The sequence below is a fragment of the Hippopotamus amphibius genome, chromosome 7 (assembly GCF_030028045.1).
Source record: "Hippopotamus amphibius kiboko isolate mHipAmp2 chromosome 7, mHipAmp2.hap2, whole genome shotgun sequence".
Taxonomy (NCBI): Eukaryota; Metazoa; Chordata; class Mammalia; order Artiodactyla; family Hippopotamidae; genus Hippopotamus; species Hippopotamus amphibius.
This window is the reverse complement of record NC_080192.1, coordinates 102,342,202-102,486,380: the sequence shown is the minus strand read 5'-3', so window position 1 is coordinate 102,486,380 and position 144,179 is coordinate 102,342,202. Positions and strand designations below refer to the sequence as shown.

The following is a 144,179-nucleotide window of genomic DNA, read 5'->3' as shown; positions in this document are numbered from 1 at the left end:
CACCAGTTTTGTCTTCCTAATAGCTCTCAGATCCATCTCTTTTTCTCTAATACTGCCATGACTCAAGTCCAGGCCACTGTTACCTCTCCCTCTGTTATTGCAGTGACTGCCTCATTGTTCTCTTTGGCCGCTTGCCTTTCTCAGCCTCTTTGCTTCATCTTCATCCTACTTGGCAAAGATAACTTCCAGTCATTTCTTTCTTCCTTTTTTTTTTTTTTAAAGTGGAATTACTGGATCATGTGGTAGTTCTTAATATTTTATTTATTGATTGATTTGGTTGCACCAGGTCTTAGTTGCGGCCTATGGGCTCCTTAGTTGTGGCATGCGAACTCTCAGTTGCGACATGCATGTGAGATCTAGTTCCCTGACCAGGGAACGAACCTGGGCCCCCTGCATTGGGAGTGCAGAGTCTTAACCTCTGCCCCATGAGGGAAATTCCTCCAGTCATTTCTTAAGTTCCACTTAATGTCATTTCCTTTAGGAAACTTACCTGACTAAGCCCTCCCCACCTGTGAGCCTTAGGATATGTTGAGTGTTTCTATTATATGTGTTCCAAGCACTTAAATCATCCTACTATAATTGCTTGCTTAATTGCTTAATTATCTAACACACTAGATTATAAATTCTCTGTTTGCACTGCTGTCTTTTTAGCACCTAGCACAGAGCCTAGAGCACATAGTACATAGTAGCACATAGGCACATAGTAGGTACTGAACAAATATTTGTTGAATAAGTGAAAAGATTCTCTAAATTGAAGGAGCACCATTTTGTAGTTCATCTAAAAATAAACAAGGTCAGTAGTTAGCAAATAAATTTACGGTAAGTGTAAACCTCCCACTCACAGTTTATGTGGTTGATGAACCTCAACTATGTAAGTGAAATCTTATTTTCCAAATAAAAATATTCAGTGTGAATTGTAGCATCGTAATTTTGGTGCTCATGGCAATAAGTAGCTGCAACAAACAAAAATAGCAAAGAAAGAAACAAAGGTAACGAAACCTCATTTATTCATCCAAATCTTTTCTGTTTAACTCTACAGGCTTAACAGTTCAGTAATTCAACCGCAAATTTGTTAAGATTCATTGCTTTCCAAGTCTATCACATGCTTAGGCCTATTTGCTTGTCTCTTCTGGGAAACTATTTGTCTGTGGAGTGGCTCAGAAAACAACTTTTTTCAATGTTAATTACTCAAAGATTAAGAAAGGTAAAACAAGAGTTATGTAACAGAGGGTTTGTTTTGCCCCTGGATTACTTGGTAGGGAGCATGCATACTTATTCTTGGGAATGCTTACAATGATGTTATTTTATGAATGATAGATTTTCTTCTTGTATCGCTATGAATAAAGTACTAATTTCCATCTTCCTATCCCCATCAATTAAATAACTTTGTCCTCCTGTACCTCCTGTACCTATAATTAAAGTTTTGAATTATTTACCATGATTATTTACTGCAATGTGAGAACTGCCAAAGGAGAAGAAGCTGTGTTCTAGGTCCTCAATCCTTGCAGAAGCAGTGATCCAAGCCCTCATGAAGCTCGTGGGCTGGGTTTGAGGAAGTAATTGTAAACAAAGCCTGGAAGGCTTTCCTTCCTGCTAAGCCATCAAACATTGTCTTTGGACTTAATACAACCACTTAGATTGAACTTGAACTTGAATACTCAACTCTAAGAGTGAGTTTTTTTACAAACTGAAAAGCTGGAAGCAGTTGCTTTCTTCTAGAGCTGCAGTCCCTAAAACTACAGTTGTATAAATATATTTATACTATAGCATGTATATAAACCTATTTTAAGGGAAATAACTTCACTCTTTTCTGCCTCCCTTTCTTTCCTTTTATAAAAAACTATTTTCCTCTTTTCATCAAAGTAATGTGAGCACATAGTCTTAAAATCAAATAATGCTAATTGGCTTAGACAACATCCAATAGTCTCTTAATTCCTCTACACTACATTGCCTCTTGTCCTTCTGGCTCCCCCACCTTACTCAGGTAACCATTTCCAAAATCTTCAGCTGTTTAATCCAGTATTTACTTTTCATATCAAAATACTATGCATATACTGCTATTGTTTGATTCAACGTTTTTAGACATTATTTATTTTGGCCCTCTTATACCTCCTTTCTCCATTCCATTCCTTCCAAGATAGTAGAGTCACACTTTTTGATTGAATTCATATTCCTGATTTATTATAACTGTTATGTAGTTATATATTTGTATAATTTGAGATATATATAGTTATAGATAATTTATATAATATGAGATATATGCAGTTTATACCATTATACTATGTATACTATATGTGGTATACTATATACATATAGTATGTATACTATATATATATGCATGTATACTATATGTATACTATGTATACTATATATATAGATTGTACTGTATATTATGTATATAGTTTATACTATATATTGTATTTAGTCAAATATGTATATAGTTTTTATGACATATAGATTATAGTATAAACTATATATATATACATATATACTATGTAAAGTTTGAATGTACTAAAACATGGTTTGTATATATATGTATATAGTGTGTATATAATATTGCAGAGAAAAACTTGGCCTCTGTTCACCGATGCTGAATAGAAATACGGAGACAGAGCTTTGGAGGAGTAGAAAGGAATAGCTTTATTACTTTGCCAGGCAAAGGGGGAATACAGTGGCTAGTGCCTTAAGAACTGTGCCTCCCTCTCTGGGGAATAGGGAGAGGTCTTATAGTTGGGGCTCAGGGGTAGGTGATAAGGATCAAGGCAGTAACAGTCCTGCATTCTTCTGATGGGTTGGTGGTGAGCTAAGCAGGAGTCAGCATCATCAACCTTCAGGTCCAACTGTCTGGGGTCTACGTGCTTGTGGGCAGCATACCATCTGTAACTTCTCACACCTGGAGGGGGTTTCAACTTCTGCAAAATAGCTCAAAGATATTGTTGTGTGTATAGTTGCTGGGGAAACAGGACCTGCCCCAAGGCTGCTCTTGCCTGTTTCTCCCAGGTCTCGTGTAACCCCTCCCTTCATTAATTAACAGCTGCTTGAATCTGCCCACTGGAACTCAGGGAAGGTCATGGAGGTTGAATGAAAGCTGTTTTCCTAGAATCAAAGAAATAGGGGGCACAGAAAGGTTTTGTGCCCAGGAGCCCCACAGGGCCCTGCTTGGTATCAACAGTTTATACTAAAATTGCATTTCTTTTACAATTTCTAAGTTATCTTGGAGTTAATAATTGTTTTGTATTTTCATTTGCTTAGCTTTTTTATTTTTTGAATCTATGGCTGATTCTTTTCTGTAAAGTGGCTCTCAATACAGCTTTCTACATGATAAAATCTGCAACTTCCATCTTATTTCTTTCCTAGAAAAATCCATCTTATCACCTTTTATCTTCCTTTTTCAATCAGGATTGGTTGCTTTTTAAAACTGTGACACATCTGTTTATGAGGTATTCATTTTGACACCATCTTGAGAATTCTTTCTCTACTGTGCTGAATCTTCCTTTCTCTTGGAAGATTAGTGGAACACATTCCCCAGTAGCTTTCAGAAAAAGAATGCCTAGGAGCTTGCATGAGACTACCTGTGTCTGGAAATGACTTTATTTTACCTCATATAGTTTGATGTTGAAAATTATTTTTCCTCAGAATTTGTCTGGGCTTTTTTTGTTGTTGTTAGTATTTTTCCTCAAATATCTGACAAGCCTTGGCAGTTCATTCATCATTAAGAGTGAGGCATTAAAGAGAGTTTAGTGTTTCTGGTACCTTGGTTTGATTGGGGCAGGAGGCAATGAGTCTGTTCTGACCTGAGAAGCATCACGAAAGGCTTTTTTCAAGCAGCCAACTATTGGTCTTTTCAATCTTTGAGATTTTAATATTTCCTTTTGAAAATTTCTGTAAGTATATTTCTTTTCTAAATCTCTTGAAAGTACACCATCCTTAGCTAAAATTTAATTTTTATATATGACCAATATCTCTTATATTCACTATCATTCCCTTGATCATTTATTTAATGTGTGCTAAGAAATCACCCTCATTGACTATTAGGATAATAACCTATGTTTCTCTGGTAAACATACAGATATGATAGGCATTTGACCATTTGGTAACTTTCAGTTGAAAGCTTTCTAACCCAATAGAGTATAGGTTAGAAGCCTATAAGATATCTGGAATTGTATTCCATATTTTTCTCTGTATGCCTATATGTATTTCCCAACCTGACTCGTAGGGTCCCTAATCTAATGCCCAAATATGTAAGAACCATTACTAATGTAACTTGGAGGAAAGTGTTTCTCTTGGCAGAAAACAATTTAAAAATAAAACAGCAACAACAACAAAATAATAGCAAAAGAGGAATCTTATGTTTTAATATGATCTTGGGAGCTAAAGCTTTTGAGCTCATTTTTTACTTTTTATTTATATGGTTTGTGTGAACTAACTAATGTTCTTTCTTTTAAAATTTATTTATTTCCTTGACAATTAAAATTGGTTTATAAAAATAGACCAGTTTGAGGGGGAGGAAGAAGATCTGGATCACATAAATTCTGCAGTTATACTTAAAAATTTTTTTTAAAGTTTGTATATATGTATACATAAAAATACATACAAATATATACACAAGTACATATATACAAATATATACACAAATGTGTATGTACACATACATATCTGTTTGTATGTATATATTTATGTAACACTTTTTCACATATAGTGAAATGCAGTATCTTAAATGAAAAGTTGATGAGTTATGACAAATGGATACACCTGTGTAATAAACACCCCAGTTATGAAATGATAGAATATTTCCATGCCCCAGAAAGAACTTCAGTTTAAAAGCATTTAGACATTGAAAGATAATTCTAATCATATTCAATGTAATCTGTCTTCTTTTTAAAAAAAAAACATTAGCACATATACAAGACTTTTTTTAATTTAATAAATCCTACAATTAACTAAGTGAATTGTAAATACCTTATAGAAGAGATGACATTTTGTGTTGTTTAGCTGTAATTTTCTCTTCATACTGTAGAGTTTTCATCAAAGGTTACCAAATTGATTTTGTATTGATAGTGTTCTATTAGTATTATATCCACTGATTCTCAAGTGTCTGTCTTCTTTTTTTGTATCCCTTGATGATTTTTTGCATTATTATTGTTGGTGTGGGACTTTGTTAACCCTTAGTTTTAGGTCAATGATGATTTGAGATTTTTCTTTCTGACTTCAAAGAGAAAAGTTAACTTGGGTAGATACTGAACTTGTGGTTAGAATTCCATTAATCTTAGAGAGGGAGATCAAGAGAGCTGATTTTTTTTTTTCTTACTATGTGTACTTGGTCTTATGTAATTATCCTGTCCTTTGAGGTAGGATTATTGTACTCATTCTATAGAGTACAATAGAGTAAATGGAGCCAAATTCACATATCTAGGACCAATGCAGCTGGGATTTAACTCAGGTCTTTTCAACTGTCTGACCTTTGCTTTCCCCACTCCGATATGTCTGCTGAGCTTTGTCTGGGTTTTTCCTTTAGCTTTTTATTTCCAGGTGAGATGTACAAAATCATTCATTTCATCACTCTTTGAAATGTTTTCTTAGAACATGAAGACATATTTTTATTATCATTTAGTCAAATATGTATTGAATACCTATACTGCTAAGTGTGGGGTATACAGAGAATTCTCAGCTAGGCTTCACATTCACAGATGCATACATAAAAATACCAACACTTGGCATGTATAGGTTTGTGTTTTTGGGGGGTGTGGAGAGGAACTGTCATTCTTTGTAGATAGTTTCTGAGTGAAACTGATTGACTTTTCTTTATCCAGACTGATTTTTTTTTTCTTTTCCATTATGGTTTATTACAGCATATTGAATATAGTTCCCTGTGCTATATAATAGGACCTTCTTATTTATCTATTTTTTTTAGCTCTTTATTGGAATATAATTGCTTTACACTCTTGTACCAGTTTTTGAGGCACACCAAAGTGAATCAGCTGTATTTATACATATATCCCCATATCACCTCCCTCCCGCGAGTCCCTCCCACCCTCCCTGTCCTGGCCCTCTAAGGCATCACCCATCATCGAGTTGATCTCCCTTTGTTATACAGCAACTGCCCATCAGCTATCTATTTTACAGTTGGTAGTGTAGTGTTTATATGTCTATGCTACTCTCTCACTTCTTCCCAGCTTCCCCTTTGCCCCCCCCCAACCCCATGTCCTCCAGTCCATTCTCTGCATCTGCATCCTTATTCTTGCCCTGTCACTGGGGCCATCAGTACCTGTTCTTTTAGATTCCATATATATGAGTTAGCATATGGTATTTGTTTTTCTCTTTCTGGCTTGCTTCACTCTGTATGACAGTCTCTAGGTCTATCCACCTCATTACATATAGCTCTATTTCATTCCTTTTTATGGTTGAGTAATATTCCATTGTATATATGTGCCACATCTTCTTTATCCATTCATCTGTTGATGGGCATTTAGGTTGTGTCCATGTCCTGGCTATTGGAAATAGTGCTGCAATGAACATTGGAGTGCATGTGTCTTTTTGAATTATGGTGTTCTCTGGGTATATGCCCAGCACTGGGATTGCTGGGTCATATGGTAACTCTATTTTTAGTTTTGCAAGGCATCTCCATACTGTTCTCCATAGCGGCTGTATCAATTTACATTCCCACCAACAGTGCAAGAACATTCCCTTTTCTCCATACCCACTCCAACATTTACTGTTTGTAAATTTTCTGATGATGCCCATTCTAACTGGTGTGAAGTGATACCTCATTGTTGTTTTGATTTACATTTCTCTAATAATTAGTGATGTTGAGCAGCTTTTCATGTGCCTCTTGGCCATCCATATGTCTTCTTTGGAGAAATGCCTATTTAGGTCTTCTGCCCATTTTTTGATTGGGTTGTTTGTTTTTTTGATATTGAGCTGGATGAACCATTTATATATTTTGGAGAGTAATCCTTTGTCTGTTGATTCGTTTGCAAATATTTTCTCCCATTCCGAGGGTTGTGTTTTCCTCTTGCGTATAGTTTCCTTTGCTTTGCAGAAGTTTTGAAATTTCATTACATCCCACTTATTTATTTTTGTTTTTATTTCCATTACTCTAGGGGGTGGATCACAAAAGATCTTGCTGTGATTTACGTCAAAGAGTGTTCGTCCTATGTTTTCCTCTAAGAGTTTTATAGCATCTGGCCTTACATTTAGGTCTTTAATTCAATTTGAGTTTATTTTTGTGTATGGTGTTAAGGAGTGTTCTAATTTCATTCTTTTCCATGTAGCTGTCCAGTTTTCCCAGCACCACTTATTGAAGAGGCTGCCTTTTCTCCATTGTATATCTGTGCCTCCTTTGTCATAGATTAGTTGACCATAGTTTATCTCTGGGCTTTCTATCCTGTTCCATTGATCTATATTTCTGTTTTTGTGCCAGTACCATACTGTCTTATTCACTGTAGCCTTGTAGTATAGCCTGAAGTCAGGAAGCCTGATTCCACCAACTCCGTCTTTCCTTCTCAAGATTACTTTGGCTATTCGGGGTCTTTTGTGTTTCCATACAAATCATAAAATTTCTTGTTCTAGTTCTGTGAAAAATGCCATTGGTAATTTGATAGGGATTATATTGAATCTATAAATTGCTTTGGGTAGTATAATCATTTTCACAATGTTGATTCTTCCAATCCAAGAACATGGTATGTCCCTCCATCTGTTTGTCTTCTTTGATTTCTTTCATCAGTGTCTAATATTTTCTGCATACAGGTCTTTTGCCTCCTTAGGCAGGTTAATTCCTAGGTATTTTATTCTTTTTGTTGCAATGGTAAATGGGAGAGTTTCCTTAATTTCTCTTTCTGCTCTTTTGTTGTTAGTATAGGAATGCAAGAGATTTCTGTGTGTTAATTTTGTATCCTGCTACTTTACTAAATTCATCGATTAGTGCTAGCAGTTTTCTGGTAGAATCTTTAGGGTTTTCTATGTATAATATCATGTCATCTGCAAAGAGTGACAATTTCACTTCTTCTTTTCCAATTTGGATTCCTTTTATTTCATTTTCTTCTCTGATTGCTGTGGCTAAAACTTCCAAAACTATGTTGAATAATAATGGTGAGAGTGGATACCCCTGTCTTGTTCCTGTTCTTAGAGGGAATGCTTCCAGTTTTTCCCCATTGAGAACAATGTTGGCTGTTAGTTTGTCATATATGGCTTTTATTATGTTGAGGTAATTTCCTTCTATGCCCATTTCCTGGAGATTTTTTATCATAAATGGATGTTGAATTTTGTCAAAAGCTTTTTCTGTGTCTATTGAGATGATCATATGGTTTTTATCCTTCAATTTGTTAATACGCTGTATCACATTGATTGATTTGCATATATTGAAGAATCCTTGCATTCCCGGGATAAACCCCACTTGATCATGGTGTATGATCTTTTTAATGGGCTGTTGGATTCTGTTAGCTAGTATTTTGTTGAGGATTTTTACATCTATATTCATCAGTGATATTGGCCTGTAATTTTCTTTTTTTGTGACATCATTGCCTGGTTTTGGTATCAGGGTGATGGTGGCCTCGTAGAATGAGTTTGGGAGTGTTCCTCCTTCTGCTATATTTTGGAAGAGTTTGAGAAGGATAGGTGTTAACTCTTCTCTAAATGTTTGATAGAATTTGCCTATGAATCCATCTGGCCCTGGGCTTTTGTTTGTTGGGAGATTTTTAATCACAATCTCAGTTTCTGAACTTGTGATTGGTCTGTTCATATTTTCTATTTCTTTCTGGTTCATTCTTGGAAGATTGAAGTTATCTAAGAATTTATCCATTTCTTCCAGGTTACCCACTTTATTGGCATATAGTTGCTTGTAGTAGTCTCTCATGATGTTTTGTATTTCTTCGGTGTCAGTTGTTCCTTCTCCTTTTTCATTTCTAATTCTATTGATTTGTGTCTTCTCCCTTTTTTTCCTGATGAGTCTGGCTAATGGTTTATCAATTTTGTTAATCTTCTCAAAGAATCAGCTTTTAGTTTCGTTGATCTTTGCTATTGTTTCCTTCATTTCTTTTTCATTTATTTCTGCTCTGATCTTTATGATTTCTTTCCTTTTGCTCACTTTGCGGTTTCTTTGTTCTTCTTTCTCTAATTGTTTTAGGTGTAAGGTTAGGTTCTTTATTTGATATTTTTCTTGTTTCTTGAGGTCAGACTGTATTGCTATAAACTTCCCTCTTAGAACTGCTTTTGCTGTGTCCCATAGGTTTTGGGTCATTGTGTTTTCATTGTCATTTGTTTCTAGGTATTTTTTGATTTCCTCTTTGAGTTCTTTAGTGATTTCTTGGTTGTTTAATAGCATATTGTTTAGCCTCCATGTGTTTGTGTTTTTTACATTTTTTTTCAGGTAATTGATATCTAGTCTCATGGCGTTGTGGTCAGAGAAGATGCTTGATATGATTTAAATTTTCTTGAATTTACCGAGGCTTGATTTGTAACCCAAGATGTGATCTATCCCGGAGAATGTTCCATGTGTACTTGAGAAGAAAGTGTATTCTGCAGTTTTTGGATGGAATATCCTATAAATATCAATTAAGTCGAGATGGTCTAACGTGTCATTTAAAGCTTGCATGTCCTTATTTAATGTAAGTGGGGTGTTCAAGTCTCCTACTATTATTGTGTTACTATCGATTTTCCCTTTTACGGCTGTTAGCATTTGCCTTATGTATTGAGGTGCTCCTATGTTGGGTGCATAGATATTTACAATTGTTATATCTTCTTGGATTGATCCCTTGATCATTATGTAGTGTCCTTCTTTGTCTCTTGTAATGATCTTTACTTTACAATCTAATTTGTCTGATATGAGTATTGCTACTCCAGCTGTCTTTGGATTTCCATTTGCATGGAATATCTTTTTCCATCCCCTTACGTTCAGTCTATATGTGTCCCTTGGTCTGAAGTGGGCTTCTTGTGGCAGCATATGTAAGGGTCTTGTTTTTGTATCCATTCAGCCAGTCTGTGTCTTTTGGTTGGAGCATTTAATCCATTTACATTTATTGACATGTATGTTCCTACTACCATTTTCTTAATTGTTTTGGGTTTGTTTTTGTAGGTCTTTTCCTTCTCTTGTGTTTCCTACTTAGAAAAGTTCCTTTAGCAATTGTCATAAGGCTGGTTTGGTGGTGCTGAATTCTCTTAACTTTTGCTTGTCTGTAAAGCTTTTGATTTCTCTGCCAAATCTGAATGAGAGTCTTGCTGGGTGGAGTATTCTTAGCTGTAGGTTTTTCTCTTTCAGGACTTTCTGTATATCCTGCCACTCTCTTCTGGCCTGCAGAGTTTCTACAGAAAGATCAGCTGTTATCCTTATGGGCTTTCACTTATGTGTTATTTGTTGCTTTTCTCTTGTTGCTTTTAACATTTTTTTCTTTGTGTTTAATTTTTGTTAGTTTGATTAATATGTGCCTCGGTGTATTTCTCCTTGGATTTATTCTGTATGGGACTCTCTGCCCTTCTGGGACTTGATTAGATTTTTCCTTTCCCATGTTGGGCAAGTTTTCCACTATAACCTCTTCAAATATTTTCTCAGACCCTTTCTTTTTTTCTTCTTCCTCTGGGATGCCTATGATTCGAATATTGTTGTGCTTAATGTTGTCACCAATGTCTCTGAGACTGTCTTTCATTCTTTTTATTCTTTTTTCTCTTTCCTGCTCTTTGGCAGTTATTTCCCCCATTCTATCTTCCAACTCACTTATTCGTTCTTCTGCCTCAGTTATTCTGCTGTTTATAGCATCTAGAGTATTTTTAATTTTGGTTATTTTGTTGTCCATTACTGTTTGTTTGCTCTTTAGTTCTTCTAAGTCCTTATTAACTGTTTCTTGTATTTTCTGCATTTTGTTATCGAGATTTTGTATCATCTTTACTATCGTTACTCTGAATTCTTTTTCTGGCAATTTTCCTGTTCCTCTTCATTTATTTGGTCTTGTGGGGTTTTTTTCCTGCTCCTTTGCCTGCATGGTGATTCTTTGTTTTCTCATTTTGTCTAATTTATAGGACTTGCTGTCTCCTTTCCCTATGCTGCCTAGTAGTAGTTCCTCTTGTTTCTGTTCTCTGCCCCCGGTGGTGGGTTTTGTCCAGTGTCTTCAGTGGGCTTCCTGTTGGGGGTGTCTGGTGCCTGCTTTCTGGTGTGTGGCTCTGTCTTTTCTCTCTGATGAGCAGGGCCGTGTCAGGTGGTATGTTTTAGGGTGCCTGTGAGGTTAATATGGCTTTATGTAGTTTGTGTGCTGATGGGTGGCTTTGTGTTCCTATCTTGTTTGTAGTTTGGTGTGAGGTGTCCAGCAGTGGCAGTTGCAGAGAGTCAGATGAAACCGGGTCTTAGACTCTGATACAGGGTTCTGTGAGAGTTCTCTGCAGTTAATCTTCCTTGTGGCTGAGGAGTCCCTAGTAGTCTAGCATCCTGGATTTAGTGTTCCCTCCCCAGAGCCTCCTACTTGACTTCTGATCGAGTAGTCCAGACTTCAGAAGTTGCTTGTCCTGGCAATAAAGGGGCTTAAAAAAGACTGTTCAAGCTCCAGACTAATGGCAGAGTGTTGAGTCAAACAAATTCTAAATCAAGGAAACACATACATGCACAAGACACACAAATACTGAATCCAATAGAACATAAGGCACTAGAAAGACCTGACAGAAGAACCCCAGTATGCAATCAGACAATCAAAGAGAAAACCAACAGAAATTCAAAACAAAAACAAAAACAAAAAAACCACACACACAAACACAAATTGAGGGAAATTTTGAAAGCCAGGATCAAATATAATAAAGAGCAACTGTACCACCAGGCAGACTGAAGATTCCCAAAACAAAATCTGACAATTATAATTAGAACTAAGATAAAGACAAAACCTAATAATAAAAACCAAAGCAGTGTGTCATCTGGTGAATAAAGCAAGGAAACAGAGCAGACTGATAATATTGATTGTAAGTATATTAAGATAAAATAATTAAAAAAGGATAGAAGACAGGGCAACAGAAGAGCATAGTGTGACTGGAAATATGAAAAGAGAAAGAAAAGAGAAAAAGAAAAAAATAGAAATGTATAAAAGATAGAGAAGGAAAGAAAGTAGGAGAGGTAAAGTTAGCACTATGAAAAACTTAGCTATAAATAGAAGTATATGAAAAGTCTAAAAATAAAAATAGAAGAAAAAGAATAAAAGAATAAAAAAATATGTTATAATATGTGTAGATCCCTTAGGAGTAAGATCATAATTAATTAAAAATGAAACTACACACACACAAACATATATCCAGGGAAATTTTGAAAGCTAAGATCAAATATAATAAAGAGCAAGAGCACAACCAGACAGACTGAAGATTCCCAAAACAAAATCAGACAATTATAATTAGAACTAAGATAAAGAGCAAACCTAATAATAAAAATGAAAGCAATGTGTCATCTGGAGAATAAAGCAAGGAAAGAGAGCAGAGTGATGATATTGATTATAAGTATATTAAGATAAAATAAACTAAAAAAGGATAGAAGACAGGGCAACAGTAGAGCATAGTGTGACTGGAAATATGAAAAGAAAAATAAAGAAATGGAAATGTATAAAATATAGAGAAGAAAAGAAGGTAGGAGAGAGAAAGTCAGTACTACAAAAAACTTAGCTAGAAACAGAAATATATAAAAAGGCTAAAAATAAGAATGGAAGAAAAATAGAATAAAAAATATGTTATAAAATGTGTAGATCCCTTAGGACTAAGATCATAATTAATTAAAAAAAAAAAAGCTAGAACTGACCTCAGAATGGAACAGATCAATAGAATTAATAATAATATTTCTGTTTCCTTGAGGTCTCAGCTGTAAGTGTCCTTCTACCCACCTTGGGTTTTTTGTATTACTCTGTGACCAACAGCGCTTCCTTTGTTGTTCGTCTGTAAGTGCCGGTGTGTCGGGAGAGAGAGGGTACAATAGTGGCTCCTTCTCCTGGGAGTGAGTGAGCAGTGGTGCCCTGCCTGGGTCGCATCGCAGGAGCCCAGGTGGCAGTGGCGGTGCCTGTGGCAGAGGGATGCCGGCAGCTCAGATGTAAACAGAATGTCTCCAGAGCTGGGCCATTCTGTGGACTTTTGGCTCATGGCTGCAGGCACTCTAGGCCAGCCCCGCCCAGAGGCCTTTGTTATCCCTGACTGCGGAAAGCCAGGCCCAGAGGAGTCCTTCCTTTGTCCATTGCAGGCACCAAGAGAGAGGCTACATCCATGGCTCCTCCCCCCTGCTTGTGAGTCAGCAGTATTGAGCCGCTGCCACGGCCGCCCAGCTTTCCACGGTAGGCACTCTCTGCTGTAGATTTCTTCCCTCCTGTCCTCTCAGTCTGTCTCCCCACTACCAACAATGTTTCTCACCCTGAACCAGTTCTCCAGTTCCCATGTTCCAGCTCCCAGACCCCCTGTTCAGCTGTGAACCCATATCTCAGTCCGGACATGCTGAGCTGTGGTGTGGAACTTCTGTGTGTTTCTCACTCTTTCCAGTCTGCCGCAGATCAGCCGCTTCACCCTCTTTGAACAGTCCCAAATACCTCCCTTCTGACCCAGTGAAATTCCCCGTCAGAGAAGGGGTTTCCCCATAAGATAAGGGATGTTTCTCAATTCGGCAATCTCCCCTCTGTTTCAGGTCCCCCCACCCCAGGGTGTGGGACCCGTCCCTTTCCTTTCTTCTCCTCCTCTTTCTCCTTTTTTTCCCCCTCTGTCCTAGTCAATTATGTTGGGATCTTTGCAGTCCTTTCTGATGTCCGAGGTCCTCTGCTGGTGTTGAGCTGGTTCTCTGTGGGAATTATTGTGTCTTTTGATGTATTACTGATGCATCTGTGGAGAGGGATGCACTCCATGTCCTTCTACTTCACTGCCATCTTTCTCCCCCTCTGATTTTTTTTTTTAGATAAAAATTTAAGAAAAATGTTTTTAGCTGATGCTGGGCTTTCTCATTTTCTTCAGTATACCATTGTTCTTGCTGGTTAGATTTATGGTTCCATTTTTCACGTATGTTTAGTCCTGTGCATTGTTTCTATTGCTTGTCTAAGCTGATTATCTTGTTAGTGCAGTGTTCCCTTGACATCACTGATTCTTTGCTGGGTCTTCTAAGTCCACTGACTTATGAGCCTTCACTTTTTAAAAAGTTTCTCTAGTTTAATCAGCGGTGCTTAACTGGGGATGATTTTTGCCTTCCAGGGAATGTTTGGCAATGTCTGGAAACATTTTTCTTTTTCACGACTGTGGAAGTGGGGGCTGCTACTGACGTCTGTGTTCTACCATGCATAGGACAGCCCCCCAAAACAAATAATTATTTGGTCCAAAGTGTCCATGATGTTTGACTATTGACAATTGTATTAAGAAATCCTGATTTAGATGATTTACAAAGTTTAGGGTATTCACTTTCTTTAGGTTAATAATACTTCTAGCATTATGCATGCCATGCAGGTTCTTATCAGAGATTCATTTTGAAGGCTTCCATTTTTAAAACATTTTTCTCCAGAGACTCCAAAATTGCATCTGACACTGGCTTTTTTTTTTTTTTTTTTTGATAGAAAACATAATACGGTGGTCTGCTTTTATAGTTGCTGGTGTTTACTTTGGCACTTAAAACAAGACTCTCACTTGAGGCATTTCTAATAGCACACATTATTTGTAAATCTTAACTATCATTTTTCCCCCTTATTTACTCAAGGGACTTCATAAATCAGTGAATAAAGAAAGGTGATTGCATTTATAAAGCTAACATATAGGCTTTCATTTTAACTTGGATTTTTTTCCTTAAATGTTAGTGAATGAAAAATATATCCTTAGCAAAGTCTTTTTAAAACTTGACCATTTTAAAGGGATTTTCAGCATGGACACACCACGACATTTGCTCAAGAAGTGATTTAGCATGTGTGCTGTGCCCTCCGAACTAGATCAATTTTTCATTCCCTTTGGTTGAACTTCAAGTACTAATAAACAGTAGAGCATGAAAACCTGAGGCTCTTTTGGGTCTGAGGCTTGGTTTTTAGTCTTGGTGAGAGATAGTTTGTTTTGTTATTATTTTTTCTTGAGCTTAGGTTTTGAACTAAGATACAAAAGGAAGTAGGAGAGTAAATGGTTTGCTGTGAAGTTTTAAAAAGAGGAAAGGGAGAATTTGTGTTCACTCTACTTGCTGATTAGTGCATCTTAAACCCCAACCAGGCAGTTGACTTCCAGAAAAGAAGTGGAGTTGCTGCATGCTTCTCATGGTTTTCTATGCATGTGGCCTTTAGAGCATGGGAGCACATTTTATACTGTATAAATCAAGTGTTTATTGACTACATATTGTGCTAGGTGTGGGAAATTTCAGAGAGTTATAACATGCTGTCTTTGCATTTAAGGGATGCATACATTAATATATTAACAGCTTTCCAAGTTAGAACCTGCTAGCTGCGGAAAGGGTGGGAAAAGCTGTTCTTGCTACTGCAGTTTCCTTTCCCTTCTCATGTGGCCAGCCCTGCCTTGAACTAGCTCTGGGGTAAAGTCTGCTCTGCGCGTAATTTGCTTGGTATGACCCTCTTGCGTCTAGTGTGCTGGGCCCAGTGCACCCTGGCTCTTGGATACCCATGTGGATCCTGGGGATCTGTGTCTGTGGCTGGGCCTCCTCTGCTTGGTGTTGACTCAAACCACCTTTTCTGGATTACTAACCTCTGTGCCTTGCCTGTCTCTCCCTTCTGCAGCCTGTTATGATTTTGTTCTGCGAGGTGATAGCCTGCATTGGGCTCACAGCACCCCTACCTTCGCTAAGCTAATACCTTCTGCCACTGCTTTCTCCCACCCTGGTCATGTTTCCCCTCCCGCCAGGGATGATACCAGGCTTCATGGAAGAGGTGGGACTTCAACTGAACCTTGTCAAAACAGGGTTTTGAAAAGATTAATCTGAGAAGGGCATGCACATTATAGAGAAGCTTCATGGAAACTTTACAATAGCCCAGGATCAGGGGATAAAGACCAAGTTGGTGGCAACAAAAAAAGAGGAGATTGATGCTAGTGATGTTACTAAGAAAGAATTATCTAGACTGACTAGGCAAAAGGAGAAAAAGGAGGAGTCTTTGAATTCTTAGAAATGCTAACTGTAAAAATAAAAAGTTTTGCTTTGAAGGTAAAAGTGACCACCTGGGGGAAAACATGAGAGACCTTTGAGGGGTTGTCTCCCACCAGGATGACCAAGTGTCCCAATGTGCCTAGGACTGAGAAGGTTCCCTGGATGTGGGAGTTTTGGTTTCAAAACCAGGACAGTCCTTGGCAAGCCAAGGAGTTGGTCATCCTATCCCCAACCAAGGCCAACATCATATAGTGTAGGGCTGAGTAAGCACGTTTATCTTTTTTTTGGTGGGAGGCTCTTTTGACACTCCAAGCTAGCTTTACTTGGGTCATCTTGGACAGATATTTCAAACAGCTGTTGGGATTTTAGTCAAAGAGTTTGAGATTTCATAACCCGAGAAGATGTCCACATATGAGTGTCAGGTGCCTTTGTGAGCATAGCCGAACTTCATGCTTCCATTTTTGGTGAGAGGAAAATTTAAAAAGTACAATCTTTTATTTCGATGTGCTTTTATCCTTCTCCCACCAATCCTTTAACCTCTGCCTGCTGCCCCCCAAAAATCAGGGTTCAATTTGCATTGCTTACAATGTTTTGCTATTTCCTTTATGATTTCTTTCCTTATCACAGTGGATAATTTAATGCTTAGTGAAATGGCTCAAAGAAGGAATGAGAGGTGTGAAGAGAAGACATGGACAAGAAGGAGAGATGAGAACTCTGAGAGTGAACAAATTGCTGAACTTGACTTTGCAGTACCTAAGGACAAGTATCTGGTAATACTCTGCTGTGTGATACAGATGAAGAGCTCAAAAGGCTTTGAGCAACCAGGATAGATGCTTATGCATTTAGATCAGGAGGTTGAGCTTCAGAATACCATCCAGAACTTATAACGTAGATGTCGTTACAACAAATTTATTTGGGTTTCCAGCCATCTGCACGCTGGAAGCAATGAACCCAAAGTTTTCTTCTAAGGACTGACATGTGAACATCAGTGCAAAGTGAACACCGATCATTTGATAGTATGGAAAGGGACAGAAATAAAAGTATAGGGGCTTCCCTGGGGGTGCAGTGATTAACAATCTGCCTGCCAATGTAGGGGACACAGGTTTGAGCCCTGGCCTGGGAAAATCCCACATGCTGCAGAGCAACTAAGCCCGTGTACCACAACTACAGAGCCTGTGCTCTAGAGCCCATGAGCCACAACTACTGAGTGCACGTGCCACAACTACTGAAGCCCATGCATCTACAGCCCATGCTCTGCGACAAGAGAAGCCACCACAGTGAGAAGCCCATGCACTGTGACAAAGAGTAGCCCCCACTCACCATGACTAGAGAAAGCCTGTGCACAGCAACACCATGGCTGATTGAAAAGAGCCAAAGCAGCCAAAAATAAATAAATAATAAATTTATTTATTTATTTATTTATTTATTTAAAAAAAGAGAAAGAAATAAAAGTATAAAAATTTGCCAAAGTAACCAAGAAAGCATAGTGTCTATTGAATGTAGGGGCAAATAATTTTATATGTCGGTTATTGTTTTATACTCCAATGTAAAGGAACTGATAGTTTAAAGGTGACCCTAACTCATCAAGAAAAAATCAAATACACTTGGCATACCTTGTTTGAGACCCACCAGAACTATTTAGCATTTTAGAAAGAGTTTCTATCAAACTCTTACATTAGCAAGTCTTCCTTTATCTGAAAAATTGACTTCTATGGAATACTTTATTGCAGAAACTACCAATAAGGGAGATGTTACCGCATGCTTAAAGCAAACAAGATGGAGGAAGCTAAGGAAGACTCAGGACTTTATGTTAGAATATTAGGGACCCTGAATTTCTGAGAAAATTGACCTGCAATCTCGCTGTTCAGCTGGGGTTGCACAATGGATGCCAACTGTAGGACAAAGCTGAAACTTGTAGATATTCTGTTGCCCTGACTGCTGGCAATGAGCCATCACAAGCTTCAGTGCAGCCCCAAGGGGTGCATATATTAAGAAAAAGCAAGAGCTGTACTCCAAAATGGCTTATTTAAAATGCAAAGGGTAACAAGAGAGCTACATCTGGGGAAAGCCCAGCTCTCAGAAACAGGATAGTAATACCAAATCTCGGTTAAAGTTGCTTACGTTTGAACTAATTAGCTGGGGATTGAATTCAGCATGAGAAGTCAGACTGTGGGTTAGCAGCGAAGCAAAATGTTATTTTTCCTCTTAGATACCAGCCTGGCACTTCAGAATGCAGTAGCAGGCAGCACATGAGATTCAGCCAATTTGACAAAATCACTAAATTGTGAAAAACACCATGGCTGATTGAAAAGGAATTCCAGATATGTAATTTGGGCCAGATGCATGATAAAAGGCATTTTTATCTTCTTTGGTGGTAGCCTCTTTGTAATAAGATATGGGCACATTTGTCATTAAAGAAAAAAAAGAGGAATGAATAACACAGAATCCAGTGGAACATAAAATAACATGTTGCCACCACTTTTAAAATACTGTTCCTACCTAGCATTGATCTGCTATTGTTTTCTTTCAAATCTCTTTTCTTGTTTTTCTAAGATGGGAGATTTGTGGGAAAATCGTACATAAAAGAAGGAAGCAAAGATCTTTTGCTTTTGTTTTGTTTGTGAACCTTTAAGAGAAGGATAGAACTTATAACAAAGTCATATTACCCATTGATTGCATCCCTCACTAGATACATGCCCTTGACAGAACATGTCTGCATATAACAAGATCTTCTTAACAGGCCTGTGCTCGATTTAAAATTTTCATGCCTAATGAGTCTGTGTAAACACATTTAGAATTTAGGGAATTTTCTATGTCACAAGGGAGTGAAGGTTTATTACCTATTATGTAGATGGTATTTTTGTAGATGGCTCTATTTTGTAGATGGGATTCTCTCCACACCCCCTGTCCCCAAATCTGATGTGTCTATACTCTCTGAAATCCATCCTATTCCCTATGGTGTTCCCTTTGACTCTTACATTGTGTATTCTGTATTAATTCCGCTGCTGCCTCTGCATTCAGAAGTGTTCAGATCCAGAACCAAGGGTAGAGCACCTCTGGGAGAATCATGCTGCCCACAAAGTGCGGGGCTCTTTTTAGCCGAGGATACCCAGCTCTTCAGTCCCGCCCTACCAAAGCCCAACTGTTATGTAAGATTCCCATGTCCAAGGCTCTGCCAAATTTGGGGATTCTGTGAATTTCTCTTTCATCTATTGCAGAATGAAAGGAGAGGCAGGTAGAGACTGTGCCAAATCAAGGGTGAGGAAAGAAATGGAATAATTGGGTCTGGCCATCCACCTTCAGAGAGCACCCACCTCAGCATCAGCTGATCAGAATCCATGGCAAAGCTGGAGATGGGGTGGTGACGTGAGGGGCACGGTACAGGTCACTTGCAGGTAGATTTATCTTCCATGACTGACTTAAATGGCAAACCTCATTTGATACTGTTCCAGCCTTGCTGCTGGGTGTTTCTAATCATGTGTTTTAATTAATGTTTTTATTGTACTTGGGCCCAGGGGCCATTTCAACAGTGCAGCATATATTTAGAAGTCTCTGAATAAATAAATGTAAAACAAAGGAAAACTGACTCTGCTGGAATGATGAGAGTGATTGTTTCTCAAAAGATAGGTTAAGGCTTCAGACTACTTATTGCTTGAGACTAAGTTCTCTGTGATATTACATCCTGTCACCTAAACACAGCTTTTGGGTATAGCAGAGCATGGTTTCAGAATCTTATCCAGGATCTGGCTTTAGAAGTCTACACTCTGGGTCTTGAGAAAGTTGTGGGACTCTGCAGAATTTATTGTGTCAATTTTGACTTTAAAAAATTAACAAAGAAATAGTAGGGATGTTAGGTTGGTAGTAGTAGCAAATTTCTGAGGCAACATTTATTTGGACTAGTGTAGATGTTCCACTGCTTGAGAAGGTGGTAATTGGAATGGGCTAGTTTCTTTGTCTCCTTTTGCTATTTTCTCTTGAATTTTTGCTTTCCCCTTTAAAGGGGGCTTATATCTCTTCCCTATACATTTTATGTCAGTAGCATGTTTAGGGAGCATTAATTCAATGTAGCCAATATTTACAGAGCACCTCTTCATTCAAGGCAGGAGCTAGACTTATAGGGGAATGAGATGTTTACAAATTATAGGAAATATATTTATAAGATATACCTTGCTTCTAAATATGTGCTAAGTTTGGAGTTCACGAAAGCATCTTTCATTTCTTTTTGTCGGGATCCATTATTAGTTCAGCTCTCCATCTGCTATTTTTCTTTGAGTGCCAGAGAGCTTGTGAAAGTTATTCAATAGCTATAAGGCTGGAGTGTTAGCAGATTTTCTGGCGATTTTAAGAAGGTCTGGTCCTGGGTGGAAGAGTGAGGTTCTAAGTCTGTCTGGTTATCTGCCATCACTTTTTTGCTTATCTTTCCTAACAGTGGCACCCCTTTTATATTCTTTTCTCTATCTTCAGGGGTCCAAATTCTTCAAGATGCCCTAAATTAGTGGTTCTTGCCTCTGGCTACAAAGAGCATTGAAGAAATATCGATGTCTGGGCCTCAAGCTTAAATCAATGAAAAGCGCTGCATTGATTCTGTTGAAGAGCTAGGGTTGAAACCACAGTTCCTTTGCACCGCCAGTGATTTTCCTCCACATGACATTTAGTAGACTTACCCTCATTCCTTAATTCAAGAAGCCACTAGTGCTAAGATATACTGTATATTTAACAACTTTTTAAATAAAAAATTGCAAGAAAAAATATTATCATTACATTAAAAGCACACCTTAATTTTAGGTCATGACATGTTTACAGAAATATTACAACATGCAAATCATGTAAATCTTAGAATAAAGAGAATGTGGTTTTTAATACTACATTGGCTAAGAACAAAACTTTACCTGTAATTTTTTGAGGGCTATTTGCATTGTGAAAGAGAGTCCTTGTTAAACCAACATATTGCAAATATTGTATTTTTTTTTCTTGGCTTAAACAACAGAAATGTATTTTCTCATAATTCTGAAGGCTAAAAATCCAAGATCAATGGGTTGGCAAGGTTAATTTCTTCTGAGGCATCTCTCCTTGTCTTGTAGATAGCCCTCTTCTCCCTGTGTCTTCACAAGGCATTTTTTCTGTGTGTGTCTGTGTTCTCATCTCTTCTTATAAGGACACCTGTCATATTGGATTAGGGCTCCACTCTTATGACCTTGTTTAACTTAATTACCTCTTTAAAGACCCTCTCTCCAAATACAGTCATAGTCTGAGGTAATGAGGGTTAGGACTTGAACCTATGAACTTTGGGGTGACACAAAATATTGTATTTTTAATGATAAAGTTTCAAATTGGATTCTGGGCTAGGAAAGTGTTTCTCAATGTTGGCACTATTGACATTTTGGACTGGACAGTTCTTTGTTGTGGGGTCTGTTCTGTGACTTGTAGAATATTTAGCAGCATCTCTGGCCTCTACTCACTAGATGCCAAGAGTCACCACCCTTCCAGTTGTGACCCAAAAATGTCTCCAGACATTGCCAAGTTGAGAACCATTAGGCTAGTGAAGTAGATGTTTTGGGAGTAACAGCTTGTATCAGTTAGTGTTCAGTTGCTGAGAACAGACCCTTCCTCTAGCTGGCTTAAGCTGAAATGTATTAATGACAGGTTATTCAATGGTCTACAGAACTGGTCTGTGGACAGAAAAAACATACTCTAGACTGGTGAGCTTCCAGAAACAAATCCTGAAGCCACACCACAACTGAGTCATCAAAGAAACTGCTATATTTGTCTTGATCTGGATGCTGTCTGTCAAATGGAGAAGCTGTGGGCAGGGAACCACTTCTGCTAAACTGGGGAGTTAACACTCCATCTGCAGCAGCAGAATGATGCCTCATGTCCAGTCTCTCTCCTTGCTTTACTGAGTCTGATTTCATGTTCTAAAAGTGAATCTAATAATCCAGCCTATATCATACCCAGAACCCTACTTACAAAGAAGTGTGGAAAAAGGCAGTTTTTAGTTTATCATCCTCTGTAATACACAGGAAGGTATTGCAGAAGGAAGTTAGAATAGATGTTAAATGAGCTCATCTCTAGAATCTTCCACAGGGTTCTTCCCAGAGAGCCTTAACTCACACCAGGAGGTAACCACCTACTCTAGGTAATTGAGGTCAGCCCAAGTGTCTTCTTCTCTCTCTTTGCATTTTTTTTTATATTAAGTTAATTTTATTCTTTCTTTTATTCATTCTCCCTCCTATTTTCTCTTTGGTTGCCATTCTTTTCATATCTCTTCCTTTTCTCTGACCCTAACTATAGGATTTCAGAGAAGTTGAAGAGTATATGTTTAGTAGTTGGCTTTGTCAACAGACGTGGTGTGTGAAGTCTTTTTTATAAGATGTGAGCTAATGTCTAGGATGTTCAGCTAACACTGCATGTTATCTCTAGTTCACTGAAGACACTGTGAGAATACATGTTTGGGGGCAGAGGCTTGTATCTTTGAATTATATTTTCTCCATCTAGAAGAATAAAGCAATAATTAATGTGAACAATCACATCATATGATTTGAAATAAACATTGATAGGTAGCCTTAAGTCCAAGCAGGTAAAAATCAAGTGATGCTTTCTGTCTCTAGGTTATAGTCTTGCAATTAAAAAAAATGTGACTCTTTATGGTTGGGCATAAGAAGTGATGGCTTGCCTGTTATGATATGTTTTTCTTCTAGTTTGTTGTTAAAATTTCCTAATTATTAATTTAGCTTAAGCTATAGGGACTTCAACCTAAGTTAAAATTCAGGCAATATCCTTGGGAGGGGTAAAAACATCACAAGTCATACAATGTTTAGTGTAGGGTTGCCATGTAAAATATAGGACAACCAGTTAAATTTGAATTTCAAATAAACAATGAAAAATCTTAGTATATGTATGTCCCAAATGTTGCATGAGACATAGTTGGACTAAAAATATAATTATTTGTTGTTTATGTGAAATTCAAATTTAACTGGATGTCCTGTGTTTTTATTTGCTAAATTTGGTGTGAATGAGCTGATCAAATTATTTCTTGCAAATACATTTCCTGAGATGGAACATGGGATGATGAAAACACAAGGGTAATGGACTCCTGAGAGGAATAAAGATGAGAAAGTTGGGCTCCATACAAAAAGGAAGAGGGACAACTAAAAATAAACAGGCACTAAACTGGTCCTGGTTATCACTGACCTTTCCCTAGGGATGCAAATAAAGCCCTGATGTGAAGATAAAGCTCTCTTCCTTCCCCGCAAATATAGTCACTTTCCTAAAACATTTGGATCTGGTCCCAGAGCAGCATTCTGTTGCCCAGGCTGGACAAGCCAAGCTTCGAGGTAAGTGGAAGAGATGAGCAGTGCAGGCACTGGATACCTTGGAGCCTTGTAATCTCGCTTGCACAACCTCCAGATTGCATGGTTCTTGGCTTCAGTGCAGCTGGGCACAATTTCAATGCACGTCTATGGAGACCATGTCACAACAACAAAACAAACCAATGTAGCTGCGAGTTACATTAACAGCTTGAAAAAACAAGTCAACAGGCTTGAAGACTGCTCTGGGAGCCCCTCCCAGGGAGTCAGCCTTTGGCAGAAAGGGAGTTACTGTGCCTCCATTTTGACATTTTTTCAGCTAAGATTATTCTATATGATCTGCAGCTTGTACCTTTCAAAGAGCTATTGTTTGTTTGTTTTGACAGAACCCTTATTTGCTTTATCGTTGATCAGTACTAGATCTTCCTGAGGTCCAGAGTGTCCTGTATTGCATGCAAGTGTCTTATCCTAAGAGGTGGCTTCCCTGCTATAGATTTCACACTCATGAAAGCTACATCCTTTCTTAAGCTCTTACACTGCTGTTGGTAAAAAATACATTGAGCCAGACTTTCAACATCTTTTGATACTTCAGTCAATGCTTTGTTGCAGATTAGTAGTCAGGAAGAGTTCACACACCTTGCAGCAATATTTCATATGACAATTCTGAGGTAATTTGTTGGGCACAACTTGCTCTTTATAGAGAGTACACTAGTACATGGAAACTAAGGCTGATAGAACCTTCCCCATTACTGAACTAAGAACAAACTGGCTTCTTAATGTTAGTGGATCAGGCCCAGGAGTATATGTGGATTGGAGTCTTGCCTATCAGGAGCCTCCTATGCTCATATATTTTTTATTTCTGATTTTTATGAAAGGTTTGATTTATGTGCCACTAAATCAGGGTATGTGGATGAATGCACTGTGAGGAAGCTGGTGAAGAGAAGGAAAATTAAACATTTTGGAAGGGATCCTAGCTGTTCAGTGTGATTTCTTTAAAAAAAAAATGTATGGTGTGCTTTATTTTGCATCTTGAATCTTTTCATTTGATTTGCATATATCCTTGGATGGTCATATTTTACCTTAAAAATTTAGTTTCCTACACATATAGTATAACAATTCTAATTTTTGCCTTGTTTAGTAACTGTAAACTTATGTTGAGAGAACAACAACAAAAACAGCAAAGCCATCTTCATTTTCCTTATTTTTCTTTGGTTGTCCTTTTTTAACCAAGTCTATTCTGACTCATATCCTGGGCTATCTCAATTTGTGCATGTTTCCAGAATTTTTTTTTTTTTTTAATTTTCGGTATTTTCCCTAATTCTTCCTTTTCCTGTTATTCATTCCCCAACTCCTGCTTCCACATATCCTCCCTTTTCTTTACCAACTCTTCCTATTTCTCTACATCTTTGTAGAGAGATACAGCCTTCTTTGCTCTTTTATCACAGAACTTCCCTGAAGTTCTGTGCCAAGTCCCCTTAGAGTCTGTGGGACAGATTGCCTTAGCTCAAAGGGAACACTCAAGAGAGAAGTCTGGAATGACTTGGAGTTGCAGGTGTGAAAGGTGATGGCTTATGACCTCTCTCAGGTCCATTCCACCCTTAGGATACCATGATTGCCGGAAGAGATACTCTTGGGATTTGTGGATCAGGTAAACTTTTTTTGTGCATTTAGATTCTCCCTCAAATATTATAGTTTGAAGTTAAGTTATGGTGAGCTGAAAAACAAGCAGATGAAATAATTTGCAAGTCATAAAAAATGTTGGCTCTTTTCAGAGAGGCCAAAAGATCAATATTGTCAGATAGTCAGAAATCCTTGTAATATCTGAGAAGAGGTTAACTCTCAGAAGGGAGAGTAGCTGTGGCAAGAATAACTCCTAGTGCAGTTAACAGGTCTTTCTCTGGCACACCCTGGCTTTCCCCAGCTGTATGGTAACTTTAATCCCTCCCAGGGGAACTGGAGGTCATTGATATCTGAAGTACTTCAGGTACTCCCCTTGGATTCCTGTGGTGAGGGCTTTATTCAGGGTGAAAAAGCTGCTTCCTCTATGGAACTTGCCCAATACGGGAACTACATGTCAGGAGACTACACATTTATATATTGCAAGTGATAAGTATAAATTCAAATCTGCTTGTTTTGTTGAGGCCATTCATTTGTTTATTTATTTCATAGTGCACCTACTCTGTTCCAGGCACACTGTTAAACAGTGGTGAACAATGGTGAGTAAAGCCAGGTATGGAGTTTAGAATCCAGTGGGAAAGACAGATGGTGATCACATACTCACACAAATACATTTAAAGTGATATCAGTAATGAGAGTTAAAAAATGGAAGTACATGGAGATATTAGAGCGTAGAATGGGTGGGTTTGGCATAGCTGTGAGGTGGGAGGATATCTGAAGGAAGAAGATGAGTTACTTGGTTGAAGAGTGGGGGTGAGTAGTTCCCTAGAGACTGTGGCCAAGTGCCAAAGCTCTGTGATAGGGGGACAAGGAAAGAGCGGGCCAGGGTAGCTAGAATAGAGTGAGGATGAGGCAGCAGGAGGGGGCATTGTGACGATGGGCAGCAGAGCCCAAGTCATCGAGAGGCTCAAAGGCCATGTTCTTTAATCCTAAGAACAATGGAGCGCCATCAAAATGCCTGGGGGACAGCAGCAGAGAGGTGATCAGACTTACATGTCAAAAATACTTATTTTGTTATTATAATAAGCATCCTGTGAATTATTAGAGGACCTCAAACATTTAAAACTGAGGTATATTTTCTTTTTTATTCTATTAATGTTAGAACACAACATGAGATCTACCCTCGTAACAAACTTTAAGTTTATGATACATTGTTGTTGACTATAGACACAGATATTGTGCCGCAGATCTCTAGAACTTATTCATCTTACTTAACTAAAACTTTATGATTAATAACTCCTCATTTTCCCCTTCTCTCAGCCCCTGGGAACCACCATTCCAGTCTTTGGTTTTATGAATTTGACTATTTTAGATATCTCATATAGAATCATGCAATATTTATCTTTCTATGTCTGGCTTATTTCACTAAGCACTATGTTCTCAAGGTCCACCATGTTGTCAAATAATGGAGAATTTCCTTTTTTTTTTTTCTTTTTAAAGAATGAATAGTATTCTTGTAAGTTTATACCACATTTTAAAAATCCATTCTTTTTTCAATGGATATTCAGATTATTTCTACCTCTGTTATTGTGAATAGTATTGCAATGAATATGGGAGTTTTAACACCTCTTTGAGATCCTAATTTCAATTCTTTTGGATATACACCCAGAAGTGGGATTGCTGAATCATACAGTAATTCTATTTTTAATTTTTTGAGAAACTTTTGTAATATTTTCCACAGTGACTTCACCATTTTGCATTCCCACCAACAGTGTTCAAGTGTTCCAATTTCTCTATATCCTTGCCAATGCTTACTGTCTTTTTTTTTCCCCTCATAATAGCCATTCTGACAGGTATGAGATGATATCTTGTGGTTTGATTTGCATTTCCCTGATGATCAGCGATGATGAGCACTCACTTTTTCCATATACCTGTTGGCCATTTGTTTGTCTTTGAAGAAATGTCTATTTTTGAAATCAGATTATTAGTAGTTTTGTTGTTGTTGTTGTCATTATTGAATTGTAGGAGTTCCTTGTATCTCTTGGAGATTAACCCTTTACCATACATATGATTTGTAAATATTTTCTCCCATTCCACAGGTTGCCTTTCCCTCTGTTGATTGTTTCCTTTGCTCTACAGGAGCTTTTTAATTTGACATAGTCCCACTTTTAAATATTTGTTTTTGTTGCCTGTGCTTTTGGTGTCATATCCATGAAATCATTGCAAAACCAATGTCATGAAGGTTTTCCCCTACCTTTTTTCTAGGAGTTTTACAGTTTCAGGGCTTATGTTTGAGTTGACTTTTTTTTTTTTTAATGGTTTAAGATAAAGGTCCAGTCTCATTCTTTTGCATGTGAATATCCAGTTTCTGAAAACCATTTGTTGAAAAGACTATCCTTTCCACATTGTGTATTCTTGGAACTCTTGTTGAAGATCAATTGACTATATCTGTGTGGATTTATTTCTGGGCTCTATTCTGTTCCAGTGGTCTATTTGTCTGTCTTCATGTTCATACTATACTGTTTTGATCACTGTAGCTTCATAATGTATTTTGAAATCAGAAAATGTGATGCCTCCAGCTTTGTTCTTTCTCAGAATTGATTTGGCTATTTGTGGTCTTTTGTGGTTCCATATAAATTGTACAGTTTTAAAATATTTTTATAAAAATTCCTTTGGGATTTTGATAGAGATTGCACTGAATCTGTAGATTGCTTTGGGTACAGACATTTTAACAACAATAAGGTTTCCAATCCATGAACATGGAATGTCTTTCCATTGTTTTTGCCTTGCTAATTTTCTTCATCAGTGTGTTGTAGTTTTCAGTATATAAATCTTTGACCTCCTTAGGTAAGTTTATTCTTAAGTATTTTATTCTTTTTGATGCTAATGTAAATGGGATTATTTTCCTAATTTCCTTTCCAGCTAGTTCACTGTTAGAGTATAAAAATGCAACTTTTTTTTGTATGTTTATTTTGTATCCTGCAATTTTACTGAATTCCTTTATTAGTTCTAACAATTTTTGGTTGTTTCTTAAATGAGGCCTGGGGTTTTCTGTATATGAGATCATGTCATCTGCAAACAGGGATAATTTTAATTCTTCCTTTTCAATTTCCATGTCTTTTATTTCTTTGCCTTATCTCATTGCTCTAGAACTTCCAGTACCATGTTAAATAGAAGTAGTAAGAGTGGGCATCCTTGTCTTATTCTTGATTTTAGAGGAAGAATGTTCATTTTTTCATCATTTAGTATGGTGTTAGCTATGGGGTTTTCATATATGGTCTTTATTATGTTAAGGTATTGTGCTTCTATTTTTAGTTTGTTGAGCGTTTTTATCATGAAGAGTGGTGAATGTTGTCAAACACTTTTTCTGTGTCTATTGAGACAATCATGTGATTTTAATTCTTTATTCTGTTGATGTGGTGTATCACATTAATTGATTTTCATATATTGAGTCATTCTTGCATCCCAGTGATAAATCCCACCTGGTCATGTTGTATTATCCTTTAAATGTGCTGTTGGATTCTGTTTTGCTAGTATTTCACTGAGGATTTTTGCATCTATATTCATCAGGGATACTGGCCTGTAGTTTCATTTCTTGCAGTGTCTTTGTCTGGCTTTGGTATCATGGTAATGCTTGAGATATATTGTCAAAGGGTTAACTTATAGTTCTGGCTCACTTCCTAGGTTGCTGTGTACCTTGGACAAGTGTTTCATTTTCTCTGTGGCCCAGCTATCACATCTGTATAATCTCCTAATCAAATTTCTAGGGTGGTTGTGAGGCTCAATTGAAGCAATGGATATGAAAACATATTGAGAAGGGCAGATTGCTAAGCAAGTTAATATAGATATTGTAATTTTTTAGGAACTGTGAGCAGTCATTACAGCAAAAAAAAAAAAAGGCAAAGGAGGTAGCAGTCTTTTCTATGAATTACACAGCGTTGTATTGTATTTTTACTTAAATGAACTTAGTATAGAGTTATTCCTAAGACAGTAAAATGATTGCTAAATTATGATAGAAAATGTAATAACGAAAGTTTCTTCTTTCTCTCTTTCAGAGAGAAAATGAATTAGGTACTATGTGTAAATGAAACAGGATTTTTTAAAAGAATTTTATTGAGATATAATTGACATACAATAAACTGCATACATTTAAAGTGTACAATTTGATACTTTTTTCTTATTAATAATGTATATATGGCAATCCCAATCTCCCAATTCATTCCAGCCCAAGCACCCCTCTTCCCCCCTTCCCCCCTTGGTGTCCATGTTTGTTCTCTGTTTTGATATTTTAACCCCATCTTTTGATTTTGCTGTTCAATCTTGCCATTTTTGACTCCATCATATTGATATCAAGGACATTTTGACCCTTCTATCTACTCTTTTACCTGCCATTCATAACAAAAGTAAAAAGTACGATAGCTATATTTATTGATTCCTAGGTTCTGGGCTCTATTGTAGGTGGTTTACATGCATTTTCTCTTATAGTATAGCAATTTGTAAGGTATGTATTATTATAATTCTGACTTTATAAATTAGCAAACAGAAACAACCAGGTAGTCAGGTTAAGCAAACTTACCAAGATAATTCAGTCAATGATGTGGACAATTAGTTTGTGGAATACAAAGGTGATTAGAAGTATACAAACCATACAACTGGCCAACCCTTAATAATAGGTCAGTCCTGGATTATCTGAGAGAAATAATAAATAAAATATTGTTGAGAAGATTTAGAGGGCAAAATTTTTACTTGGTATGAAAAAATGGTCATAGGGACTTCCCTGGTGGTGCAGTGGTTAAGAATCCACCTGCCAATGCAGGGGACATAGGTTCTATCCCTAGTCCAGGAAGATCCCACATGCCGAGGATCAACTAAGCCTGTGAGCCACAGCTACCAAGCCTGCACTCTAGAGCCTGCAAGCCACAACTACTGAGCCCCAGTGCCACAACTACTGAAGCCCTCATGCCTAGAGCCCATGCTCCCCAGCAAGAGAAGCCACTGCAATGAGAAGCGCACGCACTGCAACAAAGAGTAGCCCCTGCTCACCACAACTAGAGAAACCTGTGTGCAGCAATGAAGACCCAATGAAGCCAAAAATAAATAAAGTTAATTAATTAATTAAAAAAATGGTCACAAAAAGGAAATTCAAAATGACTGAAGATATAATCAGTAACATTTGTTATAGATAAAAACCTCATGAATGATAACAGCTTCATTGCAAAATTAACCCCTAAAAGAATTGATCACAATGAAAATAGTATAGAAAGTAAAAATAAAATAGAAAAATTAGAAGTACTGTAAGTGTACATAGAAACTTGGTCAAAGAATTATAATGATTTAGTGAAATTTACTTCAGTGTGTCTTTCTCCATAACAGTGCAGTCAAACTAGTGGTGTAAAATTATTTTAGACCTGTTTTTGAATTTTTAGGTATATCTTTTATATCTTATGAACATCTATTATGTAGTCTGTGCATCGTAGGTATCTTACATGCTTTGTATCCTTAGTTTTTGATTTTTTTTCTTAAATCAGATTTTTACTTTATCTTATTTGGAAAATGAGTGAAAAATTAACTGTTGGGGTCCATATGCTACTTGGAGAAGAAGAGCTAAAAAGAGGTTGATCTTTCACATTTAATCAGTAAATAACCATTATATTTCTGACTATAAATAACATGGATACTTGTTTGCTACTGCTACTGACTAGTCACATTATAGTCACCTAACGAATTCTATTGAATTATAATTACTCAAATTATTTTGTAAGTTGATAATTAATAAAATTTGTTATTTTTGACTGTTATTTATAATTTGACACTTTGCAGAATTCTGATCAGCTTAAAAGTATGAGGTAAGTATTTGACAGAGAAGCCATCTCCTATTTTGACCATTAAAAAAAAAAAAGATTCTGTTTCAAAAAGGGTTCACTTGATGTTACAGTTAATTTCTCATTGGTAAAATATGTAGTAACTATTGAAATCTTTTATTTACACTTAGTGGAAAGTAACCCCATTTACAATCTGCAATGCGTTATTCCAAAAACCAAGCATAATTTCCGCTAATAAATTATGAGAACTGGAACAAGTTATGAATGATGACCAAAAGATAGAGGTGCTAAATCTTTAGTTTTAAAAAAGCAATCTTCTAGAGAAAAAAGTCCAAGTTCTTGAAAAATATTTAAATAAGTACATACCTGTAGTTCTTAAACTGGATGCAGTCTTATATTATAAAAATTAGCTAGTGAAATGAAATGCAACACATCAGTGGAAATGACAGCTTGAAAACTGTGAGATGTTGAATTATTCTACTGCTTAAGAGCAACAGTTCCAAGACCTACTATAAAAGAAAAAATCTTAAATTTTGTATATAGAATAAAACTTTTTTTAATCAAATTGGTCTCATGCATGTCGTTTATGGTTGTATATATTAAGCCTTGTCAGTATAGCATAGTGGTTAAGAGGGCAGCCTCTGGATCCTGACAGCTTAGATCTAACTCCTTGCTTTCATATTTATTAGCTATAGACCCTGTGGACAACTGGGAAAATTACTTACCTCTTTGAGCCCGGGTTTCCTCACTTCTAAAATGGAGATAATAATAGTTTTACTTCATAGGATGGTTTTCAGGATCAGATGTGTTAATACATCTAAAAAGTTCTACCTGTTGCTGTTATTATTATTATTATTATTATTATTATTATTATTATTATTATTTTACTAGCTGCAGATGAAAAATTTCTGGCCTATTACAAATAGCCAACTTACTCTCAACTTTATATATAGTTGGTGTTTGGAGAACATTCTTTCCTACCTAAATTGTTCTTAATCTATCTATGTTGCTCCTCAAGGCCTACTAGTCAGCTATGTGCTCCGTGTCGTTGTTAAGATTATAAAATCTAGCATACCATTATATTGTGATAGGAATCTAATATTACAGGTATTAAAACAGTGGGGACACAAGAAAATAAAACTAATTCTGAGAAGATACTTGTAACTATGTGACCTTGGTAAAGCACTTTCTCTCACGTCTCGGCTTGTTTAAACATTTTTTAAGTAATGTAAAATGCTGGCATTGGATTAAATCCCTAATTTCCTCCTTAAGCTTCTAATTTATAGTACTCTTTCTCCTGTTTGAAATGCTCTCCTTATGTAGCCCGTCCCACTTTAATGATGCCATGCATGCTTGGACACCTGTAGGATGGACCAGTATCAGGTGGATCATCTGTTTTTAACCCACTCAGGGTTGTCAGTGGAAACTACAGTAAAAGGGGTAAAGTCATCCAGAAATGAAGATTGCAATATTATGTGCAATATTAATATGGAGGCAGTGATGAATGACAAAATGACTTGATGAAAAGAGGGGACCACCCAAACTCCTGTGGTGCTTAATATTAATAGGCATTTACCAATGTCTTACTGAACTGAGCTTTCTTTAGGCAACGTATTTGAGACAGAAGCTGCTGGGAATTTTTACCTTTAACTTTCATCTTCACCCCATTTATAAAAAGCTAATGCTTAAAGGGCTATTTGTTATGGGTGTTGAGTGTCACCACTATCAAGTACCCAGCATTTGAAGGTACTCTTCTGGGCATTGAGTAAATACTTGCCAATGCTCTAAATGCCAGGGCCTCTTGAGAACTTAAGAGGAATGTTGCGTCGGCAGGAATGGGGGAGGGCAACTTGCTGAGCAGCAAGTTTTGGAGGTTTGGGCTGAATGTCTTAAAAAAATGTACCACTTCACTACTGCTTTAAACTGTTACTGTGTTGGCAGCTGTGTCTCCCTCAAGCTGCCTTGCAACAGTCTTCCATGTTGACACTTTGTAGGGGAGTGAGAATTCTTTTCTCCTTTGGGTTTTGATCTGTGTTTGAAGAGGGAATCATTGAAATGTAGGTCTGCGAGGGCACGACAAGGCAAACCATCAACCTCACAATGAGGGCTCAGCAAGTTGCTTCGTGTTTTCCATTCAGAGCCATCTCTCCTCTCTGTCAGCTCTTTTGAAGCACCCATAAAACAAAATAGGCTTATTAACTATGAAGGGGTAAGTGAAGTTGGCAGTTGCACCTTTTCAAATAAGTTTTCCTTTTTAGATGTTTGCCCTCCAGAAAAAAAGAACAGTCAGAAGATGAATGCCTCCATATCAGTGGCTGCTCATGGCCTCCCTTTTGGGGTGAGTGAGGTCAGTCAAGGTCTGGGGGATGGGGGCATTTTGCTCCAGATCTAGCACTAAACTGGTTCATGAGGTTAATGTCATGGTGAGAAGGCAGGATGGGCTTTCATTCAGTAATTTGCATTTAAAGATAAAGACATTGTCTGGTGTTCCTTTTTTAAACAATCATGGGCAATTCTTCATGGCTGTTCTCAAGTGGACACAGACTTGTGTTAGTTGTGGCATCTTGCTGACAGGGACAAGCAATAGTTTTGGTCTGTGGACCAGCTCTTCCTATCCATAGATACTCTTCTTTATGGAGCTTTCACTGCAAATTTGGCTTTTTTTCTGAACCTACAGCATCCACAGTTTAATGAGCTGAGAGGGATGCCAAGATACATAAGAGATGGTTTTAACCCTCAAAATCTTAGTCAGTAAATGAGGTAACGTGTGATGATGTTCAAAAAATCAGCCACGCAAATGTGAGGCAATTTGAGACGATCCTTGAAAGAAAGACGGGAAATGTTTCTGTGGTTTCTCGTTGTGGAATAGTTTGAGCAAAGGCACAGAGGTGTTTATAATCAGTGGACAATCTTTTTGTCCTTACGTAACTTGGACTGAGCAATATTTAACACTGTTGACTCTTTGCTTTATCTTGCAGTGTTCTCTTGGCTTCATGACACCACACGCCACTGAGTTTCTCCCTGCTTTTCTGACAGCTCTTTTCAGTCTCACCCCCAGGTTTCTGTGACCATATGTATGTTGATGATGCCTCACCTGTGCCTCTAGCCAGGCTGCTCTCTTGAAGGTCAGAGCTATATATCTCTCTTCTGTTGGCACCCACATATCCAACTCTTACTTAAATACCTTGAGTCCAGCATGTCCAAAACTGAACTCCTTATCTTTCTCCCCAGTTAAGCATCTTCCTCAGTGTTTCCTATCTCAGTGAATAATGTACATCTAGTTATTCAATCAGAGCATGGTTTAATCTTTGACTCCTTCCTCCCTAACACCCTCCATAAGATAAATTGTCATTTATAGAAACTTTATATTATAGTTTCTTAATATCTCCTGAATCTGTTCAGGTCTCTCTGTCTCCATTGCCACCTCCTTGGGTCACCTCTCCATCATCTTTTGCTTGGATGACTACAGTAGCCATCTGCCTTCAACCTTTCCTCCAGCTGATTCTTTCTCTACATTGTAGGCAGAGGAATCTTTCTAAAGCACAAATGTGATCATGTTTCTTCTTACCTTAAAGCCCTCTAATAGTTCCCCTTTGCTCTAAGGACAGTGTCTAGATCCCTAAGTAAGACTGCTTGCCTTTCATGTCCTGGCTCTGCTGACCTTTCTTGCCTCATCTCTTGCTACCACCACTCAAGCTCCCTGAGCTTCAGCCATTGTGGAGCGCTCTTGCAGTTTATGGATTTCCCAGGTGAGTTTTCCCATCTCCAGGACTTTGTGCACACTGTTCCCAGCTAGCATGCTCTTCTCCCTTGGTCAATACCTCTTACAGAGTCTGGAACATTTCAAATATTCAGTAGATACTTTGTCGATGAATGAGTTAGTGGTAACACATGGAGTGTCTTTAAAGATGGCAAATGCCCCAGTTTGACTGGAATGTAGGCTGTATGAAGGATACGAGTGAAAGATACAAAAGATGTTAGAGTGTCTTAGGTTGGGTTCCCTGAACACAAATTCTGAGATAAAGATTTCTGTGCAGAAAGTTTACTGGGGAATGCTCTTGGGGTCAACTCCTAAATTAAACTTTATTAGGCCGTGGGATGCCATTGAAGGTTTTTACACAGAGAAGTCATGTGACCTGGAGCTGTACTTAGGAAGATTACTCTGGCTGAGGTGTCTAGATTGGATTAAAGATGGAGAAATTAGAGACAGAGAGGACAATGGGATACTTTTTAAATGGTCCAGGTGAGGAAATAAAACCCTGAGCAAGGGTGTTGGCAGTGGAAATGGAAAAGACAGGTGGTTATTTGCAATAGATATAACAATGCTAGAATCCACAGGCCCTGGTGACCGATTAAATATGGGATGCATGGAAGAAGAAGGAGATTCAAAACTGAGTCCAAGGTTTTAAGCCTGGGTGAGATATAAGAATGATGGTGCTGGTAATGGAAATTTAAGAAGAATATAGTTTTGGTGGTAAATTTGTTGAATTTACAGTAGAAGTGGCTACAGGTGGCTGGACAAGGAGAGATAGGGAGGGGATGGTGACATTCCAAGTAGGGGTCGATGGTTTGAGATGGGGCAGCAAGGTAGGTATACACATCACATGTTCAGGGGACTATGAGAAGATCAGTTTGGCCAGAAGAGAAAAATTCATTGAAGGAAATATTGGCTTAAATAGTTGGAAAATTGATTGTGAAGGGACTTGAATGACAGACCAAATAACAGAGGGGATAGAGGAGTTCAGGAGATTTTCTTATAAAACTGCCTTGTTTTCTGAAGTTTGATCCTATATCCCACCTGAGTGTGGGTCTCCATAAACCCAAAGAACTAGAACTCTTCACTTGAAAGACACCCTGTTTTTTTCACACTGAAGTGGCCCCGAAGACTATTTTCTTTTTCGTAGAGATATATATGAAGACATGTTAAAGGAAAGTCCAGTCTGCATATGTTTCTGAGATTTTTATATTCAGTCTTTGCTTAGTTTTCATGAGGCATGAAAAATCTGTGGCCTAATTGGTCAGCTGGTTTACTGGCTCACCCTGTAAAGTAAATATTGTGTATCTGCAAGTGGAAAGTCAGTATGTGTAATCTAGCTGCCTAGTCACGCCTGCCCAAATGCTGTTGAAAACTTTGACCAAGGGCTATAAAACTGTCAAGAGCTAGGGCCCAAGCTTGCTTCCACACCAAATAGCTCATTATTGAAGCTATTGGGAAGATAACAGGGCATGCATTTGACTTGTTGGGGTCCCTTCTTTGCTACAGAAGCATCTGACAGAGCTAAATAGCTTTGTGTTACATAATTTTTCATTTCTTGTTTTTTATTTATCCTCTAGTTCAATTTATTTGATGTCAAAACTTGCCCCACTCTCCTTTAAGCACACTCATAGGATATAAAGTGTATCTTGATACCACTGCAGTGACTTCAAAATGGAATCTTCAAATTGGCTCTCAAACCATTAAAAAAACAAAACACACTGAAATTACTCTGGTGTCATTGAGCAGCTGTTTGATTTTTACCTCCTCCAAGGTGATCATGGGCTTCTATGAGACTTCTCCACTGCCATTTCGTGACATTTGCAGCATCACTTATTTTCTATTTTCTTTGCATACTTTCATCACAGAGTAGTTAAAACAATACTGGGAGAAGGATGAGATGAGAATCACTACTGAAGGGATTAACCTTTTTTTTTTTGAACAGGAGGAAGTAAATGATATGTACTGAAGCCCCATGGTTACTTTTGAAATGGTCTGCTAGACTTGACCAGTGTTGGAGAGTATGCACTTGATGATCTGACGACAGTTACATCTGCTAAGGTAAAGTGGCCTGAGCATGTTTGTAGCTTTCTGCCCAGCTAATTGCATGAGATTTCACTCAACAGAGGAAAACATGTCAAATCTTGATAAATTAAAAAAAAACAACAAACCTAAGCATGTAATTAAGTTGCAACTGATGTTCAACAGCTCTACATAAATCTCTAAGAAGCAAACAAAAGAGTATTTACTTTTATTCATCGTTCAGCTTTGCCCAATTGATATTATGCTTCAGTCCACAGATGTTTACAGCACTGTAAATGTTTCTTTATACTTATATTTTATATTTAACAGTGTCCTTCAGATGTTTGGTCTAAAGAGGGTATGTTTCAGTGATCCAAAGAAGAATCACATAAGGGTTGTATGCTGTGTTTTCAATTAGAAATCTTAATTGCTTAATGCCTTACTTATTCCATTTAGCTCCTTCCTGAATCCAGCTAATTTTGATGGCTGCCTTAGCCATCCCTCGTATAAACTTTTCATTTCCTCCCTATTTACCTTTGCTAGAGATAAAGAAGAGTCATCTTCAGATCTTATGTTGTGATGTTAGGAATGCTAAGAAGCCTTCTTTATTTTCCAGATTAACTCCCATATATAGTTTTTTTTTTCTTTATTAGTAATATTCATTTAAGTCACCAAAGATCTTAATGTAATTTATTCACCCGTGGTGTCTATTAGCCTCATTCCTGGTAGACAGGATTTTTGGTTTGCTGACATGTTTTTATTTTTATTTTTTAATCTTTTTCTTTCTTTCTTTCTTTCTTTCTTCCTTCCTTCCTTCCTTCCTTCCTTCCTTCCTTCCTTCCTTCCTTCCTTCCTTCCTTCCTTCCTTCCTTTCTTTCTTTCTTTCTTTCTTTCTTTCTTTCTTTCTTTCTTTCTTTCTTTCTTTCTTTCTTTCTTTTCTTTTTTTTCTGATATGTTTTTGAAAAGAAGCACAGAAAATATCCATGGCCACACAGAATTAGCCCTGACCAGTAATGATGTGGTTAGGACTATGAGCTTTGGTGTCAGACTAACTTGAGTTGTAGACCCAGCTCCACCACTTTCTAGCTGTGTGACTTGGGCAGTTTCTTCTCCAAGACTCGGTCTCTTCATCTTTCAAATGGGACAGAAATACCCCTGTCATAAAATGAGATAGTGTCTGTAAAGCACATAAAGCATTTAGCACAGTGTGAGGCCACAGTCTATGGCATACAATAGGTGCTCAGGAAATGTTATTGTCATTATTATTTAAATATCTAGGCATGAAAAAATGCCTTTCTTAGAAAAGGGTAACACAGATTTGGTAACACTAAGCTATGATGTTTGTTTGTTAAGATGTTTGCAGGCATGCCTTAGATTTTCAGCTGAGGCACTGGGCTGAAATTCATCCTGGGAGATTAATGTGAACTCCCAGCACCTGAATCTTTCTTCTGACCCTCACTTAATACTTCTGAATCCAAACCGCTCCTGCAGCTTTTGCCTTTTGTATCTACTTGTTTGATGTCTGGACCTCTTGCTCTGCTGTTGGGTAGCCAAAGTCTGGCCTTTTCCCCTGATTCTTACCACAAAGTTTGGCTTTGTTACTTTGCCTCATCCACCAACGTCTGATTTTCTGGCCTGAGTGCTGCTTTTTGGCTTTGCCTTATCAGGTTAGTACTGATGGACCCGTCCCATGGGCTGCATGTAGGTTACCAAGATGTTAAAGTCCCCAATTAATGGGACTGGTGGGCTCTTACTACTATTAAACAAGCACTCATATGGAAGATTCTGGTAATCCCCTCCCAAATTTTAGACTGACCCTTCAGCTTAGTGTCCATTTTTGCTTAGGAAGTTTTACTATGGCTTGGCTATGATAACATATCACATTTCCAAGATTCCTATGGCTTCTTTGAGTTTGCTTTTAATTTTTTTTTATTTTTATTTTATTTATTTTTTTATTTTTTTGGGGGTACACCAGGTTCAATCATCTGTTTTTATACACATATCCCCGTATTCCCTCCCTTCCTTGACTCCCCCCCCTCGAGTCCCCCCCTGCTTTTAATTTTTAAAAAAAGAACTCAATCTGATATGAAACACTGTAAAAAAATAAATTGCAGATATAGGAGAGTACAGAGGAAAATACAATGTTCTTTTAATCCTATCCCAGAAATAACTATAGTTAATGTTTGGTGTCCTTCTTCTTCCCATACGTATATTTATGTAACTGAGATAGTACCACCTGCATTGTCCCTACTCCATAAAAATTTTTTTATTACCACTTTAATCACTGCATAATATTCTACCATATAGATGAGCCATAGTTTAAACTTAGCCATTCCCCCATTATTGTACATTTAAACTGTTTTCATTTGTTTGGTCATTAGAAATAACACTAAAGTAATCGTATTTGTACATAAACATATTTCTTATCAATTTAAAACCCATTATTGATACCCTTTATTTAAAAAAATCATTGTCTTTCTTTCTGCCATCTTTGGACAAGGAGTAAACAATTAGACTGAAACAATTGTAGACACTTATACATTGAATGAATAGATAGGTATTGGAAAGGTGATTTGCCCTCATTAAAAATGAATATGTACAAATGTGGAACTAAGTAAAGGTTCTACTTACCCTTGAACATAAGAAGTATGTTAAAGAGAAGGGATATAGAGAAAAATAAGTGAAACTAAAAAAAACATCTGGGAGTTAGAAAACTGTTCTCTGCTCCAGTGGAACACCATTGCCATACTAAAGAATATACAGTTGACCTTTGAACAACATGGGTTTGAACTGCATGGGTCTCTTTATATGCAAATTTTCAGTAGTGAATAAAAAAGCATTACACCATCCGCAGTTGCTTGAATCCATGGATGTGGAACCTCAGATATGGAGTATAAGGAGGGCTGGATGGATTATTGACTGGGCAGAGGGTTGGTACCCCTCACCCCTGCATTGTTCAATGGTCAACTGTACTCATTTTCTAGTTTCACCACTGAAGCAGAGATTGCTAGCTAGTGACCAAACCCCTTTGCTCTTCTTTCTGAATATACAGCTAGACTGTATTTTCCAGCCTTCCTCACAAGTGTGGCCAAAGGAATATAGCAGAGTGATGTAAACCACTTCCAGTCCTGCCCCATAAATAGTTTCACTTTCAGCCTGCCATTGATGCACTCTTGATGTAGATGAGCATAGGGACCTTGGAGGCCATCAGTTACAGGAGGTAGAGCCCCCAAATGGAAGAAGCTTGGTTCCTGAATCTCTGCTTGGAGACAATTGTCTGCCTATTGGGTTACCAGAAACTTAGGCTCATTCCCGAAATGTCCCACTCCCTAACTATCCACATCCAACCCGTCATTAAGTCCTTTATTTTGTCTCCTGTGTATGTTGAATCTGTTTATTTCTCTTCATGCTCTCCACCAATACTTTTGTCCAAGTTACCATATCATCTTTTCCTGGGCTGCTTGCATAGTTTTCTAATCTGCATCCATTCTGATCCCCTTCCAGTCTATCTCAAGGTCAAAGGGAGTTTTTCCAAAGTGCAAATATGATGACATTACTTACCTGCTTAAAATATTTAAATAGCTTTCTTTCCATTGCTCTAAGAATAAAGACACAAATTCTTCAGTGGTACCCTGTCTAGCTTTATCTCCTATCAGGCCACCTCTTACATTTTCAGCTTTACTTACACTGGCATTCCAGTCCCTTGGACTCCATCCCACAAAATACTTCTTCCCTCCCAAGGGCCTTTGTGTATGTAGATCCTTTTCTGAATGCTCTTCCCTCCCTTTTTATTCAGTTACCTCCTATTCATCTTTAAGAGCTCAGCTCTAGAGACATTTTTCAAGGGATGTCTGGAAGGTCATTTGATTTCCTCCTATTATAGGCTCTTGGAGCACTACCTGCTGTTTTGGTCGCTTATGTCATAGTTGCAATTTTATATTTGTTTGTGGGATTATTTGATTAATTTGTTATCCCCCCAAGACTAAATTCATTAAAAGCAGGAAGGGTGTCTAAACAGACATCATATCCATGCTTGTGGAAAGAATAAAATAAGGAGAGAAGTAAAAGCAAGAAATGTTGGGGAAATGAAAAAAACTGGTGGATGGAGTGAGATTTGTCACCACATTGTTTGGTATTAGGAGTCAGGATCTTGGTTAAGTTAGGGACTACAAGGTTTATGAGGTTTCTTGACATGTCCTTTGTTGTGTTTTACTTCTTCACCTTTGTGTATAAATTCCCCTCTGCTGTAATATCCACCCCCCCCTTTTTTTTTAACTGGGACAAACCCTGTTCCACCTTTAAGATCAGACCAGCCTTCTGTGACTTCCCCCAGTTAGGGTTAAATGCTCTCAGCTGTGCTCCCTTTAGAACATATTAAGGCTCTAGAGAAAGATGGGTCTTGTTTCCAATCTTGGTCCTGCCCCTGCTTGACACTTGACCCTAAACAAGTCATTGTATCTGGTTCTTCACCAGTAACATGGAGCTAAAAATTCCTTTTTCATTGGATGAATACGGGGAATGAGATAATGGGCTGAAAGCACCCCATAAATAGAGGTGCTCAATAAATAGTGACATTTAAAAAAATTGAACCCAAATTATTGTGTTTAATTTTCTAATTATATTGTAAGTTCTTTGAGGCCAGGGACTCTGTCATATTTACCTTTGCTCCCTTAGTACTTAGCACAGTGCCCTGTGCATAGTAGATGCCCCGTGAACGTCTCCTGAAGTGAATTACACTAGAATTATAAGGCAGGATCCTGGAACTGGGATGTAATTAGGGGTTTAGAAAGCTTCAGCTTTATCTCTTTGAGGTCTTTAACTTCTTATTTATGGCCAATCAACAGATCCTAGGAGGAAATAAAGGCAGATAATCACTGCTAAGAGACAAATAGGGGGAACAAAAGGTTGAATCACTGCAAGAGCACATCTAATAGAGGCCAGAGGTTGAAATACACTTTTCAACTTTTGAGCTTGGGTCAGAAATTAGCAACTGTTATATACAAAATTGCTATTAACAAGATTAATTGATGCCTGTATGTTGTGGTGGTAAATTTGAAATAAAGTGTCATCTCCTATACCTTTTTTCCCTGCCTATTCAGATATTCCAAGGCCCAGATTAAATGTCCTTGTCTATTTTCATGAAAGCCCCGTATATGCTAGGTGCAGGGCTACTTCATGCAATCAGGGATGTATCCTATCCAGGTTTTTTGTTTGTTTGTTTGTTTATTTTTTTTATTATTTTTTATTTTTTTGGGGGTACACCAGGTTCAATCATCTGTTTTTATACGCATATCCCCGTATTCCCTCCCTTCCTTGACTCCCCCCACATCGAGTCCCCCCCACCCTCCCCGCCCCAGTCCTCTAAGGCATCTTCCATCCTCGAGTTGGGCTCCCTTTGTTATACAACAACTTCCCACTGATTATCTGTTTTACAGTTGGTAGTATATATGTGTCTGTGCTACTCTCTCGCTTCGTCTCAGCTTCCCCTTCACCCCCCTCCCCGTCCCCTCCCAAACCTCGAGTTCTCCAGTCCATTCTCTGCATCTGCGTCCTTGTTCTTGTCACTGAGTTCATCAGTACCATTTTTAGATTCCGTATATGTGAGTTAGCATACAATAGTTGTCTTTCTCTTTCTGACTTACTTCACTCTGTATGACAGACTGTAGTTTTGAGCCAAGCTTATACATACTTAGAAACTCACTTTACGGGAAAGAATACAAGATTATAATGCAAAATTAGACACAAAAGTGAATTCTTATGTAGCATAACAAAAGAAATCACAAAGAAATGACAAATTTTAAAAGCTGACAGCAAATATCACAAAGTCTGGGAAAATAATATTTTTTTATTAATTTGCTGCTAGGAACTCCTTTGTAATACTTTTCCCCTGCATTTTTGAATTCACACTGTTTGATTGCTTATGGCAACAATTTTGTAACATCATTTCTTTCTTTTAAAAAATTTTTTTTTATATTGGCTTATAGTTAACAATGTTGTGTTAGTTTCAGGTGTACAGCAAAGTGATTCAGTTATACATGCATGTGTATTCTTTTTCAAATTCTTTTGCCATTTAGGTTATTACAGAGTATTGAGCAGAGTTCCCTGTGTTATACAGTAGGTCCTTTCTTACAGAGAGTATAGAAAGATAAATCTTTCAATTTTTCTTCTAGAACGGTTGAGAAAAAATTTTAAGTTGACAGTTTATAGAAAGATTTCTTTGGTTTCACAAGCCATTTTGACAATGTCATACAAATTTTTAGAATTGTTGTCAAATTTGGGAAACCTCTATCAAGTTTCTATCATGTGAGATACGTACAACTCTAAATCACTCCAAGTTTTCTTGTGCAGGGACTAACGTTAAACACCCTTTAAAATGGCCACACTCACTAACTAGTGAGTTGTCAATGCCTTTGTTGTGGTAGTAAAATTACAATTTTATGTTTTTTTTACTGAGGTTATTGTTCCATATCAGAGTAGCAGGACACTGAAATTCCTTCCCAGAGTGTTCACATGATTCATTCCTTTTCATTAATTTGATCAACCCAAGAGTCTATTCATTACTTCTGTTTGAAATTTATTTCTTTGTCTCAATGAATGACAGTTTTTGGTATTATTTGAAACAGATTTTTGGGGGTTATAATTCACTTCTCATTGTCAGAATAATTTCTAGTGAGTTCTTTTAGAAATACATGAAAAATATTTTCATAGTATGGTGCATTTATAATTACCTATGCTATGTGATTAAATATATTCTTGAAAAGGCACTGAATAACAACCAAATCCTCTGCTTTTCATTTTACACCTCAGGTGAGTGGAGAATTTTCCATAGATTAGCTTCTGGCTCTGCATATTTCAAAACTTGTTTTTCTTCTACTACCTACTCTGGTGCTGGATACTGTAGGACACATGAAGTTGTGATAGGACCCCTGGCCTTGAAACTCTGTGCATACTGTCAGGTAAAATCAACACAGAAGGTGGTAGGAATATTTTTAGAAGCTATTCCTACACCAAACAGGAACTGGAATTAAACATACGTGGAAGTGACTGTGAGCTACATAGATGTATTCCACTAAGGCCAAGTTAAATGTACCTTCCTAACTCGATTTCCCAGGCTGGATTCCCCAAAATCCTTGTGACCATCCCAGTGCTACCTAACATGAGGAGCAGTGTGAAGGGGGGAGCTTAAGAGGAAAGATCAATCCTAACCCATTCAGCTAAAATGTGTTACTTTTTCAAATTTTTACAAAAATAATATGACCATGTGAACACATTGTAGGGTCCCTTCAGGGCCTTGGAAAGGACTGGTGCAAGGGAAGGGCCTTGAAGCTTTAACCTCACTAGCTTCCTTCAACATTCATCTTTGAAGGGCAATCCATTTTATATAATACTCTGTAGTTGGACTTGTGATGTGCTCTGGAATCAGATAGGCTCATGGTGTTAACTGTACGATACCACTTTATGTAATATCTTATGTGTCTTTGCATCAAATGGATATGTTTGATTCCTGATTTGCTGAGTGATTCACAGAGGAAAAGAAAACTGGAGTTTTCTTTACAGAAGGCAAGAGAGGAAAAAAAAAATGGAGAGCCAACAGAAAAAGGTTAAGGAAAGATTCATGTAGTATGAAGCCATTAGGCCAGTTACATGTGCTTCTGTTGTCATACTCCAAGCAGTGTGGATATCGCAGCCCACTGGACATCCCCTCAGCAACAGGAGCTTACTGGGGGTTGCAGTAGAAGTTTCTAGCTCACTGACAACATCCCACATCAAGCCTCTATCTCTCTTCTCCTCTGCATGAGGGCTTTCTCCAATGCCAGGAAGCTCATCCACCTGCAGGTAGTTATAAGTGGCTATGGCATTTGTGCCTCTGGAGGCAACCCTCACCACCGGGATGGGAATTGATAGCTTCTGGTGGGATGCTTTTGAGGTGAAGCTAGGCAGCTTCTGGTGGGATGCTTTTGAGGTGAGTTCCACACTATTTCTCAGAGGATCCCCAAAGATACTAAACGCTAGTTTGCCCGCAGAAGTGACCCACTCATTAACTCACTCATTGACTGGCATCTCTCTCTTCCTTGACTCACTTTCCCTAGTTTCTCACCTATGCTTCCTAAGTTAACCTGTCAAACTACCCACACTCAGTTCTGTGACAGGGTCTTGTTCTGGGGCAACACAAACCAAGACACCTGGTTTAAGTCACCTGCAAGTAATTTACCACTTAAAGAAACAAAATCTAAATATTAAGATATAAAAATATGGAATACAGTTTTTAAAGGAAATAAACAATTTGGAGATACTGAACAAAATTATTTATTTGTGTTATATGCATCTGTTTAAAAAGAATGCTGAGATTCTGATGAAACTAATTTAGTTTCTATGGGAGGATAAAAAAGAACTGAAGTATTGCATTCAGGTCTTTAAAATTCACTTGCGTTTATATTCCAACTCTGGCTTATTAAAGGAGTCTGTGCTCTGTTAACATACACATGTGCTTACAATATAAACAGCTTAACTAGACATCTGTGTTGACTACATATAAATGGCAGTTAACTTTTTGCCTTGTTTCTGTTCAACAATCTTGATATTTTAGTCTGCTGGCCAGATGAAACAAGATTGGATTTTTGGTACCAGATGTGTCACAGTTTGCATTTGTATTTTGCAGGTGCTCTCCCCAGCTGGGAAGATGGAAACTTGCCATCTTTCTCAGATGATGATTCAGGATAGAAATATAAATGTGTTAAAAATGATTCTACATATTAATGGAAGGCTTTGTCCCTTGTGGGCTTCTTATGCGTAACATATGAGCAGAGCAGCAGCTGTTCTATATTTTAAAAGAGGAGTTAGAAAGTTAGAAGCATACGTGACTATTCAAAACATAAGCAACTGCTTTAAGTCATAGAAACAAGGTTCAACAATAAACTTGTACTTGTGAAGCTTCCCCCCAAATAATAATCCCACTGTGTTTTGTTCAGGTGGTCTTAGGGTATTGAGCAATCTTTCTATTTCTATCATTTAGATTCACTAAAACACTTTCCTTGTGGAGGCAGAGTGGTAGAGATGACTGCATTTTTTAGATAAAAATGGGGATTGGTTTCTAAGTGATTTCCACGCTCCAATATTTATATATTTTTAATCATAATAAAAAACCCTAATTTTGGGGGGAGGTCCTTTCAACTTAAACATTGTGAAAGAACCAAAAGCCCCATTGAGGGCTGAGTTATTAATAAAATGTGGTATCTTTTGTCTTATTTCAAGCCTCTAAAGCAAGAATCCTTTAGGTGATGAGGTGATGATGTTCATTGTTTGCTCCTTCAGTAATCACCTAATGAATATTAATCCATGTCAGGAATGGCAGTAATCTTTCATTAACCCCTTACCTTCCACCAATCTTATGGAAGGAAGGACTGGTTAAGGCTTTTGGTCTAGCTTTTGAACAAGGACAATGGTAGTCCCATTCCATCCTTACCGTTGCTCTCAAAGCTCCCCCATACATAGAGCTCTGCGTGTATCTTTAGGAATAGGCTTTTGTTTTTTCTTTTAGAAATTGCTTTCCTCTCAAGTACAGTAAGGTCTACAGGATTGGTCCTTGAGTTTCAGTTTCTAGAGTTCAGTAATATTTTGTGTAACACAATTATTTCCTCCTCTCTGGAGTTTTTAAAGAGAACAAATGAGCTAAAGTTTGAGTAATTCAGAATCAGTTTGGTATCTGTGCTATTTCAATCCAACTGCAATTAACAGCAGTGGTGACAACTGGTCATGGCAGCCAGCAAAGCTGGTCCACAATTTGGGGTGGGCACTGCAGGAAAAAGCTTAGAAGGAAAGGGATTGCTTGTTAGTGTTGAAATTTGGAGTATGGCCAATGAAAAGAGCCCTAATCTAAGTCAGAGGACATTCATTCAAGGCACAGTGCTCTTGTTCAACAAACTGTGACCTTGAGCAAGTCTTAATAACATGGTTTAACCAGGTGGCATCTAAGTTTAGAATCCTATTATTATTAAGAAGAAGTGTATGTAATGGGAGATTTTATGTTTAGATGGGATGGGAGATTGTAAGTCGTCAAAAAAACTAAGAGGGAAATTTGGCAGCTGAAGGGAAGTTATTTTCCTTTTGAGAAGTCTTAACAACCAAGAGGTCTTTCCTAACTGCTGTCAGAAAACAACACTGTCCAGTCAGTGAGCGTGGAAGTTTCAGAATCCAAGTACGGGCATTGGAATGGTGAAGTGATGGAAATGACTAGTTCAGTCTTCATTATTGAGGCTTACTGAGTAAGAACATGTGAATTTCCTGGAAGCATGTTTGGAAGTGCGGGAACCCATGGCTGGACTTTTTTTTGCTATTGAAACAAGGTAAAATGACTTTCAGTTTAACATGAGAAATAATATTCAGTTAGAATCAGTGGAAAGGAACAAACATGCACAATTTAACACTGAATACTGAAAAATTTTATTTTAAATTGTAATTTAAAAAATTTATAGCTGTTGGATTATTTCTCACGTCCTTGTCCCCAATAATGAACCCTCATTTTGAAGACCTATTTTGGGGTAGGAACTATTAGTTTTCTTTTTCACCAGCATCCAGTGCTTCCCAACAGCCATGCATACAATGAATACTCAAATGCTTTAAAAAGTTTGGCAAATAGTCACCTTTTCTCTCAGGGCAGCTCTCACATAGGGAATAGTTATAGTTTTTAAAGCTGGAAAAACACTCTATTTCAATATCCCAGTTTTATGGATAAAGAAACCAAGGTCCCAAAAAGCTAGGTCTCACGACTAGTTAAGGTTAGAACTGAGACTAGAACCCTGGTTCTTCTATGCTCCATCATGCTATTAGATGTTGAAAGAGATTACCATAGAAGTTGCTCAATGAATATTTGCTGCTAAATAGTTATGACTCTGATGATGAATTATTTTCATATTTCTCATCTATGGGAGCTGGTTGAAATCAGTGATTCCCATGGAGGAGGGGAGGAGGGAGTCATGTGTAGTTTGAAAACAAAGCACAGCTCTGTCTTACTACTTTGGTTTGTTTTCAGTGATGATATTTATTTTAAATTTCAAGTTACTTTTAATGAAAGCATGAGATTTTATGTTTACAGGACAGTCATACCTGTAAAGGAACTCACATGTTAGCTTTTCAAAGTTCTTTCCAGGATTTTGGTTCTGTGAATGAAAAATGATTTTTCACTTCCTGTTCTTTTTAGTTAAAAATGAAACTAAAAATGGGTGATTTCAGCTGTAAAATTACTGGATGAATAGTCCAGGAATCAGTTTCCTTTTTGATACTCCAGATAAAATGAAACTGCAGGTGGAAACAACCTATCAACTATAGTCCATCAACTGATGGACTATACATCCATTATACAATGGAATATTATTCAGTCATAAAAAGGAATGAAGTACTGGTACATGCTATGACATGGCTGAACTTTGAAGACATTATATTAGGTGAAAGAAGCCAGACACAAAAAGCCACCTATTGTATGATTCTAGTTGTATGAAGCATCTAGAATAGGCAAATTTGTAGAGACATAAAGTAGATTAGTGGTAATTCCCACCAGAACCCGTGAGAGGGGGAAATGAGGAGTGACTGCTAATGGGTATGGGGTTTATTTTTGAATGATGAAAATGTTATGGAACTAGATAGTAGTGATATTTGTATAACATTGTATCTACTAAATGCAAATTGTACACTTCAAAATGGTGAATTTTCTGTATATTTTACAGCTGAAAAAATAAGAAGGACGGCATCAATGACACTTTAGTTTATCGACCCTTTTCATTTGTCTATGATTTGTGAATAGGACTAGGCTTTGGGATGAAAGGGAAACCATCTTGTTTGTAGTTAATGGCTTCTATGAGTCCAAAATATATATATAAAATATATTGTTATTTTATCATAGATTATATTTAAATTATATAAATATGTAAATTATAAATAATTTATAGAATATATTAATATTATTATAGAATTATATATAATCTATAATCTATATATTTTAACATACAGATTATATATACTTCTATAATTATATATGTTTAGAAGTAGGATTGGAGGGTCAGGACTTATGCATAAATATTTCGGAGAGATTCCTGTTTCTTCTACAATCCTCTATGGAGGAATAGATAAGACCCTGCCTTCTTGCTTAAGAGTAAAAAAATCTGTTGGAAGGTCTTAGGCAGTTTTTTTTAACTGTTACCATTCCCAGCTCTGACTTGAGACCTGTCTATTTGTAGAAAAATCACTAGATTGATTAACAATGGAAAAGTTTAGATCAAACCCTAATTTATCTGGACTATAAGTAATCATGTGGACAGGGTGACAAGAACATACCCAACAGTCCTGCTGTATTGTGGCTGGTTGTTTACTCTGCTTCCTTGTCTGGCCCCTGGTTACACCTGTTCTCTCATCACTGTTCCAATGCCCCTGTATCCTTTAAAAGCCCATCCCCTGCCCTAGTCACATAGGAAGTTTGTGTTTTGTTCCTTGGTCTCTTGGTGAACTTTCTTTTTGACAATTACTGCACGTTTTGTCAACTCTTTGAGGAACATTTGTTTCAGTGGCAAGGGTACCTGGTTATTCACATATGCTTTGAAACTGGATATAAGAGAAAAATTGACTGCACATATTTTTGTGGAATGACTTAAACAGTCTTTATGTTTCCTCAACTCCTAGATTATTTATTTTTTAAAAAGCAAATAGTTGTTTTTGCTCTGGCAGCTATAACTAATTTTTTCCCAGATCCAAAAATTATATTGGCTGTTATTAGCTACACTGAAAAAACCTCTAAAGATTGGGTGATCTTCTAAAAGAATATTTACTTTTATTTAAAAATATAATACATCAAAGTGAAACAGTTACATTTTAAACAAATAAGAAGACATAAAACCTTTTCACAGAATTAGGAGGGAGGGTAATTTGATTTAGTTCATTGTCGCTCTGGATGCCAAGAATAAGAGCCATCACCATTTCCTTACTCTGTAAGCATCAGATGTAAAGATGAGAAATTTTAGTTGTAAGTTAGTGAAGTTTTAGGGTTTTAATTTTATTCAGAAATTAAAATTTTTTCAGAAAAACAACTTTTTTTCATTTTGCTCCACATCTTGTAGAAGTCCCGAATTCAGGAATGTTGTTACGTTTCTTGAGTGTTATGGACTGAATGTTTGTGTTCTCCCAAAATTCGTATGTTGAAATCATAACTCCCAATGTGATGGTATTAGAACCTGAGGCCTTGGGGAAGCAATTAGGTCATGAGAGTGGAGTCCTCATGAATAGGATTTAGAGCACTTATAAGAGGGACCCCAGAGAGCTCTCTTGCTCTCTTTCTACCATGTGAGGATATGAGTCTGCAATCTAGATGAGGGCTTTCACCAGAAACTGACCATGCTGGCACCCTGATCTTGGACTTCCAGCCTCCAGACTGTGAGAAATAAATTTCTGTTGTTTATAGGCCACCTAGTCTATAATATTTTGTTATAGCAACTCAAACTGACTAGTACACTAAGTTTGCTTCTTCAGGTCAGCTCCAAAGTGGTTTAGAAAGCATTTGTTTTCTCATCACCTCCCCATAGTTTGCTCAATATAATAGTTTCAATATATCCATTTTGGGAATTTTGCTTTTTTTTTTTTATATTCATAACAAAAATTTCCGACAAAATTTAGAGTATCTTATAGAAACCACTATACTATGCAATAATGATTTATTATTGTGTAATAAACAACTACATTTAGACTGATCATGATCATTTTCTAAAGAAATATATCTTTATTGACTTTTTCCATTTTCTTACAAAGCAGTTAAAAACTCATTCTTGAACTTGCATGCTGTTCAATGTTATGATGGCTGCCTCCTTATGAGACTGTCAGTGGAGCTGTAGTCAGTTTCCTTAAGCACCACAGAAGAAAATCATCGCTTGATCCCACTTTTATAGAAAAGAATCCAAGTTTCACCAGAAAGAGTATGCTTAGCTCTCTTTAAGAAGACCAGTTTAGTGGATTAATGTCTAATTTACATACAGTAATAAAGACAAACTTTGAATCTTTACAGATTAAATGCCCACTTTATACCATGGTGTAATCGTTTTAATTATTGGTGAGTGTACAGTATATAGATGTAGATGTACTAGATATGTCTATAAATAAAATAGTGCTTTAAGATAACAATATTCTTTGGCTGATTTAAATGCCTATAGTGGACTCTCTGAAAAGACTAGAATGCAAATGGCCCCACTATTATTGTCAGTCTTAACACCGAGCTGGTGCGGAAGGTTCCCATACTATTAACTGTCAGCATCTCCAGGTCCACTATATATTCTCTTGGTCCTGTTAGCGACTTCACCAGCACAAGCATTGCACTTACAGGACTTGTTTGCTAAAATAAAAGAAAAAAGAGGGAGTGAGAGAATAATATATATTTTTTTTGTATTGGAGTTTCTATTATTTGTGAATACACTTCCTATAAGAATTAGGGTAAGAATTTTGAGGTAGGATTAAAGTCATTACTTAGTCCCTTCTTAGTTCTAATCCTTCTTGGATCTTATCCATTGTCCACACATAGTCATTAGTTCTAGATACAGGGACCTGCTTTTTTTTTTTTTTTTTGATACTTCTTTGTTTTCTATTCATCCCTCTCTGTTAATATTTCTCTTCACTTTTATTGAGTAGTTCTAGCCTGTATAGAGACTGGAGTTCACGTGAGAATCTGATAATTTTTGAACTGATAAACAAAGTTATCTTCTTTCACTTCTCAACACTGTGGATCTGTTTACATTCTAGTAGGTGATGAGACAGCTAAATAGTTAATTTCAATAGAATGTGGCAAATGCTAAGATATATGGGGATATACAGGGTATATATGAAGGTACACAGAAGGGTATACACATAGGCAAAAAGAGAGGGACCCTGAAGCATTGAGGGAGGGCCTTTGAATGCCTGAGGACAGTCACCCAGCATAAGTGGGAGTTTTGTAAAGAAGGATGTTCCGGAAAACTGGATGCAGTTTTGCTTTGATGAACAATGTGATGAGTGCTGGAGAGGGCAGGAAGATGAGTTTAGACCGGCAGGCAGGTAGATGTGAATGCCAAGAGGAGGGGAGGGATAGAAACAGTGGATTAGGATTTAGCAGTCACTTCAATAGGTGGACATTAAGCCAAGGGAGAGAATGTATATGTGATAAGACTGGACCTGGGAGAGGCCAAAATTTAAGGAGTGGGCAGAAGAGAAGCCACTGAAAGAAGCTGAGAAAAAATAGTTAACTAAGTGGAAAACATGAATGGCGAGCAGTGTCCAATAGAGCAAGGGGGGGGGGGGGTGACTGGAACTGAAAAATGCCTTTGAATATAGCAGTATGGATGCTATTGGTGGCTTTTTTTCCAGAGCAATTTCAGTAGGGTAGTGGGAATAGAAGACAGAAGAGTAACTAGGAAGTGAGAAAAGTAGAGACTGTGATTACAGGCTGTGCTTTAAGAACCTTGGCTAGGAGGGGAGAAGAGAAAGAGGACACAACATCTAGAGGCAAAACAAGTTGAATATGTAGGAAATATATTAGAGTTTGATAGAACAAGCTTCCAGAGGAAATGGAATGAAGAATACAGGTAGTGAGTGGGCCTTGATTGATAGAAGTGAAACCTTGTCTTTGGAAAACTCCAGGGAGAAGGTTAGAAGGGGGACACATGGACTGAAGTTTGAAGGGATAGGATGGGAAGTTCAAATAATTCATGCCTGTTGGTTTCAGTGGTTTCAGAAGAGTAGGAGGTAAGGTCACCTACTGAAAATGAAGGGTGTAAGGACTTAAAGAGTATGGGGACATTTGCAATCAGTGGCTGATGAGAAGAAATAAAAGAAAGCAATAGGATTGTTGAGGACACATCTGAAGTTGGAGGTTTTTAGTATTACCAATCTGTGCTGACAAGCTGGGTATGAAAATAGATGTGGATTATGTGATTGGTCTAGAGTTGCTGGACAGGGAGTTGAGGTGCTGGTGACGGAGTAGTTCAAGAGTCCATCAAGAAGTTGATAGACTGGAAGAAAAGGTAAGTGAGGGGACAGAGGACCAGCATCACTTTGAGGGTGAAGAGCAGATAGAGTGGGAGTGAGGGCATGAAAAAGAGGAAGGAGAATGAGTCACTGAGGGGGTCATCGGAGACCAAGATTCTGATGTGGAACTGTTCTGCATGATAACAAAGTCCAGCATGTGGCCATGGGGTAGTGGCAGAGTAGCATGAAGCTGAAGGTCATGGGGGATGAGATGGCCAGAGAATTGTAGGCTAAGGTAGTGGATGACTAGAGTAGTGCCCAGATCTTATTGATCTCACCTCCTCCCTACACACTCTCCCTGAGTGGTCTCATCCACAGCCACGGCTTCGATTATCACGTGTCTGCCAGTGACTTAAAAGTCTATACTATGAAGTCCATGCCCACATATCCAATTCTCTACTCATCTTTACTTGGATGTCTCATGGCGATCAAGACTCAGTATGTCCAAACTGAACGCCTTACCTTCCTCTCTCCACTGGCACCTTCTTCCTTATCTCAGTAAATGGCATTGCCATTTATTATTGCTCAAGACAGAAAGTTGGAGGTTATCCTGATACTTCCTTCTCCTCCACCTCCCCATAGCAAATGGGTCACCAAGTCATGTCATTCTCCTATATCTTCATAAATCTGTCCACTTCTGTTGGACTCACTGCTACCACCCTAGCCCCCCATCTTTTGAACTACTTACCAGTCTCTCCATTTCCATTCTTGCTCCACTCCAATCCAGGCTCTACAGTGTAGCCATGTATCTTTTTTAACATGAAAATCTGATAGCAACTCCTCTACTTGAAACCCTTAGTTTGGTCTGTCAGGCATTGTGGGATCTAGGCCCTGCTCATCTCTCCAGGCTCCTCTCAAGCCACTCTGCCTGTAGCACCTAGAGTTCAAGATCAATTTGTCTGCTTTTTATTCCTTCCATTTGCTAGTCTCTAATTGCTCATCTTCAGCTTATATCTACTTCTTCCAGGAAGCTCCCAGACCACTGCTGTCTTGGTTAGGGGTTAACCGGTGGTGTACTCATGAACAATTTGCAATGCTCAGTTGTAATATTCAGCATACTTGTGAACCCTTGTTCAATGTCTTGATTATAAGCCCCACTGGGGCAGGAACTGTCTTGGTTTTATTCATTGCTATGTCATTAGGACCTAGCATGGTGCTTGCCTCTTATAGGTAGCAGTGATACCTTGAAGATGTTGATTGAATTAATTCATTCATTTAAAAATATTTTTTGAGTACCTGCAACATGCCAGGTACCATTCATTCTATGTTCTGTGCATACAAGAGTAACAGACAGGTAATGTCTCTGCTCATTGCACTCACACTCTAGTAGGTTGTATGTGACACAAACAAATAAATACTATGCAAGGTGGTGATAAGGGCTGTGAAGAAAAATAAGTCTCAGTAAGGAGGGATAGATATTGGTTGGTGTGGGTGGAGGATGGATTCTATCTTCAATTTCATGTATTACTTCTTTCTAATGTGTCCCCTTTTCTAGGGAAGAAGATTTTCTCAGTATTCTCTCAAAAGGAATACAAATAACATCTTATATCCCACAGATTCTTTCAAGGAGAAGGTCCAGTCTCGTGTTTCTCAAGAGACATTCTTTGACTATTGCAACCCACATTAATTCTTTGATGTCTTGGAGCATGGAATTAAACACAAATTTGTCCTCTGCTTTTTTCATAGATGTTAACTATGCCACAAAGTAATATTTAAAGCTCTTTGAAATAAGGAACTGTGTATTACATGCATCTAGCATGGAGCTGAGTATATAATAGGTGCTTAATTAAGGCCTGCTGATTGAGTCTTATGCTTAAATGCCCTCTGTACAAGTGGAATTTCATTGGAGAAATTTTGTAGTATTTGATCCAACTATTTTTTGAATTATGTGATAAGAAATAGTCTTGAAATGTCTTTTCATTTTAAATGCTTTTTTTGGTTTCAAATAGTAATACTTAACTCTGAGATTATCAAAATTGGCAATGTTTTATATCATTCATAAAAAAGTATTTTACTTGAGGAAAAACATTATGCTTAAGAGTTCAAAATGGAACATTATTTTTAAAGAAGATTTTGAGATGAACCTATTTTATTGCCGTGGATTAGAAATAATGTTATTTCTTTGGGCTAAAATTATTAAATTGTTATTATCTGAACTGTGTGAAATTCATTTAGAGTGAACTTCTTACAAATATCTAGTATATCTCAAATTTAAAGCATCAAATGTTAAAGAAGTTTATTTTTAGTTATTAGGAAAAAGAATAGTAATAGATTGTATTTTGGGTTGGGTTTTTCTTTTCAGAAGTTGGTCATGAGAAGTTAATCATTTCTAATTTACTGGCAAAGAAACAGAATCACATAATTCTGGAGCTGGAAGGGAACTTAATATATCAAAGAACAGGATAAATGTGTAAACATTAAAAATCTGTAAACTTTACCACAAGGATGAATTTCCCAATTTACTTTTCATATTCTCAAAATGAAATATTGACCTTAAAATCTGATTAAAAATGAAGAGTGCCCAAAGGAGTTTTGAGAAAATTGTAACTGGATGAATAACATCCTTAGCGTGAAATAGTTACCGTAACCCTGCAAACTGCTTGGTGGGGTGCCATCATTTTCACATGAAGTGGTGAGCCGTATTTAAAATATGTTGGAATTTTAACCTAAAATGAACTTGCTAAGATTTTGCAGGGGGGACTGGAAGGCTGAGACACTGGAGTCAGGGAGATCTGCTGGGAAGCCCTGGAGGGATTAGGGAGGTGCTGAGAGCCAGTTTAAAGGAAGAGAAGCAGGGACAGTAGGAAACAAAGATAACCCAGGGGACACTGTGAAGAGAGAAATGGCAGAATCAGAGAAAGATTTCACGTAGGCAATGAAAGAAAGGGAAAACATAAATGTGACCTCACATTGCCCACCTGGAAATTTGCAAGAATGGTACAACGATTGGTTGTACACATGGTGCAGGGATGAGGGGTTGGGGTTACTTCTCAGATACTTCTGAGTCTTAGTTTTAGTGCAAATATAAATAATCTTGCGAATGTAACAATAAGGAATTCAGGGTTTTTGAAAAGCTCTCCAGGAATTATTTTTTCTATGTACAATTAAATAGCTATCACTGATTTGTGGTATCTGTTTGAGGTGTGTGTGTGTGTGTGTGTGTGTCTGTGTGTGTGTAGGCTTGTGTTTTGGTGGTCACACACAACTCAGAATCTGCAACCTTTATCTGAGTGACTTTAGAGAAGCTACTTCATCTCCCTGATTCTTACTTGTCTTTTCTGTAAAATATGGAGATAAATATTAATTTGACCAAGTATTACCAAGAGGATTAAATGAAATAATGCACACAGGAAGGCCTTACACAATGCCTGCACATAGAAACTCTTTAAATGTTAGCTTTCTTTCCATGTGAATTACTATCAAACAACAACAACAAACTGAACCGTTCTCAACAGCTAAGGCTGCCCTCAGGGTACTTACTCTTAAGTAGAACTCTCTATTTTCATTTCCAGATTTAATCCGAAAAGTATTGATAGTGTTGGGATAAATGGTTGTGGCCTGTATCTGGAAGATGTCTGATGGCACGGACCTATCAGATCGGATGCTCATGTATTTGTAGACTATGGATTGGGGAAGTTCTCGGCACAGCGCATTTGAGACTGGGCAGACACATCGGCTGCAGAGACAAACAAAAGTATTCACCAGTTAGGCTTAGTAAAACCAGAAGATTCTCGGTTTCAAAAGTTCTAATTTTTCTTACTTCTCTGATGTTAGCACGTAGGGATCTTGACAAGGATTTCGTGGGTAACAACGGAAGCCGCCGTGATAATTCCAACACATTTCATCTTCCCGACATTCATTTGTGGTCTCACACTCATTTATATCTGTAGAGATATAGAGTCGAAGAGTTTACTGATATAAGAAAATTACATAAGTGACAGATTCCAGTTTGCCACTGGAAGGGGATGTGTAAGAATCTGGACCGTGTTTAATTTGCTTTTAGATACAAGACTTGGTGGGACCTGGGTTCATTACATTTAATTCAGGACAGATGTAGTGGAGCCATTCTTGACAGATTAATATGTGTCATTTCATGGTATTTTATCAGGCACCTGTTGTTCATCTGTTGAATTCAAAGTCAAATGCTTGTCATTGACTTTGCTTAAATAAAAGTGAAAGACACTATTTCTTGCCCTCTGGGGAATTAGGGAAGGCTGAAAGAAGGAGGCAGCCTCTCAACTTGGCCTTGAAAAAGGTGTTGGTTAGATGGGATTTGCATGATTGGTGTAGGGAGGGCCTTCCAGGCTGAGAAAGCAGAAAACAAAAACTATGGAGATAGAAGTTTATCAGCAGGTTCAGGAGCTTGGGAGAGAGGCAAAGGCTAGAATATGGTTGTAGTAAGCTGTAGCATGCTGCTGGACAGTTAATGTTCTGGGAGTGGATTACACTGTCCATAGGAAGCTGTTCACAGCAAAAGAAGTGAAGCTATGAAGTGTTCTACCACATGCAGTGTGGCTATTTAAAGACCATGGGGAAGAAGGGGAATTAAGGAAGGGGCTGTCAGTGTCAGCGGTGAGAGGCAACCTAGGAAAATGCAGTGCAAGGAGGTCAGAGCCAGAGAGAGTCCCAGGAAGGAGGGGTGTGGAAAGGCCAGGCTGGACAAAGACTGAGTTTTGATTTGGGAATTAGGAGCTCCCAGGCGACATCTGAGAGTAAAGTTTCACTAGAGAACCATTACATTTATAACTATGAAAATTATATTAATATCCACATCCCTATGTATGTCTGTCTCCCTTTACATTTGAACAGTGATTTAGATTTTATCCAAAATAACCCTTTTCTGAATCATTCCTTCCCCACAATCAGATATTTTCATTCATTAATTTACTGGCAGTCATGGCCTAATTGCTGGGATATGATCTCTTTCTCCTCTCTGAATTCTTATATCTCATGTTCCTCTTTTGGGGCCTTTATTGCTTTCTGCTTTGCATTATTGAAATCTGCATTTTTGTCTTAATCCTTCTATTAGCTTGTAAACTCCTGGAGGGCAAGGGCCATCGTGCACATCTTTCTATCCCTCTATCACTTAGCATTAATGCTCTGGGGGCACCTGGATTTTAAGAAATATTAAACTGAACTAAGTTGCTCTTCACACAAACCATGCAGAGATGGTGAGAAATATATTATCTCTATTTGGAATGAAGGAAAAACAAATAAGGGTTAAATGGCTGACCCAAGTTCATACAGTTAGTGACAGGCATCTTTCCACTGCAAGGTACTGCATCCTCTAAATGAGAATAATTCCATTCCTTGTCTTTGGAGAAAAAAATTTTCTTTTAGCTTCCAAACTGGCAAAAGCAATCTGGAACCCAAGTGGAGACTGGAAAATCTATGTAGTCTCCAAGAGTCGGTTACAAAAAGTATCTTCTTTTGGACTGGCTATGGCTAAAGAAAGAACTTAGATTTCCTCAGAAGAAATCACAACTGACTTGTCCTTTCAATATTTTTCACTTTTTTGAAAAATAAAGATGCTATTTTGCTACAGGGAAAATGAAGACTGGTTTGTTATGTGGAGTTCAACAGCAGCAAAAGGACACTTTATGTAATAATTTTATTTATTACTTCCAGTAATTTAGAGCCTAGCATCATCAACTCCTTAACCATTTTGGAAGGTTTTTCAGAAATGATTAATAGTATTAAAATATTTGATGAGTGTGTGTCTGTGTATCTGTGTATCCTCTCTATTTCTCTCCTTCCCTGCTGTCCCTCCCCCTCCCCGCCCCCCCTGCCCCCCCCCCCCCCCCCAGAGTTTTCATTTTTGCAAGACTGTGGAAATGAGAACAGTTATTTCAGTCCCCAAATAAACCTTTCAGGGGAAGGTAAGAATCCAAACTCTTTTGGTTTTACTTTAACCTGTGGACAGGGTTGGGAAAGAATTGTTTCAGTGGGGGAAACCAATTGTTTTGTACCTTAAAAGAATGGTCTCTTTTACAAAAAATGTTTTGGTTTAACCAAACATTCTTCAAGATATAACACTAATGAATCCCCTATTTGCAATTCTATTGCATTTTCACCTTTCATGATAATAGATAAATATGTTTCCATATAAATAGAGTAGGCAGGTGAGATTCCACTGAATCTTAACTTGTTTCTGTCTTTTGCTGGGTATCAAATCCATTTATGATCAGAAACACATAGACATTTGTTTGAAGGACTCCAGGGAAATTGGTTAAGATATCCCACTGGCTAACATTTTCCTGCATCTAATATTCATGTTAAAAGTCTCATTTAGGGTTCAGAAAGTAAAACCATTGGAATGCAATGTTTTTCCATAATTAACATTACAGAGTCTCTAGTAAGGTGGAAAGGGGTAGAAAGATGTTTATTGTGCAATGAACTACATTCTGATTACGCTCATATTCAGTGGTTAGATTCTAGTTGAATGGTCACATGCAAACTATAAAATCTCAGGTCATGGATGTTCCTCTGAGTTAATGTTTCCCTGTAAAATCATGATATAGACTGAGAATATCCTGAATGTCTCCTTTCCTTGATCTTTTCCTTTCTTAACAAGATTTTACTGCTTTTCCTCTAGAGAAGATTTGCTACTAGTCATTTATACTGCTAGGTAAATTTCATAAAAACATCTTGAATTTTACAGGCTTTATAGTTTACAAATAATTTTTCTGTATATTATTCCATTTCATTCCCTCAGCTCCCTTTTCCAAAGGAGAACGTTGAGGCTCAGAGAAGTTTGATAATTTGTTCAAATTGTATAGACAGAATTCCATACATCTAGATCTCAAACAGATTTTGTGTCAGGTTCAGTCATTTTTTTTTCATGTTCTCACTGCGCTTTATGTAAACATGTGTTTGTACCAATTTTTCCAGGATTATCTGTTGTTTTAGTTTTATCTGAGCAGTCTTTTCCATGTTAAAAAAATTTTAAGCTACATGCAGCATTGGAGGTAGGGAGGAGAGGGTGTATATTTTCAAATCTTTTGAAGAGACTCCGAAATCATACTTTGTAGAGAGCCACTTTTTCCACCTACGTGTAGCTGTGAAGATCACCTGAACACTTGTTTTAAAACTGGACCCAAAGACATTAGCTATTTTTGCATTATTAGGTTTTTTTTTTTCACTGAAGAATTTAAGCACATTTTAACACACACGAAGCTGATTTTCTCAACACTTAAATTACTACCCCATTTATAATCCTGGTATTTTAGAGAACTGAGATAGGTTTGACAGCACCTAACCACATATTAAGCTTATGCTCTACACTGAAACTCATGGTAAAATATTTTAATAATTGAATCTTTTCTGGTGGATGATTAGAGGATACGTATCATAGGGATTATGTAGGCTATATAGAAGGCATGTCAATACTTTATTAAAATTATTTATATTTAAAGAAAGAAAAATGATTACTTTAAATTTCAAAGAAAGTTAACACTGAATACCCTCTTTATGGTATGTGTATGTCTCATGATCAACAGGGGAAAAAAAGAGCTCAAATTGTGAAAAATGAAAGTCTGTGGTAGAGAATCCTATAACTTCCTCCCTGCTTTTCCTGGTTAAAACTTAACAGATATGAAAACAATAAACTTACCCTGACATGTTCTACTTCTCACCACTTGGTATCCCTGGGGGCACATACATGAGAATTTCCCAGGTTCATTGACACATTGATATTGACACAAGTAGCTTGAGGTTCTGCATTCATCAATGTCTGTTGAACCAGGCAAGAGCAATAACACAGAGTTGAAAACTGACATGTCACTATTCTGGTAATTTTTTTTTTTAACACTGAAAACTCTGAAACAGAAATACAATACTATATAAGAAGCTCAAGTGCAAATTCTAGCAATATCAGCTCATTTCCCATAGAACTTCACAGCACAGAGAGTTTTTCTTACCATCAGTTTTACTCAATTATTGCTGAGAGTTTGGCAAATTCTGGAACTAACCATACTAGCTGAGCCGACTGAATGAATTGGTTTGTGGTTGATGATCTTCATGTTGTGCTTGGCAGACCCACCCATGGTGCAGATTCATATTTGCCTTCTCAGAAACTGGGTGGCTCTACTCCCAAGTTCATCTGAGTTTTGAACTCCAAGTTCCAGCCCTTTGCTAGCTTCTAGAGATGATGCCGCAGCAGAATGCTTTGCATTTCTCAATGGCGCTCTCCCTATAGTTTGCTCAGAAGGGCAGGGGCAGCTGTCTAGAACCAGCCCCTTTTGATTTTGAGCACAGTGGCATGATGTGAGGCCTCTCTGTGTGGGATATGACCTTTGTGGTCCCAAGTAAAGCTGGGAGGGTTTGTGAAGAAGTCAGGAGCATGAAATGTCAATGGCATCCCCCTCAGGATGTCCTATGCCTTTTGAATTACACAGTGGAATGTGCACACGCAATGGACTCTGACGGTGATCCCTCTAGTTAAATGGCCCTCTTTTTGATCATGTGGGAAGTGAAACCCAGTCACCTTAAGAAATGTGCCCCAGTCACACAGTGGCAGGGATGACCAGGGGCCAGGTCTCTTGGTTTCTGTTCTAATGTTCCTGACATGCAATCAGCTATTTTTGAACTTAAATATGTACACTAGTCACCTGGACTTGTCATTAGATGCAGAATTTGACTCAGTAGGTATGGGCTGGGGCCTGAGATTCTACAATTCTCACATGCTCCTAGGAGGTACCAATGTTGCTGGCCATTGCATCGCACTTGAGAAGCAAGACACTAGAGCACCCTTGCTAATTATCAGATCCAGCCTACATCTAATATTCCAATTATTTTGTTCCTTCTCCTTTCTTTTGAAAACATACTAAAAAGGCAATGTTGCAACAGAACTAAATTAACTAGATTTTAGAACAGAATTTCCATGGATAAAAATTTGCTTTTATAAACAGGTACATACTTGGATAAAGCAACAGCAATTACAGGAATTGGACTATTATTACTAATTATTTGGACAATATTTTACCTTCACAGTTGAGCCTGTCACTGCTTAGCTCATATCCTTGATTGCACTGACAGATGAATGAACCAAGAATGTTGTAGCATTGCTGAGCACATTGATTGCTGGCATCACATTCATTTATGTCTGAAAGGCAAGGTTATACACATTTGTATATCTATGTCTTTAAACATAGCCTTGCTCTTTTGTACCTATGTCATCCAATGATAAGTGAGTAATTCCCTAGCTGGATTCTTTGCCCTGCAGAAGCTCACTGCAGAACATCCATTCAGGTTTCATATTTGTTGGAACAACTTCAAACATCTGTCATGTACTTCTTTTAGAAATACCAGAATATTTTTTTTTTCTGGGAGTGACAGTTTTGTGTTTGATGACTCTTTCCAAAAGAATTTAATGATTCTAATAAATATACATTCCAGTATCTGTTTTCTTTTATTGTTGTTCAGATGCAAAATGCCAAGTCTATAAATAATTGATATAAGACACATACTGATACGGTCTCTCAGCATGCTGTAGTGAAGATTTATCTGTGCTATTTATTACTTTTTAAATGGGTCCTGTTAAATTCCATTACAATTATAACATAAGCCTTTGAGACCCATACAGAGTTTTGCAATGCTCTAAGGCACTGAAAATATTGTGAAAAGGCATTTTTCCTGCACTAGATTCTTTCCATGTCATGCCAATCTTAAAATTGTGTGCCGTGACATTGCATTCTGAAAGGGTAGAAGAAGCATGAAAAAACTGATGCACTTTCAGCGGAAAGTTTATGTATGTGAACTTACAGTAACCCTTTTGGCACCTTCAGTGTTTATATGACACACTGTTGACTAATTGGTGTGTATATATCAATTGATCTGTAGTTTAAATTTTTTTTGATACACTCACAGAGGAAAACTAAAACCAAGGTTAAAAATTTTTTTTTTCCATTCACATCTTGATGTGTTTTGAAAAACCAGATTGGTATGTCTTTTCAGCTTTACGGGGGGAAGTTGATGGAAACCAGTTCACTCAAGAACATAGAAAACTGGAAATACTGCAATGTAGCTTGGGAAGACAAAAATCAGTCAGGATGACTGTTTCCAAAAGACTTACCTACGCAGGTATAGTTATTTGCTGCTAATTGAAACCCAGGACTGCACTGGCAATAAAATGACCCTGGTGTGTTCACGCATCTTTGGTGGCAATATGGAGGGATGGTACATTCGTCTATATCTAGGTTATCAAGCACACACACAAAGAGAACCAAATTATTGACTATCCAAATTACTATTATTGAGCTGTTTGATCTCAAGTTCTCAGCAGAATATTATCTAGAAAACCTATCTAGAAACCTCATTTTAAGAGTAGTTATTTTTCTTTTTAAAAAATTAGGGTATCTGTGCTTTAAATATACTTTGGTCTGCCCTCTGCAGTTAAATGAGATGATAAGAACAAAGATTTCGTTAACTGGGTTGGGTGGGTTGAGATTTAAAGAGGAAAAAGTAATTGAGACTATTTCACATATGAGTGAGAATGTCTGGTTGGGAATCTAAAAACTTATTTATAATGACAGAAGTAGTAAAGAACTATGTAAGAATTGAGTGATGTAGCCTAAAACTAAGAAAAGGAGGTATAGGCTGTTGCTCAGCTGGTGACCTTGGCGAAGTCACTTAAATGTTTGTTATCCAGTTTTTTCTTCTGTAAAATGTAGATAATAATGCTTGCTATGGGTATCTTATGAAGTTTCTGTGAGAATCAAATGAAAGAATGCTGTGGAAGGAATGAGATGCTAAACAAGTTACCTCTTGAGAGTGCCCTTCTGACACATCGGTGAAATATTCCAGCCTGTATCCTTCTCATATAAATATTTCCAACTATAAAACACTCAATTGAGACCTTGCAGAGTAGGATTAATGTTTTAGAAGTATAATCAAATTTCATTAGTTCATGACTCTACACTTTGTTACAACTCCAGTACTGTATGTGTAATTTAAAGTAACAATTATGCACAATGTCATACTATGGGGTGACACTATCATATGGAAAAAATGAAAACAAAACATAACTTTATGCTGAACTCTTACAGTACTTTAATAACTAAAAGTGTGGAAGGCAGTGTGCTCAAGTGGTCACAGGGTAACCTGAGTTTGAATCTTCATTCTGGCACTTACTAGCTTGGTCTTTACCTCTCAGAGCTTCCATTTCCTCTTCTGTGAGTAATAATACAACAATGCGGTAGGACTGTTGGGAGGATAACATGAAATGATGTAGATGAACTTCCTTGCACAAAACAGGTGAAAATAAATGGAAGCAATTATGGATAAGCTACAAATATATTCAATTTAATTTGAATATTGGAGTAAACAATAATGATGTTCACATGACTTCCCTCCTAATTTATTTAGCGGTCTGATCAAATGTCACCTCAGCAAGGCCATCTCTGTCCATCCACATAAAATAACTTCTTCTGCCCCATCTATCCCCTTATCCTGCTTTATATTTCTTTGTAGCTAGTGATACTTCTTGACATTGTGTTATGTGTTTATTTGCTTCTTGTCTGTCTCCCTCACTATAATGCATGGCAAATAAGACTCATTTCCTCCTCTTGAGGTTGAGCTAAAGTATTTTTTGTCTGTTCACTGCTGTGTTTTTAATACCTAGCACAGGGTCTGGCATAGTACGTGCTCAATAAACATTAATTGAATGAATGGGAAGTTCATACTAATTAAGAACAATTTTAGCACAATTCTTCCTAGTACCTAATATTATAGCCAGGTGTCAATATCAATAGCTAAATTATATAAGTGGTACTTTCTAATAGCTCCATGAGGGCTGTGATTCTGTAAAATCTGTTTGCATACCACGATGGCCCAGCACCTAGAACCTGGCACACGGTCAGCCCCTCACTAAATATTTGATGAATAAATGATGCATGTCTTCTCAACCAGTAAACATTCATTGTACCATTGTTACTGCTAGCATTGTGTTTGGCAATGTAGGTTTATAACGATGATAATCATATGTATATTCTATCCCTGTCTTGTATGGAAAATGGGCATGAAAACAAATTACTGCATGGAATTATAAGCTCAAAAATAGGAAAGTGTACAAGGGATAGAGGGAGAACCATTCTACTCAAAGTGTGACCTGCTGACTGCTGCTGGTCCATGGACTATTTGGACCAGTCTGCAAAGAATAAGTACAGAAATTCAGAGCACGTGTTTAGGAATAACAATTTGGTATTACTACAACATTCTTATTGTACTCCACAGAAGTGTTGATCTATAACAGGTTGGAAATTTACAAAAGGAATCCATCAAAGTTTGAATTACTGGCATAGAGGAGGGAATAACTAATTATATTTGGGTATATCATGGAAGACTTCCCAGAGGAAGTGACCTTGAGCTCGAATTTGAGAGCTGAATAGGAGTTTGTCAGGAGTGCAAGTCTCTGGTACTGAAAGAGCTTATGTACAGGCACCAAAGTGTGACATTGTGTGATGTACTGGGGAACTGTAACTAGTGGGACAAAGCCGGAGTGTAATTATTTGGTAGGCGAGGGGTGTTGATACAACAGAGCTGGGTGAGGATCAGATGGAGGAAGACATTGCTCTGTTGAGGAAGGTTGGTTCTGTGGTTGAGGGGAACAGCAGGGAAGCCACATGATTAGATCTGATTTTTTTTTTTTTCTTAATTTTTGGCTGCACCTCACGGCATGTGGAATCTTAGTTCCCCTACCAGGGATGACCAGGGATCGAACCTGCGTCCCCTGCAGTGGAAGCACAGAGTCTTAACCACTGGACCGCCAGGGAAGTCCTAGATTTGAATTTAAGGACTTCTCCTCCTGCCATACCATAAAGGACTCTAACCATAAGTTCCACATGCTTTGATTCTTCCCATAGTAGGCTGGAATTGTTCTTTTTCTACGCTTTTTATACCCTCAATTGTTTATTTTCCTGACTAATACAGTGGGCAAAACTTCAGTGCCTATGGACTTTTCCACACAATTTTCTCCTAAATCACGGCTTCAGTCGATGCAAGCCCTGGTCCTTCCTCAGAGGCTGGGCACTAGTCTCAACACCTAGGCACAGCCCCATGGCAGGCAGACCAGGGCCAGGGACCAGGAGGAGCTCAGAGTTGACCTCCTGACACCAACAGCTCACATTGTCAGGTGAAAACTGATGATGAGTTGCCTGTCCCCACATCCTTATCCTCTGTTCCTAACAGAAAATAAGGACTCTTCACTGATCTTATGGTAAGAGGTGGTATGTAAATCAGTGGACAGAGGGAGTCAATTACAGAGTTTCATTCTAGCGCTGGGCCTCAAGATTGAGCCCAAAACACTTTAGTTTACATCTTATTTGCCATTTGGCCTCCCCATGTCCTGTTCTTCCTGTCATTCAAAAAGCAAGCATTGAGCATCTACTTGGTGCGCACTCTTCAGGGACTGGGGAGACAGCAAAGATATGAACCAGGCCTGGCCCCTGCCCTCAGAGAGCTCAGGTAGAGCTCTCAAGGAGGGCACATGTGTTGCATCCCTAGAATTGCACCCAATTGCAACATAAAGAATGTTTAGTACGAGTCTGTTAACTCATTACATAATGATAGCACCCAGCTATTCAACCCAAGACCAGGTGCCATTCTAAGCACTTCTGCACATGAGCTCCTGAGATAGGGGCTAGTATTATCTCCACAGCACAAAGGAAAAAAGTGAGACAGGGTATTTAAGTAATTTGCCCAAGGTCTCAAAGTGAGTTAGGGGTGGAGCTGGGATTTGAACCTCACCATTTGCCCTATAAGCTATGCTACACTACAACCAGTGAATGAAGCCCATAGCACCAGTGTTTTAGTGCTGGGATACTAAATATCTCATTTAAAATGATCTTCCCAGTTGCCTTTGTGGTCTCATTCATACCCCAAATTTCTGCTTTTGCTTAGTCTAACATGTAACCAACACTTTGATATCCAGAATATGCTCAACCTTTAAGGTTAGCTTTTTCTTGTTAATGTGGAAAATGGATTGGTAGTCAATGAAAGAATAAGCACTATCATTCTCCAAATAAAGATGAGTGCTTTGTTTTGAAGGCCTGAGGTTTAAACAATTAAGATGCTCCAGACAGGACTTGGCTTAGCGCACTGTTGTACTTACCTACACACTGCTCTCCTCGCTTCTGATAGCCGGGAGGGCACTGACAGGCGAAGGAACCTCGTAAATTGATGCACACTTGGTCGGCTCTACAGTTGTGCGTCCCCGCAGTGCACTCATCTATGTCTGTTAAAGACACGCAGCACAAAAAGAGTTTGAGTTAGTTTCGAAGATGTTGCTATTTCTTCCATTTTGCCATAATGCTTTTCTTAAAGAAACCAAGTTTTTACTCTGTAATACTGCTATATTGGAAATGCTTAAAATGATAAATTATTTCAAGTGTTCAGAAAGTATAATTTCATAGATGCCAGTGTGTAACACTTAGATTTAGCAAATACTAACATTCTGCCATGTGTGCCTCAGCTCACTTTGTTTTGTTAAGAAATGAAACATTGGAGATGTAACTAAAGCCTTACTCCATCCTCATCTCTTTACCCACCCACCTACTACCATCCTGGTAGATGTGAATCCTTCCCTGAGATTTTTTTTATGCTTTTATTATACAGACATGTATCCATTAGAGTATACACTATTGTTTTGTGTGTTTTAAAATGTAAATAAATTGTATGATACTTGCTTTACCACCCAATACATTTGAAATAATTTCTAGTGACCAATCTCTAAAAATCTGCCCAATAACTACATAAAAATCAAACTTTAATATTATGCATTCTCTGTTGCTGTTTTTTTTTGTTTGTTTGTTTTTTTGTTTTTTTTGGGTAAACTTTAGCATAACATGAATGTATAAACTTTTCATTGCAAATTTCAAAATAAAACGGATTCAATTTAATCACATTCCTCTAGGAGAGATAGGCTGATATAGTTTAAAATACATATTTTCCCAAAGCATTTCAGTTTTTGGAATAATTTACTAAATGTACCTTAAAGAGTAGGTAGGTTATAGTTCTATAGAAAAGTAAAAAATGTTCAGTCATAACATGAACTTATGACAAATTTCTTTGCGATCAAAATGTGATGTGCATTTGTGTGTCACTCATATTACAATAATTTGTAAGTGAAATTTAATTTTGCCTTATCCACATCACCTTTGCATTCATTCAAATCTCTCATATTATGAGGTAAAATACCACAGATGAAAGGATTATGAAATGTTGGCATTCTTCAACAACTGAAGACTCTAAACTAGATTAAAAAAATCTAAAATTTGTAATTCCTAGATGGCAAATTTTGCATAAAAACTGGGAGAGGTTTAGTGGTGTTTGGATCATCACTGTGGTAGACCCATGGAGATGCTTTGGAAGAAATAATGGGCCAAAAATCAGTACCAAAAATGAACCATCAGTAATTAGAATTTATTCCTTAAATCCTGCCTTCCCTTTAAGAAGCTCAGAGAGTAGCCCCTGGTGTGTTGCCTTTCATCTTTCTTTATTTTCAAACATAACTGCTGCACTTACACTACTCAGTGTGATAATGTGGGAAGCTCAGGTTATAAGAGTATTGTCCTCAGATATCAGCTGTAGTTAGCTGGGTGTGGAAATGATAAGAGAGATTCTTTCCAAAAGAAAGAGGGAGGAGAGATAAAGAATACTCGAGGGATGTATGGCTGTCTATTGGATAATAACCTATAAAAACATCTACTTACATAATCCTTATCTGGTTTTAAAGTGTTGGTGAATTTTTTTGTTATTGTTTTTTTATTTTTATTTTGAAAATTTTTATTATCATTATTATTTTCAAATCAGTGGTTACAACTCTGTCCTTTTTAGGTACTATGCAATGGTACAGCAATCGCTTTGAAATTATCTGCTCTTTTTTGTGTCTTTTATTATTTTTCTCATATGCACTTGATGAAAACATGTCTACTGGGGTTTCTTCAGAGCTTTATGACTCGCTAATGCAGAAATGACAGCAGAATTCCTATTGTTTTATGTCAAGAACGTTTGCCAGCATTTGCAGTGATAACAGCCCTAAGAGATACAGCAATGTGAGATTCAGATGTGGCAAGTTTCCTCAGTACATGCTGGCAGAAGATCAAGGGCTCGGGCTGGCTGCTGCATTTTCTAAAGGAGGCCTCACCAGTGACTATGGCTTTTCTTTCTGAGACATCCCTCTGCAAACTGCCCCCCACCCCATTGCATTCCTGATGTGATTTCCTTCCTAATTTTTTTGTTGTTCAGTTCTCTCTTTGATAAAGAGACTAACATTTCCAGTGGAATTAATATATAATTAAATAGGTTTCAAACATAAAAGCCATGCTCCTTGGACCTATTCCCTTCTAAGAACCAGGTCTGTTTACCTTCTTAGAAGGATTGTTTAATAAAAATATTAGGTGAGTTAAAGTAATTTAATAAAAAAACAAAAAACCAAATAAAATACCATTGTCTCTACTGCCACTATATTCTTTTCCTTTCTCTGTCAATAACAAACAAAACTGCAACAGGACTCACCTCACCTAGGATTGACTGGTGGTATTTTAAATACACTTTCTACTTACCTGGATTCACTTTTAGTTTTAATTCTTTCAGATGGGAAACCTCCCTGAAATTCAATAAAACACAATTTCATGAAATCCCCTTCAAGAAATTATTCCAAAGGGGTTGAGTGGCTGCTTCAATTTATATCTTGAGCTGGATCTGCTAGTAAACGAACAGACTACATTTTCATTTATGGCTTTTCTGACTCGAGTTTAGAATATTTATCCTCTTCTTTGCTCTTAGCAGGTTATGTAATGCTGAAGGATGTATAGATAGATGGATTTCTTTGAACTATCTTTATACCATCAATTTATTGGTTTATTTAAATAACACGGTTTTATTAATTTGAGGTTGTACTTTGAGATCCTGTTATTGTTTGTTCACACATCTATACAAAATTATGTAAGAATCGTTTTACGTTAAATGCTTTTATGTTTATCTTTTCTACTTGTATGCATTTCTATTTGTCTTAAATATCAGAACGGTCAATGTGATAAGAAAATCACTACAATATACTACTGTGTTAGAAACTCAAAGCAGAACATCCACCTTTGTGCAGACGCACCAGAAGACTTGGCTCTGCCAGGTATGTTTATGAAAGTCCTCTGTGGTGGGAATACCTGTACTGGCAAAAGCAAGTACAAGGGAAACTACTCAGGTCAGCCATGGTTTTCCTGATAATCTAGGAAACAGTGCTCTGGGGAGTGGAGGTTTTGTTTCATTTTTAAACTATCTGTAAGTTATCCTTGACAGTTAATCTCACTAGGTTCTTTAGGCAGACAGTTAACACATTCCCTGGGCCCTGAACCCAAGCTCTTTGAGGACAGGGTCTATGTATTACTTTTTTTCTGTATTCCTAGCACCTTGCAGAGTGCATGAAACATGATGGGTTTGCAAAACATATTTGTTTAATAAATGGATAAATGAATCAAGATTATTTGCTAAGAACTGATGCCTAGAGTTTAAAGAGAGTAGGATCAGTGTTTTATCTCATGGAACTAAACATTTACAAGGCAGAGTAATAGACAAGGTGTAAGAAACACAGCAAGATGTCAGCAAACGGAAATGGCTGTAAAGCGATGGAGTGGAGAAATGCAGAAGCTAGGAAGAAGAAGGCAGCATTAGAGGTGGAAGCCTGGCCTGAGGAGGTGAATTTTGAGCTGCATTTTGAAGAAAGTAAGGTACATGGATTGGCAGAAATAGGAGGCTTTTTTCTAGGCAGAAGGAGATCACATTAGAAAACACTGAAAAGACAAAAGCAGTTTGCATGAGAAGAATGGCAGACAGCTGGAATCAGCATGGCTGGAGGTGCTGTGAATGAGGAGTCTGGGGCAGTGCCTGGTTGACGGCGCTCATAAAATGGTAGCTCAAGTCATGAGCAACATTCAAGGCCTTAAAGGTGAGGTTAGAGTTTGGACTGAACACCACAGGAAGCAGCTCTGAACTATGTAGACATAGCCTAATGGAAACATTACCAGAGTACAAAATAATAGAATGTGCTTCCTAAAATATCACAACACGTAAATCAACTCACATTTCATCATTCTAATGCATTAAGAATAGCTAATGGCAATATTTGGTGATTCCCTCATTTTTCAAAAATGTGCCCACACTCTCCCTTCTAGTGATTTATACTATTGTAGGTCTCTCTCTTGCTGACTTTGGCATCATGATTGCGTTAAATAATCCAGCTGATCTTCGCTCAGCTCTCACTGCTAGCCTCTCTATCACAATGACCCCTAGTCTATGGAACTGCATATTTGGTTTTCTTTCAGAGTTAATGGAGACAACTGTGTCCACATCTCTGTCGTGTCCATTAAGTCCCTGCTTAGGCCCTCATTCTCTATGTTTTTGGCTCCTGCCCTTCAGTCTGACTCATATTTCCCAAACCCCTGACTCATGCTGCTTTCTTTCTCTTATGCAACATTTTAATCTCTGCAATGTTCTTTCCATAATTTGATAACTTACCACGACATGGAGTCCCTTCACTGTGTTTTCATGGGCAAAGATTTTGTGTACCTTAAACGCTTTAGATTTCTACTTAAACTTTTCTAATTTGCGCTGCTTTACATTTAGGGAATAATTCAGAACTACTTTGGAATAAGTCATCATTGACCAGAAGGTGTATTTGATGAGAATGCACTGAAATAGGAGTAAGGGGACTGACATTATTTTTATTCTGTCACTGCTTCTATGATCTAGGGCCATGGCATCAATTATTTTTCTGTTTTTCCATCTGTAAAATAGACTATCTATCCTTAATGATAATGCACAGGTTAAAAAAAAGTTCAGAATTTTCAAAATATATCTTTTTGTTTCCAGACCATAAATCCTCAGAGTGAAATAACCATATTTTGACTAGTTCTTAGTGGGACACTGTGCATGTTTGTAAATATAATTTGATTGTAAAGAAAAGGGAGTAGTAAATTCAAGTTGCTGCTATTTATTGATCTGTGTAGATCTAAAACCTTATTTTATGTCTTTCCCAACCATTACTAATTTCATCTCATAAATGGAGTAAAGTAGGAAAAAAGTCGAGATTCATGTTTGCTATAAGGAGGAGTTACTGAAGGAGTTATTCCTGGTTGCTTTCTTTCTTTTTTTATTCCTTCCTTCCTTCCTTCCTTCCTTCCTTTCTTTTTATTTCTTTCCCTCCCCACCCCCCCCTTCTTCCTTTCTCTAGTGACAGGACAATACATTAGTTCCCAGCAAAGTACTCGTTCTACTTCATCTATGAAATTTTTGAATAAAAGGGACTCATTGGGTGAAGATCTTATAGTTATTTTGGATATTAATCTTATTTTTCAATATAATCCTGGAAGGTAGCAACTATCTCAACAAGTGCTGAGATATTGCTATTTTACTGCTGCCTCATCCATTAATAGCTATTAGTAATGATAACCTGAGTAATCAAGACATTAAATTATGTTGATTGAAATCTGACTAAGGATGAGGTATGTAATATTTTATATAACTTCACACTCAAATTTGTTAAAATTCTAAAATTAACTGATATAAAAACAGGTAAATACTTAACAGTATTTAAACATCTGTTATTTGATTAGGAAAATTTGGATTAAATCAAAGGCTTGTAGATCTGATTTCCTTGATTTAATCCTAATAACAGCCCTGTGGAATAACTGTCTCATTATCCTCAATTTTTGGATGAGGCAGGAGGATGCCACAGAAATGTAGGTTGATGAGTGACCTGCCCAAGGTCACACAGAGCAGAGATTCAAACTTAAGATTTCTATTTTGCTTCTGCAATTTAGGTCTCCAGAAAGGCTTATTTCTTAAGAGTTATGGATAGCAGAAGTTTTATCGTAGTCATATATATATATTTCATATGTATAGAATTTCTTATACATATATATAAATTTCTTATATACATTATATACATTTTTTTTTCTTAGAATTAAAAAAGAAGGTTGTTAATCTTTAGCACATTGATTCTTCCCTTGCATCTTTCGTCTAAATTAGAATAACATTCATAACTTTCCAAGTCTTCTGTTTCCCTCCCCAGTTCTTAGCCAATTATCAACAACTTTTGTCAAAGACTTTCTATTTCTCTTGCTGCTTCTTTCATAGCACTGGAATCAGGTTTATCTGGGCCAAATGCCCAGTTCTAGTTAGCTTTTCACCCTTCTGAAATTATCAGCTAGAATTCACCCAAGCTAAGCAGTTCTAGTGGAGAAAATAAATACTGAAATTAAGTAACAAAAGAGGACTGTCTTTGTTGATGGCCAGCAGTAGATTTATAGTTCTAGATTCTTATCTGTTCTTGCAAAACAGATTGTTAATAGTTTGGTGTGCTTTAAATGATAAACAAAAATATCACCAAAATCAACAAATATCAGCCTCCTTGATAGTTAATATCTTTGTTTTAGAGAGTGGTGAATCAAGTATCCTGGAAGTCCTTGGCATTGCACTGTGTCCTAACAGAACCTTGAAATATGCTGTTCCCATATGGAAAAACGTACACGTACTTGGGGTTGCTTTACCAGCAGCAGTGATAGATTTGCACTGCACACTGACCCTTTTTCACCTAGTCTCCACTGTGGCTAGTGGTGTTCATTTGCGAGATGACTGGATGAGCTTAGATATACAGTTCATGTCTAACCTCATGAATTCATATCTAACATTCATGAGTGTAGGGGAGAAAACCAACTGGTGAACATGAACAACCAACAGTGCCTCATCTGTACCACACGCAAACCAAATGGACCAATCATAGGCTAAAACAGGAGAACAAGCAAGGACGCAAAGACCTTAACCCTCATTCTTCAGCTTTTTTGCACACTGGCAAAGTGGAGCTTATTGCTTTCAGAATCTTAAGGGAAAAACAGTTCCTCCTGATAAATGATTGTTAATTGTCAGGAGTGTTCTCTGGCATCTCTGTGAATATGTCACCCCCAGGTAAACTCCCTTATTTCTTCTTAAACTTAATTATCCATTTAAAAAATGTTTGGGAAAAGATGACCCTGGTATTTGGAATGATATTACAATCAATCATGAATCTACAACCTTGTGGAGGTAAAACTGTATTTTGAAACAAGCAGCACCATCAGTCTTTGCTCTAGGGTGGCTCAGTACCAGGAATTAAAGACTCTCTGTGTGAAAGTTCAAGCCTATCCCATACAAGCTGGGGATCTACTTCAAACTGGATGGCCTTCAGAGGAATGATGATCCCATCTTATGAGGGGATACCTTTGCACTGATATTTCAGTTGTGTTTTCTTGGTGCTCTACTGCTCCATCTTGCCCCTTCCACCTCCCTCCTATCTCCAGCTCCAGATCAAACCCCTGGAGAGGGATGAACTGAATGGAGACTGAGTACATTCAACTGAGTCCACCATGCCCTCCGTGAGCACTGTGATTTGATTCCTGGCCCCTTCCTTGAGGCCTTACAGTCAGATCGGTCAGTCTCTCTAGCCCAAAGCACACACATTCCTGGCTTACTCCTTCAGGCCAATCATCATTTGAGGTCACATAAGCCCCTCGCTATGGCAATGCCAATTATAAAAAGCATGGCTTGGTGACCTCCTAATTGTTGTTCATTCAACAATAAACAGCTTTTGTGCCCACTGAATTGAGGCATACTACTAAATTTGCTGAGTGTAACTTGGCAATACTTCTCCAAATCATTAACTGCCTAAGACTTTGAAAATAAAGTTTATCTTTGTGCCTCTTGCCTTCAGAGCATGTTACATTCTTGTGTGTATTTTCCTGCCCATTTCATTACACTGTACTTATGATGTTTCTGCACAATGTTTCCCTGTATGCCTCAGGGCCCTTATATTTTTATGAATTCCAAATGGATAGGTAGGATGAAGGGAGTGAGGGGTGTGACTCACCAAATTTGTACTAAATTCCTTTTTCTTTTCTCTTTTTAATTCAAAATTCTAACACAATGAAAAGCATTGAAAGGATAAATATGTGAGTAAATCTTAATGAATACCGACTTTATAAAGCAATAATAGTGAGGTCTTTTGTGATTTATAAAAAATTAGAATTAAAATACATGAGGATAAAACACATAGGTTGGCAGGAAGGTAAATGGAGTTTAAATATTTTAAGGTCCTTCTTTAGTCTGGGAAGAGGTAAAACTACCAATTTATTTTGGACTTTGATAAGTCAAGGGTACATGTTAAAGTATTCCCTAGGGAAAACACTAAAGAATAAAGAGTATAAAACTACAAATCTAATACAGGGGAGAATGGAACAATACAAAATAGTCTATCATTTTAGACAGAAAGCAAAAAAGGAAAGAAAAAGAAACTGAAATGTGCAGAATGAAAAAAAAAACACTCAAATAGTATAATGGTAGTTTAAACCTAAACATATTAGTAGTTACATTAAAGGTAAGTGAATTAAATGCTCTTATAAAAACCAGAAGTTCTCAGGTTGATTACAAAAAAAAAACCCCAAATATGCTATTTCAAGAGAAATGATTTAAATACAAGGACACAGATAGATTAAAGAAAAAAGATGGAAAATATACTATACAAACAGCAACCAAAAGAAAGTTGGCTTTGTAATATTAATATCAGATATATTTGACTTTAAGGGAAAAAAGATTACAAAGAATAAAAGTAATACTGTGTAATGATAAAAGTTTAGTTCACCAGGAAAATGCAGAAATTCTAAATTTAACTGCATTTAATTATGTAGCCTCAAATAATCACATAGCCTTATAGATAAAGCAAAAATGGATAAAACTAAAGGGAAAAATGAAGAAACGCAGTAAGAGATACCTCTTCCAGTAACCAAAAGAATAAACATACATTTTCAGAAATGACAGAAAATATGAATTACATGATTAAAAACTTTGAACTGACATATATAGAAACATGACACATAACCTTTCAGAAGGTTACAGTGTTATGTACAGAACATACCTTTTCAAGTATTGAGGAAACATTAAAGGAAAATGATTATATGCTGGTCTTAAGACAAGCCTAAATAAACATCAAAAGTTGCAATATACAGATTTTGATCTCTAACTACAATGCAAATAAGATAGAAATAGCAACAACAGTGATGACAAAACTAGAAAAATCCCCTCTTTTGGAGAAGAAGACATACTCTTCAGAAGAACTCATCATTTAAAGAAGATAACAAAATTGAAATTTAAGACTATTTCAAACTGAATGAAAATGAAAATGTTACGTATTCAAATCTGTGGGAAAAAATGCCGGCCCTTAAGGAGGCCTATAGTTCCTCCTCTCCTTACATTATCCTATCTTCCCCCCCTCCCTCAACCCCAACTGTACTCAACTTACAAGATGAGATTTGTATCTGAGCTAGTCTGCTGTGAAAGTGGACTTCAGGTTTTTGAAGGGCTGCTTAGAGAAGATGGAAAAGATCTTGACCATGTCTTTCCAAAGAGCAGAACTAGAATAAACAGGTAGAAATCTAAGAAAGGCAGATTTTAGTTCAGTGAAAGAAAAAAATGCTGTGGTCACTGGAAATTTTAATACATTAGGAGATAATGAGGTTCCTATCACTGGCAATATACAGATGGTGCAATATGAATCCCAGTAGTGGAGGTGGGGTGGGGATTTGACCAGTTACCTGTGTTAAAAGATCGTGCTAGGGGGTGAAGGGGAAGCTGAGATGAAGCGAGAGAGTAGCACAGACATATATATACTACCAACTGTAAAATAGATAGTCAGTGGGAAGTTGTTGTATAACAAAGGGAGTCCAACTCGAGGATGGAAGATGCCTTAGAGGACTGGGGCGGGGAGGGTGGGGGGGACTCGAGGCGGGGGGAGTCAAGGAAGGGAGGGAATACGGGGATATGTGTATAAAAACAGATGATTGAACTTGGTGTACCCCCCAAAAATAATAAATAAATAAATACAATTAAAAAAAAAAAAAGATCGTGCTAAAGTACTGCATGCAGATATGGCAGAATGTTAACAGTTTCTGAATCTGGATGGTGGGTGTTCAATGTTCATTGTATCATACATTCAACTTTAAGTTTGAAAATGCTGATAAAAAACATTTAAAACTAGATGCTGTATCCACCCCAATATAGAAAGTTGTGAGGATTCAACAAGATTAAATATCTATACTTTCTCTCTTTGATATGATGTACATACATATATTTTTGTATATACACAATATATATTGTGACGCTTACTTTTATACTTTTATAATTTTTCCTCTAACATCTGAAAAACTCGCTCTATGATAAAGTATAGCAAGAAAGATCTCATCCTAAGTGGTTATTTACTCTCTCTTCCTTGAGCAAGGAAGTAGTGAAGAAATTCTAGACTTATTATTCCTTGTTGGTATTAAGAATTTTTCAAGAAGGAAGACTCTGCAGCCTTAATCATATTAAGGCATAAGGTTATTTGGTGTTCAAAATGTTAAATGCAAGCAACTATCAGCTTGTGCCCACATGTTTCATATGCCATTAAACCAAGTGAGATCTGACATTTTAGTTTTGTCCCAAATTGATACTATAGTTACCATTTCCCTCAAGTTATTCATGAATCATCATGCATACCTGAATTTAATTTGCTGATAAATTGTGTTTGACATACATAGGCTGTGGGATATCCCCCCAGCCCCTGTGTTAAAACACTTTCAGTGATGTGAAGCAATAGCACTCAAATAACTCCCGAATATGAGCTCAAGGAGTACCTAAAGGCAATAGAGGACAAAAGAAAATACTGTTTCCTAAAACTATGACCTGGTGAGTTTTTTTTTTTTTAATTAATTAATTATTTATTTTATTTTTTATTTATTGGCTGCGTTGGGTCTTCATTGCTGCGAATGGGCTTTCTGTAGTTTTGGAGAGCAGGGGCTACTCTTCATTGCAGCGTGCAGGTTTCTCATTGCAGTGGCTTCTCTTGTTGCAGAGCATGGGCTCTAGGTGCACAGGCTTCAGTAGTTGTGGCACATGGGCTCAGTATTTGTGGCACACGGGCTCAGTATTTGTGGCTCGTGAGCTCTACAGCACAGGCTCAGTAGTTGTGGCACACAGGCTTAATTGCTCCACAGCATGTGGGATCTTCCCAGACCAGGGCTCGAACCCACATCCCCTGCATTAGCAGGCAGATTCCTGACCACTGTACCACCAGGGAAGCCTGACCTGTTGAGTTTTGATGCTAAAGAATTCTCAAGCTAGCATATAAAATAGTCTTTGGACTTTTAAGTGAGTTTGGGGCATTTTACCTTACATTTCCATTAGAAGCGAAAATACATTTGGACTATATATTCTCTGAAATCTCAGTTTTAAAAATCTGAAATTAGAGCTCACTTTGCTGAAATCCTGAACACTGTTGTAAAAAGGATTCATTTTTCAGCTCTTATCTCTTCTGCCCTCTCTAACGCAAAATGTTGGAACCTGGGAAACCTGAAAAACATGCTTTTGCTTCTTGGGGGCCATGACCGTTTCTTCTTCCTTTCTTTTTCATTTTTCAGCAGTAACTTCTCCCTCATCCTAATCTGTAGAATCAAAGGAGGGTTTAAAATGGGCTTATCTTTCTGGACAGGATTAAATGGCTCTGTTGGCAGAGTGGGATGAATAGAAATTTCTCCTCAATGTTTTAGTGCAGTACTGTGTACCTGTAAAGTTACATACTTGCCTGGAATTTAGAGTAGCTTAATGCTTGTTTGGCAGCATAAACTCTGAAAAAAATCTTGTGGGGAAACATGCCCTGTACACAGTTTCTCTCTGCAGAGTACAAAGGGAGATGGACCTGAGCCAGTTATGTAGTTGATGTGTTAAAGGTAGATGCCAAACTAAGTCAGTCTTTAAGAGAATTTCTTGGCATGAATAAACACAGATGAAAAAAAAAGTCTATGTTTTTAGATCTGCTATATACACTTAAAATAGTTACTGCATGGAGCACATCTGTGGAGTCCATCATATTCCAAGTTTTCAGAAAGAAAATGGAAAAATTGAGCAATTCATATTGTTAATTTTAAAATTAGCCTAGAATTATTTCTCCCTAGAAATGTAATAACTTGTTTATGGAAACCTTTAAGTGAAAACCTTTGGCTTCAGGCAGATATGTGGTCAATGTGGATGACTGTGAGGCTGCCACATAGGTGTGAGGAGGTCCCCTGTCCGTGACCTTCAGCTACAGATCACTTTTCATGGCTTTCAGAATTAGAACCACCATACCATTTACTCACTGCATAGTATTTTTAAGTTCTAAATTATTTTATTTGAGGTTGTTTCTTTCTTTAGTTGCTTGTGCTAGCTTTTTTTCTAGCCTTATTTTACCAAGAATTAGAGTTTATGGGAGGACTTGATCTTTTTAGAAAGTCTGAGAACCACAGAACAAATGTTTTCCTTATGCAACTCCCTGACAGAAAGATTTGAAATACGACCGAGACAGAAGAGTGGGTAAGATCATGAGTTTCAGGGTCAAATAAGTCTCAGTTCAAATCCAAGCAACACCATGTTTTCGATATGTGTCGGGGGAAAGTCATTTAACCTTTCCAAGTCTCACTGCCATGTCTGTCAAGCAGGGATAATACACATTTCTTCATGTTCTTGTGAGGACTAACTGAAGTAATACACACCCCAAATGGCACCTGGTTGACACTATGGGCTCAATAAATTGTATTTAACACTGTGAAGTTGCTATACATTGTTTTACATCAGGGTGGTACTTCTGTTTTAGACAAGTGGAAGGAAGCAAGAAAACTGCATAAAGGCAGGGCTTTTAATATAGTTTTCTATGTCCTTGCATGCAATTACACATCCTATCTTGGTTTCCAATGAGGAGGAACAATCGTAGCCTCGAATGACTTCCCTTCCTTTGGCATATTCAAGATGAATGGATGCAAGAACAGGCAAAATTGGCCTTTCTTTCTTGAAGTTATTTCTCATTAGGGAAATTGCAAACATTCACATACACATGATCTGGCAAAACAAAAAGAATCTAGCATCTTTTGTATTTCATAATATCTTGTGATATGAAGGGATATTTGGTGGCAATAGGACCCATCCACAGAAATGGAATATTAATGTTTATGAAGACTACTTAGCAAACGTAGCTTTAACTAGAGCTCTAATTAGAACCTATGTGTAACTCTGAGAGAGAGCTTTTGTGTGAACAAGTTCTAGCTATGAAAAAGCTGTGAAAATGTAAATTTTAGAAGCAATTTTTATTTATTATATTGACTATGTCAAGGATATTATGTCCATCATCTTTCAAGGCAGTGATGAAATCACAGATCAGAACTAGAGAACAGATGGGGAATATTTTCAAATGTAGTGGAAAAAACTTGATGTAAAGTCAGGACAAGTATTTCTGGGTGTTTGTTCACAACAACAAGGCTCGGTGTTAGACACTGAGATGAAAACACGGGATGCCTAACTTCTCAAGTGAGCAGGTCTGAGGAGTGTCCACAAAACCCAATGGTGATCTGTATCATTTGTAGTTAATGAAGGATGCATTCAATCCTATCACACGGGAGGATTTGATCTGGAGTCAATTTTTGTTTGTTAAAAGTTATGCTAGAATATAGTAAAAAGTCATGGCATATTAGAAAAATATCCTTTGGAATATTAATTTTGGTTTCTTTAGACACCGAATGACTTCCAAATGCTTTCCTTATAGCCATATGAAAATTATATATGTGTATATGATGGATTCTTATTCCTATATTACAGGTAAAAAAGAGAAAATTAATAGGAAAAATTAAAGAATTTTAAGCCTGAGGAAAAACACTATGCTTATGGTGTCAGTGTGGCAGATCAGCAGGTGACAAGGCTGACTTCCTTCTCTGTTGTCTTACTATCCCACCTTTTTGCATCCTGCATTTCTGACTCCTTCCTATTCAGTATTCGATTTTGCATTTGCCCTTTCTCAGTTTCACCTCAGCTGGGCAGACCATTCTTTTACCCTGAGAATTCTGACTGCTGCCACATCCAAGGCAGTAAGAGGACCACCTCCCACTGGTGTGCAGGCCTTGGGCACTGCAGCTTCAGCAATGGTTTCTGAGTGCTGTTTCCCTGGCCCAGTGCTGTGACTCTCCAGTTCACGCCTCAAGAGCGCGGCAGGCTGTCCCCGCCATCTTCCTCTCCTCAGTGAGCTGGGCTGCTATCCAGGCCCCAGAACCCCAACACCAGCTACCTAATCCTGTGACTACTCACACAGATGTCAGTAAAACACAGAAGGTACTGTATAATTGAATGAACCTAACTGCAATATTACAGGTAGTTTTATCTAAAAACTAGTCCTTTCATCAATGCTATCTTATATTGTCCTCCATATCAGCAAGGCTACATACTGCCATGTGCAAACACATGTTGCCACTTGTCTGCCTTTGACCATGAGCCTCTCTCCAACCCTTCTATCTTGTCAGGATAGATTCCCCTTCTAGGTCCAGCTCACATCCACCTTCTTTAAGCTTCTTTTACCCAGGCGCCTTTGGCCAATGTAAGATGACTGCAGAAAGAAGCTTGTCCAACTGACCTCTGGGACTGCTGTATCCACAAATGATCCTTGCTAAGAAAGAGGAATAGCAGCATACTTGCTATCTCTGGAAAATCAACTACCTTGGAGAGATCTTGGACAGCTGTCTCCCCTACCCGACTTCTCCTTAACTAGACTCACCTTAAAGATGAAGGGGTGCCTCAGGCACTTTGTCTGTCTTAGGATCCTAAACAAGTTTTTCTCCAACTACTGGATTCTGGGATTCTCCATTAGGAAACCAGCAGCTGAAAATCCCTAGGCACACATCAGTGGCCTATATAATTTTATAGCCTCAATTTGTTGAAGGTACCAGTTGAGCTTTCCATTAGATTTGATGTGTAAATTCTAGCACTATTATATTATAAAGTGGCAAAACACTTAAGATAAATAACACTCAATGCTTCCATAGTATTTATACAATTATATTGTCACTACAATAATTTTTTTACAAGATTGGGGGTGTTACACCAAATAAGGTAAATGTGTAGAACTTCTCGTAGCTTCTGCAAAGACTGAGTTACAACTTTATTTTCAAACTAGTCTTCCAGTAAGTGTGAGTACAAATTTTAAGATGGAACAAATCTCAAGTAGTAAAAAATCCTTTAAGAGTTTACGGTTCTATTCTGTGTGGATAAAAGCACAATGGCTTGGAACAATGACTAAATGCCGAGTAGAATTTTAAGGCTGGATTTGACTTTAGAAGCTTTTCCTTAAGCTAAGCCATTTCCCCCACTCTGTTATATTTGATAAAGATTTAAACTTACAAATAGAACTGTGCTATTTTTATAATGAAACTCATACTTAATTTGCCTTTGTAGCACTGGTATAAGTGAAGATTAAAACCAGCCCTAATTAACTACAATAAAATTATCTTACTGGGTTAACAAATTTAAATTCAGAAATAAGTTTAAAAAACAAATGATGTATTTACCTCTTCTGTAAGCAAAGCTGATTATGTCACTCCCCCCTATCTTCAGGATGAAATTCAAACTTTTTAACATGACATGCAAGGCTGTTCATGATTTGACTTTTACCTATCATCTTGTACTGCTCACTGAATTATACAGAATACATTTCTTTCTTCTGTTTTCTACTTAATGACCTTAGCAAATGCCTCTGTATAGAACACTCTTTCTCTTTCCCTCCTTTCCTTCCCTCAGTTCATTCAAGGATAATTCCCATAACTTTCCAAGACTGAGGCCTGGTAGTACCTTCTCTGGGAAGTTTCTGAAAAGGGGCTCAAAATTTCACATTGCTGTTACTGTCTACTTGCTCAGACTGTGAACTCTTTGTGGGCAGGCACCATAAGCTTTCACCCTTGTATTCTCAACACCTACTGTGCTTTGCACACAGTAGTTACTCAACTCAGGCTTGTTGAATAATCTCACACTTTGAAATTACGTGTAGGGAAACAGCTATAGGATACCTCTGTGGTCTTGTCCCAGCTCCCAAACTATAAGCAACAAAGCAAATGTTAAAATATGTTCCCCTCCATCTTATTATTCCCAAATGCGGGATAAAGTTAAAAAGCAAATCTAGACAACTAACACATCTTCTCAAGCAGACTCCACTCTTGAGAAGAAAAGTATAGGCAAGACTATTGTTTATGAAGTGTTCCTTCATAGATGGACACTTACATAGATCAATAAGTGGACAGATCGGGTGTTTTGCCTTTGCAAAATTCTAGTTCTGGGTAGGTCTTCAAAAAACAAAGACAAAACAAAACAAAACAAACCAACCCCCTGCCCCTCAAACCAAAGAGTATCAAGAATTAGTGAAGTGATCTCTAAATCCAGTTAAAATTCCTTTGGATTATTCCATAGGCTAAACTATATATTCTTATGTTCTTAAGTTCTTGCTTTATTAGCTTAGCAGTCTAGCCTCACCCTCACTCCAAAACTGCTGTTCCCCTTTTTGTATTCCATTTAAATTCTTATTTTTAAACAAAGATCATTTTTAACTGGAAGTGCATTTCCCCTAGACATATCAGGAGAACTTGTTGCGCTCCTCTATTTATAACCAGATTACTCCCTTAGTTCATGCTTATTTACAGAATGGATGGTAGGAGACTCACAGAGGAGAGTAGGCCAATGCAACTGCCTCTTGCCGTAATTTTCTATAATTGCAAAACCTTATTATAACTAGGGCATGACTCTGCTTAGGTTGTATTCATCACATATGGAAGTGTCACAGCCTTAAACATATTAAAATAAGAGAAACTGTTGTTAAAGGTCTATGTTTAGACATAGTTTATGGTTAGAGACTTGCTCCATATTCCTTCAGTCATACATTATGACTAACGAACATTCTACAGTTTAATGGATGTGGGCGTGAAGCAGAAAGGCTGATTGTTAAGAAAATCATTTAAGGGCTTACCTAGCTCCTAATTGGTTATTTCATTGGGTGCAGGAGCTGAAATTACACCAAAATGTTATTAATTTACAAATTTGATGTTTACCTTTGTAGTACATATGAATAAATTTATTGCTAAACAGTATTATAAACTGTTTACTACTTGGAGTGGAACTTGTTTAGCATCATCATTTGACTCAGGAGAAGCACCTGCATGCAAAAATAATGAATGTGTCTGTTAGAAATAGTTTTTAAAAAATTATTAAATTATTATTATGATTCTGAAAATAGTCCCTGTGGAGTAAGCTCTTTTTATACCTCTTATTAGCATCGTTACTGTATGTACTAACTTGAAAGTTAGTACAACTCTTTCTCCAGAAACTCACTCAAGTGTCAGTCAGTCAGACTGACATATGCCCTCTCTGTGCCAGTCCCCCACCCCCGTCCCATTAGGATGATTTAACACATTTAATCATACATGTATGCTTATTTTTCCTCCTCGTCCTACAACTATCTGGTTCTATCCTACAACTGTTCCGGGTTCTACATAAATTTCCTCCAATGACTTTCCTATCCTGTTTCCTGCTACCCCTATAGTAGTCCCTCTTTCCCTCACCCTAAAGAGTAATGCAATACGGTCACCATTACTCTGTATACAGGGTGTCCACCCAGCAAATCCTGCCCTTTCCCTTCTCAGGTTTATTAATATCCAGTTCATCCCCCATGACCCATATCACATCTGCTCCCTCCACAAAGCCCAAACTGGCCCTTGGTTGCAGCAACCAATCCCTCCTTTGGACCTCTCCAGTGCTTCTTGGTAACCATCATTACCATTGACTACATGGGGACTAAGGCTCGCAACTAGGGTTTTGTTGACTTTCATTGTGGACCTGAATTATTTGTATTGGTTAATTTTCTTTTCTTTTTTTTAACTGTGGTACAGTTGACTACATCATGTTAATTTCAGGCATACAATATAACAATTTGATATTTGTGGATATTGCGAAACGACCACCACAATAAATCTAGTTAATCTCTGTCACCATACATTGTTACAGATTTGTTTTTCTTATGATAACTTTTAAGATCTACTCTCTTAGCAACTTTCAAATATACAATACAGTGTTATTAACATAGTTGCCATGCTGTACATTACATCCCCATGACTTATTTATTTTATAACTGAAAGTTTGTACCTTTTGATTCCCTTCACTTATTTTGCGCCTCCCCCTCAACTCTGGCAACCACCGATCTGTTCTATCTATGTATCATTTAATTTTTTAAAATCTGACCTTACCTAACCTCTTCAGATAGACTGAAAAGTCCTTGTAAGAAAGGTGGTATGTCTAAGCATCTAGTACAGTTTGAACATATATTAACTGAATGCACTGATGCATAAATTGATGAATAAGTGACTAAAAATCGAACAAATGAATGTGTGAATGGTACAGATTTCAGCGTATACATGGAAAAACATATCCTAAATTTACACTAACAATTTGGAGTCTACTAAGGAAAAGAATGATGGAGTTCTTAAAAGCCAGGGCTCTTGAAATTTAAATTATCCTTTAATGTCTACAGGGCAGAAAAGTAGTGGGTCCAGTGAGAATAGCCAGAAATGGGCTCTTTTAGTTCTATAATCCTTCTGTTGAGTCCTGTGTGTTTAGCAATTTAAGATCAGCATGAAGTTATGGTGACAATCTGGCCACACAATGGCCCCCTTTCCTTCTATCTAAGGAGGGATCATGACCTCATTCTCTGAGAAGTGGAATCTCCTCCAAAGCATTTGAAGACCACGTCTTTCAAAGATTAAATGAAATGCAAAATGGGTCCAGGACAAAACCAATCTTACTAAGAGAGCATACACGAGTTATGGGGGGAAGAGTCATTGCTAAGTTATATACGTATTTTTTTTCTGAACCTTTGAAAAGATCAACTCTGGTTTCAGTTTAATTTTTTTTTTTTTCCAAAAGAAACCTACATGGCCACTTCTTCAAATTTGTTCCAGATGGATATAGTCATAGAATGATTGATTATCCACTCAGTTGTGAGCTATGTGGTTAAGCTCAGAAACCTACAACAAACTGGTTTGGAGCTGTGTTTCAGGGTAAGTGGCAGAAAGGATAATCCTTAAACTGTCATTTTAGAGTTAGTGATGAGGAAAGAGGAATTTAGTGAGGCTACTTATGTCAAGAGAATGTATTAGCAAATGGATGGCTGAATATGAGGAAATCTTATGAGCATCATACTTTTTTTTTTTCCCTCTGTCCTTCATGGTAAGGGGAACCAGATCTGACTGGGAGCCCCGCCGAGGGCTGCCCCAGCTCTCGCTGCCTGCTTCATGAACCAGCCCAGCCTCCTGGGGATGCTCCAGGCCGGAGGCCAGAGGCTGCCTTCTACCTGGCTGCTGAGGCACCCATTTATCCTACTACTCAGTCAACAGGCCCACAGAGGTTTTTATTATTGGCATCAGAGACACCTGAGAAAATCTGGAAACTAATTCTGGGGGAGACTGGAACCAAGGAGAAAACGTATGGCTCTCCATACAGGGCTGTATCATGCACGTTAAAAAGCAATTTAAGAACATTTGGTCCAGTTCCATTTTCTTTAAGGAAAAAACCCTTTCCATTGGATTTTGGTTATTCCTTTTAATAGCTGCATTAGCCTTTTCTCTATTCTTTCCCTCTGGTTAAGTCACAATCTGGCTGTCAGAATATTCTTTTGGGGAGATGGGATGTGGCTGGTGGCCTTCCCGAATGCTACCATCTGATTTTATAAGTTCGTCAATTTCTTGGTTGCCAACATCAGGGTGATTTTCTATTTTTGCTCATTTGTCCTTTTTCTTTTCCTTTTCCCTTAGAGTGCTATTCTACTTCATTATTGCCTACTTGTTGAAAAACAAACCACTATTTCGCCTCTTATCAAGCTAACTGCTCCTTAGAACCCAAGAAAGTTCATGTTGGATTTTATGGCTTCTGAATTTTTAAGTCTTACACAACTTATTTATTGTAACCTCAGGTTATATTTAGCACATCTCCTAGTAGAATTTTGAGGCAAAAGAAAAGATGTAAACGTATTTAAACACAAAAATGACGACTCTAGGAGCAGGCTTTTCAGTAGACTATAGGAAGAAAAATGTGACTGAAACAGAACAGAGATTTCTATGAGAGAGATGGAGAACATTTTCTTTGATTCCCTAACAAACACACAAATATCACAGATGTCTAGGACAAAAGTTCACGCTGAAGCAAGAACAGTGTTTATTAAATTTCTTTTATGTAACAGGCATGTGGATACATGCTAATCTGCAAAAATAAAGGGAGTTTTTGTGTTTGCTCTTCAGTTTTTGTTTCATGGATGTTGTTTATTTGTAGAGTGAAGTAAAGCAGGATTTTAACTAAAAAGTTTGAAAATCAGAGGACACATCCATAATTATTTAGGAGTGGTTTTGGAGAGGACTGATAGCATTTTAGAAGTTCCATGTCCATGAAGAAGAGAAGGGTACATTCATTCAAAAGGAGCTGTTAGAAGCTGTGAGGTTCTTCTTTTGAACGGTACATTGCCTGTTTCAACCACACCCATCAGGATGCGTATCTGAATGAGTCATCCAGTCTCCTGCACCGCTGCAGAGGTGGGTGCATTTTGCTTTTTAACTCATATTTTGCTTTTTGAAACCATTTAAAATTCTAGATTTATCTCTAAAGGTTTGGATGGAATCATTTCAGGGAGAATTTAATTACAGAGTGTGGTAGGCAGCTTCTGACATGTCTCCCAATGATCCCAGACTCCTGGCATTCACACGCTTGACTGTGGGCTGGATTTAGTAGCTTGTTTCTAATGAACAAAATATGGCAAAAGTGATGGACTGTCACTTCAGTGATTGAGTTACAAAAGACTGTGACTCCAGTCTTATTAGCACTCTCTCTTGCTGGCACCTTCTCTTACCCTTTCCCTTGCATATGCTAATGAAGCAGGCTGCTGTGCTGCGAGATGCTCTAGGGAGAGGTATATGTGGCTAGGAATTGATGGAGGAAGAACTCATGAGAAATAGAGGCAGGAAGTGAATCCTGCCAACAACCACTAGTTGAATGAGCTAGGAAGGGAATTCTTCCCAGTCAAGCCTTGAGACAACTGCAGATTGTGAAAGACACAAAGCCTGAGGACCCAGCTAAGTTGTACTTTGATTCCTGACCCAGAGAAACTGTAAGATAATAAATGTTTGTTGTTTTAAGCTGCTACATTTTAGGGCAACTTGTCACATGGCAACAGCTAACTTATAGACTTCCTTATGGTTTCTGTGTAATGGATAATAAAATGCATGAGCTTGGGAAAGACTGATTGCTTTGGTTGTAAGCCTGGTTTGACTCTGAGGCTGAAAAAGATCCTGAAATATGAAATGAACAAACGCATAGGCTTTAAACAGGTTGTTCTTTGCTGAAAGGTATTCATGTCCCCTAATGAAGGCAGGAACTCTTAATTCAAAAATCAAGAAAATAATAAAGAAACTAACATTTAATATTGTCACCTGTATGTTTCAAATAAGTTTATAGTAATACATGCAAAAATTATATTTACTCTGCACCAAAACAAAAACAAAAACAAGACAAAAACCAAAAAAACAAACAAAAAAACAACTTCTTTCCAAGCTAGGATTGAAATGGAGTCCTTGGCTGTGTCATGAACCATAATAATTACCCATGTCAGTATCTGGAGGGAAGATTGCAGTGATCTAGCTTTTAAAGCTTCAGTATTTGGTCCAGACTTTTAGCAAACAACCAGTACTAGGTGTAAACTGTTTTGTCAATAAAGCTGCAAGTCATTAGAACTGTCTGGTTTTTTGCTTCTGAGTCATTAATGCTATTATAATCACAGAATACACTTGCATTCTTCTCAGGGCAGATTTTAACTTGCTCTGGTATGTTTTCCTGATAAAAATGCCATCTGAAAGGCAAAGAAGAGTTCCTATCAATAGAAATAGTTTAAACACCAGGCATGGATCAATCAAGAACCACATAGCAACTTCACTTCCAAGGCTTGTAGCCTAGACAAAGTGCACTCTCTATACCCCTCTTTTTCTTTCTCATTCTTTTAAAATTCTTTTGAATGAGAGCTGGAAGGGACAACTCTTAATTTTGACAGCTGAGAAAGCTGAGGCCCAGAAAGGTTAATTGGTATAATATAGTCAGAGTCACTTAGGGGAAAAGTCAGATGGGAACCTCTTTCTCTGGCTGAGATTCATGGAGTTTCTGCCACTTTTTGCTGCTGAAGACTACTTTCTGGATCCTCCTGAGAACTCAAGCATAAAAACATTCCACTACAGGAGAAGATTCTATTAATTAGTAAGCAAGAGACTTATCTATGTATTACAGCTGTAACTGTTATAATGGAATTTATATTGGAGAAACTGAATGTCTAATCAGAGGAGAATATCTTTTGAAAAAAAAAAAAGACAACCCCACCACATGCAGATCTAATTCTATCCAAAGTATACCACACTTTGCTAACTGCAGAAAATAGAGGATGTAGAGTCACTAGACATATCAGCTTCTTGGTTGAGAAGCACAAATTGTCAGCTACTGGAAGATAGGCTCTGCATACATCAACAAAATCTGGGAGCTTGTTGGGAATATAAGTCTTGGGTCTCACCCCACATCTACTGAATCAGAATCTTCATTTAATAGGAGCCCCAAGGAATTCGTATGTTCATTAAAGTTTGAGAATCACTGGTCTATCACACATAGCATATAGAAGATTCTCAAAAACATATTAGAAAATTGAATCCTAAATTTAAAGAATCCCTCAGCCAATTTTATAAAAAACAGCAAAACTGATTTATTCACGTGTCACCTTTTCTTTTTTCCCTCATCAGTCTTTTGAGGAAAATATACATTTATACATATATACATATGTAGAATGTGGTCATTGTAATACTATTTAATAAGATACTCTAGTAGAACCTATTTTTGATTAGAATAGTCTTATGCTTGATCATTGTCTTCTACTTTCCTATCTTGTTCTCTTTTTATCTCTCTTCCAGTTCCATTTTACACCTCTTTCGGCCTCTTACAGCTGCTCTTGTCTCTCAGAGTAAGAGGAGGTTCCTGGAAGAAAAGGATACAGCTTAGCTGTTTTCTCTATTTTGCTTTTTTTCTCCAGAAAAGTGTGAATACAGTCCTGGCCTCTACCCTCACAGGTGTTCACTGCATTATTGTTTTTTCCTTAAATGACTGATTTTCATACTGAGTGGTGTGTGGTGATGGTAGGTGGTGTCGGGGGTGAGGGCGGGGGTGCAGTGTCACTGTTACTTGAGTCATTCAGCAGAGAAGCTAGGGAAATTCCCATAACTGGCTTCAGTGTTTCATCTTAATAATATGTGGTGTATATATATATATATGTGTGTGTGTGTGTGTGTGTGTATATATATATCATGCCCACCCCCTCTTTGGTTTTACTTTCTGAAGTTTCAGTTACCCACATGGTCAACCATGGGCTAAAAATATTATATGAAAAATTCCAGAAATAATTTATGTTTTAGATTGCCCACCATTCTGAATAGCGTGGTGAAATACCTTGCCATCCCACTCCATCCTGCCCAGGACATGAATCATCCCTTTGTCTAGCATACCCTGCCCATCAACCTACTAGTAGTGTCTTGCTTATCAGATCCACTCTTTCAGGTATTGCAGTGCTTATGTTCGAGTAGCCCTTATTTCACTTAATACTGGTCCTAAGGCTCATGAGTAATGATGCTGGCAATTAGGGTTTGCCACAGAGAAACCATAAAGTGCTTCCTCTAAGTGAAAATGTGGAAGTTCTCAATAAGGAGAGAAAAAAAGTTTTGTATGCTGAGCTTGCTAAGATCTACAGTAAGAATGAATCTTCTAAATGTGAAACTGTGAAAAAGGAAAAAGAAATTCATGCTAGTTTTGCTATCAAAACTCAAACTGTAAAACTTATGGCCAGTGCATGATAAGTACTTAGTTAAGATGGAAAAGTCATTACATTTGTACAATAAGATATTGAGAGAGAGAGACCACATTCACATAACTTTATTACAGTATATTGTTAAAATTTTTCTATTTCATTATTAATTATTGTTGTTCATCTCTCACTGTGCCTAGTTTATAAATTAAACTTTATCATAGGTATGTATGTGTAGGAAAAAAATAGTATATATGGAGTTCGGTACTATCCATGGCTTCAGGCATCCACTAGGGGTCTTAGAATGTATCCCTCATGGATAAGTGGGGATACTGTATTTAAAATTGATCAGTGGGCAAGCAACAGTTAAGTTATGAATTTTCAGTGACAGCAGTTACCCAGTTATGATCATTGCAATTAAGAGGTTCACCTGACTGTAACAGAAAAGAGAAAGCTTTGCTGAGTAATAGAGTTGACATAACACTAATTGGGTCATCTATTAGAATAATTTTAAAATGTAGATCTCCAAATCAGCTGCAAAGGCTTGGTCTGACTTTGAATTTGCACTGATTCTTCTTTTCCTAATTCTAGATCTATACTGAGGAATAGGCAGGCCAGTTGCTTGCAGTTACTTTTACCCACTTCTCAGGACTTCTACTTGAGTTTTTAAGCTCTTGAGAAAGTTCAAAACATCATCCATATTTAATCAAATAAGTCATGCAATCTTCCTTATTGATGTCGTCATTATCCTCTCTTATTATAAAATGTTCCCTTTAATATGAGACCAGATACTGTGTATTTTACCAAGAAAAATACACACATTTGTTATGGATTCATAATGCTTTGGGGAATGTGTAATTCTGCCTACTCCTGACTTTGATATTATAACTAGCTTTTCTAATAATTCTTTAAAACTCTTTTAGAACCCTAATACTGTTTGTGGCCGGGTGTTTACAGTGACAACTAAATAGCCCAACTCTTTTTCTAACAGAGTAATATCCTCTTTGGGGTATTAACCATTGGTGATAGCTTGGTTTATTGGAGGCTATTGTTCTGGCATGCTTACACAATCCATTTTTCTGCTTAAATTGAAAAATCAATGAGATTTTTTAGTTTACTTGGCGTTGAACTCTAATTTACAATGGCTTTGCTATTTAACACTTTTTAAAATGAACTAGTCACCAAATAATCTTTCCCGTCTTTTCAGAACTATCATTAGCTAATTGTGGTATAAATTGCACCACAATTAAATTTACTTCTTTCATTTACCTTCTTTTTATAATTAGCTTATTCCCCCTAATTACTAAAGAAGGGAGGTCTTGCAATTGAAGTTTAGAACAAAGCCCAGCATCTTTACCAGCTTGTGTGGGAGGGCATTTTTCTCTGGCTACCTTCCTCCCTGGATTAGGGTTCTTCTGATACGCCAGGTCATGAACTAGTTTTAACAAAAGGGCCCACAGATTTTACTGGGAAGCTTAATTAATCATGAATAACTGGAATTTTCTGCCTTGTTTGTTGAGTGAAGTTTTATTCTGGGCTACATCCTGACTATATAATTTGCCAAAGTCTGAAGAATAAAAGAGTATTGGGATTCAATGTCAGTCCCAGATAGGTTATTTTCTAATCCATTCTATGATGGTCTATCTAAAAAGTTTATTTTGTTAAAAATTCAGTTGCTCATTAGAGAACACAAAGGTAGGTCAGGATGGGATCCAGGTAAATCTCTAAGAGAGATTAGTCAAGACATGATCAGGATGTTGCAGAAGTGTAAGACAACAGAGTCTGAGAGGTTACACCTTAGCACTTTTCTTCACTGTTGACTCTTTCTGTATTCCATCCAATAATGTTCTTTATTGATTAAATCATGTAGTAGCTGTCCAAGGTGCCCTATTTTCTTATCACAGGTAAACACATGAATTTAGAAAGCAGCTCCCAGTGTTGATTTTACAAGAATAATGAGAGGGGAACTGTGTTCTGAATCATTTTAGAAACATTATCAGCTTTGATCAGTTTAATTTTGGTACATATTACTTTCCTACCCAAAAATGGTGCATCTTTACGTGTTTGTGCACATGCATGTATATGGGCATGAACTTGAGTGGGTGTGTGTGTGTGCACATGTGTGAGTGTAGGTAACTGGAATAAACTAAATCTAGGCAAGAAAGGGGGCATTTAGGCTATGTAGGCAGGTTTCTGATGTGTCTTTTAACAACTTCTTTTGGAATGTCCTTTCCTTTTTTAGATGAGGTATATTCTGATATTACAAACTGCTCAGGACGGAACATGGATAAGGAGAGAAAACCATCATACACACAGTATCTCTTTAGGCCTCAAATGATGAAAAGTAGTGATTAGGAAAACAGTTTACTGGTGGGTTTTGAATGATAACAAATACCTCAATCATTAACATATTTTAGGAGAATGATTAAAGTTGAACTAATTCTCTAAGTTTCTTCAAATAAACAACAAATTCAAAGGATTCAACAACAAACTCTGAAAAACAGACTTATACCGCTCTTCATAATTTTGTTACATTTAAAAATATTGAGACAGTTAAGTTTTAAAGTGATTAGTAAAAATGTCAGCAACAATTTAATGGCATACTCATTTTGTGAATGTACGTATGAGAGGAGGGCTTTGCTGCAAAATAGTGAGAGCTAACTAATCACCACTGCACAAAACTTCTTCCCTAATCCAGGTTGTGATAGGCCGGGTCTCCAGGGTGGACACTGAATGGGAACCCTTGACTTGTTTCCTGTTTTGGACTGTTTTCCACAGTTCTACTCAAGGGAGTAGGATTAGATTCTCTGCAGCACACACAGCTGTTTAGAGTGCAAAACTTATTTCACTACAGTCTCTGGAGCTTTTCGAGATTTAACTATATGCACAAAGGCAGTTGCAGTTTCCATCATGATTCTCACTTTAGCTGGGCACACATAAAGCAATACACATAGCTTTTACAGTTGTCTCTAGTTCCACTGACTATTTCACACTCCTATTTCATGTACAGTTAAGTACAAGCTAGCTATTAGCTCCAAAGGGGCGCTCAGTAATCTGTGTTCTTTCTTTCCGGGCCCCTCAGATTCATGGATTTTCTTTCTCACTTCTCTAGAAATTCAGTTCTTCCTACCCTGGGACCAGATCAGAACTGTGCTTCTTTAAGTCACCTACAACCAATTAAGTGACTCCCCTGAATCCTACCCTTTAGCATTTAACAGAATAGATTTAAAAAGAATAGTTTCATTCCTAGCCACAGCAATCAGACAAGAAAAAGAAATAAAAGGTATTCAAATTGGAAGGGAAGAGATAAAACTGTCACTATTTGCAGATGACATGATACTCTATACACAGACCCACAAAGACTCCACACAAAAACTTTTAGGACTAATAAATTAATTTAGCAAGATAGCAGGATACGAGATTAATATATGTAAATCTATTGCATTTCTTTACACTAACAATGTAATATCAGAAAGAGAAAGTAAAAAAAAAATCCCATTTAAAATCACATAACAAATAGGAATAAACTTAACCAAGGAGGTGAAAGACCTATGTGCTAAAAACTATATAAAACACTGGTAAAGGAAATTGATGATGATTCAAAGAAGTGGAAAGGTATCCCATGCTCTTGGATTGGAAGAATTACTATTGTTAAAGTGGCCATACTACCCAAAGCAATCTACAGATTTAATGCAATCTCTATCAAAATATGACACTTTTTATAGAACTAGAACAAATAACCCTCAAATTTATATGGAAACACAAAAGATCCAGAATTGCCAAAGCAATTCTGAGGAAAAAGAGCAAAGCTGGGGGCATATCCCTCCCATACTTCAGGCAATACTAGAAAGTTACAGTAGTCAAAACAGCATGGTATTGGCACAACATATGGATCAATGGAACAGAATAGAGAGCCCAGAAATAAACCCATATGCCTACAGTTAATTAATCTACAATAAAGGAGACAAGAATGTACATGGAGAAAAAGACAGTCTCTTCAACAAGTGGTGTCGGGAAAGCTGGACAGCTACATGTAAATCAGTGAAATTAGAACAATCCCTCACACTATATACAAAATAAACTCAAAATGGTTTAAAGACCTAAATGTAAGACATGACACCATAAAGCTCTTAGAAGAGGATGTAGGCATAATATTCTCTAACATAAATTGCAGGAATACTTTCTTAGATCACTCTCCCAAGGCAATAGAAATAGAAGCAAAAATAAACAAATGGGCCAAATCAAACTTAAAATCTTTTGCACAGCAAAGTAAAGTATCAACAAAATGAAAAGACAGCCAATGGAATGGGAGAAAATATTTGCAAATGATGTAACAGACAAGGTTAGTATCCAAAATATACAAACAGCTCATACAGCTCAATATCAAAACAAAACAAAACAAAACAAAAAAATCAAAAATGGGTAGAAGACCTAAACAGACATTTCTCCAAAGAAGACATACAGATGGCCAACAGGCACAGGAAAAGATGCTCAACATCACTAATTATTAGAGAAAGGCATATCAAAATAACAGTGAGGTATCACCTCACACTGGTCAGAAAGGCTATCATCAACAAGTCTACAAATAATAAGTGCTGGAGAGGGTGTGGAGAAAAGAGAACTCTCCTACACTGCTGGTGGGAATGTAAACTGATGCAGCCACTATGGAAAATAGTATAGAGGTTCCTTTAAAAACTAAAAATAGAGCTACCATATGATCCAGGAATCCCACTCCTGGGCATATATCTGGAAAAGATATATGCAGCCCATATATCTATAATTTGAAAAGACACATTTAGCCCAATGTTCGTAGCAGCACTATTTACAATAGCCAAGCCAAGACATAGAAACAACCCAAGTGTACATCAACAGATGATTGATTTAAGAAGATGTGGTCTATATATACAACAGAATATTACTCAGTCATAAAAAAGGATAAAATATGCCACTTACAGCAACATGGATGGACCTAGAGAATATCATACTAAGTGAAGTCAGGGAAAGACAAATATTATATGATATCACTTACACGTGGAATATAAAAAATAATACAAACAAATCTATACATAAAACAGAAACAGACTCACAGACATAAAAAACAAACTTATGGTTACCTCAGGAGAAATGGAGGGAGAGAAGGGATAAATTCAAAGTATGGGATTAACAGATAAAAACTACTATACATAAAACAGATAAGCAACAAGGATTTACTGCATAGCACAGGGAACTATATTCAATATCTTGTAATAACCTATAATGGAAAATAATCTGAAAAAATATGTATATAACCTATCACTTTGCTGTACTCTTGAAACCAACACAATATTGTAAGTCAATTTTATTTCAATTAAAAAAATTACATAATGACAACAAAAAGATAGTTTCTGGCTTGCAGTCAAGAGAAAGGACCAAGATGGATTGCTCTGATCCATTCTTCCTTTTTTGCTCTTATTTTATAGAGTTTCACCCAGTGCCTTGATGTTCTTCACAGTATCAGAGAGCTTACATAAATATTTTCCAGGCTTGTGATTATTTCACTTCAAATATCATAAATATTACATTTCCCCAATCCAACTGTATTTTCATTATTCATCATTAGATTCCTGAGGAAGAATATATTTGATATAGAGATGCATTCACTGGTTAAATGTCTTGTCAGAAAGTTAAAAGAATTCTAGTATTTCTAATTACTAGTCTTGTTTTAGGAATAACAGCAATGTATTTATTCACCAATGTTTATTTAACACCTAACAATCCACACTATAAAGAACAGACTTCACAGTTCCTTCTTTCAAAGGCTTAAGCTCAAGATGGGAACTAGATATCTAAGACCACCATACATACAGAGTTGGGAGATGTATGTATGATACATATATCTGTATGATACATGTATCTGATACATACAGAGTTGGGAATATACCTTGTATACATATGGTACATAATAGCTAATTTTCAAGGATGGTTTTAGAACTCAAGTAAACTTAAAGCCTGAATTCTCTGATGATTAAAAACCACTCATTTATTCACACACACACACAAACATGAAACATTTGCTTTGTGCCTTTTCAATAATAAGTAGAATGAGACACAGTTTGGGAAGATACTGAGACAGATCTGGAGGAACATGGTAGAATTTTGCTGGGGAGAGTTACTGAGAATGGAACCAGTCGTAAATGTTTGCTCTGCAGCACTTCAGCATCACGTGTACTATCTAATTTTGCTTTCCTCCACATACCCCTACCCCTTACCTCATTAGCCTTCCTACCAGCAGCACCCTGCTTCTGAAGGGCTCTCTTGGGAAACCACTCTTGGGTAGAAGGAACATGGACACAAAGCTGCTTTTTGCTTGTTCTGCTTGGCTATAGGATGCTTATTTCCCTCGCTGTTCACATCTTAATGTCCTCATCAGACCTCTCAACTTCCCCTCATCATTCTCTTCTAAATGTTCCATTCCAGGGAGGAACCAGGCTTTTGTTCTTGGCCACATTTCTGGGGACATGTTCTTTTTTTTTCTTTCCAAATGTGGACTTTAGTAAATTGTAAGGATACCTGTATCACATTCTGGTTTTGCTACTACTTTTGGCAATTCATTATGTACTTCTTGTGATGTGCCATGTGTTATTTTCCTGAACTGTATTTTGCTTCTTTTACTGTTATTTCATAATTCATGGGTTGATGATGGCAAGTTCTCTAAGGACAATGGACACTCCTTCCTTCTACTTTGACTTTATCAAAGTGCCTTACAACAGAAAGTGGTTCTTAAAATTTGATTGAATTTATTAAACATTAACTGAATGGTTTTGTGCTCTGTTTGATCAATTTCACTTAATGTTACCTGGTTACCCTTGACTAGTATGGATATACAATTATTTCAAAGGTAGTTCAAGTTTTAGAATTTGAGTTAGCTGAATATCTCAAGTTTTAAAGTCTATTTAGTACACATTTACATAACATTGATTCACTCTTTGTCTCTCCTTCTAATCTGTGGTTATATGAAATTGACAGCAATAAGCTATCCATACTGCTGCCAGTATCCTGGCACTCAGCCTTCCTTTCATGTCATTCCTTCACTTCATCTTTATTAAATGTTTACAAATCATTTAGGTTCAAGCTACAAGCCTGCAACTGTGGCTAAATGCTTGCAACGACAGCTGTTTTCTTCTGCCAATATTTGAATACAGTTTTCTTGATCAGTTTTATTTTTGAGTGTGCAATTTGCAGTTACCTCCTGGAAAAAGAAGCATGCTAATGAATTTCAGATGTGGCATGAATTACTTATTTGTACATTCGTGCAAAATCAAATACATTTGGGACACATTTTGTTTACTCTCTGGTTTCAAAGAATAAAATTGTGCCAATAATTCAACAAGTGCAAAGGCGATCCTTACAAATGGGGCGATTAGTTGATTTCAGAGACTATAGCTTGAAATTTTCTGCTGGGCAAAGAGCCAGTACCAGTGCACTTCCTGAAGTTACCCATGCTTGCAATTCTAGTCTAATTTGCTTCTTTTTGCTTCTATGGGGGGAGGAAAATTCATTCTACAGATCAAGTGTTAATTAGTTTTAACAAGATCTTCTTGTCTTTGATGGGAAGTAAATCTTTGATAAAATTTAAATTAAGATACTTATGTGAATACTCTTCTAATATTTGATGATATTCCCAGAATCTAAAGGAGATGTCAACTGTACATCTGATATTGAAAGGCTCTCCTATCACTTCGGTAACTAAAACACACTTTAGGGCCAAAATCAGAGTCAACCTCCTCCTCTTTTGCAACTCTACATGAACTGAACCTCCAAACAATGTTTGTGCCTTGAGTGTAAGGGGGGTGCCTATAGAAGGTAGGGGTATCACTTAACACCAATCCTTACCATAGCCAAAACATAATTGCAAGTTTCACTTACTGACAATGTAAGGGCAGTTATAGAATTTCACACTTGCAGATTTTATAGAGAGGTGCAAGATCTCTTGTTTTCTTGTTAAGATGCCCCCTTTTCCTCTAGATTGCACATATATATCTTTGGTTTGGGGATATAGTCCTAACCAGGACTCATGGCCAATCATATTTGGGGATCAGAGCACTGGTGATGACAATAAGAAAGGTGAGAGAACTGAAATAGAAATATTATTCTGTCCTATAAGCAGAATGTATATTTTTGATGTTTTCTCTTCATTACTTCCCATAACCCATGTAAAGTATTCTGACATTGCCTTCTGATTTTTATAATCGAATGCAGCTTCCTGAAGTTGAGATTAAGTTAGGCCATTGGTTCTCCCACTTGAGCAGGGATCAAAATCATAGGATTGTTAAAACACAGATTGCTGAGTCCCATCCCCAGAGTTTCCAATTAAGTAGGCAAAATGAAAGATTTTGCATTTCTAGTAGGTTACTGGGTGATGCTAATGTTTCTGATCTGGGGATCACATTTTGAAAATTATTGAGTTAAATAGTTATATAACTTAGTCTTTTGTTGCAGAAGAATGATCATATTGACCTCTTCCATCCTTCCACCTCAAATAATTGTCATTCAATTTTTATGAAGGAATTTTAAGGAATTTTCTGACTATGCATGAATCAGGTAGATGTACATATTTACAAAATGTATATTAAAAATGAGTCAACTGAAATTTGATGACTACAGTGTTTGGAAAAGTAAATTATTAAACAATGCTAGATTTTTCAGGAGGAAATCAATGCAATCACACTGCGTCAGCTTATTTAAAAAGTGATTAAGTTTTCCCTATAAACTCAACTCACCCATTTATGTGGCCTTTGAGAATTTCCGCATACTCAAAGGTAGTTAACAACTAAACACAACAACTATTAGTAGGCTAAATACCCATTTTACTTTCTGCTTGAAATATTTCTTTTCTGTTAATATCATAATTTACTCAATTATAGTCTTCCTTTTTCAAAGTATCTATTTTCTGAGATCAAAGCTCTTCGCGGGGCTGTATAATTATATGTAACAAAAATTAGGCATTTCCTCACAAAACTAACCAGAGCAACCAGAGACCCTAATGACATTAGTGAGGATCAACAAAAAGGTAGTGTCTGAAAGTTGTTTGGTAATGACAATGCCACGTATGCTAAGCTACTTGATTACACTATAATTTATAAATCCTCTTTTGGGTATGAGATCATTTAAGTTTCAAATGAAAGAAGCCCAAGAGAGATCTGAGAATCTGTACCTGTTAGTTCAAGTTTCTCTTTTTTAAAGAATATGTATGGATAATAACATTTTTCCTTTTCAAAATAGTATTTTAGTTATCCTTGTGTTTATAAAGAAATGTGCAGAGGATAAAAGATGGTCCCCAAGAGCATAGAGCTTTTTAGCCCCGAGTATAATTTTTTTATTCCTTTTGGCTTTACAAAAGACAACATTTTTTTCTTTTTAGATTTTTAGTTGCTCCTGTGTCATAGGTAATAATAATAGAAATCAAATAAAATCATTGAAAATAAAACAGTTGAAAATTAAAAAAATTTTTGGCAAATAAAAATTTATAATTGAAGTATGGTATTTAATTTAGCTGAGTGGTAAAATTTTTCCCAGTGGAAATGAGGAAAGATGAGCTAACTACGGTATGACATGTATCTGAGTATGTAGGTGCTAATGTCTGGGTATCCTACACACGCAATCTAGAACAATGTGGAAATTGACAAACTGGTAGGGGCCTGACAATTGCAAAGGAAGGCTCTGCCCAGATACATAGAGATCAATGAAATACGGTTTTTCAAAGTTCAAAACAAATTGAAAAAATAGTCTTACTGGACAAACAATGCCTTAACCTGAAAAAGTGGCTCTAACATTGGGACTGTCTCACTGTTGGCTGTGACGGGCAGGACATTTGGTTTTGGGGGGTTTGCTGGGGTGATCAACAACGCCATTTCCCCAGGACTGAGGCATTTCCAGGGATGTGGGACATTTAGTTTTTAAACCAGGACAATCTTGGTTAGACAGGGATGGTTGGAAACTCTAGGGTATGTTTTCACATCTCTTAGTTATACCTTATATAATACATCCAGGTATTGCACTCTGGATTGGGCTCCACAATCAGCTTCATTAGACATTTGTATCAAGTACATTTTTTGATGGTATGGTTTCTTTAGCAAGTTAGTAATGATACTTGTAAACCCTGACTGAGCTTAGTAATGGCTTAATTACCAGCTATTCAAAATAATCTACATTTAATTTTTTGAAAGGTCAATTAAGTGAACAAATTCCTTTCATTTGGGCAATTGATTATTTCCTTTATTTGCTAGTTCCCAAATGATTTTTTTTCCTACAATAATGAGGCTTTTAGAAAGTTATATATGATAAAAAAAATTCTTTCTCAACTTGAACTAGTGATTTCTAACTCCATATTCTTTGCAGAAGATTACATAGTGACTATGCACTAAAGATCCAACTTCCTTTTGGAGCAGATGAATATCTGTTGTCTTTGAGGCAGATAGTATTTCATGGAGAAATGATTAATCTCTAAAACTTAATTTTTACATGACTCCAGGTATGTAACACTGAAATGATTTTCATGTACTTTGATAGCTGCCAAAGATGGCAACTGTCATTTGAAATTCTCAGTGCAAATGGCTTCCCCAGTATCACACTCAGTTGGCAAAAATTACCTGAAAAAAAACTGCTTACTGTGAATTGATATTTGGATGCTGTATTTTAACCCCCTTGGTTTTGCACAAAATCCAAAAACTCTGAACAAATAGACGAATAAGAGCTAAGGGATCATGTTTTCACTAACTGTTACAACATGGAAAGCTAGTTAAAAATATATTTATAAAATAGAACTTGTTTATTTATTTATTTATTTTTGGCCCTGCCACATGGCATGTGGTATCTTAGTTCCCCTACCAGGGATCAAACCCCCACCCCCTGCACTGGAAGCGCAGAGTCTTAACCACTGGACAGCAAGGAGAGTCCTTAAAATAGAATACATTTCAAAATATCTGGGACTTCCTTGGTTGTCCAGTGGTAAAGAATCCGCCTGCCAAAGCAGGGGATGTGGGTTCAATCCCTGGTCAGGGAACTAAGATCCTGCATGCGGCGGAGCAACTGAGCCCACATGCCACAACTACTGAGCTGCTGTGTTTCAACTAGGGAGCCTGTGTGCCGCAGACTAGAGTCCACATGCTCTGGAACCCACGGACCACAACTACAGAGCCCACATGCCCTGGAGGCTGTGTGCCACAACTAGAGGGAAGCCTGCGTGCCCCAACCAAGAGTCTGTGTGCCACAACAAAAGATCCTGTGTGCCACAACAAAAGATCCTGCATGCCTCAACAAATATCCTGCATGCTGCAACTAAGACCCGACACAGCCAAAAACAACAACAACAACAACAAAAATATCTAGTGGCATTTAGATTGGTAATAGTACATTAAAAGGCACAATTGACTTTAACACTGAAACAGTTCAGAGTTCAGCCATTACATTAAAAATGTCCTCAGCTTTAGGTCATGTAATGATAAACTGTACCTGCTGAAAAATAAAGGTGGAAAAAAGAAATAATTTTAATATAAATATGACTCATCTACAGGCATTCATTTATTCTGACCCAGCAACCATGGTAAATGTGTTTGGATTACTGGTCATAAGTATGCAACATTTGAAAGGGAATGGAGATCTTTATTAAAACAGAAGGCTCCTCAAACTCAACAATGATGTCAGTGATATAAGTCCTTGGAGCACATTATTGTTTTAAGCGGAGGTCCCCACACTTTCACATTGGTTATAAAACATTATTTTGTGCTGCTGGCTTGGAATGAGAATGTCATACATCTGCAGGCAATTAGAAGAAGCTGGACTGCATGTTTGATTAGCTCAATAATAAATGGGCACAAGTGTGACTCGACTTATGTTAGTCAGATTCCCTAGACAGATTATCCTGTTGTTATCATATGAAATAACCCCCTTTTATCAACAATTAAGTAAATCCACATTTATGGGCACTTTGCAAAATTGTGAGGTGGGAAGAAATCCAACTTAAGCCTTAAGTCATCCAAAAAAACTTTTAACCCTGCTTTCAATGATACAGACCCCCAATTCCAAATTTTAGAAATTGTTTGAATTATGCAAAACAGTTTGGGTTGGAAATGCCCTGTGTACATACAATCAATGAATATGTATTTAGCATCTACCATAAGCATTTAATAGTTTTAACTTATACCTAAAAAGAAATTCCCAAAGAGGTAAGGATTATAAACATTTTAATATGTGAAAAGTAACTTACTTTATAAGGTAGTCTAAATCTTTTTTAAGAAAAATTAAATAGGACTTCATTTTTATTATTCACTTTTTATTATATAGTTTCTACTGTAAATAATGCATGATGTAAATAAAGTATGTTTTATTCTAGAACTTCTTCATTCTATTCTAGGCATTGTTCTTGCTTTCAACCACAGTTGTCAATGATGGACCATAAACTACTTAGATAGTTTCTGATAAATGATCCATTCGTTTACCTTGGTTTTCTTTTCCTAAGTACCATTAAAATGGTACGTACCATTTTACGTCTGAAGTGTAAAAAATAATTCAGTATATAAAAGTCAATACTTTAAAAACTTCAGCAAAACTTTTCAGTTTCAGGAAAAATACCACCAAACCTTTCAATATAATTATATATTTAAATAACACAATTAAAAGTTGGTATCTTAAATAAATTCAAGGTATTTTTAAACCAGTATTCACTCAAATACACATACCATATATATTTCATGTAAATACATATTTATTTGTAAATATTTATTTATATATATAAATAACCTCATGTGGTTATCTCTTTGACATAATCCTTAAATTAAATATCTGAATATCAAGCAGATGCTGAAGCATTCATCATCAATATTGGAATTCTGACTCATGAGGGTAACACAAAACAGATGCTAATATGATAGGCTCTGTGAAAAGTGACACCATCACAGCATGGGTTAGCTCTTGATGTGGGATACTTAAAATTTGAACACAAAATATAAAATAATAAAAGTCAGAGCCTGATAGGTTTCCTTACTTCATTTATAAACCATTTAAAATCTACTATATTTTATACAGAAGATAAAAACTCAACACTGGTGAATAAGGGGCAGTATTCTAGAGGACTAGAAGATGCTTCTTTCACTTAATGCAGCAGCTAGGTGACCCCAATTGAACCCTTCAGTGTTGAGGGAGGAAGGTGCTCTCTTCCTCAATCAGGCAAGTAGGTGGTAAGAACTCCTGGGCCCTTCCCACAGGCCAGGGTGTAACAGGCGCTTATGGTGTATTATGGGGTCTACACAGTCAGCCCCTGGCAGTGAAAAGGTAGTCTGGAGCTTCTATGGCCACACCAGGCATATCTAAAAGGGTTTGCTAAGTAGGCAAAGAAGAACAAAATCTTTTAGCACAGTCCAGTCAATTAATATCCTACACGTCTTCAAAGCCCAAGATTCTTATCACTTTGCTAGCATAAGTCTACAGCTGTTTCTAGAATACACAGTGATGTGTACTCTGTGAAAATAAACAGAAAAACCCAGGCAGATGGTGCCATGGTGCAAGTGATATAAGCGAAATGTGCTCAAACGAGAGCTTAAAAATAGATATAAATGTGAGTGGGGGAGACTCCCTCAAAGGTAATGAGAAGCAGAAGTCCCATTTCTTTATTTCTCAGGGAGGAAAACAAGTCAGTGGCAAGTTCAATAAAAAGAAACTTTGAGACCTTAAAGGGGACATTTGTGGAGCAGCTTGACAGCACAATTTCAAATTCCAAATGAGTAATTCGACTGCTCCTTTTGACAGCTGTGACTCTGGCCCCATCTGTCTGGGTTTGAAGGCTGGCTCTGCACTCACCACCTGCGTGATCCCTGGTTCTCAAACTTGGCTGTGCACTGGAACCACATGGGGAACTTTAAAAAAATACTGACTCCTGGAACCCACCCCAAGAGACTGTTATTTAATTGGACTGGGGTGTGGCTTGGACATGGAGAAGTTTTAAAGGATCCCAAGCGACCCTAAATATGTGCAGCTAAGGTTGAGAACCACTGATGACCTCCCTGAGACACAGTTTCCCATTTGTAAAATGATGACAGTACCACCCACCAGCAGCTACCTTTTAGGATTATTGTGATGATTGAATATGATAATGCAGGCAAAGTGCTTAGCACAAAGTCTGGCGAGTGGGAAGCTCTCAATAAATATGAGCTGTTACCAGCCTCACCGCAGGTACACTTGGGCAAGAACTTTCTCATTAACATAGGAAGTCACGCTTACCTTGGCACACGTTATGCTCACTCTGCTCATAGCCTGTTGCACACTGGATCCGGTGAGAAGGGTTGGAGGGAATGCGCTGAGGGTCAGCTGGGTTCCGCCGGATGACAAAGTTATTTCGGCCAGTCTGTACTTCAGCAGCAGCACTGGCGACAAAACCACCCCCAGGCACGACTCCAGTGGCTGCCATGCCACTGGCTGCTACACCCCCAGCGCCTGTGCTAGAGGTGGCTGCTGCAGCTGCACCCATACCTTCGCCTGCTGGTGTTTCTTGCTGAGGTTGTTCATTGTTGACAATAATCTGGGCTGTTTTAGGAAGGCAGAGGTATCCTCCATAATGGTTGACGCATTTCATTCCACCTTTGCAAGCGTCTGGGACAATGTCACATTCATCAATATCTGTGGTCAGTAATAATATAAGTCAGGAATCTTCTTAGAGGGGAAACAACATGTAAATATCTGCTTATGACTTTTGGGTATAATACAGGCAGGACATGAAGGACATATGAGATGGAGACAGAGAGCTATGTTCAGATGGGAAGTCTTTGAAATTGGCTCACCTTTGCACTGCTGTCTTACAGGATCCCACTCATATCCATCTGTGCATTGCTGTGAAGGAAACATCAGGATGGGGCCAGGAGACAGTTAATTGAGTATCCATTCTCTAAGAAGTCACTCTAAAAGTTTTTAACAATCTTTGTACGACAGTCCTAGACAGATGATGAGATGGGTAGTTTAACATTCTGTAGCTTTTTAAAAAAGACATATCTGTGCATTGGACAGCTTCAGGGATCCATTCTCAATCACCAACTGTCTCAACTCTTTTGTTGTACTTGCGTTGGGTCTACTTGCCCATACATCTTCTTGAAATTCCTTTCTCTCTGTCCCAATACTAATATTCTGCAATATCTCTAACTGCTTTTTTGCTTTATTTGCCCCTTCTTCCACATTGTAAATTTTCCAAAAAAAAAAAAAAATCAGCTGAGTTCTTTTTTTCAGTTCTTGACTATTCCCTCTCTCTTCAAATCCTCTTAGAGCATTCCAGCACCTGGCTTTCCTTATCATTCCAATACAGTCGAGTCCTGAGCCTCCCTCTCACACCATGGCCTGTCTCCTAGCTTTAGTTCCTATAGGTCCTCTCTAGTTCACTTACTGAAGGAACCATCTGTCAAGTACCTTCTCACACCAGGCACCATACTAGTCCTTGGGAAAGCAAAGATGATTAAGACTTTGTTCCTGTTCTCAAGCAGCTCATAAGCCTGAAGAGGACACAGACAGGCAGATAAGTTGGAGCAAGATGTCTGGTGTCATGACACAAGTACGCCTGTGGAAGGAGTGATGGACCCTACCCATGGCTGTGGGTGGGCATGACAGGGTGGAAGGGAAGGCTTTATGGGTGAAGCTACAAATGAATTGGGCCTTAAAGGATTTTTTTTCCAGGGAGACGTGGGAAGTCTAGAATGAAGGAGCATGTAAGCAAATGTACAAAGTTGTTAAAGAAGGAAGGAGCTGCAAGTAGTCCTGGGTGGGTGTAGTGAGGTTAGAGAGGTAGGTAGGGTCAAACCTGGGAAACCTTTCTTTGGGATAGGTGGGAACTGAATTCTACCTTGAAGGTCAATGAATCTCAAGCTTTATTATGCTTAAGAATCATTCTGGTGCTTGCTAAAATGCAGATTCCTGGGCCCAACCAAATGTTCTGATTCTGTAGGTTTGGTTGGGGGCCTGGAATCTGAATTCCTAAAAGGCATCTCAGGTGATTCTGATACAAGTCACCTATGGACTACTTCTTGAGAAACATTGGTATTAGTAATGAGGCCTCTGAAGAAATTTTAAGCTCAAGAAAACATTTGATCAGATGCAGATTTGAGGAAGAATCTTCAGGAAGGATTGAGCAAAAATAGAATAAACAAATAAATAAACTTAAATTCTTTTATAAGAGCCAAAAGTTGCTTGGCACACAACAGATGCTTGGAGAGTAAATAGCTGAATGGAGACAGAGAGATGAATTTAGATATTTTATTGCTTTCTGAGACTTAACAGGGTGAAAACTAAACTCACTTTATCTCCCAGACTAATTCTTTCTAGTTTCCCCAACACTGTCCAAGGCACTACCACCTTTCTCAGGACCCAGTATTACAACTTTAACATCAACTTTTCCAATTATTTTCCTTCAAGCTCTGCTGACTTTGTGTCCATTTCTATATCTCCCACGTTGGTGTGAGCCTTTCTGGCCTCATGAGTAGGCAAGTCTCCTTAGCTAGTCTCCATATCTCTACATGCTGCACATAAGCCTCCGTGACAATCTCTCTTTGCTCTCTTGGTTACACTGCTTCTCCATCCAAAAGCTCACAGCGGCCTGTAGAGCTCTCATCTCACACTATTATCATCTCTAGGTTCTCCCCACTACCTAGCTTCTTGTTACCTCCTGGACTGGACTTGCTGTTTTCACTTCTAGCCTTTGATTATGCCACTTTTTCTGATTCAGAGGTGCCTCTTCAGCCTTTTATAATAATCCAAAGTCATCACTTCCTTCAAGAACCAGTACAGAGTTCTACCTCCTTCAATATGCCAGTATGAACATTAATTACCTTCTTGCTTTTGTATATCTTTAGCAACATGTATAATCTGTATAATAGTTTGTACTTTTCAAAAGTATCTTCCCAAGGTAAATTCCCTGAGGTTAATGTCTGAATTTTTTTAGTAAAGAAATAAACTTAACTTCTTTGGATGGTGATGAGAATTGCTTACGCACACGGCAGATACCTGATGAGTGAGTAACTGAATGGACCCTATCTTTAGTATGAAAAGAATACGAGGTTTCCTGTGGATATGAGCCCATCCTTCTGAAAAGTATCTTTCAAGTCAGGCAAAATGACAGTTCACTTGAATAAATCTGTATGCTAAATAGAGAAGACTTGCATTTTGTTTTAGGTCTTCAGTTCAAGTACATTCAATATGGATCTACTGTTACACAAGCCTAGACTGAATTTAGTTTCACCACTTACTGGCTGTGTAGTCTTAAGCAAGTTAGATACCTCTCTGATTTTCAGTTCTACTTTCTGCAGAGGGAAGAGAATGTTACTTACCTCATATTTTGCTGTGAGGATGAAAGGAGTTAGTGTCTCCACAGTGGAGATACTAAAAAAATAGTTACATCTTGTCCTTTAACTATGAACAAATAGGCATACACAATTCAAAAGAGAATAGATCTAATCTTAGCACAAAAAGGGTGTCATATCTGGGAAACCTGTTATAATAATGATGAACCCTAGTTAGTGGTTTTAAAACTACAGTGTTTAATCCACAGGGAACTTTCTCTGCTAAAGATTAGTAAAATTTAGGTGATTAGCAAAGGGAAGGGGGTACAAGATAAGCAATTGTGAAAGCAATAAAATCTTTTATTAGATGAATATAAAAGTAGGTAGCTAATTTAATTTTAGCTTTAGAAGGTAGTAAGTTTAGCCTGAGTAACAAAACAATTTCATTTGAAGATAAACAACACGTATTCATTTATCTTGCTTTATCTTCAGCAGAGGAAGCACTACATTTACCTTTAAGTTAACAAAATATTTATATTAAATCCCATTTGCTTTATAGGTGATCTGAACAACAAGGAATATTTGCCAGATGAATACTAACATTCTGAGGATAATCTGGTATCAAAAAAGTGAGATAATGTTTATTACCAGTAATTGACATTAGCTCACTTTTAAGAGTTTTATTTTCAAGAATTTTTCACATTCTTTTGAGTAAGATTACTTAATTTTAAATTGGGAGCAAGTAGAAAAATATGTTTTTCATATTCTGATCCAGGACAAATGTCATTTGCCTCACAACACTGATGAAAGACTAGAAAACACAAAACAGAGGTGCAAACAAATTCACCAGAAGTGAGGTAAGCACTGCCCTCTGTTCTCACCATATCCATTCCTGGTAGTGGGAGGGGTTAGATGATATTTTCAATTATTTTATTAAATGTTGGTTATATCCATACAATTAACTAAGTAATCAAATTACTTGGAAATATCAGATATGCTAATTAGAAAATGCAAAACCAAATTTCACACGATGTATTTTTAGCACTATTTTACCAAATATTGCATCCTGGTAACACATAAAGTCTATCTGAATGGCATTTATGTGAGTTACCAGTTATACCGTAAATGAATAATAGCCTTTATAAGGTCAGGAAAGTCCACTTACACAAGAACATAAGTCACATGCACAAATGAGGTGATGGGCCTTTGTGATGTTTAACATTCCCATTTGACTTGAGTCTTACTCCTTGAGTTCTGGTTTCATCTGCACGTATATAGGAATTCAGGTTTTCCAATTACTTATACCCATTAATTTGTTGAATGTGTCAGAGACGTGTAGCTTACTTTGGTTTTTGTTTTAAAGTGCTTTCCCTTTATGGCTTTGCACAAATCTTTACATTGTGGTCCCTATCTCAAATGGTGATCTAAGTGAATTTTTGAAAGGACAGGCAATTTACAGCGAATCTTAAAGTGAACCCCACTAACTTTTGTTTAATTTATTATGCTCCACAGAGAACAGCCCACATAGACTGGCAGGAGTGGATAAAGTCTCCCTTGTGCCACAGAATCCCGCTGAACCGCACTTATCTCAAATTCCATCACCCCTTACCGTGTACGTGATGGTTTCTTCGGTGTCCTGTGACTTGACCAACTCCAGAGTCAGCATAATTAGGAAAAGGGCTTTCAACATCGTGAATCTCAAAGAAAACACAGCACAAACCGATGCTTAGTATCTGCTACGGGGGGAATAAATCTTTACCTGTAAAGTAACAAGCAAGGTAGGGAAGGCGGAGGAGGCTGAGGCTCCACCATACCAAACTTCCAACTTACTTTCTCATCTCCCCTCCCCCTCCGTAACCTTCCCTTGGCCGAACGAGGCACCAAAGACTGTTAAAGAGGCTAAAGAATTACATTTCACTTTACTCTGCCCGGCTGCGCTGAAATATATACGAAAGATATACAGCGTGCATTTTATACTGCACTTACCCAACAGGCTCGAGAAAGGGGATGAAAGAGAAAGAATACAGGGTAATTAATTTCAAAGAAGACGGTGCATTTTCTTTGAGGGTTAAAGTGGGGCAGCAAATCACATATTCCCTTGAAAGGCTTTCCCTGTAAGCTCACCTCCAGCTAGTTAAGTTCCCTGCACAGCTCAGCAGAAAAACCTGTGAACCCATATGAGTTACCTTGGCTTAAAACTTTTTTTTTTTTTTTAAACAAAACACCAAAATAAAACTCGGGAGCAATCTCCTCCCCTAGTATAGAATACTTGCCCTTCAGAGCTCCTTCTCACATTCCCCAGCGCAAACTCTCGAAGTGGCATTTCCACGCGTTCTCTGTGCGCAGCTTTGTTTAAAAGCCCCAAGCTGTGTAGAGGAGCAGCCCAAGGCTTCTCATACCCTCTCGCCTCATCAGTCCCTCGGTCCCAGAAATGCTGCCTTCAGCGTCAGGGCTGCCTAGGACCGGAACTGGGCAACCACACCGCGGCCCGAAGTACCCATTTCAGGGCAGCCGGCCAGGCGCCCCCAGGGAGGCGAAGTCCCCTTTCTTAACTGTATGGTAACAGGCGGCCGTCCCCAGGGAGCTGCTCAGCGCTCCAGCTTCTAACCAGCTCCCGTGGAATCCAGGTGCGGCTTAAATCTCACACATTGGGCCCCTGAAACTTTCAAAACCTCATTTGTGGTCAAAGCCCTGTCGTCTGATTGTCGGCACGCACACACATGCCCATCCAAACAGATGTCACCCGGTATTCGCACATGCTGACAGATCACATTCCTAGACCGCACACCTCCACCTCCCTCTCTGCCAGAGAGATCCTGCACAGTGCGGGGCAGTTCTCAGGTCCACTGCGCCTCTCAGGTCACCCCACTTACTCCTTGGCGCGCGGCCCCGCTGGCACTGGGCGCGCTGGTGTGACCCCCGTTTCGGAGCTCCTACCTGCGCGGCCGCGCTGCGCTCCGGGCCCGGGCTGCGAGGGGAGAGCGCAGGGGAGGGCAGCCCCGTGGGTCTGAACTGGCGAGGTCTGGCAGCGGCCGCGGCGGCAGGAGGAGGAGGAGAAAGGGAGGGAAAGGGGAGGGCGAAGGGGGGCGGAGGAGAGAGCTGAGGGAGGCGCAAGGGCTGAGCCGAGCGCTGCAAACCCGGCGGGAGGGCGCGCTGCGCAGCTGGGTCTGTGCCCCCTCCTCCAAGGGCTCTCCACCGCCCGCCGGCGCTCTCCTGCCAGCCCTTCACCCTTAGTTCCCAGACGCGCCGGAACTCCAGGCAGAAGATGGCACGTTCGGCATGTGATGTTTGGAGTTTGAATCAGCCTTGGTGATGCTCCAGCCTCCCGGGCGATTTCTCGTGCCCCGAGGAATGGAAAACGGCTCTCCTAGAGAGCTTGTTGTGAGCGTCCTGAGAAACTGCTTATTTTTTCCCCATTAAGTGAATCCTCGGAGAGTAAACTAACCCCACTCGTAGAATTGGTTCTTTCGCCTTTAAGATACTTTTTTTTTTATTGGAATATAATTGCTTTACACTCTTGTACCAGTTTTTGAGGTACACCAAGGTCAATCATCTGTATTTATACACATATCCCCGTATGAGATACTTTTTGTTTTTTGAGTGGGGAAGGATCTGCTTCCTCAAATGTAGAAAAAAAGAGAATTCATTCATTAAACAAATATTTGTGACTTACTCTGCTCAAGGTGCTGGGAATGGGCCAAGTAGAACTCACACTTACAGAACTGTGAGGTTCGGTTGGTTTTGGTCTCTGAAATCCCCCTTTTATGGGCCCCTTTTCTCATCTACTGCTTTTCCTCTCTCCACTCATTCACTTGTGGGAGCCCCCAGTCCTGGTCATTCAAAGTTGGGCATTTCACTCTCACCTTTCATACTAATGGTGGAATTTCAGGAATCTGGAGAGAAAAAAAGTATTTTTTCTGGCTTCTTCAAATCATACCACACAGATTGCGGTTATCTTTGAAAGCTCCAACTCTAAAGTCAGATTAATATTTTGCCTCCAAGGCAGTCATGCCTTCTGAAGCAAATACAGTTTCACGAATGAGACAATATGCAAGCTGAAGGTAGTGACTCTGACCTCAGCAGCTCCTTCCCCTTCCCTGCAGGCTAAAGGGGAGAAGATGGTAGGGGGAGAGAGAGAGAGAGGCTGCCAGGTGGAAGCCTGTCTCCTTATCTCTGGGGTATGCAATGCGTTGCCAATCTGGCCAGCTTGGTTGCAAGCCACACAGCATTGGACGAGATCAGAGGAGCTTCATGACCCTGAGCCTTACTTTAGTGTATGGGGTTCTGTTAATAGCATTGAAGATTTTGTTACCAAAATTCAAACGTTTGTTTTCCCAGTCATTAATGACCTCCAAACTTTAACAAATTGGACTTTGCTTTTGTATAGTAAAAAGATCTGTATAGACATTTTCTTCTACTTTTTGAATTCTTTTTACCTATCTTCAGTCCTTTCTACAGAAAAAGTATGTTAAAACTCCCAAATTTCCATCTCCAGCCTGGAACTCTTCTTGTACCTCCAACTGACTTGTTATCTTCATCTGTACACCTAATGGATATTTCAAACTGAACAGGCCTTCTGACTCTCACCCTTTCTCTCCCAACCTGCTCTGCCCACCTGCTTCACCATCTCAATGAATAGCAATTTCATCTTTCCGTTTGCTCAGATCCAGGATTACAGAGTCATCCTTGATTTCTCTTTTTCTCACACACCCTGCATTCAATTCTTCAGAAAACTCTGTTGGCTTCATCTTCAAACTGTATCCAGAATTGATAGGTCTCCGTTTCCAGAAAGCATGTGGGCTTTCTCTAGCTGTGGCCAGCAGGGGTTACTCTTCATTGCGATGCACAGTCTTCTCATTGCAGTGGCTTCTCTTGTTACGGAGCACAAGCTCTAGGCGCTTGGGCTTGAGTAGTTGCAGCATGCGGGCTCTAGAGCTCTCGGGCTTCAGTAGTTGTGGCACATGTGATTGTTGCTCCGTGGCATGTGGGATCTTCCCGGACCAGGGAATGAACCTGTGTCTCCTGTGTTGGCAGGCGGATTCTTAACCACTGTGCCACCAGGGAAGTCCTGCCACCACCATCTTCTGCACGAATTATTACAGCCTCCTAATTGGTCTCCTTGCTTACATCCTCGTTCCCCTGCAGCAATTTTTCAGCAGAAGTTCATATAAAGGAATTCCAGAGTATGTATTTTCATGTGTCTGGCTTCCTTCACTCAGCATGCTTTTGAGACACATCCTTGTTAGTTGCATCAGAAGGTCATTCCTTTTTATTGATGAATAGTATTCTATTGTGGGGATATGCCCTGGTTTATCTGTTCACCTGTTGATGGATATTTGGATTGTTTATAGATAAAGCTGTCATGGACATTTATGTAGAAATCTTTGTGTAGACAAATGTTTTCCTTTATTTTAGGTAAATACTTAGGAGTGGAACCTCTGGGTCATATAGTATGAGAATGTTTATAAGAAAGTGCCAAAACGTTTCCCAAAGTGACTGTACCGTTTTATATCCCTACCAGCAATATGTGAATTTCTGTGTGATATTGTTAGTAATTTATAATATTAGCCATTATGGTAGGTATGTAAGTGGCATCTCATTGTGGTTTTATTTTATATTTCTCTGATATCTGATGATATTGAACATTTTTATGTGCTTATTATCCATCATTATGTCTTCTTTTGTGAAGAACCCATTCAAATCTTTAATCCATTTCTTTATTTTTGTTTTTTGTCTTATTAGTGGTGAGAGTTTTTTTTAATATAGTCTCCCTGCAAGTTCTTTGTCATATATATATATTTTTTGAATATCTTCTCCCAGTCTTTGCTTTGCCTTTTCATTTTCTTACTGCTGTCTTTTGAGAGCAAAAATTTTTAATTTTGATGAAGTCTAACATTAATTTTTTGTTTTATGTCTTGTCCTCTTTACTATTTACAAAAGCTTACTTTGGGCAAATCTTGTAAGCTCTATAAACCTCAGTTCCTGCTTTTGTAAAATGGGAAGGGTAACCCTCTACTTCTTAAGATTGTAGGGATTGAGAAACTCATCAATCAAATGTCAAACATATGTGAATGATTGTTCTTAGCTATTACAATATATAATATGATGGGCTACAGCAGACTGTTCCTCCATCCTAACAAAGCCCAGGATTATTTAGGTATTCCTTACAATAGTGTATATCCTGACTAGTCTAAGGTAATGAACTCAGCAATGGCATTGTCTAACTAGTGTTTCAGGGTAGCCCACTGTCCCACTTCGACCAATTAGAACTGAAGGGAAGGATTTCTTTCTTAGGTAAAAGGCTTTCCAAGCTCACAGTGGAGAACTGTGGAGCCCTTTGCCTCAGTTGCCACTGGCAGCCATATTACAGCCCAGAGGCAAGCCAGCGTGAGCGTAAAGGCGATGCAGGTGATGCATGGCCAGTCACATGGAAAGAACCTGGATCTTGATGGATTGTTCAGAGGGCCAACTGACCCTAGAACTCATGATACTTTTAGGGGTTCTCCACAATGTTTTAATTTTTAAAGTCAGAAGGAAAAAATAAATATCGTCCAATCTGGATCATATTTGTCCTTATACCAGTTGTAAAATATGATTTTTACATGGAGAAAGGGGCCCATGAAGGCAAACGTGCCCAGGAACCATAAAAGTCATAATGTGGCCCTGATTGTTGAGTTTCCAAACAGCCAAGCGAGAACTCTGTCCTGCCTCTGCACCCCAGTTTTGTGAGGTAATATATTTCCTTACGGCTCAAGCCAGTTCGAGTCACATGTTCAGTTACCTGGAGCAGAAAATGTCTTGCTGCTAGTGTGAGGAAGCCTCCTACTCTAGACTTTTTGGGTGAGCCTGTGGCTCAGGCTCTGCCAATCAACATCAAATCTACAGACACAGTGATTGGTTCAGAAATGATGGACACACACTATGATAACCCCCAATGAAGCATTAGTAGTGTAGTGTAGGGCTCAGATCCAGAGAGCCTGGGTTCAACTCCCACTGTGTGAATTTGGGAAGGGGTTACTTAACCCTTTTTGGGCCTCAGTTTCCTCACATGTGAAATGGGGATAATGATAATTCCTATCTCATAGAATTTTTATGAGTATTAAATAAGAAAATGCACACAAAGCTCTTAGTACAGTTCTTTGCACATAGCTATTGCTGCTGTTGTCATTATTGATCACGGAATTATCTTAAATCAGGTGATCAGATTAATTGCATGATAGAATAAAGGAGGTTACTGAGGTTAAAAATTTCTTCATATTCTTGTGTATAACTCTCTAGTTTATGGGATATTTAAAGGAATCAGGGTCTGGACACTTACTCTACTGCAGTTTGATGACTGGGTCATGGAAGTCTGTGACCCCACACTGAGCAACATCCTAAGACAATGGTATTTTTTAAATAAATGGCTCTGAGATACCTAATTTTTTGAATTGCAAGTGGCTTATAAAATTATACTTCCTTACTGGTAATAAATAGTAATAGCTAAGATTTTTGTAGTACTTACACCATGCCAGGAACTGAAGCAAGCATGTGTTAATTCAACAGCACTATTTTTATGCCTACTTTACTAGAAAGGAAATTGAGTCACCCTGTTCATACAGGTAGTAAACAGCAAAGTAGGGGTTCAAAAGCAGGTTGTCTGGTGCCAGAATCTCTGCTCTGAAGTCTCCTCTATGTTATTGCCTCCCCACCACCAACTGAATTTAGGATTGCAGGGATAGAACACAAGCATGGATGATTTCTTCAATGTGGTACAACTACAGAGATTCAAAATAGATGTGTAGATTGAGCAGGCTGAGACTGGAGATTGTAATAAATTCTTGCTAAATTGCTATGGGCTCACGGGAATCTGAGATTTTTAAAGATCCGAAGATCTGTTTGGTGGGGGAGAAAATGACAATTTCAGAAGAGATTCACAGATGTTGATGACTACGAATTGCACTTTAAATCTCCATTTGCTTTCGATTGTACATCCCAATCAAAGATGTCGTATCAATGTGGCTCAGTTCTAAGAGTGGCTGATTAAGGTTTAGGCTAACTGTGCCCAACCTTGGGTATCCCTGATGTTCTAGAGACCAAGACATGAATAGCAGAAATAGTCTACAGTTTTTGGCCATGTAGCCAAATCAGGCAATATCTGGGTCCAGTTGGTTTGTGAAAGCATATGCCCTTATGAATCTGTTGAAAAGAAGCCAATTCTGGGGCCAGATTTGGCTGTATAAGTCTTTGCCTTTCATAGAAAGAGTTCATTTGTTAAATACTAGATTTCTTAGTGACATGATAAAATTTGATCACTGACAGACACTGATAGTCCCTGTAAGAATAATGTTGATTAAATTATTTATTTTCTTGGTCTGCTTTCATATTGATGCTTAAAAATTCAATATTTTTGAATAGCTAAGTGTACCATTATTTTCCAAGAAAATATTCTTGTGGTGAATACACATATGGATTTCTGATACACTTGCCATTATTGAAACAAGTCCTTGGAAGAGGTAGCTTCTAATAGTCTTTTTAGTGCTAAAATTCTTTGATTTTTATCTTATCTTTTGTCACTGAATTGGAGTCAGCATCAGGCCAAGAGAAAAAATGAATTTAAGAGGGCTTTCAGCACGTGCTGAGTCTTTTCTAATACACACACACACACACACACACACACACCCCATTATAAACTTCTACACAGAAGATAATGTGTGTTTATTAAATTTGATTGCTAAAACACCCTCAATCATTAGCCTATGTGACTGGTGGCCTGTGCTTTAGAAGAAGACTCATTGAAATACATGGAGGTTGGATTGCAGCTTTGGCCTCACAGAATATTGGCAAATTTGCATTTATGTGATATTAATTTGCCGCAAGTATGTCATTGGTGAGTTGTTTGTTTTAGTGAGTGCCAGATGTATTCTTCTTCAGAATATATTTGGTGAAACTCTCCTTCTGAATGCCAAACGGACATGAGAAAACTTTCAGTCATCTGGAGCTTGTAAATTGTTCTGAAATTTTTGGAATTTTATTGAAGGCTTGATTTCATCATAGAGCAGAGAATACCTTGGATGAATAAAAAGCAAATCAATCAGAAATGATTGGAACCAGTAATTAGAATTTCCTTGGAGAGCTAAAACGTATGATGTAAATCCACTGCCTTGCAAAACAAAACAAAACAAAACAAACCACCAAAAACCAAAAAACCAAAAGTTGCTTTCTAACAAATTATCAGATCTTACAGTGCAACTTCAGATACAAACACAGATGTGAAGCTTTATTTTGTTTTCAGCGACAAGTTCCTCCCTCTCTTTTTTCAAAATTAGCTTTTCCGGAAACTTCATTTGGCTAATCAAGGCTGATGGGGTTTCAAGATGATTGCATTGTGGAACATGAAGTTAGAAATAATACCCCCTGAAAATTAGTAATTTTATTTCTATATGTAATTTAACAAAATGGATCATCAGTCTCCCACTTCTGCCAGTTTGGAATCTTTCCATAATATTTTGTTGACTTTTAGAATTTTGTAATGTTCTACTTTCCAATTTTGTTTTACTTTATTTGAATTATTTTTTTTCCTCCCATTAAGGATTTTTATTAAAATAGAAAATCCTCCTTACCTGCCCTTTTGTGAATACTTAATCTGGTATCTTGATACTGATTATAGATAATAAAACAGGTTTTAAAATCTCTTTGAAAATATTTAAATTAATTTTTTAGGGAGAAGTTGTTCAAACAAAATCAAAGACATTGAATATGTTGAAATCTAGAATTAAAAAAATATGTAATAGCATTACTAAAACTGATTTATGATTTTTTTCCCTTAGTATGTCATATCCTATACCAATGGAACTGCTGAGACCAAAGCCTAAAATCAAATGGACATTATTATTTTCACTCTGCCCTTAGAGGTATTTTAAGGTGTAAATTATTTTGATAAACTAGCATTAACTTCTTTCTCACTGTAGAATGTGGAAAGAGAAAAAAAACCCTTCCTGTTTGGAATTTACAGTATGCTGCTAATGGAAAAAAATATAAGGAAAGACATATCTGACTTTTATCGTTGATTAAATAGGGCAAATGTGGAAATCTATTCAAGGTAAGAGGTTAAAAGTTTATATAGCCACAAGGGAGATATTGCAAGGATATTGCTTAGATTTAAGTGTTGCTTTTTTTTTTTTAAATAACTGTTCAAGCAGATACTTCAATTGCAGTTAATTTTTAAAAGAGCCAAGAGTTATAAAATCCTTGAATTTATTCAATACATTTGGAAGAATGGCAGTATCAGAAAGGACTTTCCAATCTGATTTAAGAAAGATGAATTCATTTAATGGAGAAAAGGAAAGAGAAGGAAAAAAAGGGATATTAGCAGCCATCTGTTCCAATTCCTTCATGAAACTTGGAGCTTAGATGACTTGTCCAACTTAACTCTTGTTAGTAGTGGAGCCAAGAACTAGAACCAGGTGTCTTGACACCTTTTCTTTGGAGCATTCCACTTCCCTGCCCTCTTTATATTTGTCTCTTTGACATAATCAATATCATCATCCATTCATACAGCACAAATTGAGGATTTGACTGAGGCATGTTTCAAAGTTCAGGGGGTTGTTGGGTGGAGCTGACATGTAAGTGTGCAGAATGAAATAGATCTTATGTCTCCTGCCAGGCTGTGATTTTCCTGAAGGCAGGGACTGCATTTGTCCACCTCCTGTCCAAGCCACATTGCAGAACATGCTCTATGGAGCTTTATGCAGAATGCACTCTGCCTCAGGAAATTTCTCACCTGTCGCTAGCCTGTGAATGCTCTTCTCTGTTTTGATTTCTACCTGTTGCCTCCTACTAGGAGTCCTCCTCTCAGCCTATACCCTCCTTTGAACTGACAATTCACTTGGTCAGCCTGACTTTGATTTTGGCTTTTGTATTATTTCTGCTTAACATTATGCTCTACAGATCTTGGGCAAGCGACCCTTGTATCTGCCCCTACTGCAAGCTCCAAAGACACTGCCCCTAGTCCATGCTAAAGCCCAGCTCTCACCCACCTTGGAGCTGAAATTGGTAGCCTTATCTTTGTATTGCTGAGGAAATGAGGATAGCCTTGCACTTGGTAGATACTCATCAGCCGTTTGTGGGATGAAGAGTAGAGATACTACATAGTGCCATCTTTGTTGGCATCCTCATCTTTTTATTGAGTGTTTGGCTTGGAGAGAAGGTGAGATACAAAATGGCTTGTGGTTCAGTCGATCACATCCAGATGCATAAAAATAAAACCTACTCTTAGTCTTGAATCTCTAGATAGCCGGTTTAAATACCTGGAACATTCTATGAATATCTTGTTATTATTTTCCTTCTCTGTGTACTGGGAAAACTTAGTTTAGATATAAGTTTTGCCATATTAAGGAGTTATTTTTTCTTCTCTCCGAGGAACTATCCAATCTGTGAAGGAAGTGGGGTTCTGTTGTGTACATAACGCTGAATTTCTATCACTTAGTCTTTTCTCAAACACTTTCAGAAATTATTGGCTGGAGTTAACTAATAACTAGCAATTTAAAAATAATGCATGAATCAACTATATTTTAGACAAAATATCACTTATTTTTCTTCTGAAGAAGTATATTAAAGGAGTATGACAACAGGTTTTAAAATTACAATCTTGATTAGAAGCTTATTTTCAGTTGTTTGCTAACACTTAAAAATGAATTTATTATGTTTCTGAATATTCTGTAGCTTCCTTCTTCCTAATGACTTTTTGACAACAGTATTTTTTTTTCTGATTTTAAAAGTAATATTTGCTCAATGCAGATATTTTATAAAAATAGGAAAATATAAGGATATAAATTAAAATCATCCAAAATCAAAATGACTTAAATATTATCGCTCTAAGAGACAAATATTGTTAACATTTGGTTTATTTCTTTCCAGACTTTTCTATACACTTCCTTGCTTTCTCTTGATTTCTCTCTTTCTCCCATATTTATTTTAAGTATATATGCAACTGTAGACAATATTGTTATTTTGGAACATGTACATTATATATATGTACAAGATTTTTTGTATCGTTTTATTCTTAACATTTATATTTTAAACATCTCTTCATATTGTGTAATATTTTGTAAAGCTTATCTTTGATTTTCTCTATGAACAATCTCTAGCCCTAGGTTCTAGTCATTACTGAATTGAACTACCATAGTTTCCTGGATGATAATCATGCTCTATTTTGGTTGACTGAAAATCTGACTTTTTAAAAAAAACCCCAATTACAATAATAGCATATACAGACTTTTTTTGAGGTATCTTATTTTTTTAAAAAGCTGATGGATCAGAAAGACCTTAAGGAGACCTGTTTTACATGTATGCTAAGTTCCGGACAATGTACTAAACATTTTAAAAGGCACATGGTGGCTCAGTTGTTAAGAATCTGCCTGCCAATGTAGGGGACACAGGTTCAATCCCTGCTCCAGCAAGATCCCACATGCCACGGAGCAACTAAGCCTGTGCACCACAACTTCCAAGCCTGCGCTCTAGAGCCTGTGAGTCACAACTATAGAGCCCATGTACCACAACTACTGAAGCCCGCGCACCTAGAGCCTGTGCTCTTCAACAAGAGAAGCCACTGAAATGAGGAGCCTGTGCACCACAATGAAGAGTAGCTGCAACTAGAGAAAGCCTGTGAGCAGCAATGAAGACCCAATGCAGCCAATAAATTAATTAATTAGTTAATTAATTTTTAAAAAGTAAATGATCTCAATTTCTTATAACAGCTGTAAGTGTGGTCTCATTTTTCAGTTAAGGAAATTAACGCTTAGAGACATTACATGACAAAATAAAACAAAAAGAAAATCTGGCTTTGATGGGAAAATTATTCCTCTCATTTTGTGCCACTTACAAATTGTGTTAAATACTTGTGTACACTACAACAGCACATGCATTTCTCTTTTCATTACATTGACCTACAGTTTATGATTTCCCTTTGTCTGTGTGTATGTCTCCCCTACAGGATCAAAACCTCCTTGAAAGGCCAGGTCATATTAATCTTGATATCCTTGGCACTCAAGTAGAATGGCTCTTAGTTGGGGCTCCAAATATGTTTATTAGAGAAAAATGAAGAAACAGAGGCCCAGGGATGTTAAGTGGTCCCAGAAAGCAGAATTAGTCTAGACCTCTTTGCTAGCAGGCAGGGCTGGCCTCTTAGTTTCTTTGTTACTCAAGTTTCTTCAGGCCACAACAGGCTTACATTGAGAATAATAATCTGTTTTCTGGCTTTCGTATCTTTTTTACTGTAGGGCCTAAAGTCCAAATTCTCTCCTTCTGGGCAGGGCAGGCTTGAGGGGGTCTTACATGGGCTCATGAATGCATCCTTCTCACTTCTGCTGACAGCTGGGAGGTGCTGAGCCTGCAAAATTGCATAGTTCTCTTAGAGAATTATGTCATAGACAACACAGTCTATTGGGCACTGTGGCTGCCACAGTTGGGCTGGAGCCCTTGAGGTTTCAAAGTGAACTGTTTTCTGGAGGCTCCAGTGCTCTGAAACTGCCCTGGACCAATGCATAAGTGAGGAAATAGTCTTGTTCCACCTCGAGCTATATCATGTTACATGAGCACCAAAGTGGCCTTGCATTGGCTATCAACATTTACACAGTCAATAGCAGAAACAGTTTCTTGAGTTTATCCTCTGATCAGCACCTTTTTCTTTTTAGGAATCAGTATGCAAGCCTTTGGCCATGGGGACAAATCTGAGTTGTGATACTATCCACAGGACATGCTGCTACCTTTCTCTTTTCCTCCCCAACAACTGTGTCCTTGTTATTGAATCAAGCTTGGGTTTTCCATAGGAGGCTCTTCACTCTCCCAATGTAAATCACTTTCCAGCAGGCCCACCCTACCAGTTCAACAAACTTAGATGTCTGAACTTCGACAGAGAACATGGCATATGTATCTTGACATCAAATTATACTTTAGTCTGCAAGGGTGATCTGTTGGTTGATAATGAAGATAGAAAGGATTTTGAACTTCCACCACAGAGTGAAGAACATTTGAACATTTGCTAATTCTAGACTTCTTTGTGGATTTTCCTTGAAAAGTTCTGCTAATCTTGCTATGTGCTTGCTCTTATTGGTAATATGTCTAATTACTACTACCTTTCTCCTCTTCCCCATAGCATCTGCTGTGTGTCTTTCCTCCTTACCATCTTTTAGCCGCTTATTTATTTTTCTATCAGTTGTTGAGAAAAGCTAGGTTGCTTAAAGCAACATCATTGCATTTACATGGGATAGGTAACAATTGGGTCATAGAAAATAAGGGTATCCTGTTCCCTTTCATTCTTACTCCTTTTGCTATAAATACCCTTGAAACTGGAGTTGAACAGGTTAAGAATTAGTTTAAATAAAATAAAACATTTCAGAGTCATGTAAAAGGAACTGGATTCCTGTCTTCTATATTTCAGCCTGAGGATCATTTTTCAGGCCCTTCTTATTCTCATATCCTCATATTTATCAAAGATCATTCAACCAGTACTGGCTGTTTCATTCTTTGACTTCTTTTGCCATTCATATTCTTTTTAAGATTATACCTCACAGCTGCACAGGTTGAATACCACTCCTCTATTATGTAGATAAAGAAATTTACCTGAAAACAGGCAGACACACAGATACAGACACACACACAGACACACACACACACACACACACACATTTAATAGCAAAGCTGGGCCTGGAATCCTATTTTCTTGGATTCTTATTCTGTACAATATTAATCCCTTCATTCCTTTTTGAGTGCCTGCTGTGTTCCAGGCCCTGGGCTGGGAGTTAGGGATACAAAGAAGAAAGCAGAGTTTCTGGCGCATCCTAATTTGGCAGGGTAGACAGATAATGCTTAATCCTTTCTGGAGAAATCCAAAGTAGTTTTTGAGACACATACTACACACTTGTAAGATAGTTATCCAGGTCTGGGAAGTGGCTTATAGTAACAGAGTAAAGTTACAAAGGCACATTATTGGGATAAGAGTTAAGACATTCAGTTTTTTCTCCCCTCCAGTAATAAGCTGCTGTCAAACATTCATTACATCTGAGTCTGAGCTACACAAGAGCAGGGGCTGTTTTCTGCTTATCCACCTATGTGTTACTGCTTGGCATGAAATAAGTTCTCAACAAAAAAGTGTGGATGAATTATTGAATGGTTTTTTTTTCTTGGAAGCTCTGCTTGAGTTGAAGAATCTTCTAGCATACCCAGGAGTGATATCAAGAACATGGCTCCCTTCCTCCCACCCTCTGGTCGAGGGTGATTGGCTTCAACAAATGCTTCTCAGCTTCTCTTTGTGACTCTGTTTTCCTGCATTTTCTTTGGAATATAGAAAAACCTGAAGAGGCTGCTTGCTTAATGGACCTTGGAAATACAGTAGAGTTAATTTGTGTATGTTTTAGTCTTTCCAACCAGATTTCTTAAAGTGCAAATTGGTAAAAGTAAGGACTATGTCTTATTCTTTTGGTTCACTATTTCATTTAGACAACAGTGAGATTTTAAAATTCATAGAATGTTTAAGATACATGCAAACTCAAAAGTCCTTTAAAAGTGGAAGTGAACATGTATTTCCATTATTTGTAAGTGGTAACTCATTAAGTCTGACTAACTTCCAGTTTGTGGAAATAATGTTTATATGAGAAAGCTCTTAGTCATATATTTGAAACTGGTTAATAGACTCTTCCTAAATTAATAGACTATAAAGCCAGTGACTATATGTTCTTCAAGTAGCCTGTTAAATCAGTAAATTCTGTGAAATATAAACCTAATAGCCAAACCATTTATAGGCAGTAATGTAGACTAAATTATTGGTTTTACTGCCATACAGAGATACCAGTGTTTAATTTGGTGATTAGATTTAATTAGGTGATTATGTGCTGATTAACTGGTATTGCACTTTATTTGAAATTATTAAATACATTTGGTTGTTATAATTGAATCCTATGAATAGAAAGTAAAACTTAGCCAAATATCTATGTAAAATCATCTGGATGGTTTGTGTGTGTGTGGATGTGTGTTATTTATTTTACAAATTATTTTAAAAATTCTTATTGGTCCCTCAGTTTTTCTACAAATATTTGTAGAACACATACTGTGTACTAAGCATTGGGTTAGTGCCCCTAAGGATTTTATAGTCTGGTGGGGTGTCAAACATCTAATCAGGCATTTATAATGGAATGTGATGGGGCAGCACAGAGAGTACAAGGAAGATGCAATTAGCCCCACCTTGGGAGGCCAAGGAAGACTTGTTTCCCAAAAGGAGGAACATCTAAGGCAGTCCTGGAGGATAAGTCAAGTTAGTTACTGACAAGGGAGGAAATGGCCCTTCACTAAGACTTAGAGAGCCTCCAGGGGAGCTGGAAGCAGTGCAGTATAAATGGAGTCAAGAGATCAAGTAGCGGGGAGAAAGGGAGTTGAAGCTGGAGGGATAAGCTGGTGTTGGGTCTTGAGGCCTTGTTTGCCACACTAGGCAACCTGGGCTGCATGGTGCTATATAAGTGGGTTTCAAGTATATCTGTCTCTAACTGAAAACTGTCAACTGGATTTAGAAACAGAGGTCATATTTGACCTTGAAGAGACCAGTTTAGTGGGAGGCATGGGAGTAGAAACCAGACTGTAGCAGATTTGACTGAATAAAAAATAATGAATAATTAGTAAAAAATAAAAAATAGAGACAGTGGCTGCTGTCAAGTCAAGAAGTTATTTCGATTTATGAAACATTTAACGTTTGTATGTCATTAAATGCATAGGATTAGTCTGGAATTACAGGTTGGCTACAATCACAGATGCTAGGTTTAATATCATATATCTCTCTTGATGTATGCTAATTTTATTTTTCAAGAGTATTGTGAAGAAAATAATGTTAGGTGATAAAACTGTTTCCTCTGAAAAGAAGAGTCTTTTTATGATCAAAGCTAATGTTTTCTACTTAAGAATTTTGGTGTATCTGAGATCTGATAAGTTGCTACAAAGCTCTGTTTCATAGTGACTAATTGAGAGAACTTAAAAGTAGCTATAGTTACTGCTATAAACAAAGCAAGTCACAAGAATCTAATTTTTGAAAATAGCTTATTCATTTCATACAAGAATTCTTGACATTATAAAAGACACTGGCTCTAGGATTTCTTTGGCTCTTTTATACATGTAAAATTATTTGAGTAACAAGAATTCTGCTTTCATAATATTATGCAAAGCAGCCCATCTGTACTCTATGTTCCATGTTGCCTTCCTTTCAGCACAAATTATTGTTATTATTTTTTTAGGCTGTAAGCATTAACAATGAAACTAGTAGATGATGCTTCTGATGTTAAAACTGCTATCAGAGGTGGATTGACCTTGAAGTTAATGAAACTTAAAAGCCCTTTTGCTTGTACAGCCCTATATCCAATTTTGTATCTCAAATTTCTAAGATCCTGTACCTAATTTTGTATTCATAATTTCATATTCTTTTTCATAAAGAGGGTCCCCAAATTGCATATATCTCAAACCAACAAAAATCCAGGTCTGCCCTGATTTCTCCCTAATAGATAATTCCTAGACAACAAATCTCAATGTAAGTATTTAGAGCTTCTACTTTGAAATTTATCAAGAAAACTGGAGAAGTAGACTACTGAAGGGAGAAACACACACACTTAAATTTTAAACAAATGTTAATGAGTCGAGAATATTCTTGAAAACCAACAAAGCAAACAGTTTCTACAATGAAGTAATTTTATTTTCTCTTTGTGTGGCTTTGTGATCTAGTAATAGGACACAGTTTTCAAAGCTTACTGTGTATGAGGTGTGAATTAATCTTCCCAGCGGTGCTGTGAGATAGGACCTATTACTGTCTGCAGTGTACAGATGAGGAAGCTAAGGCCTAGAGACCTGAGACTGATCTGGGCCTCCTTGTTAAGGATGCGTGCATTGTTAACTTTCTGTGCATTGTTAAACTGGTCAACACACACTGTTCACTGTTTATCTGTTTGGTACCTGAACAAACTTAACTCTTCACAGGAACATATATCTAAAGGAAAATGCCTTTGGTCATAAGGGAACTACTGGGGTCATGGCTGGTCGGGGGCACATGCAGGAAAAGGGACTCCAAGCGCATGTCTCTTCATGAGTGAGTCTGTATGTGCTATTATTAACATATACAAAAAATAGCTTATTACCTTGGTATATTTTAGATAGCTGTTCTACCTATGGTATTTTATTGCTTTTCCATCTCAGGAGAGCATTAAACCATCCAAAAATCCACTGGTTGTCCATAATCAGAATCTTGTTAGAGCACTTGAATGCCTATCAGAAAATTGACTATTTAAGAAAGGAAGGGTAAAGCTACAGTCTTCCCACAAAATAAAATGAAAGAGATGGGGCTAAATTAACTATGGCCATGGGGAAAAAGAAATGTTCATTTAAAACCATTCAATAAAAATCCCCTTCAATGGTTTCTTATATGACCCAGGTACCTGTTGTCATACAACCAGCTTAAGATTTATTTGTCACTAAATACTCAGTGTGCATGGGGCTTGTGGTAGACGTAACCAGAGTCAGGAATCTCATCTCTTCTAAAGCCATCCATGAGTAGCTGAAGAACAGATCATCCCATTTTTTTTACCCAACTGTCAAAGCATTTATATTACCCAAATGTAGTCATGTTATTCCACAGAACCTAGAGTATGTTTAATTGAATCCTCCTGTGGTAATTGTGTTTTCAGGCTGGTTCCTGGTCTTCAGAATTTCTAGAAAGCTGGAAAGGGTTTGTTTATTACAGGCTTTTCCCAGACTATTACATTCTCCCTTACTTCCCCACCCCCCGCTCCAGCAATATTTTATTTTTAAAGAGTACTTGGTACTCCGAGCATAGTTTATTTTCACGTTTCAAATCTGAAATGTGATTTTGAGAAAAAATAAAAAGCCAACAGCTGGGATCAGGCAGCATCTACTCAGTTTCAGTAACATAATTCTTTTAAGTAGCTTTAGTTGGTTTTGTCTTTTTTCCTATTCTCTTGATTGTAAAATTTTCTTGAGATGTTGGAGTTAGAAAGGGGATTGAAACAAATGAGTTTTTGAGAGTTATCACTCTATAATATTAACGTAAAATGATTTTTAGGGTCTTCGGAAAGAATTACCAAAAAAACCTCTTGTTAGAAATTTGTCAAATCATTTTATAGCTGAAAGAGCTACTTCTGAATGTTATATTTAAACCTAAATAGCTGACAGATTTATCCTTCCAATAACCTCCCACCTCTGCCCCTCTAACCCCCTACCTACTAATTTTGTCTTATTTAGTCATGAATAAATAACATTTATGATTACAGTTTGTGATGGCCCTTGGGAACTGTGAGATGCTCTCAACTGGAATTTAAATCTACAAGCAGTAATCCAGTTTGTCAGATTTTGGGATCTTAGCCACATATACTTAGCATTATTCAATCACCAGTCATATCTCTAGAAAAGAACAGGTCTCGCCACATAAATTCAGTTTCTGAATGAAAGCCAGTGTGAGTCAAACAGACACAACTAATTGGGTCTTCACAGTAAAGAACATTTGTTAGCAAGTTGCGGCATAATTGTTCATTATCTGATAGAAAACTCTGAACTCTATTGGGAAAATATTTTGCTATAAAAATATAAAATATATGAGTTGGGGGTTCTTACTGGGAGGCACTCATTGGGAGGTTTAAACCATGCTTTAAATATAACTGAAATCTTGGACTTTTGATGATAGGACATCAAATTTGGAGTGAAATTTAAAATATTTTTGGACTGATCAAGTTTGCTAATTACAGCATGATTTAGTGTTAACGAAAACATCAGCACTTTTGTGAAAGTTAGACAGGATAGTTTTACTTGGAATTTGAGCCACTTGTATCCTGATTTTTTTACTTTCTCATATCCTCTTTTCATACATGTGTAATTATTTAGAGAATAAGTAAAAATCAGGATTAAGCTTTAATTTCTACAGTGTTTGCAGAGTCCTAGTAGCAGTGCCACCTCAGGTTGCTCTTTGGATTGAATACTTTTTTTCCAGGCAAGGGGGACCATGTAACCGCTGGGAATGAAGCGTAGGTTATAATTCTTAGTCATTTGTTGATGTAGGCTAAAGTCCAAACAATGAACCAGAGGTGAAAGTCCCTAGGTCCTATTACTAATCCCCATGGTCTCTTAGGTTCCTTTTGTTTTTCTTCTCCTTACATTATTAACTGTATAATGTCAGGGGATACATCAAACTCCCATAATGGAAGCACAGTATATAAACAATTTATAACCTCGAAAATTTCTCATTCTTTATGTAGGGTTCCCATATGTAATGTATACCATTGCCAAACTCTAGATAACTTTTTAAAAAATTTGTTAAATTTCTGCAGATTTTCTAATTTTTACCCTGATATTTGATTTTAATTATTATGACTTCCTTACTTTGTTGTATTAAATTGTGGCCACGTTACAATAGAGCATAGTCTTGGTTGGATTCCATAGTACTCCTTGGGCCTCAACATCTTCCTTTTGAAAAGTGCCAGATTCACCATAAAGAAAAAAATGTGAAGTTTAAAGAAGTTGTAATTGTATTATCTCTGGTATTGTTTACACACAATATAATTTTTCTAGGTAATACATTTAAATTTTTTAAAAAGTTATTCATTATACATGATTATTACAGAAAATAATGACAAGCAAAAAGATACAAAATTACCTCAGATCCTGCCACTCAGAGGTAACAAGTATTAACATTTTCATTCTGATGGCTATCTTTTAATATCTATTTATACATATACACACATATTAATATATATATGTAATAAGTGTATAAAATGGGGTCATACTATGCCTGTTTATATTACAACTGCTTTTTCCCCCATGTTTAATATTATTATCTGCACATTTTCTTGTTCACAATTAGGTATCTATGCTGTCATCTAATGGTTGCTTAAGGTGATGCTGTGTAGATTGCTAGAACTTATTTAGCAATCCCTAATTTTTGGACGTTTAAATAGTTTCCAAGTTCATATTATTATAAAGAGTTTACTAACCATAAATCCTTATACATAAATCTTGTGCACTTGATTGTGTATTTTCTTAGGATGAATTTATAGAAGCATGATTCCTAGGTTAAAGGATAGGCACACATTAACGCTTTTGATATCCGTTGCCAAATTGTTCCCCCCAAATAGTACATCAATATATAGTCCCTTCTGTTGAATATGAATGATCTTTTATTCCTTACTATCTTTTCTTTTTAATCTTTGACATTTTCACAGTTGAAAATGGCATCACATGGTTTTGCTGATTTCTATTTCATGACTTACTAGTGAGGTTGAAATGCCTTTTTAATGTATTTACATGTACATCTATAATTTTTCATTGGATTGTCTGTTTCAGTGTTTACCCTATTTTTGTATTAAATCTATTTGTAAGATTTTTAAAATTTTATAACTTGTCTATTAAAATAAATACAAGATTTTTTTACTTTGTCATTTTTGCCTTTTAATATTTGTGATATTTCTGATATACAGTTTAAACCTTTAACTTTTATCTTTAAAATTAAATATATCATTTGTACAAATGAACATGTAAATACCATACATATACTTTTGAAGAATAATAAAAATAAGACAAATAAACATGTACTCACTTCCCAGTTTAAGAATAGTATATTTCCCAAACTCATAAAGCTTGTATGAGCTCCTATCATATATTTCTTCTTCTCTCTGGAGGTAACCGATTTCCTTAATTTTGTTATTTTCTTTATATTTTTTATCACATATAGACAATTCCTAAATAATATGTTATTTAATTTTGCATATTTTGGGGGAATGATTTAGAACTAGAATCATACTTTATGAATTCTTTTGTAGCTTCCTTTTTTTTAAAAAAAAAAAACCACAGTAAATATTATTCATTGAGAAGCATTAATGTTGATGCTTCCTTTTTAATACATGTACGGCATTCTACTGTATGGCCATATCACAATTTATTTATTCACTCCTACTGTTTCTAGTTTCTGATATTACAGAAAAAAAAAATGCCACCATAAACCTTGCATATATCTCCTGGTGCTTATGTGCAAAAATATGTATTCTTAGTATTAGAATTGCTGGGTTGTAGGGTAGGAATATTTTCTGCTTTAAAAAAAGCCAAGTTGTTTTTCAGAGGGTTTGCACCATTTTATACTCCCACTGGCAGTGTTTGAGAGTTTCTGTTGTTCACATTATTGTTAACATTTGATATTATCAAACTTTAAAACTGCTAGTGGCTGTAAAATGTTACCTTACTGAGGTTTTGTTTTGCATTTCTCTCATTACTTATGAGGTGAGATCTTTTTCATAAGATTACTGGTCATTTGTGGGTGTTCCTCTGTATGATGCCTTTTCATGTCTTTTGACCATTTTTTTTTTCTTTTGGGTTGTCTATCCTTTCATTATTCCTTTCCTTTCTTCTTTTCTTTCTTTTCCTTCTTTTCCTTCCTCCCTCCCTCTCTCCTTCCCTCCTTCTCCTTTCTTTCTTCCTTTCTTTTCTCATCCCAAGGGGGTTCTTTATATATTCCGGATACAGATCTTATGTTGGTTTTATGTGTGAAAATGCCTTCTCTCCATCTGTGACTTTTCCCCACTGCTTCCCTTTACGTAATATCTGAAATTGATTTTTGTGAATGCTCTCACATGCAGTGGTAGGTTGCATTATTGGTCCCATTTCTTTACCCCTCACTGTATCCTCTTTGGTTGCAGCTTCAAGTTCCTTGCACAAAGTCAGATGGTATTTCCCCAGCTCTTGACATGGGATCAGTCATGTGGCTTGTTTTGGCCAACAGAATGTGCAGAAGAGACATCAGTTCCAAGCCTAGGCCTTAAGAGGCTTTGTGTGTTTCTGCTTCTGCCAATGCTATTGAAGAACATATCTGAGCTAGTCTCCTAGTCCCAAGAGAAGGAGAGCTACCTCAGTCAGGCAGCATGAGCTGAGCCCAGTTGATTTCATCCGAATCCCAGATGACTCATAGACATATCAGTGATAATAAACAGTAGCTGCTTTAAGTCACTGAGTTTGAGGTAGTTTGTTCTGTGACAATAGTTAACTGATACAGGTACTGATTCAATTTCTTCTTTTCTTTTCTGTATGAAAACTAATCATCTCGTTTATCATTATATAGTAATGCCTCTGGTCTTTCTTTGTGTTAGCAATTTTTCTTTTTTTCTTTTTTTTATTATTTTTTATTTTTTTAAATTTTTTTTATTTTTATTTTTTGGGGGGTACACCAGGTTCAATCAACTGTTTTTATACACATATCCCCGTATTCCCTCCCTTCCTTGACGCCCCCCCCAAAAATTTTTCATTTACAGTGATTATTATTGCTTTTGAATTTATCTCTACCATCTTAACTTTCATTTTCTCTTTGTCTAATTTATTCCACATTCCTTTTTTTCTCCCTTTTTGCTTTCTTTTGGATTGGTTTGTTATTAGCCTGTGTTTTCATTTGCTGGTTGCTTGTTTCATTCTGCCTCTTCTTCCAGTTTTTAATTGTACTTACTATTTCCATTAATTTTGTGGTTACCTTAAATTTTTTCCATTCTATTTTTTCTTCTAGTTTTTAACTATACATACTAAATTCTATTAATTTTGTGGTTACCTTAAAGTTTTTAGCATGCATGTTTAATTTAACAATGTTTAAAGGTAATTACCTCTTCACCCTCTGGAACATTACAAGGACCTTAGAACACTTTAACTTTGATAACCATTTTCTGTACTATTATTTTTGTCTATTCTGTCTGTAACTTGAGGTTATGAGTTTTCAGGCATTCTCTTCTTTTTTACCTTTATTCAGAATCCAGAATCCAGATCCCTTCCTCTGTGGGGCAGAGAGAAAGGTTTTTGTTTTGGTATTTGTTTTTTCAGCTTACTCTTTTCCCTGAGAATGTCTCATTTCATGATTTGAGCTTTGTGGAAGTGTCTTAACCTTAATTTCTGTCAATTGACCTTGTCTTCTATTTCTCATCAAAATTAAAATCTCCAAACTACCAGAAATCAGCAACTATCAGCAAATACCACCAAGCAATTGTGTACTTTAGTGCTTGATTACCTTTTTGGATTCTATCTTTTAAGTCATTTTTGCCTCTGAAGAATTCTCTTATTTTCTTGCCATCTAAGTTATGCTTCTAATAGATTTTTAAAATATTTTATTCAGAATTTTTAGCTATTTTGTACAGAAACATTGCTTGTACACAATATTTCTGAAATTATAAATCCAGAAATTTAAAAGTTTTGTTGTCATCAAATCTATCAACATTTCCTTGTATGGGTTTTATTTTTTGTGTTAAGTGTAGGAAGTCCTGCTCCAATTCAAGAATATTCAAATATTCATATTCACTTTAATTTGGCGATACTATGTTTTAAATATTTAAATACATAATTCATGTAGAATTTATCTTGATGAAACATGAGAAGTAGAAATTAATTTTTTTTCTCAGATAGTTAACCTATCCCAACATCTAGGTAATTTGTCAAAAAATAGAAATATGAAATAATGAAGGCCAAAGTTATTATCACTGATGAATAGAAGTGTTTGAATAGAAGTTATAATCATACCTATTAGCTGCCTAATATGGAAAACTAATTATGAAAATGAATGGTTTTGTGTTTTTAAAAGTATCTTAATTTCCTTTGTATTCTTGGAAAGAGGAGGACTGTTAGTTCTTTGGTTTTATTTGCCAATGCCTACTGTGGAAGATATCTTTTTTCCTCAAAATTTCCCAGGATACCCTAAAATAAGGCATAAAATAGGAAACCCTGGGGAGTTAAATATTTTTGCTGCCCTCGTGTATATATTCTTTCTGTTTTTCTAAAGTCAGGATTTTGCATATATTGAATTCCCCATTGTGACACAATTATTGGTGATCTAGTAGAGAATTAGAAACAGACACACATTAATTTGGAAGGGAAAAATGGAACTCTCTTATTTCCCTAGGGATGTGGACTGTGAGGATGGGGAAAGTGGTACATGAATAACCGCTGTGGAAGAGTACTAGGCTTCTCTTCATAGATTAGATCATGATTTCTAGTTAAACTTCCCTGTATCTGTAGAACCATTTCCATACAAACTAGAGAAGTAAAATTAAACTTCTAATTGCAACTTGTAGCTCACATGTTTACAGAGCTGTGTGGGAATAACACCGATTTGCATTATGGACACAGTCTCAGTCACTCAGCAGTGATTGGTTGACCTTTCGAAACCTCATGCTGGGTCTTGCTTAGGATAAGAAGGGATGTCAATTCCCATTTATTTATAATGTGAGAGAATAGGTTATTTTTATTAACATAACATATGAATTACTGGTCACATTTTAAAATCAGATAATAGAAATACATTTGAAACTAAAAGTATATGGAAAAGTCTTGACTCTCTTTGGAGATTTCCAATTTTAGAGTGTTTTCCCCTTGCTGTCAGAGCATGTACTGTTATTGCCTGGTGGTTACAGATGAATAACGCAGTTAGAGATGGAATCGTAATTACCTTTTTGATGTGTTGGAAGTTGCTTTATGAACTACATTTCTGAAAGCTTGTTTATTTGTTAGTTTTTCCTCATAAAAGAGAAGTTGCACTATCCTAAGCAACATTTGTGACATATTTCACATGCCCACAGCAAACGAAACAGTGTCAGGAACATAGCAGACATGCAACAAGCACCTGTACATTAACTGGAAAGGCAGCAGAGGAAAACATTGCCCGCTTTATTTTGACTTTCTGGTTCATTGCATTCTAGATAAATGACAGTTTATTGTAGAGAGAAGAACAGGACCTGATGGAATCTAGGAAAGATGTGGAAAGGGAAGGTTGTCCAGCAGGTCAGGAAATTCAAATCTGTTGTCAAGAGTTCTGAATGTTCTTCCTGTTCAACGTTATGAGGTGCTTACCCATCATTAATTTTAGTTTGTTTTTATGTGAACTTAAATGTTGGGTGATTTCTTGACTAGTGCTTTTTTATTTAGCATCAGTTTTTTAAAAAAAAATGATTTGCATTTTGTTTCACAACAGTTGCCCAAAATATCTTTGAAAAAGGAGGGCTGTGTTCACCTTTAATACTTAAAAATCACTTGGAAGCAGTTCAATTGAGCATGAGTATGTGTGTACAAGAAAGTAAAACATAACCAGAATGAGTAAGCTCTGTTCTCTGAGGTTTGTTGCATATCATTTATGCTTGAAAAAACAGAATGAATTTATTTGTTTTAATGTCAAAAAAACTTTGACAAGAGTTAAAAGGAGCTAGCTGACCAATCCAGTAAAAATAGCAGCAAACTTATTTTTTAACTGGAATGATATTTAGCCTTACAACTCTTTATCACAGGACAAGTTGAAAACAGTTTGAAATACTTTTCTAGTGTTAGGAAGCACATTTAGGATGTCTACTCTGGTGATATGAAGTGTAAGATTGCCAAATTATCTGAATAACCCAGACCCCAAAACCCACCCTGGAGATAAAGGCGAGTTATTTTTTTTTAGTTTAAATTATCCAAATAGCTTATCTTTATAATCCCGTGACACTTTGGTAATTGCTCAATCTTCATTGAGTCCCTGCTGCCTGTGGACAGAATTATATTAATACAATGAAAGGATTTAAGGAAATAGTATATTAGAAATCAGTAGCAAAAGGCTCATTTTACTTTAAAAATGTTGTTTTTAAATGAGAGATGATACATGATAGTTAAACGTGAAGAAATGTTGACAATCTCTTCATATATCTCTATCTTGTTGATTGATCCTGGGAGATTTTGCTCTGTTGTTTTCTATTTTCTCTAAAAGAGTGGGTGGGTCTTATCTTGATTTGATGTTCCCTCCCAGGCCACTAATAAAGGCAGGCCTCTTTCCCAAAATGACTTTTTTATTATCTTTCTAGAAAAATGCTGATGACAATATTTTTCTTTATTACCCTTTATACTCATCTCTCCAAGCCTTCTCAATTGAGTATATAACAGTCAAATAATTTAATGAATAATTTGGGGGCAAACAAGGGCCTTTCTCCTCCTGGCAGTCATTTTACAGCTATAAGTGTACCCTAGAAAGTACAACAGAGAATATGAAACTCATACATTTAGTTGAGTTATTCCTCTTAGACTCTGAGTTTGATTATAGAGAAAGTAACATTGATTAAATGGCTTTTCAATAATTAAGCGCTTTTGTCCTTAATACTGCACCACATGCATTGTGGGATGTAAAAGCTTTAAGATGTGATTACTCTCACCAGCTTACAGTGTGGGTGAGGTGATCATATTTACATCCAAACATTTGGTAATTAAATGGTAGCAAAAGATAGCATACGACTAAATATTAAAATAAGCAGTATAAACAGCAAGTACTATTAGAGCGCCTAATGGGGGTCAAGAATCAGTAGAGAACATTTGACCTAACCAGAGGAGTCACATCGTATGCGGGCATTAGGTGCCAAAGTTAATACACAGTGTAAAAAGTATGTGAAGTCAATATCCTTGAAAAGCTCTTAAATTGCCTATGGATTTCACTATATATAGTCACAAATACCTGCTACACTGGATACGGACACACACTCTCCGTGCGTGCGCAAGTTCTGTATGGTTAGTGTTTCCTTTATTATACAAACAGGTCATTGAAGAAACTGACTCCAGTTTATCTTCAAACCCAAAGATCAGTCTCAGCGTTACCTGTGTCTCAGCTTGTCCTATGAGGGGTGCATGGGAAGTGGGTCTGACTGACTCAGTATCTTTTGATCCCATAATGGAATAGCGGGCAGAATTGTCCACACTTTACAATTCTTTTTCTCTAACCCCCTCCTTTCTATGAAGCCTGTAGGGGCGACTTTACTTAAGTTAAATGTGTGTATGATGTGTTCCACTGTGTATAAGTTATTCACAGTCTTGCCGTCTCTTTATCCACAGATGGTAAATTCTGAATTGTTTTTATTTGGCTGCATTTAACATTTGTGTGCATACTTAGCTTAGTATATTATTTTTTCATGATTATGCTTATAAGATTGAGAGTCTCTTGTATTCTCCTCTATCGTTTTCCTACATTTTCTTTTTTACCCTTCTTTTCATGGGAGTTAATATACTCTCTCTTTCTGTAAGCTAAATCACCACCTGCCCTGGATCTTATTCCTTCTCATTTCCTCTAAAATTCCACCTGCTAAAAGATTTATCAATCAGAGAGTATTAATGAATACCTACTATAATGCAAAGTATTGAGCTAAGCTTTGGAAAGGAAGCTTTGACGTCTATCAGAAAGGAAAACAGGGACATTTAATAGCTCCAAGTGCCATGTTGTAAATGCCAAGCTGATGATACAGAAGGAAAGTGGTGTGGCTGTTCAGAGGGGTGAGTGACCCAAAAAATCTGGGGAAGGGGCTGGGGTTGAGACAAGCCCAGAACGCTGGGTAGGATTCAGATAAGCAGATGGCAGGGTGCATTTATAATCACATTAATTCAGATTGAGATAAATGAGTACTACCTGGCACTGGTCTTCTGTGAGCTCATGGTCTAGTGATGAAGACAGACAGGTGAATAGATAAACGTCAACACAGTGTGGTAAATGTGCTCATGTAGGGATAGGAACAAAGTACTGTAGGGGCACAGAGACTGTTGGATTCTGATGTAAGCAAGGAGGGGTTATTTGGACTGCACTTTAATGGTAGGTAGGGGCTTGCAGGGCACAGAGGAAGAAAGGCATATTAGGTCAAAGAAAGCACTCCTCCTACACACAGATCTGGAAAGAAAAAGAAGCCACCATGGCAGCGACAAAGGGCTGGGGGTGAGGGGTGTAGCACATGGGGAAACAGACTGTGAAACATCTTTTGAGACTAGGGAAGGACTTGTTTTTTAACTTATAGGAAAAGTGGAGTCAAAAGAGACTTATAAGCCACAGCATGACATTATCAGATTTGTTTCTTACAAGAAAATGCATTAAGCCTGATGGTGGAGAGACCAGCTGAGACTGAAAGCTACACAGGGCAAAGCTGTGTTTAATCCCTGTTGATGTGCTCAGCCCTATCACATGGTAAGTGCTCTATAATCTTTTCCTGAGTTGAAACTTTTTCTTATCTGAATAGTCTAAGGAAATGCTGGGAGTCCAAACTAAGGCCTTAAGCAGTGGAGGTGGAAAGAAGAGGTCATATTTGAGTGAGGGTTGTGAGATGGAACCCACAGCGTCTATTGTCTGATCAGGTGTAGTGGGAGGTGATTAGGAAGAAGAAACAGTTGAAGAAAAGGCCAAAGCTTTTCACTTGGGAGATCAGATAGATTTATCATGAATTAAAACAGAAACCACTGGAGGCACCATGGGTTCTCTTTTGGAAGTCAACATGTTTTGTTTCAAGGGTCTGTGAATTTCATGCTCAACCACATCTGGTGAGCAACGAGAAATATGGGCCTGGAGAGTGAGGCTGAGATTGAGGTTGGGGATACAGATTTTAGAGTCTTTAGCAATGAGTAGATGGGCTGGAGGGAAATGAGACCACACTGGAATGGCCGCTCTCTGAGGAATGGATGAGGATTGTACTGGATGGTATCATGTCCCCCTCCCTCCAAATTCATGTCAACCCAGAATCTCAGAATGTAACCTTATTTGGAAATAGGGTCTTTGCAGATGTAATTAGTTAAGATGGAGCCGTATTGGATTAGAATGGGCCCTAATCCAATGACTGGTGTCCCTCTAAGAAAACAGAAACGCAGATACACAGTGGAGAAGGTCATGTGAAGACAAAGGCAGGGGTTGGAGTCATGCCTATATAAACCAAAGAATGCCAAGGATTGCCACCAACTACCAGAAATTAGGGAGAGGTAAGCAACGACCTCCCCTAGCACCTTCAGAGATAGCAAGGTCCTGATGACATTTTACTTTTGGACTTCTCATGTCCAGAATTGTTTTAATCCACCTAGTTTTTGGCACTTTGTTATGACAATCCTCAGAGACTAATACAGGGACCACGGATGGACCCTAGAATCTGACATTTAAGAGTAGCAGAGGAGGAAGACTCGTGAATGAGGCAGAAAAGGAATAGTCCCAGGGGAGGGAAGAGTCGTGTGAGCACAGGTGTGGAGTAGCACAAGCATGCTTTGATTAGAAGAGATGATTTATGTCAAGGGATGGTTTAGAGATAGGGTCCCAAGTTACTTAGAACCAGTTTGAGGTGCACTTCTGTGCCAGATGCAGGTCTGCAGGCAGCCTCTGGCCATTGAGGAGAGACAAGGGGCAGGATGGGTCTGGACTATTTCTGTGCTTCAAATCTTCTGTCTCTCATGGTCAGCCTTTCCCCACCTTGCTTCCAAACTCACATGGGTCTCCCCTATTATGTAAATGACGAAACAAATGGCCCTGGGTCTAATCTGCTGCCCCTTCTCACCTCCCTTTGCACCACTGCCTCCATTTCCTCACTGCTCATCCTCTGGGATTTGACTTCTCTCATTAGTTTCTCAATTAGCCTTTAACTTGTTAAATCCAGGGCCTTTTTCCCTCTCCTCATTTTCCTTGACCTCATTGCATCTCTGCAGCATCAACATTTCTCATCTTTTCTGCCTTGTTGAAAGTTTCTCTTCCTATGAATTCTCTGCTATTCTATTATTCCAGTTCTTAAATTACATCTCTCTCTCTCCAGGGTTCATTCTTCCTGCTGCTGCACAATGTGGACTAGATGATTCTTTTGGTTTAACTATGATTTCTATGATTGTCTTCCTTCCTCCCACAGTCATATAACTAATTATATAACTATTCATTGAATGAATTAATTATGAATTAATTCAAAACATATCAATGCCATCAAAATCCCTTCTTTACATCTGAACTCCTTCAGGTCTAACCTAATTTTGGTCAGGAACACTGAGCATCAATTCTAATCTGTGTCTGTTTAAAATTTCTCTTATTTTATTTAAAATGTTTTCTCAAGGAGCTCATTGAAGAAAATTTGGAACATATATAAAGAGAAAAGAGAAAAAAGGGAGAAAAAAATTGACCCAATATTTCCTTTCATCTTTTCTTACCTATAAGGATTTATTGTTTATATTTATAAGCATAGCTAAAAGCAAATGTTTAACATCTATCTATAATATATAATATGTCTTCCACTTTTTAATTTAATATTATAATACAAGCATTTCCATGTTATTACCAATCTTTGTATTTATCATTGCTTGCATAGTATTGTATTGAGAGGTTATATTAATTTTTCCTTAACCATTTTCCTGTGTTTAACATGTAAGTTGTTTCTGTGTTTTTCTGTTATAAATGATAGTAAATATCTTTGTGCATGAAGCTTTATTTTAGCCTTGATTTTTTTTTCTTCTTTTTTTAATTTTTTAAATTTTATTTTATTTTATTTTTTTTATTTTTTTGGGGGGTACACCAGGTTCAATCATCCGTTTTTATACACATATCCCAGTATTCCCTCCCTTCCTTGACTCCCCCCGCCTCCAGTCCCCCCCACCCTCCCCGCCCCAGTCCTCTAAGGCATCTTCCATCCTCGAGTTGGACTCCCTTTGTTATACAACCACTTCCCACTGACAATCTGTTTTACAGTTGGTAGTATATATATGTCTGTGCTACTCTCTCGCTTCATCTCAGTTTCCCCTTCACCCCCTGCCCCCTCCCATACCTCGAGTTCTCCAGTCCATTCTCTGTATCTGCGTCCTTGTTCTTGTCACTGAGTTCATCAGTACCATTTTTAGATTCCGTATATGTGAGTTAGCATACAATATTTGTCCTTCTCTTTCTGACTTACTTCACTCCATATGACAGATTGTAGTTCTATCCACCTCATTACATATAGCTCCATCTCATCCCTTTTTATAGCTGAGTAATATTCTATTGTATATATATGCCACATCTTCTGTATCCATTCATTTGTTGATGGGCATTTAGGTTGCTTCCATGTCCTGGCTATTGTAAATAGTGCTGCAATAAACATTATGGTACACGTTTCTTTTGGGATTATGGTTTTCTTTGGGTATATGCCCAGTAGTGGGATGACTGGATCATATGGTAGTTCTATTTGTAGTTTTTCAAGATTTTTTTTTTTTTTAATGATACATTTCCCAAGATGGACTTTTTGGATCCAGGGTATAAACATTTAAAACCTTGATATATATTGTCAAGTTGCTTGTAACAGAGTTACACCAACTTGTATACCAGCAATCTGTAAGGGTACTAATTTACCACAGCCCTGCAAAAATGTTTACTTGAATTTTCTGCTCTTTAAATACTTGACTTTTTCCCTCCTAGATTACCAGTGATGTGTCTTAGTGAATAGACTTACAATTCAGATATTTTAGTGATACGCACATTTAGGGACTGATAGTAGAAACTAAGTTGATGACAAGGGTTTGCCTTTCACTAACAAAAGCATGTTTACTTAGAAAGGAGAATCTCAGAAAAGGAAAGATCTGAAAAGAAAATTTGATATGGTTTCAGAAGCAGTCTCTTTGAATCTGTAGGACAGTATTTTGGCTTGAATTTCTCTGTAATTCCTATGCAGAAAAGAAAATATTCTTAATTTCTTAATTTTAAGCAGAAAAACCATTCCAACAGAGAGGGAATGACTTTCTGCAGATATGAGATTCAGTTATCCTTATAGAAAACATCTTCCCAGAGGCATGTACAGATGAGCTTATTCTGATGCGTTTCTTATCTGCTTACCAAAGAAGTGCTTGTTTAGCAAAGCTTATATGAGAGAAGCATGCGTTACCCTAATATAGGTATATGTTATCTGTGGTGTGTGAGTCAGCTCAAAACATTAATTAAATTCTTCCTGCTAGTTTATACAGAACATACTGTCAGTTTATAGAAGAGATGTTTATGTGTTTGTAGAGTCCTTTCAAAGAGCCTGAGATCTGATATGTTACAGAAAACAATCCATGTCTTACTAAGTCTGATTTCTTAAATCATTTTCTCGTAACTTCCTGGGTTTCTGGTTAGTGACACTTGAATAAAATTCCGAGGAAATATAGGTGCTTTGTAGCCCCTAAGTATTATGTTCTGTATTCCCAACTTTTGGAAAAATCAAACCACTATTAATATGCTAAAAGCTAAATTTTGTAGATTGTTAAACATTCATGAAAGGAATGATGAAAGAAAGGATAGGTTTCCTGCCAGCATTGCGGTCAGCAGCAGTACTCTGGCCTGATTACTTAAGCCCATGTTTTTCCTAAATCAGTCATGAATCAGTAATTATCAAGTTTTGCAATACTAGGCAATTCTCCTGAGAACAGCAAATGATTTGTAATGTTAAGTTGATAGCTTTTTGAAAAAAAGAAATGTTTTGGCTCCTCTTGATGGGTTTCCCTGGGCACTGGGCAGAACCCCTATTGATTTAATGGAACTTTGTGGAGGCTTTGTAGGTTGAGCTTTCCTACATGATCAAATAGCACATATTTGCTTTCTTTCCCCACAAAAACAAGAATGCTGCTGGTGTGTGGTGTATTGGTTTCACTTCCATTCATTTGGCTTAACTATTTAAACCACAATTTAGTCCAAAAAGGAAAAAGAAGTCACAGATGAAAATTCAGGAATCAAGGTTTTTTTGCTTTAATTCTGTTTCTTCCAGCACATTTTGTGATGACCTGTTTGATAACTGTTTTCCTATGTCATAGTGTGTTCTCCTTTGTGCATCGGGATTCTAGAGCTTAGCGTTGGAAGGGACCCTGTGAAAATTTCTCATTCAGTCCCCTACTTTCTGAAGCTCACAGGAGTTATACTGTCTCAGTTACAGAGCCTGGAATTGGTTTAATAAGGGTACAAACGTGGCTCTTTCTCTTACTTGATAATACGTTAGCCAACATGTCTGCATCAATGCAGTTGCCTTATTTTAGATACAGGAAGCCTGGAGCTCAGTGGATTCCACCCTTTGCAATTTGTTCTGATGTGCCCTGTGACACCAGGATTTTAAACAGCTTGTTCCTTGGTTGTCCGGGACCTGCATACTTTTGCTTCTTTTGCAATCACCATCCTGCAACTAGATATTTATTCAGTAGGCCTGTATAACTTTGCTGTGTCTACTGCCTGCTTATTTCACTTTGAAGATGCTCTTTTCTGGGACAAATCTTTGACAATACCTTTGCTTGGAGGTTCCCAGGAATTTTAACATCTTAACGTTGCAGGAGGGCCCCTCAATGTGAGGACCTATAGAGGCCTCATCAGATGAGCCTTTCAACATACTCTAGAATCCTACATAGCTCTTCTTCAAGGGGCTACATTTTTAGTTCTTTAGTTAGTCTTTGTCTTGGGGTGCTCGGTGTCTCATAGCCGTGATTCCCTTTGAGAGCTAATGAATTTTGGCATTCTGAGACTCTCCCAGACCCTCTGACCCCAGGAGTTTGGTCAGGCTTTTAGTGGAAGTTATATGTTCTCATTCTCTCTGTTTCCTCACCACAGGGGCTCTGGTACCTGAATGTGCCTAAGTCATGGCTAATCTGCAACAATGTGGCAGTTCTGCAGTGTGGGTTCCCAAATTCTATTGTGCTATCAAGTGGGAGCTGCAGAAGTTCACACAATCACAGGACTGGAAGGGAGCCTACTGGTCATTGAATGCTTGAGTCACCCCTGCAGAATCACTGCCAAGTAATTATCTAGCCTGACGGGAAACTTATTACCTCCCAAGGCAGTTCATTCTAATTCAGAGTTCCCACTGGTGGGAAATTCTTTCTCATACCTCTTCAGTGTTGATGTGTTTCCTGTATTGAATAAAACAGAATTCCTATTAATTAGCACCCTCCCCCCTCCCCCCGCCCCAGTTTTTCCAGAGTTGACTTAATACCTTGGGAGGAAAACTTATTTGTGTTTACAGAACTTGGTGGATGCTGCCCTGTGAAATTCAGAACGTAGCCTTACATCATCAACAGACCTGTAGTGGGCATATAATATAACACACTTGTTGAACTAGACTGAATTATTCTCTGAAGAAAGCAGCAATGACTAGGAGCATAGTACTTATAGCATGCATCATTCTTTTGGCAGCTACTGCCTTGGGTTTTTAATTACTTTATATGTCTTGCCTATACAGCTAGTTGTTAGGCTCCTCAGGGTGTGGACTTGTCTAGTATGTGCAGTCCCTAACAAGCTTACTCATGACCTTGCATTCACAGGATCAGCTAATGTTTTGCAAGAAAGGGAAAGCACAAGAATTGCTCCTCCTATCACCGAATTGCTTTTCTTCTTTACCCCAGATGATGAGTGGTGGTAGTGGTGGAGGTGGTGGCGGTGGTGGCGGTGGTGGTGGTGGAGATGGTGGTGGTGGTGGAGGTGGTGGCGGTGGTGGAGGTGGTGGCGGTGGAGGTGGTGGAGATGGTGGCGGTGGTGGAGGTGGTGGCGGCGGCAGTGGAGGTGGCGGCGGCGGTGGAGGTGGTGGTGGTATGTGTGGGCGTGTGGGCATGCACATGAGCCCAGGGCTAATTCTGTCTTACTAAAGGTTTTAGAACTGATCTCCCAATGGAAATGAGTTTTCCCAGGCCAGCCTGCAAAAACCCATTCCGTCTCTGTCTCTGACAGTGCTGCAGCATTGGCAGAGCCACATTAGGGGTTAAATTGAGCCTGGGTGTTGGTCTGGCAGCCTGACAATTACATTCCAGGAACACCCTTCTCCACTCATCTGCCTGGTGCACACTTCCTCATTCTTCAGGCCTCAGCAGGAATGTCTCTTTTAGAACCTTCCTGATCCACCCAGGCAGAGCGATCACCTCGTCTTTTTTGTCTCTGCTATAGAGAACCATGGACAGTCCTCTATTTTTACACATGCTGCTTTGTAGGTATATTATTTGCTTCTGCCACTGTCTCCTTTGTTATTCTGTGAACTTCTGGAGGAAAGAGACTGAGTCTCATTTCTCTTTTTTACCCCCCAGTCAAGAATGGTGACTAGTGCAAAGCAGGGAGATACTCAATGAATATTTTTGAGGAATGACAACTAAAATATACAGATGAGTTGTTTGTGACGGCTTGGGAAATACATTCCCAAGTGCTAGAAAATCTATTTACCAACAAACTTTTGGAACATAATATTTTTTGAAGTCGGGGATCGCTTGCACTGTTTTGTATGCTCTCAGGGTTTTGCTAAACAGCATCCTTTCAATTAACCACAATAAGGGGAGTGCAGTTTGGATAAGCCATGAGCTGGAACAGGAAGAAAGTGGGGCACCCTCTGAAGATACAGACCTGCTGTAGATGTCCTGAGGAAAACAGAGTGGCAAGTAGGACATGGTATCCACTGGTTACAGCAACCAAGAGCAGATCAGGCGAGCAGCTGGCTTTGCACAGTTTAATGGAATAAGTGAGAAGTCCCCAAAGTGGCTGAATACACAGTTGACCCTTGAACAACATGGGTTTGAACTGTGCAGGTCCATTTATTTGCGGATTTTTTTCAATACTAAATAGTACTACATAATCCGAGGTTGGTTGAATATGAAGATTTGGAACTGGAGACACTGTGGAGGGTGAGGGAGGGGCAACTATAAGGTCACATGTGGACTTTGGACTGTGTGGAGGGTCAGTACCCCAACATTCCCATGTTGTTCAAGGGTCAACTGTAGTGGGTAGGAACTGAGAAAGAGGTGATCCTCAGCAGTGT

General features: G+C 37.6%; 1 protein-coding gene across 5 annotated transcripts; it reads right to left on the bottom strand.

Annotated features, from left to right (window-relative positions):
• Positions 1-50,303: 50,303 nt before the first annotated feature.
• EFEMP1 (EGF containing fibulin extracellular matrix protein 1) lies at positions 50,304-110,891 on the bottom strand. 5 transcript variants are annotated; one of them, XM_057743591.1, is made up of 11 exons: positions 110,514-110,891; positions 109,250-109,337; positions 105,163-105,211; positions 104,606-105,001; positions 66,704-66,826; positions 62,669-62,788; positions 61,580-61,699; positions 60,209-60,328; positions 56,357-56,480; positions 56,077-56,272; positions 50,304-50,932 (listed from the first exon to the last, which is right to left on the bottom strand). In XM_057743591.1, the coding sequence occupies exons 2-11, from the start codon at positions 109,328-109,330 to the stop codon at positions 50,771-50,773; spliced, it is 1,491 nt and encodes a 496-aa protein (XP_057599574.1). In that variant the 5' UTR covers positions 109,331-109,337; positions 110,514-110,891; the 3' UTR covers positions 50,304-50,770. The 5 variants fall into 5 exon arrangements, with proteins under 5 accessions (XP_057599574.1, XP_057599573.1, XP_057599575.1 ...); XM_057743590.1 differs by having other exon boundaries at positions 110,578-110,890; XM_057743592.1 differs by lacking the exon at positions 110,514-110,891 and adding an exon at positions 110,194-110,342.
• Between the last annotated feature and the right edge of the window lie 33,288 nt (positions 110,892-144,179).

Bases quoted from the DNA above. Each gene is read 5' to 3' on its own strand.
- EFEMP1 (XM_057743589.1), bottom strand. From the start codon at position 109,963: ATGCCACTTCGAGAGTTTGCGCTGGGGAATGTGAGAAGGAGCTCTGAA. The intron at 66,827-104,605 runs GTAAGCGTGACT...TGTCTTTAACAG, and splicing joins TGAGCATAACGTGTGCCAAG to ACATAGATGAGTGCACTGCG. The intron at 50,933-56,076 runs GTAAGTACCCTG...CTTTTATTTTAG, and splicing joins ATAGAGAGTTCTACTTAAGA to CAAACAAGTCCTGTAAGTGC.